Consider the following 144,179-nt stretch of genomic DNA (forward strand, 5'->3'; position numbering starts at 1 on the left):
TGCACTCCACACCACTGGATTCAAGCAAGCCGGGCTGAAGACGGCTGGAATGCCAGAAACCGGTCCTCGGAAGCTTGTTTCCGGTCCAGGGAAGGCATGGCTTGGCAGTTCGGGCTGAACTGTTCCCATGAGGCACAGGGTCAGACTGATTTGCATATATCCAAGTCTGAACTGGGGTGGTGTGGAGTGCAAAAACACGATGGATTTAGGCCCAGATCTCTGTACTGGGGTGAATGTATGACATTGTTCTGCATTCTGTCCATCAACTGTGGTTTTTGCATTTGTAACCCCGAGTGGGATAGGTATGCTCAGACGTGAGTCCCATGCACTCCACACCACTGGATTCAAGCAAGCCGGGCTGAAGACGGATGGAATGCCAGAAACCGGTCCTCGGAAGCTTGTTTCCGGTCCAGGGAAGGCATGGCTTGACAGGTCAGGCTGGACAGTTCCCATGAGGCACAGGGTCAGACTGATTTGCATATGGCCATGTCTGAACTTGGGTGGTGTGGAGTGCAAAAAAACGATGATTTTAGGCCCAGATCTCTGTACTGGGTGAATGTATGACATTGTTCTGCATTCTGTCCATCAACTGTGGTTTTTGCAGTTGTCCCCCCGAGTGGGATGGGTATGCTCAGACGTGAGCCCCATGCACTCCACACCACTGGATTCAAGCAAGCCGGGCTGAAGACGGATGGAATGCCAGAAACCGGTCCTCGGAAGCTTGTTTCCGGTCCAGGGAAGGCATGGCTTGGCAGTTCGGGCTGGACTGTTCCCATGAGGCACAGGGTCAGACTGATTTGCATATGGCCATGTCTGAACTGGGGTGGTGTGGAGTGCAAAAAAACGATGGAGTTAGGCCCAGATCTCTGTACTGGGTGAATGTATGACATTGTTCTGCATTCTGTCCATCAACTGTGGTTTTTGCATTTGTCACCCCGAGTGGGATGGGTATGCTCAGACGTGAGTCTCATGCACTCCACACCACTAGATTCAAGCAAGCCGGGCTGAAGACGGCTGGAATGCCAGAAACCAGTCCTCGGAAGCTTGTTTCCGGTCCAGGGAAGGCATGGCTTGGCAGTTCGGGCTGGACTGTTCCCATGAGGCACAGGGTCAGACTGATTTGCATATGGTCATGTCTGAACTGGGGTGGTGTGGAGTGCAGAAAAACCGATGGATTTAGGCCCAGATCTCTATACTGGGGTGAATGTATGACATTGTTCTGCATTCTGTCCATCAACTGTGGTTTTTGCATTTGTCACCCCGAGTGGGATAGGTATGCTCAGACGTGAGTCCCATGCACTCCACACCACTGGATTCAAGCAAGCCGGGCTGAAGACGGCTGGAATGCCAGAAACCGGTCCTTGGAAGCTTGTTTCCGGTCCAGGGAAGGCATGGCTTGGCAGTTCGGGCTGGACTGTTCCCATGAGGCACAGGGTCAGACCAATTTGCATATGGCCATGTCTGAACTGGGGTGGTGTGGAGTGCAAAAAAACGATGGATTTAGGCCCAGATCTCTGTACTGGGGTGAATGTATGACATTGCTCTGCATTCTGTCCATCAACTGTAGTTTTTGCATTTGTCACCCCGAGTGGGATGGGTATGCTCAGACGTGAGCCCCATGCACTCCACACCACTGGATTCAAGCAAGCCGGGCTGAGGACGGCTGGAATGCCAGAAACCCATCCTCGGAAGCTTGTTTCCGGTCCAGGGAAGGCATGGCTTGGCAGTTTGGGCTGGACTTTACCACGAGGCACAGGGTCAGGCTGATTTGCATATGCCATGTCTAAACTGGGGTGGCGTGGAGTCCAAAAAAACAATGGATTTAGGCCCAGATCTCTGTACTGGGGTGAATGTATGACATTGTTCTGCATTCTGTCCATCAACTGTGGTTTTTGCACGTGCGGCATGGACAGCGACCAGCCTGAGGACCGAGTCAGTGATGTTGAAAGAATTGCATGGAATTGTGACTGAGGTATGTCTGTTCTTACACATTATTGAGCAATTAGAACAGTTACCATTTTCCGTAGGAGACACTGATTCAGCTGTATGGTTAATACATGATGCGATTTCACTGCATATCTCACTTTTTCTGTTCATGCACTGCTTAAAACACAATGCTTTTGGTAGATATGAAACTCATGGCAATCATTACATTCACAAATTATGGAGGCTATCGTTCACCTATAGATGTCAGCATGTGGAAAGTGAAGTTTTTCTTACATGGGAGGATTGCGATTGTACAGCAGGACATTCCTTAGTAGTTCAAGTTCAAGTTAAAAATTTGTATAGCGCACTACTCACCCAGAGGGTCTCAAGGCGCTTGAGGGAGGGGAGGTACTTTATTTATCGAATATCCAAGTTTTTAGTTGTTTTCTGAAGGAGAGGTGGTTCTGCGTAAGGCGGAGGTGGATGGGTAGAGAATTCCAGGTCTTGGCCGCTAAGTATGAGAAGGATCTTCCCCCCATGGTGGATCTTTGGATGCGGGGAATTGCGGCGAGGGCTTGATTGGACGATCGTAGTTGGCGGGTAGGGGTGTAAAAGGACACGCGCGTGTTGAGGTATTCGGCTCCTAGGTCGTAGAGGGCTTTGTGTGCATGGGTGAGGAGACGGAACGTTATTCTCTTGTTGACGGGGAGCCAGTGGAGTTCTTTCAGGTGACCGGAAATGTGAGCTTGGCAGGGGATGTCTAGGATGAGTCTGGCTGATGCGTTTTGGATGCGTTGGAGCTTTTTCTGTGTTTTGGCTGTGGTTCCGGCGTAAAGGGTGTTTCCGTAGTCCAGTCGGCTTGTGACCAGTGCATGGGTGACCGTCTTTCTTGTTTCGGTGGGGATCCAACGGAAGATTTTTTTGAGCATACATAGGATGTTGAAGCATGATGATGAGACGGCGTTGACTTGTCTGGTCATAGAGAGGGAGGAGTCCAGGATGAAGCCCAGGTTACGTGCGTGGTCCGTTTGTTTGGGTGCGTTTCCCAGGGCCGGTGGCCACCATGAGTCGTCCCATGCGGAGGGGGATGATCCTAAGTTGAGGACTTCTGTTTTGTCTGAGTTCAGTTTTAGGCGGCTGTTTTTCATCCATTCGGCTACTTCTTTCATCCCTTCGTGTAGGTTGGTTTTGGCGGTGTTTGGGTCTTTGGTGAGGGAGAGGATCAGCTGGGTGTCGTCTGCGTAGGAGATGATGTTAAGGTTGTGTTGGCGCGCAATGGAAGCGAGGGGACTCATGTATACGTTGAAGAGGGTGGGACTGAGTGATGATCCTTGTGGTACGCCGCAGATGACTTCAGTGGCCTCTGATTTGAAAGGGGGGAGGCGGACTCTCTGGGTTCTTCCGTCGAGGAACGAGATGATCCAGTCCAATGCTTTTCCTTGTATTCCGACGTTGCTAAGGCGTTGTATGAGGGTGCTATGACAGACTGTGTCGAAGGCTGCGGAGAGGTCAAGTAGGATGAGAGCAGCTGTTTCTCTGTTGTCCAGTAGAGTTCGAATGTCGTCTGTTGCTGCGATGAGGGCGGTCTCGGTGCTGTGTATAGCTCGGAAGCCGGACTGTGAGGGGTCGAAGGATTTGTTGGATTCGAAGAAGGCGCGAGCTGATTGTTGACGGCTTTATCAATGAGTTTGGCATAGAATGGGAGGAGCGAAATGGGGCGGTAGTTCTTAAGTTCAGAGGGGTCTGCTGTGGGTTTCTTCAGGAGGGCGTTGCGTTCAGCATGTTTCCAGCTTTCCAGGAAGGTAGCGGAGTTGAGGGAGCAGTTGATGACGTCTCGGAGGTGGGGTGCGATAATGGAGTCTGCTTTGTTGAAAATGTGGTGGGGGCATGGGTCGGTCGGCGATCCGGAGTGGATGGAGTTCATCAAGCGGATGGTGTCTTTAGTGGTGATTGGGTTCCAGGCGCAAAGGTTGTTGGAGGGGGGTTTTGGTTCGGAGGAGGATGGGGTGGATAGGTCACCAAAGCTGGTATGTATGTCGGCGATTTTGTTGTGGAAGAACGAAGCTAGAGAGTCGCAGAGGTCTTGGGAGGGAGTGATGTCGTTGGTGCCGGCGGTGGGGTTGGTGAACTCTTTGACGATGTTGAATAGTTCCTTGTTGTTGTGGGCGTTGTTGTCGAGTTGATCCTTAATTGCTAATTTCTTGGTGGATCGGATCAGTTGGTGGTGTTTGCGTGTGGCGTTCTTGAAGGTAGCTAGGTTGTCAGTGGTTGGGTATTTTCGCCAGGTTTTCTCGAGGGTGCGACACATCTTCTTGGATTTCTTAAGGTCATCATTGAACCAGGGGGCTTTTTTTGCTGCTTTGCTTGATTTGACGGTTTTTCAAGGGTGCTAATTCGTCAGTGCTGTGGGTGATCCATTGTGTGAGGTTGGTGGCTGCTAGGTTTGGGTCCGATGATTTGGCAGGAGGGTTTTGGTGAAGTGATGTGAAGAGCCGGTCGGTGGTGATTTTGTTCCAGTTTCTGCGGGGAATTGGTTGTGGGTGGTTTTGGGTCGTCGTCTTTTTGTAGTTGAAGTGAACGCAGCTGTGGTTCGTCCAATGGAGAGCTGTGGTGTGGTTGAAGGAGATGTGCTTGCTGGAGGTGAAGATTGGGTCGAGCGTGTGCCCGGCATAGTGGGTGGGGGGGGGTGTCAACAAGTTGTTTGAGTCCGAGATTGGCGAGGTTGTCCAGAAGGGTGGTGGTGTTGCTGTTGTTGTTCTTTTCCAGGTGGAAGTTGAGGTCTCCCAGTAGAATGTAGTCCTCGGAGGGGAGGGCGTGTGGGCTGATGAAGTCAGTGATGTCTTTGCTGAATAGTGTGCAGGGTCCAGGTGGTCTGTAGATGAGGGTGCCTCTGAGTGTGGTCTTGGGGTCGGTGTGGATCTGGAAGTGAAGGTGTTCGGTGGTTGCGAGGTTATCGTCAGAACTGGTCGTGATGCGGATGGTGTTCTTATGGACGATGGCGATGCCTCCTCCTGTTTGATTGATGCGATCTCTTTCGATGATCTTGTAGCCGTCCGGGATGGCTATGGCGATGTCGGGCGCTGATGAGGCGTTCATCCAGGTTTCTGTAAGAAAGGCGACGTCCTGCGATGTGGTGTCGAGTAGGTTCCAAAGGTCAATGGCGTGCCTGTGGACCGAGCGGGTGTTGAGCAGGATGCACTTCAGGTGGTTAGTGTCGGAGTTCTGTTTGGAATTAGTGGATTTGATGTGGGTCTTGGTGCAGTCGAACTTGCAGGAGTGGCAGGTGAAGGGTCCATGGGTGTGTCCTGGGGCGGCATGGTGGCAGGTTGGGAGGCGGCCGGGGTTAAGTGCAGAGAGGGTAGCGGCGTCGTAAGTTATGTGGGTGGAGTGGTTTTTGCGGGGACCAGGGGGTTTGGCGCTGGGCGCGGTCCAGGTGCGGACGGGCGTAGACGGGCTTACCTTTGGCGCACCTTCGGCGCGCATGGGGCGCGTCCGCAGCGCGTGAGCGCTGCGCATAAGTGTGACTGTCATAAGTGGATAGTGGGGGGGCGGAGCGAGGGAGGGTCAGCTGGGAGGCGGGAGTGGGGTGGAGAGGCGGGCTGGGAGGCAACAAAACAACAACAAAATGGCTGCAAACCAAAGTCGAAGCAGGACGAGATTGGGGCACAGATAAGGATATTGCACAGATGTGGGCACCGGCACCGGCACAATCAGGCACAATTACAATTACCAAGCAATGCGAGCTTACACAAAAAGTGCTACGAGGTCACACAGGCGCGATGTGGGCTATGCACTGAAAGCGCTATAAATATCACCCAGGCAAATTACAAGCAGCCACAATAAATGCGAGCAGAGCACAGATGCATATAATGCGATACGATTTCAATTGGTGATGGCAGCAGAGATCAACAAAGCGCTACGATACCAGAATTTGAGGAGGGAGCGTGGAGAGCGACCGCTTCTGATCGAGTCAGGACGGTCACAGCGTAGATGCGGAGAGGACAGCCTCTAACTTCTAGTGGGAGGGAGGGTCATCTGGGAGGTGGGAGTGGGGTGGAGAGGCAGGCTGGGAGGCAACAAAACAACAACAAAATGGCGGCAAACCAAAGTTGAAGCAGGACGAGATTGGGGCACAGATAAGGATATTGCACAGATGTGGGCACCGGCACCGGCACAATCAGGCACAATTATAATTAACAAGCAATGCGAGCTTACACAAAAAACCCTACGAGGTCACACAGGGGCAATGTGGGCTATGCACTGAAAGTGCTATAAATATCACTCAGGCAAATTACAAGCAGCCACAATTAATGCGAGCAGAGCACAGATGCAGATAATGCGATACGATTTCAATTGGTGATGGCAGCAGAGTTCAACAAAGCGCTACAATACCAGAATTTGAAGAGGGAGCATGGGGAGCAACCGCTTACAAGCCCCCTGCAAACAAGTTAAGTTGCAGGGGGCTTGTAACGTATCAGCTGCCAATCTGGCTTGTTTTTTAAAAGGTATTCTGGTCCTAGCTAATATTCCTGTGCTTAGTTTGCTTTGTAATAGCAGTTATCTTATTTTGAATAACCGCGACTGCTGTGGCTTACAGACTGGTGTCCCGTATATAGCCACTTTTTTCAGCAAATTACATGTTGCAACAACGTCCTGTTTCCGCCCCCACATGGCATTGTAGATAGTTCCATTTGGCTTTCAGTTCCAACTTTGAGAAAAGATTTCAACAAACTAGGCAGACTCAATGTGCCATTGTTTCAACAAGAAGTTGCTCTCACATTATCTCGAGACCTTCGAATTGCAGGTGCTGAGAACTGCAAGTGAGATAAACTCACTGCTAAACCCCAATCTCCCACTCCATTTTGGAGAATTAATATATCAAATATGTAATGCGTCGATCAAGGAGGAGCTACCAGCCAGGCAGGATAGCTGCATAAAACCTCAGCTCCTCCGTGACCGCTCCCCGGACCCGATATCCTGCTAGATATCCTGCACTTAAGGATTGAATCCGACAGAGGGGCGGAAGCGATACATCTGGCTGCAACCTCGGGCCTCCGGCGATCCGGGAACCGGAGATCGGGGCTCTGCAGTTTTGCGGCCTATCGTGGACTTGAAGCCGGGAGCTGGCGTGGGTCAAAGGCCGCCCCGGAGGCAAACAACAGCGGCAGCGTGAACCGGAAGTCACCGGTCGCGCTGCCCTAGCCATGAGTGGAGGCGGCGATAAACTGAGACGGCACATAAGTGGTGGATAGGGCAGGCGATATTGCGATAAGAGGGCCCCCCTTGTGCCCTCTCCTAATTAACATTGGGCTAAATTCAGAGCCCTGGAGGCGCTCCTACTCAAGGGCAGTGGGGCTCTGACAGGGGCCGAAGGCTGACGCACCCGAAGAGGGGCTGAGGGTAAGTGGAGGATCATTCCCCCCCTCCGCTTCACAATACTGTGAGGGAGGAAAGGCTGGCTGGATCTGGGCCCCGGGAATTGGCTCGCTTCTGCTGTGGTGGACAGCTTGGTGGGGAGAATTGTTGGTGATGCTCCATTGATAGTGTGATAACCCCCCCAGAGATTGATTCTTCGCCATGGAGAGCCGCAGTGGTCCTGGATGGGCAGAGGGATGATGGCCATCGATTGAAGGTCAGTGATCCGGACTGGTCCTTGCAGCTGTAGGATCCAGGAAGTGGGTGGCCTTCCCCCGGCCTGGGCCTCCTCTAAATATCAGAGTTGAGGCAAGTGGAGCAGGTCTGTGACAACAAAGGGTTTGCATCCAGCAGTTGTCAGGCGGACAGAGGTGGATGGGGTCAGTCCCGATCCGCGCAAATGCAAAGAAGCTCAAAGTGGCCCTTAGTAAATACGGTGCGGACTACCCTCCGGAGCCAGACGGACGGACAAGGGCCCTGAGTCGGTGGCCTGCTGGTAGAATCTGCACCCGGAGCCAGGGGCAAGCAGCACTGGGGTGTACAGAGGACTGGGGCACTAATGGTGTCCAAACCAGAAGCTGACAAGCCTCTACCCAGGACAACTAAGGGTATGAGGCAGGTACAGACTAATAAATTGGACAGATACACGATGCCGACAGGTTCTCTGACAGACTCAAGACATGCAGTCACGACGGGAGGAGAATCCGTGAGCCCTGTCTCGGACTTGACCCTGCATGATGTAATGGCGGCCATTAATGGGGTTAAATCGTTACTTGGGCAGAAAATTGAGTCTCTGGATCACAAGCCAGACACAATCTCAAATGAAGTGAATCTCATTTGTGCGGATCAAACCAAAGTCAATGAAAAGGTCAAATCATTGGACATAAAGACAGCCAGTCTGACTGACGATGTGGTGGAGCTCCAGAGGGAAGTCCGCGATCTCAAAGTTTTCTATGAAACAGCGGAACGGAAACTTGAAGACTACGAAGGGAGAGCCCGGCACAACAATATATGCATTTTGGGTGTTCTGGATAAATCAGACGGCCAGGCCCCTTACCTGTTTGTGGAGGAACTCATTTTGTTCCATTTAAAGCCCAAGGGACTTAAATTCTTCACCATCGAACGCGCCCACAGTGTCCCAGGCGGGCGGCCCAAGCACGGTGCTCCTCCGCGCCCGATGATCGCTAGAGTCCTGAATCTCCGAGACAGATATGCTATCCTGCAGGCTGGCTGGACGGGGGTCCCTTTGCGTTATGAGAATGCCACTCTCTCATTTTTTACCGATTTCACGCAAATGGACAAGAAGCAGCGACGGAACTTTCTCCCAGTAAAGAAAAAACTTCGGGACAAGGATGTAAAGTGCGCTATGTTGTTGTCAGCACAGCTGAGGGTGGAGGCCGAGGGAAGGGTATGTTTTTTTGATAGCCCGAAATTGGTGTCAGACTGGATCGACAGCCGTTCCATGGGTGGCGCTGGACCACGGGATTGAGAAGGAGAGCAAGTATATATAGTAGTAGTGGTCATGCCCAAATTACCCTCATATACCTGAGCATTAACATCAACGATGTAGAATCAAAAACAAAATAAATAAATAAATAATGGTAGAGAGGGATCAATCAAAAGTATTTATTTTCAAACAGAGTACAGTTAATTACTCTTCTGTTCTCTTATTCTAATTATAGGCAAACTAATTTCTGCTGATCTAGCTTGTGTACGTTACAAGTGACGAGAAAAGAGCACAGTATAATCACAACAAACTAATACATATACAATTTACATATATACACAATATACACTTCATTACAGAAACAAAATCACACTCATATATATGATACACTACATATATACAATATATACAACATATACAACATATATTCAACATATACACATATCGCATATCAAAAAAACAATAAATCAATAATTGGTTCCCCTACTGCGAACAAAACAGACAGCGTGTATAATCTAGAATCAGAGTAATACACTATAAGGTAGTCCCTATAGCGCCTGAGGAGTAAAACCTCCAAAACTATACAAGGGGCACTTTACTTTCTTCAAACAACTCTACTTGATGGGATTCCTTTAGAAATGTCGACGCTGGCGCGGTCGCGTTTCAGCCAGAGATTCCTTATGGCATCATCAGGCAGGGGATTCAATGTTTCTACAAAAACAATTATACACAATGTATTCTATATCATCTCAAATGACCAATTGTAAACAAAGACAAACAAGCAATCAATCAAAATCACCCTTCAGTGACCATGCAGTGCCTGAGGGAGTGCGCTGTGCTCTGTGGAACCCACAAAAGAAACACAAGCAGGGGTGACCCAAGGTAGTAACAAAAGCCAACAAAGGAAAAACATGAAAGGAGCAAAACCAAAGCATAACTACACAACTACAGACACCTCACCAATTTAAAAGTTTTGCCTATGCACACAATAACAAGATTCGTTCACAGTCATGTACAGTATGACACACAGTTTAGAGAAAAGGCCAAAGTCAACAAAATAAAATGCCAAATCGCAGAGGTGCTTTATGAAGGTTTGATAGTTCCACAACCAGCCGACACGTGTTTCATCGCGTGGGAACAGTGTCTTCGAGACTCCTCAGGGCTGGGAAAGAATACAAGAATATATACATGGAACAAACTGTTGGTACATTGAATTCTTTAAGAGCAAAAACATACGTCATCCATAAATATTTTTTTCCCCCCTTTCCTGACCATACAGACCTATTGGCAAGTGTACCATTATCGCAGGTATGAGTGGAAGGGGTGACACCATCACATACATTAATTGTGTGGCCCCAACACGGTATATAAGGTTTTATATGTGTGGGGTATGACCTGCTCCGTCACACTTCACATTGCTTCACTAAGTCACTACCTTCTTGCAGTATTTGACTATGTGTTTCTCAGTTTTCTGGGGTAGCACGCAATTAAGTTTCAGCTAGTTGATTTTCGCTTATTATTTACTCCCATCCCCACCATCTCACTATTCCCCTTAAAGAGAGATTAGTCACTTTGGTAAAATGAACACCGGAGACTGGTACTCTTTGGGCTATTCACCATATTTATGGATGATGTATGTTTTTGCTCCTAAATAATTCAATGTACCAACAGAGTTGTTCCATGTATATATTCTTGTATTCTTTCCCAGCCCTGAGGAGTCGCGAAGACACTGTTCCCACGCGACGAAACACGTGTCGGCCGGTTGTGGAACTATCAAACCTTCATAAAGCACCTATGCGTTAAAGATTTGGCGTTTTATTTTGTTGACTTTGGCCTTTTCTCTAAACTGTGTGTCATACTTTACACGACTGTGAACGAATCTTGGTATTGTGTGCATAGGCAAACCTGTAGTAATTGTTTTGTATGTTAGCTCGCTTAACATACTGTTGAGCAGTTAGGGGGTCTTCTCCGTTCGCCTGCTTGCACCTTACTTACTCAGTCCACTCGACTACTTTAGCATCCACATCTGGTAGAGCGCCCTGAGAAACTCTGAAACACTAAAAAACCCTTTCTCTGCATGCACCTCACCAATTTAAACATGCTCTCCAGATGTCGAAGAAACTAGCCGTCGCCACACACAGAGAGATTCTCCACCGAGTGAGACAATGGTACCCCCTTCAACAATTCAAGTTATTCATACCTGAACGGGTTAATAGCTCTCTTAAGCAAGACACGGCTGGCAGGGACTGAACCCTCTGCCACCCTGACAAAAATGACCCTTCAACCCTAATACAAAAAGGAAGACAATAACATACATCTACCACCATCAAAGGCATGGGACGCTCAGGGGAGACTCCGTCTAGTCCTACATTAACCGGCCCACCATGGTCCTGGGAAAAATTCACTATACAATGTCAAAACGGGCAAAGTTAACTCTAAATATCACAAGAATCCAAATAAAGCGAAATACAAAAAACAAACTCCAATGAATTAAAAGAAAGCACAGGTACTCACAACATAAGTAATTGGGGCACACAATACTTAAAAAAATTATATATACAGTTGAGGTACAAAGAAATACCTACAATCCACCATCGAGTGGAGACCCTATTGCACAATATCCCTATCTACAACCGTAATGCGGTCAATATGATACAGCTCACTGACATCAACAACAATACATGATAATCAAGTCCAATACACTGAGGACCACAACGTGGACAACATCACCCATCAGACACTGCACGCTCGCCTCCAGGCGTACGATATAAAATGAAAGGAAAACAGGTATTTTTCAGAATAAGGGGGTGTACCTGTAGATAAAATAATAAGGCTCAGAAAAAAACGGTTCCCAATCACCCTTAGGTAATGTACTAACAGCATTATAAACAATTTTATTAGCAACAGAGTGTAAAGTATTGCAGCAAGAATGTAACGCAGTTAAATTAGTATTAATATAAATACCCCTCAGCATATTAAGTGCATATAAACTGTTCAGACATCATCGCGCAATTACAAGGAACACACAGTTGTTTCAGTAGACCCCCTCTCTTAGGTCAGATGCTAAAACCTTAACCAATAAGATTTTTTAGATCAGTGCCCATATTTCATCTCTATAATTTAAGCCTTCTGTCGCAGCCTGATATTTTTCTATTGGACCGACAGCCGTTCCATGGGTGGCGCTGGACCACGGGATTGAGAAGGTGAGCAAGCAGCACAGGAACAAGAATGAAGATCGGCCACCATGCTCAGGGACTAACTGAACATTGCCAGGTACAGGGGTGTTGACCCCATTTTGGAAATGCCCCAGGGTATATTGACTCAGGCATGAGTAAAGTGAACCTCAAGAGACGTTTGATATGAACTTCTTAGGGTCCGGTGGGGCAGGAAACGGAGCACTAGCCTCCCTTCTATTTACTACTTTTAGTTATATAGTAGGTTAGAGTTTCGGGCAACAGGCACTCTGCCAGTTGGGGATGGGCGAACGCCGAGAGCAGGGGCGCAGGGAGGTGGGAAGCGGGGAGATTTGTTTTGATCTTTCTGTTTGAATTTGCAATGTCCCTATGGTTCTATAAGGTGTATTGTTTGGCTATGTGTTTTCTTAGACACTAAGGTGCGGCAGGGCTGGACATTCTTCTACGGGGGCGAGATGTCACTTGATAGAAGGAGGTCAGGGGTCAAGGTGCTTAGTTGAAATGTGAACCAGCTGGGGGATAAACTGAAGCGGGGCATGGTCAACCAATTCATTAGACGACATGGTCCTGACAAGATCATTTTACAGGAAACCCATCTGATTGGGAAAAAATGTAAGGCACTGCATAGGGGAGGGTTTAGACTGGTCGCACATGCAGGCTTCAAATCAGGGTCTAGGGGAGTTGGCGAACTGATTTAGAACTTGTTTCCCTTCATGATACAGAACACGTGGACAGATAAGCGTGGGAGGTATGTCGATTTTCGGGTATATTGGAAGGGAAGGCCGCTATGTTTGTTTTGATATATGTCCCCCCGGCCTACAGGCAAACACATTCAAGGACCTTAGGGTGGTTTCACACTTCCCATAGGTATCCAGGTGCTGGGGGGTGACTTTAATGCTGTTATGTCCAGGGATCAAGATTGACATTCTCCACGGGTGCTTCGGCCAGCTCTAAAGTGGCTGCCTGAGTTTGTGGACACTGTGGGTATGGTGGATGGCTGGCGGATGCATAACCCTGTGAAAGCACAGTTTACGCATGTGTTGGGAGCCCACCACAGTTTTTCTAGAATTAACTATATCCTGGTCCCGGGGGCACAGGCCCATACTATTCGTGAAATTCATCACCTGAGCGGGCGTCTCTGATCTCTCCCCCTTGTGGCTCCAAATGGAATGGGAATATGTGAACGTGGGTAGAGTGGCTCCCATTAGCCTGTGGTATTTGAAGCACCCCCAGACCCGCAGAAATTTAGTCAAGGCTACAGACCAGTATTTCCAGGAGAATAAGGATTCAGTGGAGTCTGCCCAGACACTATGGGAGGCTTACAAGACGATAGTCAGGGGAGAGGCATTGTTCCTGATAGCCGGGAAAAAGAAAGAGAGGGTGGCTGAACTTGAAAAAGCGGAAGAGGAAGTGGTGAAAGCTGAAGAGGAATTGGCTCAGATACACACCCCGGAGGGCCTTCACCTCGTGCGGGTAACACAGGATGAGTTTCTCGGTATTGCTAGAGATAGAGCCAGGGCTCAGAGCAGAGAGGTTCAGGGCAGAATTTATGACCTTGGGGATAAGACGGGAAGGCTGATAGCGTGGCTTGGCAGGTGGGAATGGGTGTCCCGAGTAGTGCCTGAGTTAGAGGGGCAGGGTTCAGTTCTGGTGTCAGACCCGCAGGCCACAGCGGATACTTTCGCTGCCCACTACCGCTCCGTTTATACTGCAAATGGCAAATTCATGGAAGATGAAAATGCAGAAATGCTCAGAGATATAGAGCTCCCTCCCCCTCTCCGATGAAAATACAGAATACCTGGATTCCCCCATTACTGACGATGCGGTGACGCAGGCGATACGAGGGGTGAACTCAGGTAAAGCTACAGGGCCCAACGGGATCCCTGTCAAATTGTATAAACTAAACTCCAACAGACTGGCCCCCTACTTCCGGACTATGTTACTGGAAAGTAGGGAGAAGGGGCTGCTGCCATATGACCAACGGGTGGCAAATATTGTGGTAATACATAAGGTTGGTAAGCAGAGAACTGGCTATGCCTCATATCGACCGATATCACTGTTAATTGTGGAGCCTAAAGTCCTTGCCAAGTTACAGGCGACGCGGCTGATCAAAGTAATCACCACACTGATACACTACATCAATCGTGCTTTATTCCTCATCTAAATACTGCCCTCAACCTGAGCAGACTACACAGTGTTTTGGGTAGAGCGTCCACTATATTGGAGTCGGCGGTGATAGTTTCGTTGGACGCCACTGTGGCCTTTGACATGGTTGAATGGCCTTATTTATTCGTAGTCGTGGTCAAGTTAGGCTTTGGAGAGGATTTTTGTAGATGGATTCGGCATCTTTACTCAGGCCCGATGGCTCGAGCGGTGGTCAATAACCGCAAATCCCTTGACTTTCACCTTAGCAGGGGTACCCGGCAAGGGTGCCCACTGTCTCCCCTCCTGTTTGCCTTGGAAGTGGAACTGCTGGCGGCTTGGATCAGGCAGGACCGGTCTATCCGCGAAATGAGATGGTCGCCGGACTCGGATGATAAGGTGTTGCTATATGCGGACGACGTCCTGCTGTATCTCACGAACCCTAGGGGCTCATTGAGCTGACTCCTTGATGTGCTGGCCATCCATGGAAGGTACTCGGGATTTACCGTAAATTGCCTTAAGTCGGTGGTTTTCGTGGTGAGTGGTGAACCACCAGTGATTCTCAGAGGCTGCCCAGTTCGAGTGGTGTCAGACGGGTTACGCTACCTGGGAATATTTGTGACCTTAGACTCTGCGCTTCGGTATGTGAGGAATCTGGATCCACCCCTGTAAAGGCTCAAGAGTGATGTTGCGCACTGGAGAGCTCCCACGCTTTCTATATGCGCTTCAAAACACAATGGACCCGGTTCCCGCGTGCTATTTTAAAGAAATCGAGAATCTTCAGAGGCAGCTTTTATGGGAGGGCAGGCCACATATCGCATTTTCCAAACTCACCCTCAACTGGTATGATGGGGGAATTAGTCTGCCAGACTTAAGGAAGTACTAATGGGCACCTCAATTGGCAGCGATTAATCATGGGATCTATGGGGGGTCAGATTACCTTGGTTATGCCATTGACAGGTGGTTATACCCTGGGGGGACTATACTAGAGTGCTGTACCTGAGGCCTCATAGATAACCTCTGACTGGGCCCACCGTGCATGCCGTACAAGTATGGCATGTGGCTACCAAACACCTGCAGTGGGACAATAAGCTGACGCTTGCCACGCCACTGTGGAGTTCAGAGAGACTGGGTAACCTCTGGAAGTCTAAAGGGTTTTATAAATGGGACACCATAGGGATATCTCGGATCAAGGACGTTTGGGGGTAGGGTAATGTACATTCATTTTCGGCACTGCAAGCACAATATAAATTGGCTGATACTGAACGTTTTCGGTACCTGCAAGTCCACCACGCATTATCAACTCAGGTGCCCATTGGCTCGTCGCTCCCGGAAGCCTCCCCCCTTGAGGATAGGATGCTTGATGGGCATCACCCTGAAAAAATGATATCTCTCATATATAGGAAGCTCATTAATAATATGGAGGATCCACTGTCGGCGTTAAGAGGGAAGTGGACCAGCGATGGTCTAGAGCTAGATGATGAGGACTGGCAGGGGGCAATCTCTTCCCCACGGGTTGTTGCAATTCCCGCCAGGCTGAGGCTAGTGCAGCTCAAAATCTTGCACAAGGTTTATGTTATGGGTCCGGGGCTGGTTGGTATGGGAAGGGCGGAGAGCGATGAGTGTAGACGGGATTGTGGGGAGGTGGGAATGTTCATGCACATTCTGTGGAACTATCAGCAGATATAACGGTACAGGGCTGACATCCATGGCATATTGCAATCCGTGTTGGGTGTGAATCTGCAGCCAGAGGCTCATAGATATATATTGAATGTCTGGGAACCCTCAGATCTTAATGCATACACTACACAGTGGGCTACACGTGTATTCATGATAGCGAAACCTAATACCACACAATTATGGCCAGTCAGCCACCCCGGGTGGGGAAGTGGAAGTAAGACATGGACTGGTGTATGTTCAGAGAAAAGTCGGTCTTCATAGCGAGGGGATGCCCGGGGAAGTGGAGCAGGATCTGGGGAGCGTGGAACCGATATAGAGGTGACATCTGTCTCCCACCAAGCTGTCAGGGGGACTCGGATGCTCTTGATACACTTTGATTTGTCTCATGTAATATCTGTGAATTATTTTGAATAAGCGATCTGTCTCTGTGGTGGAGGTAACAGCCTGCTTGTATTTAAGTTGCTGTAATTTGGTCGAATGGTTTAATAAAAAGACTTTTTTTTGAAAAATGAAAAAAAAAATATGTAATGCGTCTGATGCGGAAGGCCTCGCTCACTTTTTGAAACTTGTGGGATCTGGCCTTGTTTCTTCCTTTCAGACTATTTTTGCAGTAATAGCAGCCTTTCTTCATTGTATTTTTTCAAATGCCCTCGGAGTGTCTCCCCTGTTGCTCCTGTTGATTTGTGGCATACTGTTGCTTTGCAATGGATGCCTGATTTGTGGAACTACCAGACCCGGTCTAGATGCAGCTGTACCGTAATTGGATGTGGCAGTTTTTTGGTTCTATGTAGGTGACGTCCTTTGTGATCGACTATTGGCTGACCTTCCCCTATGCCTACTTCACCTGCATCCAACCTGTGTTCCACTGTCTCCGGTGCTACTTTCAATGGGCCCTGGATATCTGCCTGTCCAACAGCACACAAGCCACCCTGGATTCTGATCTGCTACTGGGTCCCTTAAAGGCGCATTCCCTGTTGCTGCTGTTGATTTGTGGCATGCTGATTCTTATAATGTTGCTTTGCAATGGCAGCCCAATTTGTGAAACTGCCAGGCCCAGTCCAGATGCAGCTGTACCAAGATCGAATGTGGCAGCTTTTTAGTTCTATGCTGCTGACGTCCTTTGCGATCGACTATTGGCTGACCTTCCCGATGCCTACTTCACCTGGGTGCAACCTGTGTTCAACTGCCTCCGGTGCCCCTTTCAATGGGCCCTGGATGGTTGCCTGTCCAAAAGGACACGAGTCACCCTGGATTACAATCCGCAGATGGGTCCCTTAAAGACCCATTACCAGGAATGTGCCATGGGTAGATGCCTGGTGTGCGATCCTTTGCTTGCACCAATGGAGGAAATGAGTACCTGCGCCCGTGTGCAGCGCCTGATTACTCAGAGTTTCATCAAAGTTGAAGCAGGTTGACCAGAAATGCCCCTAAGAGCCTCTGGATATGAGGAGCATGTGTGTTCCTTTGATCTCATCAACTTGATGGAAAACGCTTTTGCAATGGAAAGGACGAACAAAATTCTGGAGCTCATGGCATTCTGCTTTTCCTGCAACGTTTTGGTCAATGACAACCACATGTAAATGGATGGCTTTTTGATTGCCCAATTAGCAAAATGTTGTCTTTCCAAACAATATGCTCTTGAAATTGGAAAAATGTTTTGGCCTTTTTGCCAATCTCAATTGGACTCCGACTAAGATACCCTGCCACTGCTTATCTCTGATTTCTGATTCCACATATGGCTAACTCCCTGGCCAAGGGTAGGGTGTCACTGTTGTGGATGATTCTAGGACTCTAGTAAATATTCCAGTTTTTATGCCCTTATGTGGTTATATCAAATCATACCCTTATAGAGGCATAAGAATCATACCCATATTAAGACATAGCCAATACAGTCCAAATACGGCAAGGCTACTCCCATAGACTCCTAGAAAGCACAACGTGTTCTTCAACAAACCAAGCCTCCAGCAGCCCGGGAATTCCCCCTGCTTCTGTATTGATTTGTATTAGAACTCCTGGAGTCCTGAAAGAACTGCGAGTTCTTAGTGATGTCTTATGTCCAACCTTATGTCAAACTCGGCTTTCAGTTATAAATATACCAGCATCTGCCTTAAGCAACACACAGTGGTTTGGAGCAGATCGGCTATCTACTTGCCCAACGCCCTGCTGATGCGAGTGCCGAAGGAAACCGACCCTCCCATTGACGCACTGAGAGAGACGCTGTCTTTTCTCCTGCCGAGAAATCCAGCTCCAGTTTTTTCCGGTCAACCTTGCGGTTTGCTGGGAAATCGAGTCCTGAGAGAGAGATACAAGACCTCCTTCACTCTATAACCAAGGTATGGAGATGATTAGACCCACAGAGAATTCTTGATTCAGTTTCTTGGCAAAAACTATAACTCATCTACTCCTTCCTTTGCTAGGCTTAGGTTAGGTACACTGGGGTAGGTGTATCTTAGAAACACCAGTTGAGTACTTTTAGTCATTATTTTATCGTTGTATATATTTTATCCATTTTAAGTATCTTATGGCTTAGAAACCATATAAATGCTTTTACAGAATTATTTCATAATACTCATTTTACTGTACGCACTTTATTTTATGACAAGTATTGCAATTGTAGCAATTCACTTCTCTTGCATGAGAAAGTAGACTGCTCAATAAATGACCACTTTTATGGAAAACGCCCGTCTCTCTCTATTTCTCTGCACTTCTGGTGAAACTAAGCATGCACGGTTGACTGAGTGAAATAGCTATCTATTATTTCCGCGACTCTGGAGATATACTCCTTATCCTGGGGGAGCAAAGTTGTCATGTTTATGTGGTTGTCAGAAACTAATCCCTTCTTGTCTATTCAGGAAAGTTAATACCCTCCTGTTCACTCGAGAAAGTTTCTAGTGACCTCTGAGCTAGCTGGCATTCCTAATTAAGTCTAACATATTCAATGCAGACCTAGTCGACCTCAGTCCTACATCTACACTATCGTTTATGTTATTCCAATGCGCAGAGCCTATTCGGAATATAGGAACTACACTACATGGCGCCCAACGTTTGGTAAGGCGATAATTTAACGCTAGATACTAGAGTAACTCAGTCGTGCTTTTCAAACGGACCCCTTTTTTCCTGCAAAAACTCCGATTGACGTCTGGAGTGGGTAAAAAGGTTAATATCCGCCAGAACTTAGTAGGAAAAGATTCCTATGTAATAGTTTTTGGTTTAATCAGCGTTGAAGGATACAGTGTTCCAAAATATTGTGCACCTAATCTTTTTTCCTTGAAACTTTCTCTGCAAACTTTCATTAAACAATGTCAACTAACGGTGACAACAGCGAAACCGGTGGAGCTGCAGTAGATGCAAATACAACCGGGTTTTGACGTTACAGGGTTTAATGAAAATGACCTAGATGCGAAAAACCTCCCGGTAAATGTAAGGCAGAGTGTAACTATAAAACTTATTGAAAATGGTGTATCATCGAAAGGTGGTACAGTAATATTTGTGGTAGAGGCACATGAATGTCGGCAGACAGAGGTATTCTATTCATGGATAAATTTTCCAGCAGCAAATGCTGTAACACACGAGTTCCACTACTACAAAGCAGGGGAACTACCAGTGGAATACGTTCCTTTCGAGGACATTGAAATTCCACTAACTTACCAGGAGCATCAGCTCTGGTTTAATGGCGCCCTAAAACATCAAAATCACATTACCAGGCTCGGTCCACTAGGTAGACCAGGAGCCACATGGCCGGTTCTAGCCAGCTATACACCACATCCGGACATTGAAGAAATGTCAGACAGAGAACTGTTAGTTCAACTAAAACAATTAACAAAATCATATAGGCAATTAGATCAATTGACAATTGACGGTACAACCTGCCACCAAAAATTAAAAGAAACAGATATAACAGAACAACCTTTTGAACTTGTCAGAATAATTGAAAAATCCTATGAAGAATTAGGTAGAAACAGTTTGGTTGGGAAACCACTAAAACCACAACTAACAGAAAATCCTGAAAAGACTTTCATTAAAAATAATTTAATAACTCAAAAGAAGAAGTGGGAGGGTAATAAGCAAACCACTTCCAGAGAAAAACAGTTTCAGACCAGAGGAAGATCTCCCCAACGGAGAGATAGATCTCCATACCGGGGGGGGGGGGGAGGGAAAGTCTCCAGAACGGGAGCCCTCTGAAAAAAGATATAACCTTAGGAATAAGGAAAATTTGAAAAAAACTGACAGATATTGATACACGTCCCTCTCGATCTTTTCAGACTACCTCACAGAAATCGGAAATAAGAGGACGGTCAGATCATAAAGAAGAGCGCGTCAAGTCCAAAGACAAAGAACCTGCTCATCAAAGTAAAAAAGTACAGTTTCCCAAAAAGAAGGTAGCCAGTAATAAAGTAAAACATGCTGAGGATTCTGAGGACACAACTCAAGAACGGAGAATGGACAAGGCTAGACAGCGCAGCAGAAGTGACCATAGCTCGCAAGATCCTGATGAATCTTCTGGAGACAGTGGACACGAATGAATACATTCAAGTGGAAACTGCAGACACCAGAGTCAGTGTGCCTCATAAATTATATGAAATAACATTACGTATAGAGGGGGACAAAACTCGGAAAATAAGAGGTCTCTTCTGGGAAAGGTTATGTTATCCTTCTAGCAGAAAAGGACTGGCCACCAGAGTTTGTCAGGGTGTGCCCACATGGCGAAGAAATGATTATGCCTGCCTTCTCAAATCACATTCCAATTCATAAAAAATACACATATGCTAGAAAATGGGCAGTAGCCCAAGCCCCTGCATTATATAAAAATCATTTAGAATGGGATGAGGATTCTCCTCACCATAAAATCTAGTTAAAAAATCAACCTACTGCACAAAGGCAGTATCCTGTAAAGCAAGAAGCTAAAAAACAAGTCAGGGAGATCTTAGATCAACTTGAGTACCAGGGGGTGATTGAAACATGCACCTCACAAATGAACAATCCTTTGTTTCCTGTATCCAAACCAGACAATTCATATCGTCTAGTATTGGACTACAAACACTTAAACTCCTGTTGCAAAATATTTGCAGTACAAAATTCACACAGTGCAGCACTGATGAATAACATTGTGCGCAAAAAACATAAAACGACATTAGATATTTCAAATGGTTTCTTCTGTCAAAACATAGCACCAGAAAGCAGGTATTTGACCGCTTTCTCTAGTATGGGTACCGAAAAGCAATTTTGTAATCTCCCACAGGGATTCAGCCCAGGATTATTTTCAGCCAGGGTAACAGAGTTACTACAAATGTATGATGATGAGGCATTATCCTATGTCGACGATATCTATCTAACAGACGATGACCTGGAGACACACTTGAAAAGAGTGAACACCATAATACTTGGGTTCGCATCTGAAGGGTACAAATTTAACTTTAAAAAGTCACGAATTGCCCACCTCACTGTCCTATTTTTAGGATATGAGTTATCAAGTGAAGGCAAAAGCCTAGCAGACAACTTCTTTAAGAAGTGTGCAGTACTCCAAGCCCCAAAAATGCAAAAAAACTTACAATCAATTCTAGGTTTCCTGAATTTCGGAAGAACTTACATTCTAAACATTGCAGAGAGGGTTAAATCGCTCTACGAACTAATGAAACCTGATTTCAAATCAATTAATTGGACTCAGAAAAACACAGACATTTTAAGATCATTACAAAAAGATATGTTAACTAAAACAAAACTGCAAACACGCGCGAACGAACGCAACCTTGTAATCCAAGTCATCCCAGGAAGATGCAGATTTACATACCTGACCTCTAATGAGGGAGAAACGGTACCAATAGCTTACAAATCACACTTGTACACACAAGCTGAAATGAAATTCAGTTCCTCTGAAAAAATTCTAACTGCGGTAAAAACTGCTGTAGCAAAAGAAAGAGCCCTGGCACAAGGTAAACGCATAATAATCGTTACACCAATACCTGCACTAGAAGCAGTAACAAGAGCAAGCATTCCGAATGCTAAAGCATTACATTCGAGATGGATACAATGGGTTAATTCTCTTGCTGCATCAGACGAAGTTTACGAATTTGATCCTAACTTGAAAACACAAGAATTCCTCCAATACGAATACGAATGTCCTCTGCCAACTGAAATTCTACTTCTGGAACAGTACACCTGTGTAATCTACACAGACAGATTTGCACAACACTACATTGTGGATAAAAAAACATATAGTGCTGCATGCACGATTGTAAAAGTTCGCTGGCGCATAGGTAAATTTAGACCGTTAATCACTAAAACAGAATCGCTCAGAAACTGCACAGCTCAGCGAGCTGAACTACATGCTTTTAAGATGGCACTTGGAAATGCAGATCGCGAATTCCCACACTAATAGTGTGCGATTCACATTACTGCGTCGAATCTTACAATAATTACATGCAGACCTGGATTGAAAATGGTTACAAAGATGAAAGAGGTTGCACAATAAAGAATAAAAAGCTTTGGGAACAAGCAGTTTTTTTACAGAAAGAACTATGAAAGACTCACGAGATACATACTCAGAGTCTTCAACGTGATGACATTCACGTTGCAGGGAATTCATTGGCTAATAAAGCCACAGCGGCAAATGGTCAACCGGCTTCCGTAGCTACAAAAAAGCGTTCTAAAAAACAAATAGATGGTGAAACGCTACTAGCAGTAAAAGCCTCTATGAAAGGCAATTATGCAGCGTTACCTCTAAATTATCCACTCGGAAATACATACATAATTGATGCGAACTCCATTCCTTTTGCTCAAATCCCTGGAGTGGGGGATAGAGTAATTCCAAACACGAACCGGAGAGTCTTCTTTATACAAGAAGCACACATGGGAATGGGCCTGAGGCACCAAGAGATCCTGAAATCTCTAATAGAATTGTAATTGAGATACTAGTGGCCGGAAATGAGCGTGCAAGTTTATAACTTTGCAATGGATTGTCACGACTGCAATATTATTAGGGTTTTGTAGAGCGCATAGTAACCCGTAAGCATCCCATCGCAGTTATGAAACGGACCAGATATCTGACTCTAGCACAGTAAGACCAGCCCTGACACCTCTATTAGACAGCATTAGACTATCTACACGCAAGCGCCCAACCAGAAAAATGCGATCACATTAATATTAAGATGAGATTCATTTGGATGTGGCCCCAGCGCTCGGCTGACCCCAGAACTGTTATAACAGATTTGCGAGTCTTTATCGGCACATACGCAATTGACATGCTACATTCAGACCAGGGTCCTGCGTTTAGCTCTCGAGCTTACAAGGAGGCCATGACCAGCTTGGGCATTGCATTGCGGTACTCTAGTCCATTCCATCCTGAGGGAAATGCGATAGTGGAGAGAAAAAACCGTGACATTAAGCAATCTATAACAGCGAGGGTATTAGGTTCGGGTGATGGGTGGGTCAAACATCTAATAAGTGTCCAACGTAGTCTTAATAATCTGCCAAGAAATTCTCTGGGTGGAATCACTCCGTATGAACTTATGTTTGGTACAAGAATGATAATTGAAGATCTCGATTGTCAGACTTCAGTGGTGGAACAAAAAGCGTTTGATATCAAAGATCGTTTGGCTGTTTTACAGGACTTGAATGAAACGAGAAGAAGTCAAAATAACACAAAGCTAAAGCCAACGGCCACTGAAGAAAAAACACCTGTCCCAGCAAGACCTGTCTGGATTCCAAAGATTGGGGATCTGGTCAGAGAAAAGATTGCGGTAAAGAAGGAATTTGGACCTTCTTACAGAAAAGCAGTACCTGTCTTAGCTATCAGCGGAACAAGATCAGTCGTACAACCGCCCCTTGCTGGTAAAAGGGAAAACAGAGTTGTATCAATCGACCTGGTAAAACCACAACCATGTGGCCAATAATAAGTAGTAGGCCCAGTGGACTCCCAAGAAGTAGCAGAAGACCAAACGTTTCTACAATCCAAGAGGTTCAACTTGAGAGACTAATCACATTTGATAAACCTGCAGAGAATAAAAAAGGACTATGCAATAAAGCCTTGGAACTTGTGCCTCTTGAGACCCAAATTGCAACAGTTCGTCAAGAAACGCCTGTCTACAATGATGTAGCCTCGGACTATGCTAATATGAAAAAGGAAGAAGCAACTACAAAGATTAATAACAATCCTGATGCCATCCAAACAATTGACAGAACTGCATCTGGCTACTTCATCAATTTCGATTACTTTTCTGATGATCCAAGTGAACATGAAGACAAGCCAGCAAACAAAACTTTCAAAGACCAAATTACAGAACTCTTTCATCAACTTGGGAAAATATATCTGATTTCACCGTGGATTGAATTGTGGATTGTGTTAGGTGTACATTTCCTCCTGCTCTGGCTCATTTTGGTTCTAAGCTTGGGAAGAATGATTGATGGAAAATATAGTACAATGGACACAGCAAGTCAGAACATCAACTTGGTTCTCAAACCTCACAGATCATCTCACATTGAAAAAAGAGAACTATCATCAGTGAACATCACAGCCATTCCTATATCTGGTGGTGTAGTGTGGGTCACTACTGATTACGACATCTATGGTCCGGTTGAACTCTTGAAATATCCACATCAATTTAAGATTTCTTTAAGTGACTTTATATCACCTAGTACTTTCTCTGATGATTGGGACTTTGAAAATATTAACTAAGTATGGGCGAATTTTGCAAATTCGCGATTCGTGAATTTGCGGATTTGCGAATTCGGGATCCGCAAAATTCGCGAATTTGTGCGAATTGGCAGATTTTTTTTTGCGTGTTCGCGGGGCAATTTGCATGTTCGTGGGGAGCTTTGCGTGTTTGTGGGGTTTTTTTTGTGCGAGACCGCTCTTTGTTGTGTCCTTCTGCCCTCTGCCCCACTCGTTTTTGTGCCATTCTGCCCTCTGCCCCACTCTTTTTTGTGCCCTTCTGCCCTCTGCCCCACTCGTTTTTGTGCCATTCTGCCCTCTGCCCCACTCGTTTTTGTGCCATTCTGCCCTCTGCCCCACTTGTTTTTGTGCCATTATGCCCTCTGTCCCACTCGTTATTGTGCCATTCTGCCCTCGGCCCCAATCATTGTTGTGCCCTTCTGCCCTCTGCCCCACTTGTTGTTGTGCCCTTCTGCCCTCTGCCCCACTTGTTGTTGTGCCCTTCTGCCCTCTCCCACACTCGTTGTTGTGCCCTTCTGCCCTCTGCCTCTCTGCTGTTTTATTTTAGAATGGTGCTGGCAAGCTGCCAGCGCAATTCTAAAATAGTTACTAAGTTAGCTTCATTAGGAAGCACTAATAGATAAAATAAAGCGGGTGCTCGAATTCAGTTAAACTTGAGCACCTGCTTCTATTAGTGCTTCCTGTTGAAGCTAACTTAGTAACTATTTTAGAATGGCGCTGGCAGCTTGCCGGCGCCATTCTTAAATAGTTACAAGCTTGAAGCTTAAACTTTTGCCCCCCGGATCCGTTCCGCTCGCGGATTCGCGAATTTTCGGCAAATTCGCGGGAATTCGCGGATTGCGAGTTTGCGGAAAATCTGCAGAATCCGCAAGCAGATCGGATTTTGTGCCCATACTTAATATTAACAATATGATGTCAGATTTAGAAATGTCAGCTAAATATACAGAACATGATTATTTACAAGGTTCATCAAATTATGAAGAAATGTATTGCTATAATCATTATGGGCATCATTATTTGCATAAATCAGCGAATCCTAGAAATGTTTTAATGAATAATCAATGGGAACATTGTCCAACTCTGCCGAAAGGCAGCTCAAAAACATTTTATGAAAAATTCCAATACTTTTCAGGATTTACCATCACTGATCCAGAAACGTTTTATTTTAAAATTATGAATAAGACAGGAATAAAAAACATGTTGACAAATACTAAACTGATTTATTCTGAAAAATTTATGAAAAAATGTCTACGTTTGGTTTTGAATTTTGGAAAAACAGCATTGAGACAAAAACAGTTTGGGGTACAAAAGAATGGCAGGTACAAGGTTTAGAATCATTATTCAGTTCCTGAATGACACCATTCGCCAAACGACCTGTCTTGGCCTAGCCAGGATAAAAGACTTAAACAAACCGTCTATACCAAAACCCATACCTAATGGTAATAGCACTGGAGATAGACGTATCCCATATTTTTAAACATAACAGAACACTTCCTAATTGGAACAAATGGTTGATCTGGCCCACAGACACTAATAACTGTCAAGATAGATTCCTGAACAAAGTACAGGGGTTCAAACAGAATAGGCCAGACCCAAAATATTTCCAGAGACAACATCCAGGGATAATAACAACATATAGGGCCCGATGTAGGTAATCCGATTTACCTACTCTTAAATACCGAATCATACCGATTCGGTATTTAAGAGTAGGTAAATTGGAAGTAGGCAGATTTAGATCATTTTTCTTTTACAATTACCGATTCTGTAAGATTCGGTATTACCGGAAATACCGATTCGGTAAATACTGAATCGGTATTTCCCATTGATTCCTATGGGCCTTGAAGCCCATAAGAATCAATGGGAAATACCGAATCGGTATTTACCGAATCGGTAAATACCGAATCCTGGCAGGGGGAACGGGATGTCACTTTGACACCCTGTAGCACCCCAATTGCAGGCTTGTGTGCCATGTGGCACACATACATGCCCTAAGGGCATGTCTGTGTGTCACATGGCATAGGTGTACATGCACAGATGTCTATGTACACTGGAATTCGGTATTTTACCACCCAATAGGATTGGGTGGTAAATACCGACTCTTAAACGGCCTGTGGCACTCTTTGAAGTGCCAGCTACATCTGGAAGTACCGATTCGGTAAATATACCGAGTCAGTATTTTACAGAATTTGTAAATTTACCGAATCGGTAAATATACATATTCGGTAAAAATCAGGCCCCCTACATCTCAAAAACCAATTACCGGTTGGTAACGGCCGAAATCAGCCCTTACCGACCGGTAATTGGCGACCTACATCTGGCCCATAGTGTAGGAAAAGTATGCCTCGAATGGCTACAGAAATCCATAATACCTGAAATTAAGCAAAACTTGACTTTACTTAAGGAAGGTGCTGACTTGCGAGATTTCATACTGGAACCTCTCAAACAGCGTCAAAAACGTTTCATATACGCCGGTATATATGCACCTTACAATGAAGCTAGGAAAGTAATGCAAATTGAAACTGCAGAAAAAATACGAGAAATTGATCGTATTAATTTGGAAAAATCACTGTCTGTAGTGGACAATGGGTTAACAACTCTGTCCTCCAGAATTTATTCACTGGACAGCATTGTATCATCTGCCATTGATATAATAGAACAGGATATGCTAATGTTACAACATGGCCAGTCCCAATTACGTTCTATTGTACAGTTAGGCTGGACGTTACAAAATCTGCGCTCAGGCTACGTGCCATGACGTCTGATAAACACAACGTCATTATTTTCTATCTATAACCTTACTGATAAACAAATCTCTTTGGCACAAAGAGGGGCAGACTATACGGTCCTGAGCATTGAAAAACTAGAAAGATTACCATTGACAGTCTCCGAAAGACCTGTCATTGAATGGATAATACATCGCACCATTACAATTCCGATAACAACTTTTCAGTTTTAATATTGCCAAAAGTATATACCAGCAGGCCTGTATGAAAGGTTGGGTAAAGGGTACATCAAGTCAACCTGGAATTTACCTTACACACATAGATGTTGGAGTGGGGGCAAGAAAGAGGTATTCCTTAGTGGTAACAACTGTAAAAATTCACTAAGCGGTACACTTCTGTGTCAAGGAATTAACTCACACGGAGCCTGCGAAGGTTCATCAAATAACCTTTCATGCCACCTACACAGATAGAGCCTTTTTTCAGACAGCTTTCCAACGGTAGCTACGTTCTAATAAGTGACCACAGCTGTTGTGGCATGGTGCCAGGAACGGCCTATCTTTGAGCGTTACTTCCAGGGTCACTTGTTGTATGCAAGTATTGTATCCAAACAACAAGCTAGACATGGAGGCAGCAATATGGCCTTCTTTGAAAATCTCTTCTATTCAAATTGATACTTTAAGCAGAATGAAGTCTATTCTTTTACAAACAACTGTGCCTTTAACCTCGTCTAGAGAAACGTATGACCTGCACGTTGCAAGGACAGCAGAAGAGATACATACATTATTATCAACACATTGCCCCGTACATTTCGTAGAAATGTTAAGCTAAATCTTAAACATGTCTGATACCAGTGGCATCGCACATGTATGTAAGACAATTTTTTTGGGACTGTTAGCACCCTTTGAAGCAGTCCTGAGCATCTTCCCGAATTTCGTGCACTCTGTGTTCGGCGGCCTGCCTCTCATCTTGGGACTTGTAGCAGGAATCTTATTTTTGTTCCTTCTGCTCCGATATGGCAAGTCAAGTCACAGACAAAACGCAGGCTACAATGGAAGACACGATCCTAGCAATACAATACCGAGAGCGGATTAGTAAAGTCCTCGGCTTGGCTCGGCTAAGAGATCTGAATACTACTTGGTTTCTTTCATTCAGACCAATCTGGCAAGATTGCATCTTACCTGTTCTACGATGCCTGCTATGCGGAGAAGAATGCGTGTTAGACGTCTGTCTCACACTTCCATCAGCAGTACCTATGGATGTCGATACTTTGCTTGGTTTGGTAATGGCTCATGCAACGTGTTGTCCCCAGCGGCTATCCATTCTGATGACGACATTTGTTGAGACCTCACCATTACGATTAGGTGGCGGTGTGGTATGAGATGAAAGCGGCACACAGGTACAACCTTCTGTGAACATTGCTGATCCAGATAACGCTGACAGTAATGCATCTCACATATGCACTTTTTCCACTTTTTCGGATTTGGTCCAACTTTCACCTACTGTTGTATACACATTTTTTGCCAGCCTATCTGAATTAATGTTCTCTGCTAACAACGAGAATTACTTTTGAAAATACGAGCACACAGCGTTCCCTGAAATCTGAATTCGGCCTTCAGTTTTGGTAATTAGAACCTAAAAAACTTTGGAACTATTTTTTCCCCGGAGAGCTAAATTGATTTTTTTCCAGTTCCCAAAATATTTACCTTTTTTGGCACATGATACTCTGCTTAAAGTAGAACTATTCTTTGAGAACAAGATTTCTATTTTAAAAACTCTAGAGACAATATTTTCTTAGTCTCTAACACATGTACAGTCTTGTATAACTATGTGATGAAATGCTCTCGACCTTCTCTTCTGTATTAAGAGCCATTTCATAAATGTAAATTACGTGATTCATTCAGTCAACATTCTAAAATGTACAATATATGCATTATCTGAATGATACCAGTGCTTGAAAATGTACAGTACAATACTCATTTTTCGTGTATATACCATTTCAAATGCATTTTATGTATTTTGGGGTGGGATGGTAAACACATGCTTAGATATGCTTATACATTGCTTAGTATTTAGTAATGATGGACATAATACATGGAGTGGGTGTTGTAGATGAATCTAGGACTCTAGTAAATATTCCCTATTTTATGCCCTTATGTGGTTATATCAAATCATACCCTTATATAGGCATAAGAATCATACCCATATTAAGACATAGCCAATGCAGTCCAAATACGGCAAGGCTACCCCATAGACTCCTAGAAAGCACAACGTGTTCTTAAACAAACCAAGCCTCCTGCAGCCCGGGAATTCCCCCAGCTTCTGTATTGATTTGCCTTGGAACTCCTGGAGTCCTGAAAGGACTGCGAGTTCTTAGTGACGTCTTATGTCCATCCTTACATCAAACTCGGCACCTTCCAGGTATAAATATACCAGCATCTGCCTTAAGCAACACAGTGGTTTGGAGCAGATCAGCTATCTACTTGCCCAACGCCCTGCTGATGCGAGTGCCGAAGGAAGCCAACCCTCGCATTGACGCACTGAGAGAGACTCTGTCTTTTCTCCTGCCGAGAAATCCAACTCCAGTGTTTTCTGGTCACCCTTGCGGGTTGCTGGGAAATCGAGTCCTGAGAGAGAGATAGAAGACCTCCTTCATTCTATAACCAAGGTACGGAGATGATTAGACCCACAGAGAATTCTTGATTCAGTTTCTTGGCAAAAACTATAACTCATCCACTCCTTCCCTGTACTAGGCTTAGGTTAAGTACACTGGGGTAGGTGTATCTTAGAAACACCAGTTGAGTACGTTTAGTCATTATTTTATCGTTGTATGTATTTTATCCATTTTAAGTATCTTATGGCTTAGAAACCATATAAATGCTTTTACTGTATTATTTCATAATACTCATTTTACTGTACGAACTTTACTTCATGACAAGTATTGCAATTGTAGCAATTCACTTCTCTTGCATGAGAAAGTAGACTGCTCAATAAATAACCACTTTTATTGAAAACGCCCGTCTCTCTATTTCTCTGCACTTCTGGTGAAACTAAGCATGCACGATTGACTGAGTGAAATAGCTATCTATTGTTTCCGCGACTCTGGAGATATACTCCTTATTCTGGGGGAGAAAAGTTGTCATGTTTATGCGGTTGTCAGAAACTAGTCCCCTCTTGTCTATTCAGGAAAGTTAATACCTTCCTGTTCACTCGAGAAAGTTTCTAGTGACCTCTGAGCTAGCTGGCATTCATAATTAAGTCTAACATATTCAATAGAGACCTAGACCACCTCAGTCCTACGTCTACACTATTGTTTATGTTATTCCAATGCGCAGAGCCTATTGGGAATATAGGAACTACACTACATCACATGGCCCATAGGGACATTGTCGTTTTTCACTTAGTTAGCATGGACACTTTGCAGCTTGCCTGCTGATTTTGTGCATGTTACTACACATCGTTATTTTTGCAATATTTTAATGACTGCTTTCACATTGATGGCGTGGGATTACCAGCTCAGTTTACCATACTCCCCTAGGCCCATAAACATTCACACATTGCACCGGTAAACCAGCGTAACTTCCTGCCTATCAGATTTTGTATTCACCGTTAGGACTTATACCTGTACACCATGACTTACCAATCCTTGTCACTTATGCTTTAAGTCCTAAATTTAAGGATCAGGGAGTTAGAATAATAGGTAGCGATTTGACATTTACCTTTATAGTTAAAATCCACAGACTCTGGAGAAATTTTAAACACTTTATCTATGCAATATTTTATAAATCAGGGGACACAACAGTGAAATTAGGGATTTTGAAAGTAAGAAAACAACTATTAAAACCTAAACCCTGCAGGATTTTAGGAATATGCCTTTAAACATTGGTACCTGGGAAGAGTGAAAGAGGGAAACGGTACAAGGACATACCACACAGATTATATTTACCTAGAATGGTGCGAGGACCAACCCTGGCCACGGGCTGGGACAAGAGAAGAGCTCCTGACTAAACAGGTACCAACAGGACAGGACAGGACAGGTGCGAGATGGGACAGGTAACCTCCGCTAAGTGCAACGCCAGTGTCACATCCCTCTCAATAGCTACTTTCTGACCCCGACTGGATAGATCGATTCTTCTCCCACGGTAAATTCCTGATTCTTCCGTCAGAGTGCTCGACTATATTATACCATTTCAGAGTGTGTACCACCCCCTTAATGTTGCAAATTCTATGTGTTCCCTTCATTTGATTGGTCAAAAAGATGAGGAGAGGTCATCACACCATACCAGAATGAGACAATTTCCATTCAATAAAGTTGATCAATGTTCCCGCCCAAAATGTACTTTCCTGTGCTTTTTATTCCACCCAGCAAGATGATTTCATTTTAATATACAATGTTTAACAAATTTGCAAGTTGTCTTCCTCTTTCCAGGTCATGGGGTGAGGTTCCCAGGCACATCACAGGTAAGACGGTCTTTGGCAAGGTTTCAATGCCACCGCTCGAGGTCTCTCAGTGCTCCCAGCACATGTGCAGAGGGATTTCAATATGGCGATTCAAGTCACCCTTCAGACCCAAATACGAGCTATTAAAGAAGTCAAAGAGAGACACATTAGAATACGAAAATAAATCAATGCACTGTATACCACTTATTTCTACTCTAACAACATTACTTTGTTTTAGCTATAGCATTATTAGTTAAGCAGAACACGCAAGTTTTAGTTCAAGCAGGAGCATGTGCATTAGTATGTAAAGCATTTAGTGGACATCTTGGCACTAGTGTGCAGCTGCAAGAAATTCCCACCAAAAGCATAGATGCGTCACACCACGAAGATGTGGCAGACGAATGCGCAGGAAGATTCCCATGTTTTTGGCGCCTATATTAAGACACTTGGGTTACCGTTAGTAAAAGCACATTGTCAAGCTTTCCCTAAATACTATAAATGTTGTGTGGTGCAATTATTAATATTCTCAAAACATATTGATTAATAAGTTACATGTTATGTCGAGAGGATTAAATCCGAGCAAGTTTCAGTACTTATGAAACCTTGCTCCATCAATCCCCTCTTTGATAGTATTCTATACCATCACTAATTACAGAACCAGATGCCATCTTAGCATTCTCCCAATTTAATTTCTTCTATTACTTTATGATTTCCTTTATCTCTTTTCTTTTGCAAACCTTTCATTCTTTTGTAAATATCCCCTTTCATTTCCTCAAGTTGAATTTCATCATATTTTCGTTTGTTTCTTTTTTCAATTACTGCATACCACTTTCTGTTTCTGCAGCATTTGCACCAGATCATTATCACCAAAATCAGTAGGGCTATTCCCATTATTGGCATCAGTATTCTACCTACAATACTTTTTACTACGTTATAAAACCAGCTACCTACAGAGGAGAGACCATCAGCTAGTCTCTTCCATGCACTTTCCAGTGTTTTCAATTCTTCTTCCACATGAGTAATATGTCTGACACACCTTCCAATATCAATACTTTTATCAGGTATGTAAGTGCAACAATGTTGCGCCTTCAGCATTCTACAGACTCTGCCCTCTTTTGCCAATAATATATCAAGAGCAAGTCGATTTTGTAAAATCATTGATCTTATCGCAACTAATTCAGTAATGATCAGTAAGAATCCTCCAGCAGTGTCAGTTGATAAGCGATCAACCACTGTACACAATTTACAAATTCTTTGTGTATTCTGAATTACTCTCACTGAAGGTATCAATGCACTAAATATATCACATACAATTTCTGAAAAACTAGCTCTTTTATGTCGTGTTAGTTCATTATTGATTTCATTGCTACCAGTGATTTTTTTCACATGATATACCTTTGGGAATACTATTCTGAAATAGCAACTCCCATACCAATGATAAGGCAGCTTAAAATAAGCGTTGTTCGAACAAATGAGATATACTCCAGGAAAAACTGGATTTGTTCCCCCTTTTAGTCCCCAACTCCCAATTATCAGGAAATTGTGTTCACATTCACTAGAACCGATAAAAATATTATTATATGCTGTTTTTAACCTATGAAGAAAGATTGTCCCTTTCTTGTCAAAGTCCAGTGACATAGCAGCATGAGTCTTGCCAGTTGAAATAAAATCTTCCCTTTCAGCCCATTTGGGTATCTGGGGGTTCGGTTAATTGGCCTTTCTATTGAAATCCTGTCTCCTTTTCTCTACTGCATTCAAAAGTACATTTTCTTGTTCATGTAACTTGCATGTTAAATTATCTTTATGTGCTTCAGCTATATCTATTGTTTTCATTGTTAAGAAAAATTCACCCATAAGTCTTTACTTCTAAGGACAGGGTTCATGTTTCTGTGTATAGGAAGTTCAGGAAAAATCACATCTATATTAGAATAATAATACTGTAACTTTCCAGTTCTATAAAACAAAGTAGCTAAAATACTACATGAAATACCATATGTCAGTGGTAAAGGATGATATGTCACTCCTTAAGCTACAGATGTCGGTAATTTCATACAGACGTAGCAATCACTAAATTCCATAGTTTCTACATAATATACCAACAAGTTAGCAAATACATTTAAATTTGTCTCATTTTTTATTTTACTATAGTGTAATTCTATGTCATCTGGTGCCTCTAAATCTACTCTGTCTTGTTTAAGGTTATCTAAATTTCCATGTGTACTAGTGTCATTCTATTTATTAGCAGCCATCAAATAAGGTATTGCTACTGTTAGTCCTAGCCATGCTATGAATACTATCAATATACTACATGTGCATATTCTACAACCTGTCTTTAGACAATTTCTTTTCGAGTTTCCAGTAACTCTATTATAAGCCATTATTGACTTAGGAGACTTAGCCCCTCTTTGCAGCTTTTACACAGAATAAACTGCTGACTTAATTTCAAGTTTGTCTCACTTCTTCGTCGATTGAGTCAGCAATCAGGTCCTCATCGATCTCATCACTGATTTCTAGATTCTCAAAGTCCTCAAGAATCACATCGGTCCATTCAGGACCTTTGAATTCATTATTCAGTCATTTCAAGCATGGACCTCTCCTTCTGGGTTTCTCTATGGATGGTCCAGAGTGGCTTGTTATTTCATCTACTTGATCTGGTTCTTCATTTATTGTCTTAAGGTGATATTTCAACCTTTTTACAAATCTAGGCCAAGCATCACCTTTTATGAGTCTCTTAACTGGCACTGTGCTTTGATTTTCTTCAAATGTTCTTTTGTTTTTGTTTAGTTGTGGCACACTTTGTTTATGTTCGTCTTCTGATTTCCTCTCTATCTGACCTTGTCCAGGGCTTATTACTTCCGTCGTTTCTGACTGGATGGGTTCTTCTATGCTAATATGACCCTGTTGAGGAGCTTGTTAGATTTAGCTTTCACTTTGGCTTTGTTCTCCCTCTTCTTCCTGAACACGTTTTTCTATACCTCTCTGGTCCTGCCCAGGTCTTGTAATTTCTTCATTTGGTTTTTGGGGTACAGGGGTATTTTTAGGGTTCAAGGCTAGGTTTGGATTATGGGGTACAGGGGTATTTTTAGGGTTCAGGGCTAGGTTTGGGTTATGGGGTACAGGGGTATTTTTAGGGTTCAGGGCTAGGTTTGGGTTTTGGGGTACAGGGGTATTTTTAGGGTTCAGGGCTAGGTTTGGGTTATGGGGTACAGGGGTATTTTTAGGGTTCAGGGCTAGGTTTGGGTTTTGGGGTACAGGGGTAGCTTTAGGGATTAGGGATAGGTTTGGGGTACAGGGGTACAGGGGTACAGGGATATTTTAAGGGTTCAGTTTTTTTAAAAACTACTTTAAATAAATTAAATTATTTAAATATTTATTACTTACAATTTCTTTTTAAAATGATATACTTACCTATACTTACGTTGTAATGGCATGCGTTGTAATAACATCTGCTATGTAATGACATGCGTTGTAAAGGCATTCGTTGTAAAGGATCCTGCGTTGTAAAAATTGCGTTGTAATGGTATGCGATGTAAAAGTATGCGTTTTAACGTCATACATCCGGCCATTACAATTGGGTAGATTCACACATCTTTCCCAATCTAGATTTGATTGTATCATTCTGTTGTTCTAGCACTCCAGAACCCTCTGGGCGGTATCCACAGTGCAGCTTTTGCTCAATTTTTAATGCTTCACAAATTAATCAAATTATTTCATTATTAAAATGATACCCTCGGTCTGACTCAATCGTTACAGGAAAACCGAATCTGGGAATGAGCTCTCTAAAAAGGAGTTTGGCTACAGTAAGGCTGTCATTCCTCCTGGTCGGGTACTCTTCTACCCATTTGATAAAAAGGCAAACAATGACATGGACATATTTTAATCCTCGACAAGCAGGTAACTGAATAAAATCAAGTTGGAGTCTTATGGATGGATCTTCTGCCTTTCTAATTTTCCCAGTGCACACCACAGTTTTCCTACCAGGGTTCATTTGTTGACAAATTATCCATGTCTGGCAAAGACTCTCTGCTACAATCCTGAACCTTGGGCTAAACCAATTCCGTCTAAACAGTCTTATCATTGCATCTCTGCCTATGTGTGTCCCCATGATACATCCTGGCCATGGGTGCAAGCATACAGTCAGCTAACACTGGTCTCCCATCTAGATGAATTATCACACCATCTTCAGCTCTTCTCTGACAACCTATTTTCTATCATTCTTCCTTTTCTTTGGGTTCTGCTTCATTTTCTAAATCTCTCATTTCCTCCCATGTACCTACACCCCTAGCAGCAGAAGTTGGCAGCTGATTCCACATGCATCGATTTTCTTGTTTACTGCCATTTTGTACTTGGCACAATGTTGGGCCACTTGGTCAGCATCACGATTACCAGCTGTCACTTTGTCATTTCCAGATTGGTGAGCAGCACACTTGACCACAGCCACTTCTTTTGGCAATTGAATTGCTTCAAGTAATTCTTTTACAAAATGTAAATTTTTAATAGGGGTTCCTGAAGAAGTCATGATCTCCCTTTGCATCCACAGTTGGCCAAAGCCATGCACAACTCTGTAACCATACTGACTATCAGTGTAAATGGTTACTTTCCAATGTTTCCCCAATTTGCACGCTTTTATTAAAGCAATCAATTTGGCTACTTTTGCAGACTTGACTCGTGGTAAGTAGGATGCTTCGACTATACCAGCCAATGTACACACAGCATAAGCAGCACTCAATCCTCCTTCCTCATGACACATGCATGAGCCATCTGCAAACAGCTCATGTTCAGGATCTTTTAGAGGTTCTTCCTGTATGTCTGGGCGTGGTTTAGTACTGTATTCAGTTAGGTCGATACAATCATGTTCGACTTCTTCCTTCACCTCTTCAAACTGTGAATTAGGTAACAGTGTTGCCGGATTTAGAACAGTACACCTGGAAATTGTCACATTTTCTACACCTAGAATAACTCTTTCATACTTCAACCGACTAGGAGTGAGGTATTGTATGCGAGTTCATGTCAGCAAAAGTACAACTGCATGTGGAACATATACAGTTACACGGTGTCCCACAACAATGGATTCACTTTGTTCAAGACTCATGCAAGTTGCAGCAACAGACTTTAGGCACCCTGGTAATGCTGATGCCACTGGGTCCAACGTGGCAGAGAAATATGCCACAGGACGTCACATTAGGCCATGGGTCTGTGTTAGGACTGAGAGAGCACAATGGTCTCTTGCATCACAGAACAGTGCAAATTATTTTGAATAATCAGGCATCCCTAATGCTGGAGCCTCACACAGGTAGTTGCGTATTTTTGGGAAAGCAGCCATGCTTTCATCGTCCCATTCGACTGGATCTTTTGCCCGTTTCTTTGTCAGTTGAAACAATGGTTTTGCTAGTACTGCAAATCCCACAATCCACTCTCTGCAGTAGCCTACAACTCCAAGAAACATCCTGACTTCTTTCTGTGTCTGAGGTAATTACATTTTTTTAATTATTTAGATTCTTTCTGAAGTCACTCTTCTGACCCCTCTCTCCATCTGGTGCCCCAGATACTTAACTGATGTGGTGCAAAATTGCAACTTTTTAGGTGACACCTTATGTCCTGCTTCAGCTAAGTGATTCAGTAATGGAATTGTATCAACAATACAGTCACTTTGCATTTTAGACGCAATTAGCAAGTCAGCTATATACTGCACCAGAACGGACTGTCCAGGCAGCACCAAGGATTCAAGAAATTTTTTAAAAATCTGATTAAAAATCAATTTACTTTCCATGTACCCCTGAGGAACACGATTCCACACTTAAACATGCTCGTCAAATTTATATGAAAATAAAAATGTACTGTCTGTATGTAATAGAATGAAGAAGAAGGCATGGCATAATCAATTACAGTGAACCATCCTGCACTCAATGGTATCTGATATAGAATCACTGCTGGATTCGGTACTACTGGGCAACATGGGACAACAATTACATTTATTTTACGCAGGTCTTGAACTACCCTATATTTTTCACTTGGTTTCTTTATGCCAATTATAGGTGCATTACATGGACTGCTCATTATTTCTTTTAAAATACCTTGCTCAACCAATCTTTTGATTTTGTTAGCAACACCTGCTTTTATTTCCGGACTCATTTTGTACTGAGAGGAATTTGGGAAAATTGCACCTTCCTTCAGTGCCACTTTTACGGGATCGACATTTGCCAATAATCCTACTTATTTCCTGAAAAATCCCATACATCAGGGTTTACAATATTTTTAAGCTCTTCTGGTAAATCTTTTAGGGTCGTTTTTTAAATTAAAGTCTCTTGTTTCGCTAACATGATTTTGGACACTCCATCTTAATCTGGAGTCTGAATCTCAACACCATTTGGTGTGCAAAAGATTGTGCAATTCCTTTTGCATAATAAATCCCTTCCTAACAAATTTACAGGGCTGGAGTCACACACAACAAATTTGTGCATCTCCTTTAAATTACCAATGCATACTTCCATTGGTTCTGTGATAGGAGTCCTAATCTGTTTATTAGAAATGCCCACTACTTGGATCGCTTCTCCTGAGAGGGGTCGGTTTGGAATGTCTGCTGTTCTCACAGTAGAACGGGTAGCACCAGTGTCCAACAAGAAGGTGATGTTATTTCCCTCAACCTTGCACTCTGTTTAAGGACCTGAATGATCTACCAGTAGGGATGCACCAAGTACGCATTCATCTTCCCCCTCTCAGGAACTGTCAATCTGACTTGTTTTCAAAAAATGTGTCCAGCAAAGCAACTGTGGTGTTACTGTATGTTTCTTGCCACTTCCGTCCCGGAATCTGGTGTCCTCACTGTATTCGGCTTGACTCACAAAATCTGGCTTAGGGGCAGGTGGTAACTGATTTTGTATTACCTGTTGTGGTTGCCTTATTGACACTTCATTCTGCGTCTGTGGATTTAAATTTTGATTTTGGACATTATTATTTTGTATTAATTTACACTCTTTTTTCCAATGACCCAATTTTCCGCACCCATGACAGGGAAACTTTTTCTTTGCCTCTTCTTTGTTCATTCTGCTTCTATGTTTGCCCCCACTACCTTCACTCTGGTTCCTTGGTTATTTGCCTGCTGACTTAACTGGAGTTCCTGCTGTTCTGCCAATTTTACTTGAGCCCACATTACTTTTTCTTCTAATTTCTTTTGCCTATTATCAACTTCATCTCCACAGTATTTTGCATACTTGAGAATTTCATCGATAGGCTTTGCTTGCCAACAAAATTTGTGCTCTCTAATCCTTTGGGATATTTCTGGTTTTAGTCCGGACACAAAACAATATATAAAATGTGTTGTGTCCTTATTATCAATATTTTCCAACCCACTATACTGCTTGAACACCTGTAAAAGATGCCCATAATAGGAGTGTACTGATTCATCCTTGTCTTTTGTTGTTCTGTCTATTTTTGTCCAATCTGTCTCTTGTGGGGGTACCTTTCCTTTTAGGTAAGTTATTACCTGATTATACTTTTTCATTACATCATCTGATGGAGCTTCTGTCTTTGGATCTCTAGGGTATTTATCATTTGGTCAATCTACTATAATGTTGCATTCTGTCCATAAATCTGCAGGGACAACTATATCAAATAAAGCCATCAAAATCTTTTAGCAGTACTTTTGAAACTTTCACAAACCTTTTGACTTGTCTGTACCATTCTACTGGTTTCTCTCTGAGTTTTGGGAAATCATTTGTAAATGATAAAATATCCTGCCGGGACCATGGGACATGTATATAACCTCCTCCTGGCACTTCCCTCATCGGACACAACCTTTCAAACATTTCTGTTTCTTTCATTAGATACTCAGATGCAGTTGGATTTGCCTGTGCTTCCTCTTTTTTCATTGTCCATCTAGCTTTCCATCTGTCTAAGTCTCCCCATTTTTGTATCAATGACAATAATTCCTTTAACTGTAGTTTTCGTCCTGACACATTCATGTTTTCCAAATTCTTATCAGAAAATTCAGCTCTGTAAGTTTTCTGCAATACTTTAGATTTACCTATGTCAATTCCCATGTCAGAGGCCAAATTCATAAATTTTTCATGAAACATTTTTGGTATTTCTAGTGATACAACTCTTCCTCACTAAATGAATTTAGTCTCTCTAATCCCACATTACCAGCTATAATTGTTTCTAGTTCTACTCTTAATTTAAAAATGTTTATTATTTTTGGTTGGGATTGTGGCTTCTCTATGTCTCGGGTCCATCTCTCTATTTCTTCTGGGGTTACTACAGTGGCACTGTTCGTTCCAGTGGGTGTTTCAATCTGTACTTCTCTAGAGCATCCAGGTGTAACTTTTCTGATTGAATCACTTATTGGTTCTCTTATAGGCAAGTCCATTAAGGAAATTACTGATTCACACTCACTTGCCTAGTCATCAATTATTATATTTTCTTTTCTGGGTTGTACTAAGGGTGTATTGAGAACGGGAATTTTAGGACTGGGTTGCTTATCTCTATACAAGGGAACAACGGGAACTATAGTTACTGGTATCTTTAGGGCTTCAGGACTTGTATTCAGTTGGGTGATTTTCTGAATTATTTCACTTCTCTGTTTATTTATTGCTTCTCTTTCCTTTTCTTGTAATACCTTTTCTAAACTAGTCTCATGTACAGTCTGTGGGACCAGAGGTGGTTTTAAGAACAGAGCACTAGGGTTATTCCAATGTATTTCTTCATGATAAGGTGGTGGATTTTTCATTAATAAATCTTCAAAATAATCGTCTTCTGAATCTCCACTACTAATCATTAAATGTTTTGTTTTCTCTGTACTTTTGTTTCCTGCTGTTTCTTCTGTGGTCAATGCAGGATATAATCCTTCCACTTACATGGACTGTCTCCACTGTTTCAGCTGTTTATCTCTTGTCTCTTTATGAAATCAAGGGTAAAATCTACTAAAATTTCTGTCACACCGAGGTCTATCTCGTTCAAAAGCCTCAGTCTCCCACTCTTCTAAAGCTTCATACTGTGTTAATCTTGGTCTCGGGTCTAATTCATTCATGCAAGTTCGTAAATTGTGCAAGATTCTACCATTAAATTTACCATATTCTGGAAATGCCAATATACCATCATCCTTTGTGTAATCAATCCAGTTCTCTAGCCCCACAAAAGTGTGATAACCTTTCTCTATCATCATGTATGATGCAGGCGTTTTCGATGGTGGAATATTATTACCTTCTCTTGTTTTTACAGGTTTATCTTTTTTGAAATAATTCTTAATTTTCTGCAAAAATGAAATTTTTCTCTTTTCTCAGTACATGATATATAGTTTTCCTCTAATACTCTGTTCTCGGGCAAACCCTAAATATTTTCTATCTGGGTGATTTCCTGTGATCGCTGGATCTAGATGCCACATATATTCACTGCTGTCTTTTAACACTGAAATTTCAACTATTTGTAATTTAATCACTTTCTTACTTTACTTTAAATACTTTTCCAATACCAGCGTGTCTTCAATTTTTAAGGACCAACCATCATTTGTTTAACAAAACCGGCTAACCAATGCTTGCACGGCTGTCTATGACGTGAGTTTTGCTCTCTGCACTCACCCCTCCTTTACAATTTTCTCACAACTACACACCCACTGTTTCAACCAATCGCAGTACAGCTCAAATCACATCGGTGCAGCACCGCGACTGACTCCCTCCTTTCAAGGTAATACAAGAACTCAATTTCCTTTAATTTAAATGTACATTTCATTAATAACAGCATAGAAACATTCGCTACTATGCCTGCTTGACTAAATTCAAAGGAAAAACAAATTCTCTCACAGCGAGTAAAACCCTTCAGTTTACCCTTCATGCACTACGAGTAAAACGTCTTCCGCTTACTCTTCACACAAGCCAAAAGAACCTGCTACTCCTTCAGACTTACCCTTTCTAGGTGATATAAGATCAAAGTTTCAACAGCGAACTCCTTTGCTATCAATCATTCTCACTTTTGCACAAGAAAATAATCCCTAACTAGTGCTTCAAGTTTTACCTAACTTTATGCACTTACTTCATCAGGCCAGTAATCTCACTGCAGTGTGGCTTTCATTTACCACCCGCTATTCAGTATCCCCGGGGATTTCCAGACAACATGAAACAATACAAACGGATCAATATTCAATTTAATATGTGATAACTTTTATTTGGGAGCAGGTAGAAATATCATTTTTGGTGCCTGAAAAATTGTAAAACCCTTTTCAAGGGCAAAGTAGGGTTTTAAGTCACAATTCTGAAAATGCCATCTTTTGAATTTGGTATTTTCTTGTCTTAAATCTTTAAGGGGTATTTATGATGGCTGACTGTGGCAGTCCTTCCCCCATCACTGGGCATTTTACCCACCGCCAAATTAGGATGGCGGTGGGTATCACGGCGGACGCGAAGTCCGTCCACTGCTTTTCTGCCGGAGGCAATCGCACTGATTGGCTGGAAAATGGAAAAGGGCCACTAATATGGTGGGGGCACATAGCAGGCACCATCCACCGGATGTATGTCAGTACAACGCGATCTTTTAGATCGCGGTACTTGACATCGCAGATTTTACAAAGCAAGTCGTTACAACGACTTGCGTTGGAGGGCGCGGATTTCGGAATTTTATAATTTTATATTCCAACTCCAGTCCCCGTAACAGTAGGGAAGGTGTTGGAATATAAAATTACAACATTCCTTATACCACAGCGCCATCCAGCGCAAGTCGTAGTAACGACTTGCGTTGTAATAGCTGCGGGGAAAAGGTTGTGCGGTGTAAACACCGCGTTGTAAACGTAGTTTCCCCCATCCACTATATTAGGATGTGCCCGGGAAGAGGCCTTTTAGTGTTAACTAATTTATTAAAATATACTCTATTTTTTAAAATTTGTATGGGATTTTTCTTGTGTTGTGTTTACACTTTATTATTGTTTGTGTGCTGCATACATTCTTTACACACTAGTTACGCCTGACTGTTTTTGTGTCAAGCTACCAGAGAATTAAGCACAAGTAATTTAGTGACTTTTTGTGGTTCACCCTGACAAGGATTGTGGCTGTTTCTTGAGTAGGGTTTAAACTCCTCAACAAGCAACCCAATTTCTCCCAGAATTGCATCTCTTACGAAATTATTTATTCCCACAGAATATCTTACAGACATGAACAACAAAAGGCAGAAGCTAGTCATGAGCTATAACTATAGCAATTAAGTCCTTTTTCCTGCAATATCTGACATCCTCGATAAATGTCTTTCTGGGCCAACTAGAAGCTCTGATTGCAATACCCTTCTGCACTGGCAGTCTTTGATGGGTGCACAGAAAGAATGGTGTTGGTCGGTAGTCCTCAACATGTAGTTTGTGAGCGACATGTTGCTTAAGGCACCTTAAAATGTTGCACCACATGAACCAACTTGTATGAAATATTTTTGTCAGAGGATGATTAGGAAACTGTCCATGTTAGATTTCGCCTGCATGCTGCTCCTTTTGGCCCATATTACCAAAGTACTCTGGGACACTTTGATATTACAAAAGGGGCTGCAGACACTTATGCAGCCCCTTCTGTAATACAGATAGCACTGGCATGCAAGTTGCGCCAGCACTATCTCAAGAGTGTGTCTGCTCAGTTGCATGAGGACGAGGCCCCATGCAAATGAGGTAATCTCTTTACCTCTGCACCCATGCTGTATTATGGATGCAAGTACTGTGACTAATTTTTCACACAAAGGTCAAATCAATTGAGGTCCAGACTAACAAAGAATCAATTGCTAGTCGGCTATTGAAACTTATCAAATGTATTTATTTCAATATACCATATTTTTTGTATAAACAACCAAGAGATTCGAAAAATACTTTTTGTATATATATAACAAGGAGGACGGACAGGAAAAAAGGGGAAATAAATTACGAATTAGGGCAGACAGTACGTGCTGTGAATACAAATTCAAAACAGATCTTTCAAACCACATTCATTTCTCATTCACACTCACATTCCTTCCATGACAAAACAAACACTGTGCATAAGGGATAAGAAAAGGGGGTGAAAGAAGGTCAGAACGAAGAGCAAATCAGAGAAGCCGCTCAAAACAGTTAAGCAAAATCCTTAATATCAAAACAAATAAATGACATGAACACTATGTACAATTCCTTCTAACCAAAGACCTAACACAAGAAAATACACAAGGTCGACGCGTTTCGAATCGGACCCTTTGTCCGATTCTCATCAGGACCAGGGAATCTGGGTGTGTAGTCACAGTTAAATCAGTGTCACGGGCAGGTTGCTGCGTGTAATCTTTTTCAAGCTTTGGACTGGTAGTCCAAATGTAGCTGCGCTCTATGCGTGTCGTCAAAGGGCCATCACAGGGAGACGCTTTCTGTGTGGGGCTGTGAGGTAGAAAGGAGTGGATCGTGATCCTCTTCGTAGAATTAATGACTCGGGCGGCAGGTCAGCAAATGGCAGCCGCTGGCTTTTTACGAAGCTCCTCACGTTGAATATGCCGGGGCGCACCTCATAGTTCATGCACGCCGGTGTTGCATGAACTATGAGGTGCGCCCCGGCATATTCAACGTGAGGAGCTTCGTAAAAAGCCAGCGGCTGCCATTTGCTGACCTGCCGCCCGAGTCATTAATTCTACGAAGAGGATCACGATCCACTCCTTTCTACCTCACAGCCCCACACAGAAAGCGTCTCCCTGTGATGGCCCTTTGACGACACGCATAGAGCGCAGCTACATTTGGACTACCAGTCCAAAGCTTGAAAAAGATTACACGCAGCAACCTGCCCGTGACACTGATTTAACTGTGACTACACACCCAGATTCCCTGGTCCTGATGAGAATCGGACAAAGGGTCCGATTCGAAACGCGTCGACCTTGTGTATTTTCTTGTGTTAGGTCTTTGGTTAGAAGGAATTGTACATAGTGTTCATGTCATTTATTTGTTTTGATATTAAGGATTTTGCTTAACTGTTTTGAGCGGCTTCTCTGATTTGCTCTTCGTTCTGACCTTCTTTCACCCCCTTTTCTTATCCCTTATGCACAGTGTTTGTTTTGTCATGGAAGGAATGTGAGTGTGAATGAGAAATGAATGTGGTTTGAAAGATCTGTTTTGAATTTGTATTCACAGCACGTACTGTCTGCCCTAATTCGTAATTTATTTCCCCTTTTTTCCTGTCCGTCCTCCTTGTTATATATATACAAAAAGTATTTTTCGAATCTCTTGGTTGTTTATACAAAAAATATGGTATATTGAAATAAATACATTTGATAAGTTTCAATAGCCGACTAGCAATTGATTCTTTGTTAGTCTGGACCTCAATTGATTTGACCTTTGTGTGAAAAATTAGTCACAGTACTTGCACCCCTTTTTGGTTATTCTAGTATTGGACTCTGCTTTACTGTGGATGAGTCAAAGCCCTGATTTGTTGTTCTGTATTATGGATGCAGGCGCAGAGGCAAAGAAGCTGTTAGGAGGCACATTGACATGGCGCCACAAAATGGTGGTGCACTATCAGTGCCCCCCTCATGGCAGTCCTCTGGAGGGAGTCAATGGGGGGTCCTATCAAACCCCCAGGTTTCCATTGCAGGTGGGTGCAGTCACTAACTGCACTCGCCTTCAAGGGTTTTTTTTTCTCCTCATTAACGAGCTGGCGGGTGTGTGAAAAACAGAGTGGCTTTGACTGTATTTCACTTGAATGGGCTGCCCCCAGGGCAGCATGTGTTCGCGGCTGACCTGAGGGCAGCGCATTCAAACGAATAGGGTGCACTTTCTCGGTTTGCTCACGGCGCATCTGTTTGAAGGTGCATCATGGTGCAAACAGGTAAAGTTTGCCCCATAAGTAATAGGTAACCTGATGCCCATTCCCAAGGGCATTGTCTGGTAGAAGCCATTGTTTGCTATGAGCCTAGGTCGTGAGGCATTGAGTCAGGATCCACAAAATGATGCGTTGGCATTTGTAATAGGGTGTGGAAATCTTTGTCCTAAAGTGTTTAGCAAAATAAAATTCGCGAAGAATGAAATGGCTCAAGGGGGCATCAAGTGACATCTGGGGAGAGAAAAAGGAAGGGAAAGACAGAGATAGAATATTGAGCATTTTCACAACTGGCTCAATTCATGTAATAAATTCCTGAAGTTTACCTGTGAATTCAGTAAAGAGAAACTCCCATTTTTGGACCTTCTAATCTACACCAGTGAGGGCGGTCTGAGCACAGACTCCTCTCATACTCTAGGTACCATCCCAAATCTTTATGGGACAATTTGCCCTTTGGGCAATTCTTGAGGATTCAGCGCAACTGCACCTATGTTGTGAAATACAAGAAGCACGTATCAACATTGGCAGGACAACTCTTAGACTGACAATACCTTCATTCACTCATTAGTAAGTCTATGAAAAGAGGGAGAAACACTCATCGCCAAACTCTTCTTTGGATACATCCTGCCGAAGAAACCACAGAGAGGTTGATTTGTGTCAGCACCTTTAGCAGTAAGTCAAGTCTCCTACACAAATGCATCAATAAGAACTAGAGCTTCTTGAACAAATGCCATGTGTTAACCAAACCCATGTTTGCCTTCAAACGCAGCACCAACCTCAGGGACCAGTTAGTCCCCACAAGACCACGGATCAAACAGTCATCCCAACAGAATACACTTTGTTATCTTCAACCGGTTAAAGGGCATTCCCTTGTGGGAACTGTAGTGTTTGCACACAGAGCTCAAAAACACACCACCATAGATATAGTCACGGGTCGCCCCTGGGAGTTGAGGCAACATACCAACTGCAATCCAGAGGGCTTAATATATCTTATCACCTACCCTTGTGGACTTAGATATGTGGGAATGACCATGATAAAGGTCAAGACACGTATACTTGAACACAGGAGTACAATGCGCTGCAAAAAAACAGATCAATAAACTTACCACACATTTCCTGGAAGCGAGACATGATGCCAATTAGTTTTTGTGGGTTGTTTTAGACAAACCTATCTGCGCAGAGACAGAATATCGAGTACAAAATATCGAGTTGAATAAATGTCACGTTGCAAATATCGCAGGTCAGAAACTGCACCTATGTTGTGAAATACAAGAAGCACATATCAACATTGGCAGGACAACTCTTAGACTGACAATACCTTCATTCACTCATTAGTAAGTCTATGAAAAGAAGGAGAAACAATCATCGCCAAACTCTTCTTTGGATACATCCTGCCAAAGAAACCACAGAGAGGTATGATTTGTGTTAGGACCTTTAGCAGTAAGTCAAGTCTCCTACACAAATGCATCAATCAGAACTGGAGCTTCTTCAACAAATGCCATGTGCTAACGAAACCCATGTTTGCCTTCAAACGCAGCACCAACCTCAGGGAACAGTTAGTCCCCACAAGACGACGGATAAAACAGTCATCCCAACAGAATACACTTTGTTATCTTCCACCGGTTAAAGGGCATTCCCTTGTGGGAACTGTAGTGTTTGCACACAGAGCTAAAAAAAACACCACCATAGATATAGTCACGGGTCGCCCCTGGGAGTTGAGGCAACATACCAACTGCAATCCAGAGGGCTTAATGTATCTTATCACCTACCTTTGTGGACTTAGATATGTGGGAATGACCATGATAAAGGTCAAGACACGTATACTTGAACACAAGAGTACAATGCGGTGCAAAAAACCGATCAATAAACTTACCACACATTTCCTGGAAGCGAGACATGATGCCAATTAGTTTTTGTGGGTTGTTTTAGACAAACTTAACTGCGCAGAGACAGAATATCGAGTACAAAATATCGAGTTGAACAAATGTCAAGTTGCAAATATCGCAGGTCAGAAATATCGACAGCAAGAATACTGAGGTCAAGAATATCGAATTAAGGTAAGTAATATTGATTTAAAAAATATCGAAGTGTTTAATATCATTTATAAAAATATAGTTGATAAAAATATAATTTTTATTATTGGTATGTATTTTAGTATATTTTTTATATGTATGTGATGAATGTTTGTGTGTAAAAGAATTGTTTGTACTTTTAATATATATGTTACATTTTTAGTAGTTATACATTTTATTTTATTTTAATTTTGCTCTTTTTTCTCGTAGCGGGTTGTGGGTTTATAGTGGAATAGGGTGGGAAGTAATTTAATTATATTACATTTATTGATTAATTTTTATTTATTCATATTTCTTTAATCAATATTTTATAGTTTTAAATGGTTAATGCATTATTTAATCATTATTTATTGGTTGTTAATTAATTTTAATTAATTAATCGTTAATCAATTTTGGTAATTGTGTAATTAATTTTAGGTGTGTGTTGTGCTGTGTATAGGAGTAAAGGGTGGGAAGTAATTTATTTTTAATTGATTAATTAATACTTGGCTGTTAATTAATGTTAATTAATTAATTTTTAATTATTTTTGGCAATTGTGTAATGCATTAGGTGTGTGTTGTGGTGTTTATATGAGTAAAGGGTTGCAAGTAATTTATTTGTAATTTATGAAGTAATAATTGGTTGTTAATTAATTTTAATTAATTAATCAGTAATTTTGTATGGTAATTGTGTGTTTTGTGGTGATTATAAGTGTAAAGGGTGGGAAGTAATTTGTGTTTCATTTACTAATATATAGTTGTTAATTAAAGCTAATTAATAGATAATTAGGTAATTTTTAAAACAATCTTGTTTTATTTATTTTTAAAAGTGGTAAAGGGTGAGTTTAAAATATATTTAAATTATTTAATTATTGTTAGTAGTAATTTTTTTTAACTCAAAAAAAGTTTTCATTGTGTTTTAATATTTCATATTTTAATTTCGATTTGTGTTAGAGAAATTATAGTGTGAAAGTGTGTGTGGTAAATTAATGGGTATAGTTTTTTCTATTACTAATATATTTATAATTGATTATTAAATATGTTAAATATGTAAATAAAAAATTTGAAGTATTTTGTTATTGGTGTGATGTTATAGGTTAGGAGATAAAATAAAGACATTTATTTTGTAAATCATTGTTTTGTTTGTAAATATTTTCTAGTTTAAAAGAAATATTTTTTTGTAAATGTATTTAATATTTTATTATATATAGTATTTGAAAGTTTGTTGTTATATGTAATTAATATTATAATATGTGTTGTTTGTATATGTTTTATACATTTTATTGCATATATTAAATATTGTTGATTAATTTTCATTATTGTTTTTAGTTTTTTAATATATAAACATTTTTTTCAAGTGTTTGAGTGTGAATAGTAAAAAAAGTTCTACTGTATCCAACACATTCCCTACTAAAGCATTCACTGGAGTAGGAATAGTAATTTGTACCACTCTGCTATCCAGCACTACCCTGCTGTTGCACTCATTGGAATTGTAGTTTTTACCCCTCCGGTATTCAGCATTTTCCCTATTGTTTCACTCATTGGAGTTGGAATAGTAATTTTTACATCTCCACTATTTAACACTTTCCCTACTGTTGCAGTCTCTGGAGTGCGAATAGTAATGTTTGCCCCTCCACTATCTAACATTTTTCCCATCAGTTGCACTCACTGGAGTTGGAATAGTAATTTTTACCCCTTCGCTATCCAGGAAATTCCCTACTGTTTCACTCACTGGAGTGGGAATAGTAATATTTACGTCTCCGCTATCCAACACTTATCCTACTGTTCCACTAAGTGGAGTGGGAATAGTAATTTTTACCCCTCTGCTATCCAACACTTTCCCTACTGTTGATCTTACTGGAGTGGGAATAGTACATTTTACCCCTCCGCTATCCAACAATTTCCCTACTGTTGCACTCACTGGAGTGGAAATACTTCCGATATCCAATACTTTCCCTACTGTTGAACTTACTGCAGTGGGAATAGTAATTTTTACTTCTCCGCTTTCCAACACTTATCCTACTGTTGCATTCACTGTAGTGGGAATAGTATTTTTGACCTCTCCTCTATCCAACATTTTCCTTACTGTTGCATAATCTTTAGTGGGAATAGTAATTTTTTCTCTTCTACTATCCAACACTTTCCCTACTGTTGCTCTCACTGGAGTGGGAATAGTAATTTGTAGCCTCCACTATCCAACACATTCCCTACTATTGCACTCTTTGGAGTGGGAATAGAATTGTTTACATCTCCACTATTCAACACTTATCCTACAGTTTGTTTTTTGTCCTCATTAGCCAAAAAGTCGATCCAACTGTGCTCCTGTCCTCGCAGACACGAGGACCGACCCCTCCCTAGCACCCAGGAGCCCAATGCTAAGCTCCAGGTGCCCAGAGAGTCAGCCCCAATGTCACCAACAGTGCTTGGACGGACATACTCCCTTCGGACCAGTTCGGCCAGTTGTCCAGTAGCTGTACGATACCACCCTTTTGGACAGAGAGATTTTAGGCCTAATCATCGGACCCGGGGAGAAAAAAAACAAAAAAAAAAACCCCGGGTTGGCTAACTATCCCTCCTCCAATCGATCAAAAGGTCCAAAAATCTAAGAGATCGAGAGCTGCATGTTCTCCAGCTTTGATGTTGCATATAATGAAGACAGCCACTCTGCATGTGTTGGGGGATTTATGCTAACCCAATTTTTACAGATTTCTCTTCTAGCCAGTAAAATGGCATAAAACAGAAAATCTCTCTCTAATCCCTTAATGTTGTCATTTAATCCGAAAATAATTAAAGACCATGAGCACGGGATAGATACTCCAAGAATAGATTCGAGTGTTGTTCTGACTTCATACCAAAAGGTGGCAATGTTCGGACACTCACAAAACATATGAAGATCTGAGGCTGCTGGTAAAGAGCATTTGCAGCAGCAATTCCCGGATTGAAATTTCGACAGCCTTTTAGGAGAGTAATACGCTCTGTGAAGTGTGAAAAAATGGTTGCGCCTCAGCCATGCTGGCTTAGGGATTTTATAGAGGAGGGTAAAAGATTCCTCCCAAATATCCTCCATATTTGGTTCTCCCTCCGCACCCCAAAGTTTTTCCGGGAGGTTGAAGTCTCGCTCTCCATCCTCTATGATATGCCAATAGAAGAGTGCAACTTCCTTTTTTCCCGCCGGTCTTTCAACTAGGATATTTTCAAAAAGTCTCTCTTCTCCCATCATTCCTTTCTTCTTAATTTGAGTCCGAATCCAACTTCCTATTTGTAGATATACTATCCAGTAGAGTGATGATGTTACCTTAATCTTGAAAATATCCCAGTCAATGATTGATCTTTCCATCAGCAGATCGCCCCACTTTATGATCCCTGCGTCTAGTAGGACTCTTTTAACTGTGTTGACTTCTTATGATGCTAGTCCAGGTAAGTCCCAAATCGGGGCATATTCAGATAAGTATCCTATCCCGGCCTTAGATTTTATTTGAGACCACTCTTTTAAACTACTCAATAGTGTCTTTAATCTAATTTTTTTGAAAAACTTCTGGTGGCCGAACTTGAAGAGAAAGCCGTTCACTGGAAGGTCCGAACCCAATAGCATTGCCTTGTACATAAGCCCATTTGCATTTTCCCAGGGAATCTTAAGTAACATCCTGGAGTGGGACAGATGAAATGCCCAGGCGTAATATTCCAGGTCTGGCAATGCAAGCCCCCCTTTTTCTCTTCTCCTTCTCATTTTTTTCCAAGCTAATCTGCTGGATTTATATCCCCAAATAAATGAGTTAATATTTTGCTGACATTTTGCAAGCTGCTTGGTATCAAAGACTAGCGGGATGGAATTAAAAATAAAAGTAAATTTCGGGAGGATACTCATTTTTATCAAGCTAGTTCTCCCATAGATGGTGAGTGGGAGGAAAGACCAGGCTTTCATCAAAGTTTGGGATTCCCGGGAGATACGGGCTAAGTTGTTTTGAGCCAAGTGTTCTAGATCTTTAGTTATTGTAATTCCCAGGTACCTCATTAAGGATTTTACCGGGAGTTGGAGATTGTGAATATTCCAAACCATAATTTCGGTTTTCCCTGCATTAATTTCGTATCCCGAGAATTTCCCGAAATTCTCCGCTTTTTTCATAATTATGGGGAATGCCAACGTAGGGCCAGTTGTATAAATGAGTATATCATCGGCATAGAGGCCAATCTTCTTTTCCCAGCCCGAAAAAATAAAGTGTGGAATGTTGGTATCCTCCCTAATAGACTGTGCAAACGGTTCTACATACAAATTAAAGAGAAGGGGGGATAAGGGGCAGCCCTGCCTTGTTCCTCGGCTGATTTTAAAAGGAGTTGTTCGTGTACCATTTATTAGTAGGGATGCTCTAGGGTTGTTATATAATAAGCCTATGGTCCTACAAAATTTGGGTCCCAGATGGAATTTATTCATTATTGAATTTAAGAATGCCCAATTTACCCTGTCGAACGCTTTGGTGGCGTCTAGGGTCATGATGGCCAGGGGTAGGCCAAAAAGTTGAGGCAATCGCCGTGGCTCTCACCAAATCATAGGTTAGATCAGCCAGTTGCAGGCCTCTGATAAACCCCTTTTGATCAGAGTGGATGATCGACCCAATCTCGCTTCCCAATCTCGCAGCCAAAATTGAGGTAAAAATCTTGTAGTCATTATTGAGACACTTATCCTACTGTTGTAGTCACTGAGTGGGAGTAGTAATTTTTAGCCCCTGTGCTATCCAACATTTTCCCTACTGTTTCATTCACTGGAATGGGAATAGTCATTTTTCCCCTACGCTATCCAATACTTTCCCTACTGTTGCTTCACTTGAGTGGGAATAGTAATTTTTACCTCTCCGCTATCTAACACTTTCCCTACCATTGCATTCACTGGAGTTGGAATAGTAAATTTTATTATTTTGCTATCCAACACTTATCCTACTGTTGCATTGATTGTATTGGCAATTTAAGTATGAATATTTTTCATAGTTTAATGTTTTAATTTAGTGTAGAATTGCTTTTATATTTTATATTATGTATATACTTATATTTCATTTTTATATAATTTTAAAGTTTTAAAATAAATTAGAGATAATAGTTTATTAACTATTTTAAAGTTAATGTATATTTTTTTAAATTAATTTTATTTGTAATATTTTGTAAAAATGTATATTACATGTAATTTATTTTGTTAAAATGAATATTAATATTTAATATACATTATTTTATTTTATATATATTTTAAAATCAATATTTTGTACATATATAATTTTAACACAGATATTTTTGAATCAATATTTTTGTTCTTACCTGTGTAGGTATAAGAGTCGATATTTTTGTTATCTATATCTTTTTTTCGATATTTTCTACATCAATGTTTTTACATCAATATTATAACACCCAACCAAACCTAACATTACCCAGCTCATTGCCAACATAACCCAGTTCCTATTCAGAAAAGAACAACGCTGGGTCTTCAGGCTGTACACGGACACCATGGGATTAAATGATGATATACCCTGGTTCAGCCTTATCCATTCGTAAGTGGTACTATGTGCATGTAATTCTTATCAACTAGACATTTATTTTTCACATGCACTCTTGTATACTCCCTTTCCTTGGCTGACACCTTTCATGTTCTTCCCATTTATTATCTCACTCCTTGCCTCAGCTGAGTAACATATCTATTGAGCCAACCAGGCCTGTTATTGCTCACTGGAACCTCAATAAAGTTTTGAGTGTCATTTGTGGCTGCCTGCCATTTTCAATTGACATTCAATAAGGCTTTTTGGCTCAACAGCATTTCCCATGTCACCACTCTTTTTACACCATCCATGTCCCTTTGTTACTTTTGTTAAACCTTCCCCTACTTGACATTCAATGTATACATGCCCCTTTGATGCAGTTCTATCAATTTTATAATTTCTTAGTCTTTGCACATTATCCCTTGATCATTATTTTAATTAACCAAGTAGTATTGAGTCCAGACTTTTTATCTCATGGGGTACCTCTACCTAGTCCTTTTTATACAGTGCTGAGAGGTTTCATCAGCATTTTTGACCCCACTATCATGGCTGCCAAACTCCCATTACTTCCAACAAGAAGCACGCAGAGCCCTTCATTTGTTTCTTCGCTTCACCCACGAGTTCCGTTGGACTTTGTTTATTTTTCAAGAAAAACGGGCCAGTCGAGCCTAAGTTCAGTAAGACGCTATATACAGTGCATTCCTATTTGATCTCTGTCCTTTCACCATTGTTTCCTTAGTACATTGGGGTTTTGCAAATGAAGGGCTAACCAGGGTGTGTTTCTCCCTCCCCCCCATTTTACAGCAGCTTTCAGCCTCCTGAGATAGTCTCCATCCCATTATTATCATGGAGACCTGCCCTACGCGAAGGAGGTGGTACAGTGCCTCTACAGCTTTCTATCCATTATTACGAGTGTTCAGTAATTACTGAGAGTGAGCGCCATAACCCAGACGCCTTACTCTTGTCTGGGAAATATTCCATGAGGCGACATGTCCATTGTCAGAGTGTACCTTCCAGGATTTTATGTGTGTAAACTACACAGAATTTTTGAATGGACTCATTCAGTGTCCACTACCATTCAGGATTGCCATAGAATGAGGCCCTCACATTCCATTCTTTCATTAGTGCCATTTTATATTTAGACATCAATACACTCTCCCATGGGACTTTTGTAAGCCAATTTCCACTATTACCCTTTTCTTTACCATTTCCCTGGTTACATGGGGTGGATTTGGTTTACAAATCGAGTACAAAATAGTCACCTGTTTCCCACACTGAGCATGCAAAGTCAACTGTATTTTTATGTATATGTATGACTGTACACTACAGTCAACCCCTTCTTTGCCCCATCTTCCTAATAAAGGGTTTGAAAGCCACCTCAAGTGCGTGCCCTGAGGATGAGTTGCCATTAGCTTTCCCAACAACATTGGTAAGCACTAAGAATTCAGTATTTTAAAGTATTTGCATAGCCACAATTGAAACTAAAATATGTATATGTGGCACGTAAACTAAGGAGTGCATGTGGTACTGTATAGAAACTTCTTTATTCTAAACACTTGTCTCTTTACAGGGATGACGTCGACCAGCAGATCCATATGAATTGGTTCATTAAGCTGCTAGCTGACTGTATCCTTTTATTCCACCTAACAGATTGGGTATCGTGGCAATATTCACCACTTCACATACTTTCACTCTTCACCTGGTCCTGATTAAAGCCACGTCACCTCTGCAGAGGGCATTCAGGCTGAAAAATGTCAACCATTTGACGACTTAGAGACCATGACAGGTTGAATCTTCCTGCTGTGGCCACATCTTTTTAATCCTGACCTTTGGATGGCCCATTAAAATGTATCTCTAGCATACCAATCAGTCAGTTTTTAAGTATTATTAGTATTTTTAATACTTATTTCTATTTTTTTTATTTTAAATACATTTCAAATTAAGTATTTTTTTGTTTGACACCCATTGCCTGGGACGGGATGCTAGGGAAACAGGGGTTTCGGGTGAGGTAGTGTATTCATGCTCAAGTATTAATTTTAATACTATATATTGATTTGTACTGTTAATGGGTTTTTAAATTAGGTATTTTGTACTGTATTACAATTTTTAATATAACTATTATTTTTTAAGAAGTATTGTCACTTTTCCCCTGGGATGGGATGCTTGGGTACTAGGGTTTATGGGTGGAGGAGTGTATTAATACCCAGGTATTTATTATAATACTTGTGTATTCATCTTAAAAAAAATTGCCTAATTTTAAAATTAAATAATGTAAAAATAATGTAAAAATATCCATTTAATTTAATTTTTTTTACTTTTTTTAGAATTAGATTTCACAACCAACCATTGGGACGGGCTGCTTGTGAAACAGGGATTTTGGGTGGGGTAGTGCATTAATACCCAGGTATTATAATAAATACCTGAGCAATAATGTATACTTTTATAATTTTATAAATTGTTTATTTTTATCATAATTGATTAACATGTAAAAATATTAGAAGGGTTTAACATTTATCCCTGATGCAACGGAATCAGGGGTTATGGGAGGGGAAGTGTATTAATATGCATGTATTCTTTTAAATGCTGGGGTAATAATTTATAATGCATTTTTAAATAAAAATGTAAAGAATTAAAATCATTAAAATATGTAATACAATAATAAATAAAAGGTAAACCTATTTAAGGCAGAGTATATGTAGTTAATTATTTAGGAATAAAAAAATATAAAATATAGATATAAAATAAGACAACACAAAAAGCATTTTTTAAAGTTTATTTAATGAAATTAAAAGTCAATTTAAATGTAAAAAAATATAAAAAAATTAAATAAAATTTCGATTAATTTTCACAAGTCAACACTGCAACTGTACTGTACTCTAACGTAATTTTTGTAAGTTTTCCCTCGTTTTCCCATTGAAATCAATGGGCGAAATTGTCCTTTTTTTCATTTTTACTAACACAGATAGCGTTGCCGGGTTTACGTAACTTTCTACTGTTGGGGGAGCGTTGCGGTCAATATCGGATGCAAGGAAAAGCTGTGCTCAGATAGGGCAATTACATTTTATTATTTAAATAGTACACTTATTGAAAAGTGAGAGGAAGGAGGTAGTTAGAAATAGGATAGTATTATTTTGTATATTTTGACTGCATTAACCCACATTTTCATTCCTATGCGGGTAGAAGTTGTAGGCCCACTGTGGGTTGATTGCTTTCCTGATACTTTTGGAATTATTGTTTAAAAGAAGGCTTTCATTTAAAAAAAAAATCAAAGTGTAAAGAAAGCAATCTTTTGCAAACATTTTTAAAGCGAAAGCGTTGTTTTTTTTAAAAAAGTATCACGTAATCACATTTTTTTTAGTAGATGGAAAGATTAAGAACACAGATGGTATGGATGGCAGAATCAATTGTTTGGACTTTTTAGAAGTATTGCTGATTGGATTTTTAACAAAAAGTCGATTACTGTGGTTAGAGGATTACTGCGTTTTTGCCCAAAGACTTAGGGGTCCATCATGATTGCGGGCGAATTGCCACTGCACGTATGGCAGTGGCACACCCCCCGCAAAAAATCTCCACCCACTCTGAATTCTCCCCGTCACATTACAATGGCAAGGGGAGCCAGGCGGACAGAAAGAGCTTCCGCCGTTTTACAGCCCGGTCGAGGAGTCGACCGGGCAGAAACGCTGCTGACATGGTTGCGGAAGACACCGCCATCCATATAACATTATGGCAAAGACATGCCTTTCGGAAAGGCAGGCAGTTTTTGCCAGGGATTCTAGGGTGCGGTGAATGCACGGGGGGGGGGGTACCGCACTTCCATGCACAACATGGTGCCTGCTACGCTGTGCATGAAACTGCGCAACATGCCTTCTTGCCATTGTGGCGGGCTGTGCTGATAGCACCGCCCGCCGCAATGTCAAGTATGCAGGATGAGCCTGCCAGTGTGGTGGGCACATCCTAATACCACCAACGGGACCCCCGCACAATGGCAGGCGGTACTATTCCCCGAGAGGATGGCGGGTGGGCTTCTAATGACCTCCTTAATTTTTGGGGTATTGTTTTTGGGATGCATTTTTTTAGGTGGACACAGTATTGATTGCAGCACTAATTTTTCTGAACATTATGGCTATGCCAAACTGTGGTCTGTTTTTAAAAGTTTGACTCGTGTTATGGATTTCAACATGGTGTGTTGATTACTCTCTCTGGATTTACTGACTGCACAAGATTCTTGGTGAAATGATGGATTTTTCCTAAGTCCAAGAGCTGAAGAAAGAAGACAACTTAAGATAGAAAACACAATTTAAAATGTAATTTTGAATAAAATGAATTGAATTTGTAACAATGATTTTTTAAAACAGGCAAGTAAGGTTGAATAGGGGTTAGTGCAGATCAGTAATATAGGATGTGTGCAATATTGTCTATGTAGTCTGAAGCCACCATCAATGGAAATTGTTGAATTTGACCCAATAGTCGCTCAGACCTTTCTTTTGTTCTTTTAGAAATTTGTGAGTTCAGACTTCCAGTCTATTCTCATTTCTTGGAAACTTTGCTCCTTCTTCAAAGGAGTTATGCCATCCCTCTATTGCATTGTTTGTTTTTGCTCCTCCCTCTAAGCAGGTCTAGTAGCAGTTCCACCACTCCACATGAAATTGTGATTTCCTCCTGCTTCTTAGATGGCAAATCCATGTGTCCTCAAAATAATTTAGTAAGGATGCCAATTTTTCATAATTTGTTGAAAAAACAGTCAGATTCAGTAATAGATGTGTAGGATTCATCTACACAGACAGTAGGAACAAAGCAAATTGCAGTTTACTGTCTGCTATGTAATCTCAACTAAGGATTTTTAAAAATAATTCGCCATAATGCCTGTGAAAAGTGAAACAAACATCCTTGAATTTTGGTTTCTGGATACATTTTGGTGATGGTGTTAATCATGGGTAATTGAAAATGAATTAACACTTTTCTAGGACTTTTGTTCAAGGTTTTAGCTTTTACCACTGATAAAAATTCAGTGTATGTTGAGGTTAGCTTATCAGGGAGGAAAGTGTACTCTAAAGGTACTACTGTGTTATTAATGTAGGCATGAATAGTGTATATTTGGGTGAATGGAGGGGGTGTAGGTTTAAAAGTGCCATCCATCATCCAAATATCACTAATCTCTAATTTCATGAGGTCACGGGTTGTGCTAAATATTAGTATTTTTTCTGAGAGTTTGTGTTATAATGCAAACGAAAAGTTTAATTAGTAACAATGACAGTTAGGGCAGGAGGAATTTTAATATCAGAGTATGTTTGGGGTGTTACACTTAGGGGGTTACTTGCCTGGTTTTTTACACGGTATAATTCTCTGTAAGTTTGGGATTGTGTGCATACAACTTGCTACATGCATATGAATGTTTTGGGATACCTCATTCAAAACTGAGTCACAGGGCTCATTGGAGGTGAATGTAAGGTCGTTCATTTGTTTTATATTTTCTCTAATCTCAATCTCCATTGCAGAGACAGAGTGGTTAGGCTCTTTGGTCCTTTCAACAGTGTCACAAAGAGTAACCGCTCTGCCTGTGCAATGGGAGGAGTAATATTGCACACACCTCCAATGACACCTGGGCTCAGGTAATCTCTCTCCTTACAATAAACATAGCCACTGTACTTTATTAACCTATTGCCTTGGTTGGATTTCAGGTATGTTGCTTGTCTTCCAGTTGCCATTTTGATTTTTGACACAAAAAAAGCTAAGTGTTAGAATTTTGACATTTGTTTATTGATTGTATCCTGTGAAATAAAAAAATGTAGGTTATTTATTTATTGATTGCCAATTGTATTTTGAAATGACATACTGTTTATTATATTATTTGCCTTTTATTATGCATGCTAAGATTTCGTGCTCTTTTTTTTATTGAGTCCTGCAAAAAGAATATTAGGCTTTCATAATCTTTTCTTCGTCATTTTACTCACCTTTTCAAGGTTTTTATTGTTTATTTGCTCGTCCTTTTGATGGTTTTGATCATTTTGCTGGTGGTTGGGTTGATTATGGTTTCCACAGTTCTGGTTGTTGTTTGGTTTGTCTGAAAGACAAAGATGAGATTTGTTGACATTTTAGTAAATTATCTCTGGTTAGTCTGCTTTTGCAATTTGTTATTTGGCTATTAAAGTGATTTCGGTTTTGCTCTATTTTTTTAAACTGATGCAAATTGGGCAAGTTAGTTTTGGCTGTTTCGCGATGGCTTACAAATGAATTACCTGCTGGAGAGATTTGGTGAAAGTTGAGCTGCTGGTTGTTCTTGGATGATTTTTTTTGCAGAATAAGTAAATTTGTATTTGATAATATGTTCAACTCTATAATGAATATGTAGAAGAAGCAAATGTCAATTAACTTCACTTTTCAACTCTTTCCAAGAGTCAAGCACATTTTCATGTCAGATTAGCAATTTTGCCCCCCACCACTGTCCAGCACCTTTCTAGGGGCAATCACTTGGTGGAGCTATAATAGTAATTTTGTCCCCCACCACTGTCCAGCACCTTCCCTGTGGCAACCACTTGCCGGAATTAGAATAGTAATTTAGCCCCCTTCTACTGTCCAGCACTTTCCCTGAGGCAATTACCTGGTGGAGTTAGAATATTAATTTTGCCCCCACCGCTATCCAGCACCTTCTGTGAGGCAATTACCTGGTGGAGTTAGAATAGTAATTTTACCCCCCACCACTGTCCAGCACCTTCACTGGAGCAATCACTTGGTGGAGTTCGAATAGTAATTTTGCTACCCACCACTGTGCAGCACCTTCCTTGAGGCATTCACTTGGCAGAGTTAGAATAGTAATTTTGCCCCCGACCACTGTCTAAAGTTTTTAGTTTATTTTTGTTGTGAATAAATATAAAAATGTTTACTTACAGCTGATTTGTCAAATGATTGGTTTCTTCAATTTGTAATTGCTGTTGTTTGTTCAATCTGTGTAGTAAATCAGAAATGAAGCATATTTTCATTTGTGTTATAGTGTTTTTTTTGTGTTTTAAAAATATTGTTTGATATTCACTTACTTTTAAACAGAAAAATAGATTCCGGAATACCTTAGTGTAGTTGGGGCTGATTCTGAAGTGTTGTAATTAATATTAAAGACATTTTTTAAGTTCTTGAAATATTTGTTTTCATTCTGAAGGTGTTTGGTTTTAAACATTCACTTACTTCTGTCAGTAGATGGCAGTGTACGACTTGAAAGTCTTTTCAAGTCTCCTCCTACTTCTACTGCATGTGGTCACCTTAGAAGTCAGTGCACCAGTCAGCCCAAATTGGTAGACGGCTTCTTTTATACATTTTTTAGGGGTTAACGAGATTTTGAAACAAAATATGTTCTGTAAATGATTTTTTCTTGTGAATCAGAACCTGACAGAATGTATGTTTATTATATGTTGTGTGAAATGTCAGTTTTTATATTCCGCATCTTTATCTCTGCCATTTTGAGTAGATCCCGGGTCAGGGGCTGTAACGGAAATAGTTGATGGACTCCTGTTTTTCTATGCTTTCAGTGCTTTGTATGTACATTCTGTTTATGACAGAAGCTGTAGAGTGTAAATCATAGATTTTTTTTAATATAGAAAATTTGTCAAACCGATTTTTGGAAATTAGGGTATTTATGAATACCTATGTAGTTTATTATTTTGGTATTTGCATTAATTCTCGAGTATTACAAATAATACTTGGGTATTAATGTACTCCCCCACTCAAAACCCCTGTTTACTTGCATCCCATCCCAGAGTATTGTTGTGCCGAAAACAAAAGCCATATTTTAAAAGAAAATGTTATTGTAGACTTTTGCATTGCAATGGTATGCGTTGTATTGGTATGCAATGTAATGGTTTGGATTGTATTGGCACTTTTAATACAACCCTATGTATTTGAGTTGTAAATGCTTGCGTTGTAAAAATATGCGATGTAATGGTATCTATGTTGTAAAAACTGTGATGTACGAGTATGCGTTGTATTGGTGTGCAGTGTATCGTCATATATTCCTTTAAGCCCTTGAAAAATTGGAAGCTACACCAGAGACATACATAGTGCAGTATCCGACTGCCAGATTTTCCCATGACTATGCTTTAGTAATACAAGCATGGGCAACAGCAAAGTGCATTTCCTCATTTGCATGTCAGAATGCATCCAGGGAAATGGTAGAAGGTAGTCTGTTATGTAAATGCCCTCAACAAAGGAAGATGATGCACTTTATGTCTATCATTTTTATGTTAATTAATATGTTCGTAGAAGGTGTCCACATTTCTTAATATGACCAAATAAGCCAGATTTCCTAACAGATCATCTTTACCTCCATACTTAGCAAAGCTCATATTAGCTTAGGGCTACCAAATGGGTCTGGGCAAGTTGGCAACCAATCTTGGAAGTGCCTAACCATCTGCCATCCACAATGACTTACTTGGGTCCTTAACATGATTTATTCCATGAAAATCTGTAATTGCACTTAGAGGAACATAAATTCAACAATCTTAAAGATGATGCTTTGCATAAACAAGGTATCCTTCTGGGTGACTGATTTTTACTTTGCCTTCCACCCATCCTTATGGACGCAGAAATATGTGCAGAATGTCTGATACCAGAGACAGTTTTAAATGTTGTATCTGCTCACACACAATTGGAATTAACTCTATAAAGTGATTTTGGCTGCTAATATATTCCTGTTCTCAAATAAGCCTGCCACTTACAAACATAGGACACTCGAAAAAATGACAATACTTTTCCTAGATAATTCAAAGAATAACATAGTCAGCTCAGTAAGGGGACAAAAACTATGGAATATAAAAAACACTTGTAAACGAAGTATAATCAGTGCTAGAGCTAAGTATTTCACTACAGACCTCATAGTCTCTCAACCTCAACTCCAGTTTATATGTCAAGTTTCATACCTAACAAGCTAACTAATGTCACTTAAAATATTTCACGCAGATCAAGTGGGTTTCATGAATAGACAGCTGGTTTCTGACAAAACCCGGCTGCTCGTTCATATTTCCAAGCTGTGACTTCCATTAAAGTTCTCAGGAATTTGCGTAGAATACTGTGAAGGCATTGGATTTTGTTTCCCCCTAATTGAGTTTGTCTGGGTGTGGCCAATCCTGCAGAATTCGACCATTAGTAATGTCCTACAGACATAAAGCATTCAACATGTGTGTGTTTATCCCTTTCTACCGTGAAACGTGACAGTGATTGTGTCACGCATGTTATCTTCATCAAGGGACTGGAATTGTCGAAAAAAACAAATTCATCTGTTAAGAATGTGTATGCTATGAGAGTGTACTAATACACCTCCAGAACACAAGTAATACCCGAACATAAATCTATCCATAATTGAAGGCTGCTTCATTTAATCAAGACACAGTCTAAAGGTGTTATATTTTACTTAAATGTTCACTGTGTTCCTAACAAAACATGAAGTTGCTTTGGCCTCATCTCACATCTAGGTGCGCATGTGCCCAACTACATGCACTGAAATATAAAACTGTTCAGACTCTCAGTAACTGGTTGTGCTTTACTGTTGGGCAGCACTCCGTAAGCTAAACATACTGTTGGGTCCTAATTAGAACTCTGGCTGTCTTGGTAACCATCCGTGGTGGAATGTGGCTACGATTGTAATCAGTAGTTGCTGCCTTGCCGTTGGCTCTGCCGGTTGTGTTCCTGTACCTTGAAGATAAAGCATAGTCTCCTACCTGCCATCTTCTCTGAAGTGGATCCTTTCCTTGGCAAGATTTGGAAATGGACTCCTCTCTTCCTGAGTGACCGGCCGAGTGGGTTCTCACTTTCTGATGTACCCTTTTTAACGCTGCCATCCCTATTGCAGCACTGCGGCCTGCCCTGCCACATCTGTCTATCTTGTTGGCATCTAATTGACTGTGTGCTCTCAGGGTGAGTCGGCATTTCCTACTATTTCCGTCCTCGGCCAGGCTCCACCTCTCTATCCCGGTGACGTCAGCAACTGGTGTACATGCTTGGCAACGGTTGTGCTGTTGTTTTTTACCCTACCTCTCCTTTGCCTAGCAACCTGTTGACAGAGGTCGGCAGTGCTTGTCTTTTCAGGTACGAAGCAAGCAGATTCACAGTGATCTGCATACCATTCTCCACTGTGATCTCCTACTCTGGGAGTAATAGGAGAGTACAGATTCAGGGTGATCAGCACACTACTCTACACTGTGATTTCCTACTCTAGGAGTAACAGAGGAAAGCAGATCCACAATATATGTACACCTTTCATCTAATTTATTTCCTACCTGGGGAAAAACAGAAGAGAACAAATCCCTAGTGATTTGCACACTGTTCTCATTTTTCATTTGCCACCCTGTTCAAACAGAGAGGTGCCAACCTTTGTGGTTTGTACATTGTAGGCTGTTCTATGGTCATTTTGCAATCAATTCTTCACTTCACTGCACTGCAAGCAACTCAGCAACCATCTACAGCATATCGTGCTGTGCACATCGGTGATGCGCACACTTATATATTGTGAGTACCTTTTATTTGTTTTACCTTGTGATACAAGTACATTGGGAGAGTCGTTCTAGTTTTTAGTATTATTTTCAACATTGCACTTTATATTGTTCATCCCATACAGTAGATCTTAACCCACTAAGCATTCTTTTTGCATTAAACTTCCACTGTGCATGTTTTAATCTCCATTATTTTTACAATTTGACCTAGCTTCTGAGTCAGCATGCAACAAGGAGTGTTGCCTCCCATTCCATTCCTTTCCTCTCCCCCCAGGCAATCCCCCAGAGGAGTGGGAAGTGTGGTTGGAGGGTTTTATAGCTTGCTTAGAAGCTATTGAGGGGGACGTTTTACACCAAAAAAATTGTCTTTGTTATGCCATTATTTGGGCACAGAAGGTAGGAAAGTTCTTAACCCCTTCGCTGCTAGGCCTTTTCCTCTCCTGAGCTAAGCCTTTTTTTGGCTTTTTGGGGTAGGGCGTGCTTAGGCCCCTGTAACTTTTCGACCACATAAGGTATCCACGTCATTTTTACGTCCTTTTCTTCCAACATCATGGAGATTCTAAAGGTACCCAGAGTATGTGGATTCATCTGGAGGGGTCCCAGAAATTAAGCAAAATACAGTGACATTTTTGTTTTTTTCATAAAAATGGGAAAAACGGACTGCAAAGGAAGGCCTCTGGGTTTTCCCTGAAAATGGTATCAAAAAAGGGTTTGTGGGGCTAAAATCACAATTTTCACAGATTTCAAGGGAATGACAGTCTTTTGTCAGAGAACAAACATTTTGTACACAGTTTTGGCCTTTTTCTGGGACATAGCCTTTCTTGCTATTTTTTAGTGCTTCCAACCTCCTTCTAGTTAATGGTAAAAATGAGTATGAAAGCAATAATGGATCCTGGAAAGCTATGAATTTCATTAAAGTAGACAGAAGTCTGAATTCAGAATGGGGTCATTTGTCTAAATCCATGAAGGTTTCATTATAGAAACTAGCAGTGAAATATTAGACAAAATGAACATTAGTTGAAAAAAACAGCCTTTTGTGTCAACGTTTTCACCTGTAACTTCTTATATTTATGACAGCTCTTTGCAAGCAATATACTTTTACATTTGCTGGACCTTCTTGGTTGTGGGGATATATAGGACTTCTAGGTTTACCAAGAACCCGACAAACCCAGAGCCAAAAACTGCGCAGCAACTTGCAAAGGAATTTTATTATGTACCGGGTTTGGAGCAATTATTCTTCGAAAATGTATACATGCAAAAATCGGTATGAAAGACACCTATGTATTTCTGAAATGGGTACAAATTATAGAGTTTAGAAACAGTACATATTTGCACATTTTCAAAATTGGAAATACTCATACTAGCATGAGAAATCTTGGTCATTTTTTTAAATGACTTCTTTTTTACACAATGTCTTTCATTTGGAAGGCAGAAATGCATCAAAACTCAACAGGAAATAACAGTTGCTTTACAAATCTGAATTACCCTAAGTCTCCCAATAAAAATGGTACCTCACTTGTGTGGGTTGGACATGTGCCTGCGACAGAAAACAGCACAAAACACAACGTGGTCACACCTCAATTTTCGCAGAGAAAAATGACCCTTTTGTTGGCAGAGTGCCTAGCTGTAGTTTTTGTACCCTAGCTCGGCAGGCACGTAGCAAACCTATACATTTTTGAAAACTAGAAACAGAGGAAAATTCAGGATGGGGTTACTCGACTGCCTCCCACCAGGTCCTGTTACCCAGAATCCCTTGCAAACCTAAACAATTGACAAAAAAAACAAATCTTCCTCACATTTATGTTGTGGAAAGTACTGGAATCTGCGTGGATCAACAAATGTCCACCCACCCCGCGTTCCCCAAAGTCTTTTGAGAAAAATGGAACCTCCCAGGCATGGTTCGGCCTAGTGCCTGCGACAGGAAACGGCGCAAAACGCAATGTGGTCGCACCTCAATTTCGCACTGAAAAATGATCCCTTTTTGGCAAAGTGCCTACCTGTAGTTTTTGAACCCTAGCTCCGCCGGCACCTAGGGAAACTTAGCAAAACTATACATTTTTGAAAACTAGACACCGGGAGAATTCAGAATGGGGTGACTCAACTGGGTCTCGGGTGGAGTGATTACGGCGGCCATCTTAGGTGAGTCACCACTATATAACCAAGTAAGGGACTTTAATCGCGAGAACACTGCATTACATGCCTGAGGCTTGAGCCGGGCGGTCTTTCCTTATCCTGACAAATTTATTTTATTGATTGCACTTGCCCTGTGTGTCCGCTCCCCCCCAGCACCAGCGCGCCGATTTTAAACGCGACGCTTGGCATCTCACCGAGTTGAGGTTGCAGATAGCATTTTAAAATTGATGTTATAATAGTAATCCCACTCACTTTAGTCAGAGCTGCCTCCTCCCAGAGGGTCCGGCCGATTTTAGGGCAGGGCTTCCTGGGTCTCGGGTGGAGTGATTACGGCGGCCATCTTAGGTGAGTCACCACTATGTAACCAAGTAAGGGACTTGAATCGCGAGAACACTGCATTATACGCCTGAGGCTTGAGCCGGGCGGTCTTTCTTTATCCTGACAAATTTATTTTATTGATTGCACTTGCCCTGTGTGTTCGCTCCCCCCCAGCACCAGCGCGCCGATTTTAAATGCGACGCTTGGCATCTCACCGATTTGAGGGTGCAGATAGCATTTTAAAATTGATGTTATAATAGTAATCCCACTCACTTTAATCAGCGCTGCCTCCTCCCAGAGGGTCCGGCCGATTTTAGGGCAGGGCTTCCTGGGTCTCGGGTGGAGTGATTACGGCAGCCATCTTAGGTGAGTCACCACTATAAAAGTAAACGATCATGGCTCCGCGCAGCAGACGCGTCCAGTAGGCGCGCCGCATTCGCGCCGTAGTCAAGCCAGAGTCCAGCCCGTCTGCGCCCGCCTGCGCCCGTCTGCGCCCGTCCGCGACAGACCAGGGCATGGGGCGACTCCTCCTAGTCCCCTGATACCACCTGACACCGTGGATCCAGTCAGGCTCCACTTGCAATATACGAAACAGGAGCTGCTCCTGTTACGTCCTAATGTGGCTAATTGCTGTGATCACAGCTATCAAGCCGATCATTTACCAACTGCTTGCGACTCTTGCGACCAGACTTTTCATTCACCTAAGATCAACATACAGGCAACATCTAAACCTAATATGATATTACTAAATTGCAGGTCATTAAAAAAACACAAATTGGAAATATATGATTTAATAACCACAAATAAGCCCAACGTCCTTTTTCTAACCGAGACGTGGCTGGATGAGGAATCTTCTCCGGAAGTGCTTGAGGCTACCCCCCCTGACTACTGTCTACTTTGTTTAGATAGACAAAAACAAAGAGGGGGAGGGATAACCCTCATTCATAAGGCTGAGCTAGAATGTACCTTAGTTAAAGCCACTCTACTGCATAGCGAAAGCGGCTTATTCACCATCAAATTAGGACCGAGAAACATCATCAATGGTATGTTGATATATCGCCCGTCTGGAGTAGCTGGACAAATTGAAAATCAGCTCTTAGACTTTATCACGCAACCAGCTCTCCGTTACAAAAAGTTCATCATTTTAGGTGACTTAAACCTTCATTTTGATGACAGGGAATGTAAGGAGGCACAGGAGGTGGCAACAGCTCTGGCGTCATTAGGGCTTAATCTACAATCCACTGCCCCATCACACCAACAAGGCCATCTCCTAGATCCCATATTTGCCAACTGGGAGGGCATCACTGCCTTCCCTCCGGTCAGAATAATTTGGTCAGACCATTTCGTCATCCCGTTCTTGGTTGATAACACACCTACAGAAAACAGATTTTCTAAACCCACTTCCCTAAAACGTAGAAATTGGAAAAAGTTTAACCAAGAAGCCTTTAGACATGCTCTTGAAAAAAAAAACCCTCAGCAAAGCAACTCTCTTCAAGAGGCTTGGAAAAATTATGAAAATTGGCTGTCCAATGCTCTGGATGAGATAGCTCCCTGGACCTCCAAGCCCCCGGCCAGGCAATCCAAAACCGCTCCTTGGTTTTCGGAAAAATTAAAATTTGCCAAAGCCAGATGTAAAACCCTAGAGCGCAACTGGAGAAAACACTACAATTTAGAGGATAAACTACTATATAAGAGCGAACTAAAGAAATACCATAAACTAATGAGATCGGAAAAAAGCTGCCATCTCAAAAATAGAATTGATTTAGCGGACAACCCCACTAAAGAACTGTTTTCTATTTATAAAGAACTCACGATTCCAACCTGATTGGAAGCTCAAGATACTCACTCGAAAGAATTGTGTGACTCCATTCCAGATTTTTTTTGTAAACAAGATTGACAAAATCCATGCTACCTTCACCAAGGATGAGGCCAGTTCTAGTAAACTTGCAGAAGCCAGTAACAGCAACACGAGGACCTCTGATCTCATGTGTTTTATTACTCCTGATAAACAAGAGTTACTTAGCATCGCAAACAGCATAAAATCTGGCTCTCCGAGCGATGTCTGCCCGCCGACTCGCTGCAGAGGAGTCATGGAGACCACAATAATTGACCATATCAGCGTTATTGTATCGCTCTCCTTTAAAGAATGCAAGGTATTAGATGATTGGAAAACTGCCCAAGTAATCCCCCTTAAAAAGAAGGCCAACATCCACATCTCCAAATTCCAGAATCTTCGCCCCATCTCACTCCTCCCTTTTTGTGCTAAGATTGTGGAGAAAGTAGTGAACAGGCAGCTCAATCAGGTTTTAGAGCTGGATACTCTACTGAGTCAGCCCTACTGTTTTCCACCGAGAGTCTTAGACACATAGTTGATGAGGGTGAGACAGCAGCGTTGGTACTTTTAGACCTAAGTGCAGCCTTTGACACCGTGCTGCACTCAACGCTGCTGTCTCGGCTATCTGGTATGGGAGTAAAGGGGTCAGCCCTTGCGTGGATGGAGTCCTTCTTGGTTAACAGGAACTTTCAGATGCACTGCCCCCCCTTTAGGCCCTCTCTCAGAAAGGCGAACCATGGGGTTCCTCAGGGCTCAAGTCTGAGCCCCACCCTGTTTAATATCTATATGGAACCCCTGGCTCGCATAGTTGAGACTTATGGGGTGGGCATTGTCAGCTACGCTGATGACACCCAATTGATGTTCAAGCTTACGCCTCACCACAGTGAAGACGCCACCAACTTCTCCAACTGTCTCTCTTCCGTGGCAGCTTGGATGAATAACAACTGCCTTCGCCTTAATGGCGACAAAACCGAGCTGCTGGTGGTAGGAAAATCTTCTTCCACATGGTCTCACATGTGGTGGCCTGTGGAATTAGGCAGTCCTCCTTGTCCTGTGGCTTCGGTGCGTAACTTGGGCATCATGCTGGACTCTAACCTTTCATACAAGCTCCATGTCAGCAAAGTCACAGCCAGATGTTTCAGCGTACTGAAGGTTCTTCGGAAAGTATTAGACCTCCTTCTCATGGATTCCAGGAAGACCATTGTCCATGACCTAGTAACCCCCCATCTGGACTATGGGAACGCCCTGCTACTGGGTTTGAGCAAAAGGGGTCTTCACCAACTCCAGTGTGCTCAGAATGCCGCTGCGTGCCTTGTGCTCAAACTTCCTCGAAGAGCCTCAGGGAGATCTGCCTTGTCCAAACTCCACTGGCTCCCCATCAAGGAGCGAATTAAATTTAAGTCCTTATGCTTTGCCCACCGTATCACCCACGGTACTGGTCCAGGATATCTTCATCGCTTACTCACAATACATCGGCCTACCAGGAATTTGAGATCTTCTGGAACGATGTTGTTCAAAATCCTTAAAGTCACCAAAGCCAGGATTGGTGGCTGTTCGTTCAGATACTTGGCTGCCAAGGGCTGGAACGAGCTCCCACTCGAGATTCGCATGGAACCCTCCGAAATCAGGTTTTGGGGAAAACTCAAAACTTTCCTATTCCCTCGCACTTAATTACCTTCCTCCCTTGCCTTGTCTGACCTACCTGTGTTCCTTCCTCTGAGCTCCTTTGCAGTTTTCAGCGCGGGGACACTCTGTTTTTGAGTAACCAGGCGCTTTACAAATGGCTTCTATTCTATTCTATTCTATTCAACTGCCTCCCACCAGGTTCTGTTACCCAGAATCCCTTGCAAACCTAAAACATTGACAAAAAAACGCATTTTCCACACATTTCTGCGGTGGAAAGTTCTGGAATCTGCATGGATCAACCAATTTCCACCAATCCTGCGTCCCCCAAAGTCTTCTGAGAAAAATGGTACCTCCCTTGCGTGGGTCGGAAACGTGGTCGCACCTCAATTTCGCAGTGAAAAATTACCCCTTTTTGGCAAAGTGCCTACCTGTAGTTTTTTAACCCTAGCTCTGTCGGCACCTGGGGAAACCTAGCAAACCTATACAATTTTTAAAACAAGACACCCAGGGAAATTTGGGATGAGGTGACTCAACTGTCTCCCAACAGGTTCTGTTACCCAGAATTCCTTGCAAACCTAAAATATTGACAAAAAAAATGAATTTTTCACACATTTCTGTGGTGGAACGTTCTGGAATCTGCGTGGATTAACGAATGTCCAACCACCCCGCGTTCCCCAATGTCTTCTGAGAAAAATGGTACCTCACTTGCATAGGTCTGCGTCGTGCCTGCAACAGGAAACGGCGCGAAACACAACGTGGTCGCACCTCAAATTTCGTAGTGAAAAATGGCCCTTTTTTGGCAAAGTGCCTACCTGTAGTTTTTTAACCCTAGCTCTGCCAGCATCTAGGGAAAACCTAGCAAACGTATACATTTTTAAAAACTAGGCACCCAGGGGAATTCAGGATGGGGTGACTCGACTGCCTCCCACTAGGTTCTGTTACCCAGAATCCCTTGCAAACCTAAATAATTGACAAAAAACACGCTTTTTCTACACATTTCTGTGGTGGAAAGTTGTGGAATCTGCGTGGATCAACAAATTTCCATGCACCCCGCGTTCCCTAAAGTCTTATGAGAAAAATGGTACCTCACTTGCATGGGTCAGCCTAGAGCCTGCGACAGGAAATGGCGCAAAACGCAACATGGTCGCACCTCAATTTCGCAGTGAAATATAGCCCTTTTTTGGCAAAGTGCCTACCTGTAGTTTTTTTAACCCTAGCTCTGTCGGCACCTGGGGAAACCTAGCAAACCTATACAGTTTTTGAAAACTGAACACCCAGGGAAATCCAGGATGGGTTGACTCAACTGCCTCCCACCAGGTTTTGTTACCCAGAATCACTTGCAAACCTGAAAAATTGACAAAAAAACCACATTTTCCACACATTTCTGTGGTGGAAAGTTCTGGAATCTGCATGTATCAACCAATTTCCACCAATCCCGCACCCCCAAAAGTCTTATGAGAAAAATGGTACCTCCCTTGCGTGGGTCGGCATAGTGCCTGTGACAGGGAACGGTGCAAAACACAACGTGGTCGCACCTCAAATTTTGTAGTGAAAAATGATCCTTTTTTGGCAAAGTGCCTACCTGTAGTTTTTGAACCCTAGCTCTGCCGGCATCTAGGGAAAACCTAGCAAACCTATACATTTTTTAAAACTAGGCACCCAGGGGAATTCAGGATGGGGTGACTCGACTGCCTCTCACTAGGTTCTGTTACCCAGAATCCCTTGCAAACCTAAATAATTGACAAAAAACACGCTTTTTCTACATATTTCTGTGGTGGAAAGTTCCGGAATCTGCGTGGATCAACAAATTTCCATGCACCCCGCGTTCCCTAAAGTCTTATGAGAAAAATGGTAACTCACTTGCGTAGGTCTGCCTTGTGCCTGCAACAGGAAACGGCGCAAAACACAATGTGGTCTCACCTCAAATTTTGTAGTGAAAAATGGCCCTTTTTTGGCAAAGTGCCTACCTGTAGTTTTTGAGCCCTAGCTCTGCCGGCATCTAGGGAAAACCTAGCAAACCTATACATTTTTTAAAACTAGACACCCAGCGAAATTCAGGGTGGGGTGACTCGACTGCCTCCCACCAGGTTCTGTTACCTGGAATCTCTTGCAAACCTAAAAAATTGGGGTAAAAAATGAATTGTCCTCACATTTCTGTGGTGGAAAGATCCTGGAATCTGTGTGGATCAACAAATTTCTACCCACCCTGCGTTTCCCAAAGGCTTCTGAGAAAAATGGCACCTCACTTGCGTCGGTCTGCCTAGTGCCTGCGACAGGAAACGGCGCAAAACACAACGTGGTCGCACCTCAATTTCGCTGTGAAAAATGGCCTTTTTTGGCAAAGTGCCTATCTGTAGTTTTTGAACCCTAGCTCTGCCGGCACCTAGGGAAACCTAGCAAACCTATACATTTTTTAAAACTAGACACCCAGGGGAATTCAGGATGGGGTGCCTTCCACCAGGTTCTGTTACCCAGAATCCCTTGCAAACCTAAACATTTTGGGGAAAAAACACATTTTCCTCACATTTCTGTGGTGGAAAGTTCTGGAATCTGCGTACATCCACAAATTTCCTTCAACCCAGCGTTCCACCAGGTCTCCCTATAAAAATGGTACCTCATTTACGTGGTCGGCTCAAGGACCCACAATAGGCAAGGGCCCAAAAGCTAATGAGGCGACATCAAAATAACCTATCACAAACCAACCTGGTTTTGCAAGGGGGTTCCCAGGAGTTTTTGGCCCCAGGCTCGGCGGCCATCTTGGAAAACTACCAAACCCAAATATTTCTGAAAACTAGACACCCGGGGGCTTCCAAAGAGCTATGGCTTGCCTGGATCCTCCAAAGTTCCTTTACCCAGAATCCCTTGAAAACCTCAATTTTAGCTGAAAAAACCTTTACGGTTAGAGGGGATCGTGCCACAAGCAACAGTGTCCACTTTGGCCAATTCTCTGAACAACAGCACACCAGTGTAGAAGTTATCTACAGATAAATGATGGCCTTTGTTAAATAATCCTCTACCAAGTTCCCACACAATTTCCTCAGTCACTCCAAAAGTGGACGGACAACCGTGGGGGTTAATATTGGATTGCTTACCGGTGTACACCCTGAAATTAAAGACATATCCAGTCCAACTGTCACACAGCATATACAGCTTAATTCCATAGCGTGCCCTCTTACTAGGAATGTATTGCCTAAAAACCAAGTGGCCCTTGAACAACAACAAAGACTCATCCACTGCAATTTCAGAAAACCGATCAACGAAGTGATCAATGACAGACCTAATCTTGAAAAGACGGTCACAATCAGGGTGAACTTGTGACAGACCTAAACCATTATCGACAAAATGCATCATCCTTAGCAGAAGCAAATACCTATCATGACTCATGACTGCCGGAAATATAGCAGTTGCCATCAAGGGCCTAGTAGACCAATATGAAGCCATTGATGGCTTCCTAAGCAAGCCCATCAAAAAGGTTAAACCCAAGAACTTCTTTATCTCTTCCAGATTTGTGGGAGTCCACTGGGCAGCTCTAGCGTGGGGCATAAGGGTGGCACTGTTCTCCCTCAAAAACTCTTCTGCATACAAATTAGTCTGCTCTACAATCTCAGCCAAGAACACATCATCCACAAACAACTGAAAAAAATAAATCGGCAAAAAGTTTTCAGTGTTCACCCTAAACCCTGGAACACCAGTAAATTCAGGCAATGCCGGCTGCACCGTGCCTGGGGCAACCCAGAGGTCAGAACTTTCAACGTGAAGTCTTGCAGCCCCATGCTGTCGCACAGCTGCCTCTTGTCTCACTATACCAACAGGAAGTCTTGCAGTCCCAGGCTGCAGCCCTGATGCCACTTGCCTCACTACACCAAAGGGAAGTCTAGCAGCCCCAGGCAGCAGCCCAGATGCCTCTGGCTACATTATCGGCACAGCAATGTCCTCCTCAAACACAGGCACTTCATCCACACCAAAAGTAGCTTCATCAGCACTCAGATTATCTTCATCATCAGATGATGCCATGTGGAGAGAAAACTCGCTACCTGAATCTTCACCTCTCACCTCTGCCTCAGAATCAGAGTCAGTCTCTGGACCATGGTCAGAGGAAGAATCAAAAAGCATTCCAACAACTTGCTGAGCAGTAATCCGGCAGCTAGCCATTATCCTTACTAAAATAGGAGACTGCACAAACAACTCAACAACCAACACTGTGCAAAGAAAGTAAAAAAATAAAAGCCTTTATCACAAAGATCTATATACTGAAAAAATATACAATTCACTTACAAGAGACAGCTACACTCACCAGCACCTACTCTGCAAAGAAACAGTAAATAGTCAACGATATCTCACTAGAAAGAAGAAAAAAAACCTTGGGGCATATTACCAAGCAATAGCGATAATTATCGCTATTGCTTGGTTAGAGACAAAAATTTACCGCCGAGCTACAGCGATTTTTATCGCAGATAAACCTTGGTATTACCAAGGTTTATCGAAAATGCGATAAAAATCGGCCGCAATGCATGAATATCGCTGAAAAGTCCGCGATATTCATGCATTACCGAGCTAATGCTCTTAGCCATGTTATCCACCTCCCATTGGATAACATGGCTCAGAACTGCTCAGGGCAGGTGTTAGCTTTTGGAGATATTCGCGCTTAGCGCGAATATCTCCAAAAGTTGGTAATAGGAGATAGCGATGTTAGCGACAGCTACACTCACCAGCACCTACTCTGCAAAGAAACAGCAAATAGTCAACGATATCTCACTAGAAAGAAGAAAAAAAACCTTGGGGCATATTACCAAGCAATAGCGATAATTATCGGAAAAGTCCGCGATATTCATGTATTACCGAGCTAATGCTCTTAGCCATGTTATCCACCTCCCATTGCATAACATGGCTCAGAACTGCTTAGGGCAGGTGTTAGCTTTTGGAGATATTCGCGCTTAGCGCGAATATCTCCAAAAGTTGGTAATAGGAGATAGCGATGTTAGCGACTGTTTCCAGTCGCTAACATCTTGGCACGCCCACTTTGCATGTCATTAGTGATAAATATCACTGACATGCAAAGTGGGGCCCAAGATGGTCGCTATCTCCTACTAGCTGTCGCTAACTGGTGTTAGCGACAGCTAGGTAATAGGGAGATAATTTTATCTCCGATTTCTTGGCTTTTAAAGCCAAAAAACCGGAGATAAACCCCCTTGATAATATGCCCCCTTAAATCTACAGAAAGCAAAATACACATCAAGCACAAATGCAAAACATGTTTTACAATCACAAAAAACAGAAACCAGACATACTCGTATTATTACACACTTTGCAAAAAAAACATTTACATTAAAATTGTACAAAAAAGGTCTCTTACCAAACACATGCAACTACACAAACAGCAGAACCACCAGTAATAAAACATTACACTTGACAAGACAAAAAAACAATACACATTACAACAGGCTTTGTCACAGGGTATGTCACAAATGGGGTGTCTGTCCCCATCGGGGCAGAATATAAATCTTTTTAAATTTGGGCCGCCTGGAAGCAACCCTTGCCCAAGGGGTCGCTTCCATCTTAAAAAAAAAAAAGATTTCCCTGGTGTCTAGTGGGGTTTTTTGCTCCCTCCTGAGGGCAGAAAGGCCAAATTAAGACACTGATCAATATATATTTTTTAGGCCCAAGGAAGCGACCCTTGGCCAAGGGGTCACTTTCATTTTAAAGAGCAACAAAATCCCTGGCTCTAGAGGGGGGGCAGAAAAGTCTGAAATAATTATTTGCCCCCAGGAAGCGACCCTTGCCCAAGGGGTCGCTTCCTTTACACAAGAAAAAACAATCCCTGGTGTCTAGTGGGCTTCTCCTCCCCCCCTCCCGAGTCCAGAACCGGCCCAAATAACAGCTGATCTGCCCCCAGGGGGGGCAGAAAAGTCTCAAAACTTTAAATTGCCAGCTGGAAGCGACCCTTGTCCAAGGGGTCGCTTCCTTTACCAAAAAAAAAAAACAATCCCTGGTGTCCAGTGGGCTTTTCTACCCCCCTGAGTCCAGAATTAAAAAAAACGGTTGATCTGCCCCCAGGGGGGGAGGGGGGGCAGAAAAGTCTAAAATATTTAAATTGCCCCCTGGAAGCAACCCTTGTCCAAGGGGTTGCTTCCTTTACAAAAAAAAAACAATCCTGGTGTCTAGTGGGCTTTTCTACTCTCCTGGGTTGAGAATCAGCCAAAACTTTAAATTGCCAGCTGGAAGCGACCCTTGTCCAAGGAGTCGCTTCCTTTACCAAAAAAAAAACAATCCCTGGTGTCCAGTGGGCTTTTCTACCCCCCTGAGTCCAGAATTAAAAAAAACGGTTGATCTGCCCCCAGGGGGGGAGGGGGGGGGGGGCAGAAAAGTCTAAAATATTTAAATTGCCCCCTGGAAGCAACCCTTGTCCAAGGGGTCGCTTCCTTTACAAAAAAAAAAAACAATCCTGGTGTCTAGTGGGCTTTTCTACTCTCCTGGGTTGAGAATCAGCCAAAAAAACTGCTGATCTGTCCCCGTTGGGGGGGGGTCAGAAAAGTCTAAAATAAATAATTTGCCCCCTAGAAGCGACCCTTGCCCAAGGGGTTGCTTCTTTTACAAAAAAAAACAATCCCTGGTGTCTAGTGGGCTTTTTAACCCCCGGTCCAGAATCGGGAAAGAACGCCCGATCTGCCCCCAGGGGGGGGGGCAGAAAAGTCTGATAATTATTATGCCCCCCTGGAAGCGACCCTTGCTCAAGGGGTCGCTTCCTATTCAATAAATAACACATCCCTGGTGTCTAGTGGGGGCATTCTTGGTGCAGGATCGCGACGCTGTGCGCGATCCTGCACCAGGAATGCAATGCATTGGGACATCAGGGGAGAGGAAACACTGTTTCCTCCCCCCCCACCGATTCCTCAAGGCACCCGGAAACGGGCCCCCCACCCTACCGAAGAGCCAAAACCTACCTGCTCTCTCTGGACGCGCTGGAAACAAATGGCTTCCAGCGCGCCCAGCGCTTCCTGATGACACGACGGTGCGCGCTGTGCGCGCTGACGTCACCAGGAAGTGTGGGGGACCGGAGGTGGCATCAGAAAGTCTTCCGCTGCCACCCCTGCATCGAACTCTTAGATCTATGTGCCCGGGGGGAGCGCTGGCGCTCCCCCCGAGGGCTGTGCTGATGACGGAGCGGTTCCGTCATCAGCACAGCCCAACCTATGCTGCTGACGGAACCGCTCCATCATCAGCATCAAAGGGATTAAACATTTACCAACTTTAGTAGTTATGCATGAAGGGGATGCCTTTGATGAATATGCTTCTGCAGTAAAAATGTTGGATTCTTGTTTTTAAAAAAAGCGTAACATCATAATGGAGTGGCACAAGTTTACATGAGGAGACAATTACCTGGAGAGACAGTTGAGAATTTCATGAGTGACTTCAGAGTTTTAGCGTCTTCATGAGAGTACAAAGACTTTGGTGATGAGATGTTGAGGGATCACTTGGTAAAAAATACTAACAGCAAAAATGTACAAGAAAAACTTTTGACTGCAGAGAATGTAACCTTACACATGGCTTTAAAAACTGCCAAAGGTGTGAAAGCAACTGTCAGATACATGGATTAAATGACTTTGGTGTCACAAGTTCCTACAGTTATTCCTAATATGGCTACAGGGAAGTTAGACAGGAGAAATATTGTTAAGCAATAGTTTTCTTTGGAATCTTATAGATGTGGAAGTAAGAACCATTTAGGGAATGCTTCTTCATGTCCAGCTTTGGAAAAGATGTGTGCAAAGTGTAAGAAAAGGGGACATTTCACTAAAGTTTTCAGATCCAAGGTTAAGGATGTCAGGCCCAAGCCTAAATCCGTTCTTGCCTTGGAATGTGTATCTGATCAGAATTCTGATTCCACTCTCATGATGATTTCCAATGCAGATAATAAAGAACAAAAGTGAGTACTTAATTTAGACACAGTTGGCATAAAAAACCAGTGTGTCAAAGTGGTCTCCAAATATTTGTATCGCAGCAGTTGCAGATTCAGGCTCTTTTTTTACCCTTATTGGTCTAGATGATTTTAGCAAAATTACCAATGTTTGGTTGAGGAAATCACAGGCCAAACCAATTGCGTATGGTGGCAAGCCAGTGGAGATTCTAGGGGAATTCAACAGTATATTACCTTTAAAAATGATAGTGCTCCTGCCACAGTCTATGCAGCGAAAGAAGGGCCTAATTTGTTTGGGTGGTTTGAACAAGAGAAATTGAGCATCATTCTTGACTATAGCAGCCAAGAGCAGGTTTTACTCAAACGGGACTATAATTCTGTGTACGCTGTTCATGGTAGGGTTTAAAGGTTAACTTTCCCTAAAGTGTTTCAAGAGGGTTTGGGAAGGATTAGGGGAAGCTCCCATTGCATTATTCTGAAAGATGGTGTCCAACCAGTAGTCCACAAACTGAGATGTGTACCTTTGGTCTTCAGGAAAGAGTTAGAACAAGAACTGAAAGAATTGTACCAACAGGGTATAATTAAACCAATAGAAAGCTCTGAATGGCTATCCCCAGTATTTTTTGCCAGGAAAGCCAATGGCTCTATAAGAATGTGCATTGACTTGAGGGACTTGAATGAAAGAATTTGGGTGGACAGACACCCTTTACCAAAATGGTGAGTTCACTCAAATGAGACACAGTTTTTTCCACATTAGACATGTCAGCCGGGTATCACCAGATTTCTTTGCACAAGGATAGTTGTCATCTTGCATCCTTCATTAGTCCCTTGGTGCTTATAGGTTTAAAAGGATGCCTTTTAGTTGAGCGTCAGTTGCCACTGTTTTTCAAAGAGCAATTGAGGCTATGTTCAAGGAGGTTCTGAATGTGAAATGTTTCCAAGATTACATTTTAGTGTACGGGAAAAATATGGAGTCGTATGATAACACTTTGGCTGAACTGTTGTCCATCTTAACAAATAAAGGGGTTACACTCAAGATTGGCAAATATAAGTTCCACTTGACACTGTGGACTATTTGGGATACAGGGTGTCTGCCAAGGGGGTAAAGCCTAAGGAGGAGCTTGTTAGAGCGATCAAGGAGTTTCCCGTTTCACTTAACAAGGATCAACTTTGATCTTTTTTGGGGATGTTGGAATTCTATGCCAGATTCATTCCCAATTGCAGTAGGAGAACAGAGCACATGAGAAAGCTACTGAAAAAGAATTAGCAGTTTCTATGGATCGAGATCCAAGATAAGGAATTTCAAGTTGTGAAGTGTGAACTGTGTAATGGCATTCCTCTCCAACCATTTGATACCAGTAATCCATCTATTATAGTTTCCGATGCCAGTCAACATGGATTGGGTGCAGTGCTATTGCAGAAAAGAGATGGCAGAGAAGTTGTAGTAGCCATTGCTTCAAGAGCACTGAAGAGGGCTGAATCTACTTATTCTGTCATCGAAAAAGAGGCTTAAGCCCGCTGGTGGGGAGTAAATTATTTTAGAATCTTAGGGGGTGATTAGGATGGCGTAAGGGCCGTCCCTTGGTGGGGGTCCTTCCGGTCCTGCCTTTCCATGGCGATGCCACCCTGGAAAGGCAAGCAGAGTTTTGCTACTGGGGCCGTTGTGGGGCCCCCTTGTGTTGGGGGAGGTGGGGTGACTTGGAGGGGTACCCATGGTACCCCCAACATGTCACTGCACCAAGTAGCAGGCACTGTGTGGTGCCTGTCATGTGGTGCACTGACATGCACTAAGGGCCACTTTGCGGCGGGTGCTGCTGGAAGCAATGTAGAAATGCGGAATGTGACCGCCAAGGAGGCGTTCGCATCCTGATTAGTGGTGCAGGACCGCTGCATGTCTGGCGGCTTGGGGGCAGACCCAGGTCCGCCCGCCATCATAATAAGCCCGGATCACTGACAGAATATCGACAGTCAAAATATCGGGATGTCAAAATATTGAGGTAAAAATATAGAATGCCAGAATATCGACTTCCTATCTACAAACAGGTAAGTACAAAAATATCGACTCCAAAATATCGATAGGAAAAAATATAGACATATCGATTTTTTTAAATATCTTAAAAGTAAATTTAAAGTAATGTAATAATAAATATAATTAATTTAAACATACTTAAATAAACTTAAAATTAATAAATAATTAATGTAACTTTAATTTAAAAAAATAATAATTTTAAAACATGTATATATATATATATATATATATATATATATATATATATATATATATATATATATATATATATATATATATATATATATATATATATATATATATATATATATACATATATATATTCTGTCCACAAGGTTGCCCTTAAGGATTCGCCACACAAACAGGGGTTGCTGCACTCGGCGCCACAGTGGAAAAACATCAGCATGCCTCCAAGCCTTTAAACTCTGCCATACGCGTTTCGAGCTGTAGAAAGGCTCTTGATCACTGGCTTAATGAATGACGGAAACAGGTGAGTGTGGAACACTGGATTTATTCAATTTGAAGTCCCGCCTATGTGGGCGTATTCGTAAGGCACTCTGGATAATATAGTCCGCTGGCATGCCTACTGACTTCGAATCAGTTCCTTTTTGCAAGTGCGATGTTTCCCCATGCACTGTTGAAATATGAAACCCGGTTGGGTAAAAGGTCTCGGCTGCACCGCTGAATGCTTCTCCCAATGTCAGCTGTGGCTCAGGCCCCCTGTTTTCGTCAAAAGTGCCCATGCGTTTGAGAGCACTCACAGAGCCGCAGATACCACGGCGGGGCAAATCCGCGGCCGGGCGGGCCGCTCTGTATTCTGTCCACAAGGTTGCCCTTAAGGATTCGCCACACAAACAGGGGTTGCTGCACTCGGCGCCACAGTGGAAAAACATCAGCATGCCTCCAAGCCTTTAAACTCTGCCATACGCGTTTCGAGCTGTAGAAAGGCTCTTGATCACTGGCTTAATGAATGACGGAAACAGGTGAGTGTGGAACACTGGATTTATTCAATTTGAAGTCCCGCCTATGTGGGCGTATTCGTAAGGCATTCTGGATAATATAGTCCGCTGGCATGCCTACTGACTTCGAATCAGTTCCTTTTTGCAAGTGCGATGTTTCCCCATGCACTGTTGAAATATGAAACCCGGTTGGGTAAAAGGTCTCGGCTGCACCGCTGAATGCTTCTCCCAATGTCAGCTGTGGCTCAGGCCCCCTGTTTTTGTCAAAAGTGCCCATGCGTTTGAGAGCACTCACAGAGCCGCAGATACCACGGCGGGGCAAATCCGCGGCCGGGCTGGCCGCTCTGTATTCTGTCCACAAGGTTGCCCTTAAGGATTCGCCACACAAACAGGGGTTGCTGCACTCGGCGCCACAGTGGAAAAACATCAGCATGCCTCCAAGCCTTTAAACTCTGCCATACGCGTTTCGAGCTGTAGAAAGGCTCTTGATCACTGGCTTAATGAATGACGGAAACAGGTGAGTGTGGAACACTGGATTTATTCAATTTGAAGTCCCGCCTATGTGGGCGTATTCGTAAGGCATTCTGGATAATATAGTCCGCTGGCATGCCTACTGACTTCGAATCAGTTCCTTTTTGCAAGTGCGATGTTTCCCCATGCACTGTTGAAATATGAAACCCGGTTGGGTAAAAGGTCTCGGCTGCACCGCTGAATGCTTCTCCCAATGTCAGCTGTGGCTCAGGCCCCCTGTTTTCGTCAAAAGTGCCCATGCGTTTGAGAGCACTCACAGAGCCGCAGATACCACGGCGGGGCAAATCCGCGGCCGGGCGGGCCGCTCTGTATTCTGTCCACAAGGTTGCCCTTAAGGATTCGCCACACAAACAGGGGTTGCTGCACTCGGCGCCACAGTGGAAAAACATCAGCATGCCTCCAAGCCTTTAAACTCTGCCATACGCGTTTCGAGCTGTAGAAAGGCTCTTGATCACTGGCTTAATGAATGACAGAAACAGGTGAGTGTGGAACAGTGATCAAGAGCCTTTCTACAGCTCGAAACGCGTATGGCAGAGTTTAAAGGCTTGGAGGCATGCTGATGTTTTTCCACTGTGGCGCCGAGTGCAGCAACCCCTGTTTGTGTGGCGAATCCTTAAGGGCAACCTTGTGGACAGAATAAATATATATATATATATATATATATATATATATATATATATATATATATATATATATATATATATATATATATATATATTCAATCCGATCTCCTGCACAACCCGTGCGATGCGAAGGAATCACAAGCCACTCCAGCCAGGTAGGGTTCAAGGTATTTTTAATGGGCAAAAAACAGACGCGTTTCGAGCGCACAGGCTCTTGGTCACATGACCATAGCAGATCACTGGCTTAATGAATGACAGAAACAGGTGAGTGTGGAACAGTGATCAAGAGCCTTTCTACAGCTCGAAACGCGTATGGCAGAGTTTAAAGGCTTGGAGGCATGCTGATGTTTTTCCACTGTGGCGCCGAGTGCAGCAACCCCTGTTTGTGTGGCGAATCCTTAAGGGCAACCTTGTGGACAGAATAAATATATATATATATATATATATATATATATATATATATATATATATATATATATATATATATATACATATTATTAACAAAACATATACAATATTTATTCTGTAGGATAGCAAGAGGGTTAAATTTACTATTCCCACTCCAGAGTGCGCAACAGTAGGGAAAGTGTTGGATAGCATAAGGTTAAAAATTACCATTGCTACTCCAGAGAGTGCAACAGTAGAGAAAGCGTTGGATAGCGTAGGGGTAAAAATTACTATTCCCACTCCAGTGAGTGCAACAGTAGGGAAAGCGTTGGAGAGCGTAGTGGTAAAAATTACTATTCCAACTCCAGAGAGTGCATCAGTAGGGAAACCGCTGGATAGCGTAGGGGTAAAAATTACTATTCCCACTCTAGTGAGTGCAACAGTAGGGAAAGTGTTGGATAGCGTAGGAGTAAAAATTACTATTCCCACTCCAGTGACTGCAACAGTAGGGAAAGTGTTGGATAGCGTAGGGATAAAAATTACTATTCCTACTCCAGAGAGTGCAACAGTAGGGAGAGCGTTGGATAGCGTAGAGATAAAAATTACTATTCCCACTCCAGTGAGTGCAACAGTGGAGAAAGCGTTGGATAGCGTAGGGGTAAAAATTACTATTCCAACTCCAGAGAGTGCAACAGTAGGGAAAGCGTTGGATAGCGAAGGGGAAAAAATTACTATTCCCACTCCAATGAGTGCAACAGTAGGGAAAGCGTTGGATAGCGTAGGGGTAAAAATTACTATTGCTACTCCAGAGAGTGCAACAGTAGGGAAAGCATTGGATAGCGTAGGGGTAAAAATTACTATTCTAACTACAGAGAGTGCAACAGTAGGGAAAGCATTGGATAGCGTAGGGGTAAAAATTACTATTCCCACTCCAGTGAGTGCAACAGTAGGGAAAGTGTTGGATAGTGTAGGAGTAAAAATTACTATTCCCACTCCAGTTAGTGCAACAGTAGGGAAAGTGTTGGATAGCGTAGGGATAAAAATTACTATTCCTACTCCAGAGAGTGCAACAGTAGGGAAAGCGTTGGATATCGTAGAGATAAAAATTACTATTCCCACTCCAGTGAGTGCAACAGTAGGGAAAGCGTTGGATAGCGTAGGGGTAAAAATTACTATTTCAACTCCAGAGAGTGCAACAGTAGGGAAAGCGTTGGATAGCGTAGGGGTAAAAATTACTATTCCCACTTCAGAGAGTGCAACAGTAGGGAAAACGTTGGATAGCGTAGGCATAAAATTTACTATTCCCACTCCAGTGAGTGCAACAGTAGGGAAAGCATTGGATAGCGGGAGGGTAAAAATTACTATTCCCACTCCACAGAGTGCAACAGTAGAGAAAGCGTTGGATAGCGGGAGGGTAAAAATGACTATTCCCACTCAAAAGAGTGCAACAGTAGGGAAAGTGTTGGATAGCGGGAGAGTTAAAATTACTATTCCCACTCCAAAGAGTGCAACAGTAGGGAAAGCGTTGTGTAGCGTTGGGGTAAAAATTACTATTCACACTCCAAAGAGTGCAACAGTAGGGAATAGCGTAGGGGTAAAAATTACTATTCCCACACCAGTGAGTGCAACAGTAGGGAAAGCGTTGGATAGCGTAGGAGTAAAAATTACTATTCCCACTCCAGTGAGTGCAACAGTAGGGAAAGTGTTGGATAGCGTAAGGATAAATATTACTATTCCTACTCCAGAGAGTGCAACAGTAGGGAAAGCGTTGTATAGCATAGAGATAAAAATTTACTATTCCCACTCCAGTGAGTGCAACAGTAGAGAAAGCGTTGGATAGCGTAGGGGTAAAAATTACTATTCTTACTCCAGAGAGTGCAACAGTAGGGAAAGCGTTGGATAGCGTAGGGGAAAAAATTACTATTCCCACTCCAATGAGTGCAACAGTAGGGAAAGCATTAGATAGCGTAGGGGTAAAAATTACTATTCCTACTCCCGAGAGTGCAACAGTAGGGAAAGCGTTGGATGGCGTAGGGGTAAAAATTACGATTCTAACTCAGAGAGTGCAACAGTAGGGAATAGCGTAGGGGTAAAAATTACTATTCCCACACCAGTGAGTGCAACAGTAGGGAAAGCGTTGGATAGCGTAGGAGTAAAAAGTACTATTCCCACTCCAGTGAGTGCAACAGTAGGAAAAGTGTTGGATAGCGTAGGGATAAAAATTACTATTCCTACTCCAGAGAGTGCAACAGTAGGGAAAGCTTTGGATAGCATAGAGATTAAAACTACTATTCCCACTCCAGTGAGTTCAACAGTAGAGAAAGCGTTGGATAGCGTAGGGGTAAAAATTACTATTCCAACTCCGGAGAGTGCAACAGTAGGGAAAGCGTTGGATAGCGTAGGGGAAAAAATTACTATTCCCACTCCAATGAGTGCAACAGTAGGAAAAGCATTAGATAGCGTAGGGGTAAAAATTACTATTCCTACTCCCGAGAGTGCAACAGTAGGGAAAGCGTTGGATAGCGTAGGGGTAAAAATTACTATTCGAACTCCAGAGAGTGCAACAGTAGGGAAAGCGTTGGATAGCGTAGGGGTAAAAATTACTATTCCAACTCCAGAGAGTGCAACAGTAGGGAAAGCGTTGGATAGCGTAGAGATAAAAATTACTATTCCCACTCCAGTGAGTGCAACAGTAGAGAAAGCGTTGGATAGCGTAGGGGTAAAAATTACTATTCCAACTCCAGAGAGTGCAACAGTAGGGAAAGCGTTGGATAGCGTAGGGGAAATAATTACTATTCCCACTCCAATGAGTGCAACAGTAGGGAAAGCATTAGATAGCGTAGGGGTAAAAATTACTATTCCTACTCCCGAGAGTGCAACAGTAGGGAAAGCGTTGGATAGCGTAGGAGTAAAAATTACTATTCCAACTCCAGAGAGTGCAACAGTAGGGAAAGCGTTGGATAGCGTAGGGGAAAAAATTACTATTCCCACTCCAATGAGTGCAACAGTAGGGAAAGCATTAGATAGCGTAGAGGTAAAAATTACTATTCCTACTCCCGAGAGTGCAACAGTAGGGAAAGCGTTGGATAGCGTAGGGGTAAAAATTACTATTCTAACTCCAGAGAGTGCAACAGTAGGGAGAGCGTTGGATAGCGTAGGGGTAAAAATTTCTATTCCCACTCCAGTGAGTGCAACAGTAGGGAAAGTGTTGGATAGTGTAGGATTAAAAATTACTATTCCCACTCCAGTTAGTGCAACAGTAGGGAAAGCGTTGGATAGCGTAGGGGTAAAAATTACTATTCCAACTCCAGAGAGTGCAACAGTAGGGAAAGCGTTGGATAGCGTAGGGGTAAAAATTACTATTCCTACTCCCGAGAGTGCAACAGTAGGGAAAGCGTTGGATCGCCTAGGGGCAAAAATTAGTATTCTAACTCCAGATAGTGAAACAGTAGGGGAAGCGTTGGATAGCGTAGGGTTAAAAAATACTATTCCCACTCCAGTGAGTGCAATAGTAGGGAAAGCGTTGGATAGCGTAGGGGTAAAAGTTACTATTCTAACTCCAGAGAGTGCAACAGTAGGCAAAGCGTTGGATAGCGTAGGGGGAAAAATTACTATTCCCACTCCAATGAGTGCAACAGTAGGGAAAGCGTTGGATAGCATAGGGGTAAAAATTACTATTCCTACTCCAGAGAGTGCAACAGTAGGGAAAGCATTGGATCGCCTAGGGGCAAAAATTACATTTCTAACTCCAGATAGTGCAACAGTAGGGAAAGCGTTGGATAGCGTAGGGGTAAAAATTACTATTCCCACTCCAGTGAGTGCAATAGTAGGGAAAGCGTTGGATAGCGTAGGGTTAAAAATTACTATTCCCACTCCACTGAGTGCAATAGTAGGGAAAATAAATATTTCTTATATAAATATAAATAACATAAATATTAATACCAATTACAAAATAATTAAAATATTTTACAATTTTATAAAATATATTAATCAATTAAAATTACAAATAAAAATTAACTATTAATAAACATTACCTACTAATACTAATTATTTACCAATTACCAATAAAATAATTTACAATATAAAAATATATAGAAATTAGACACAAAAAAAATAAAAAAAATATAATTACTTACAATTACATTAGTTCCCAAGCTATTCCCCTATAAACACACAACCGACTACAGAAAATAATGTAATAAAAGTAACATATTTTTAAATTCATCAATTAAAATTAATTACAATTATATTTTAATTAATTACCAATTAATAATTAATTACCAATTAATTCTAAATAAATGCCAATAAATAAAATAACATATTTAATTAATTATAATTAAATTACTTCCCACCCTATTCCCCCATAAACTCACAACCCACTACAGAAAATAAATTAATAAAATTAACATATTTATCAATTAATCAATTAAAATGATTTACCAATTATATTTTAATTAATTACCAGTTAATACTTAATTAACAATTAATTCTAAATAAATACCAATAAACAAAAATAATATATTTATTTATTTATATTTAAATTACTTCCCACCCTATTCCCCTATAAACATTTAACCCGCTACAGAAAATAAATTACTAAAATTAAAATATTTATCAATTAATCAATTAAAATTATTTACCAATTATATTTTTTTTAATTACCAATTAATAATTAAATAACAATTAATTCTAAATAAATACCAATAAACAAAAATGACATATTTAATTATTTATAATTAAATTACTTTCCACCCTATTCTCCTATAAACCCACAACCCGCTACAGATCTATATTACACAAAAATTATAAATTAATATTAACTTACCTTAAATTCGATATTTTTGTTGTCCATATTATTTCTAGTCGATATTATGTCCATTCTATATTTTTTACTTGATATTATGTCTAGTCGATAATAAAAACTCAATATTATGTCTGCTTACCAATAAGCCCCTATGGCTGGGGTTCTGAGTTTATTATCCACATGGACAACAAGCCGTTGATGAGTCTGTTTACCACCAAAGGTGCCAGCAAAGCCACTCCCCGCATAGCTAAATGGCACTATAGAATGATGGAGTTTCAATTCACTCAGGAATGCATCCCAGGTGCCAAGAATGTATTTGCGGATTTTTATCCAGACTGCCAATGCAAGATGAGGTCATGGAGGATATGTGTAGTGAAGATTGTATTGCGGCCATATTGGAAGATTCTAGTTGCGGTGTTTTCAGAGGAAGAATGGAAGGAGGCTGTGTTGAGTGATGAAGTGTTGCAGTTGATTGCAGGTATGTTGGGGAAAGGTTGGAAACCCAATGACCGCAATGCTGAGGTAAATTCATATAAACATGTGTTTCCTGAGTTCAGCTTGAAAGGCGGAGTAATGTGAAGAATGGATTTGTTGGTGGTTCCTGTAAAACTACAAAGTAAAATGTTATCATTAGCACACAAAGGATGTGTGGGAGTGAGAGCCATGAAGAGGAGGATTAGGGAACTATTCTGGTGGCCCGGAATGGATTGGAGTGTGGAACATTTTGTCAGGGACTGTGTGGCGTGTGCTGTCAGTGATAAGACTCAAGTGACTTTTTCCAGCCCGTTTGATGCTATTACGGTTCCAGACAAACCTTGATTCAAATTAGGTTTGGATGTCATTGCCCCTATGTATGCATTGAATGAGCTCAGTAGGAACCGATTGGTGCTCGTTGATTAAGGGACAAATGGGCCGGAGGTCCAGTTTGTCAAGTCTGCTAACACAGAGGAAGTGTTGAGGTTTTTGAAGTCGTTATTCTTTAGGGAGGGTGCACCAGTGGAATTAGTCACGGAAAATGGAGTGCAGTTCACTTTGCAATCATTTCAATGTTTTGCATCCAATTGGGGTATTGAAAATCTTACTACCTCCCTTTACCACTCTCATAGTAATGGTTTAGTTAAGCACTGTAACAGAATCTTCAATGATAATATCCAAATTTCACTAGCCAATGGTTTGAACTGGGAGAAAGAATGATTGGAGTTGTTGTGGGCATTGCTTGTGACTCCCTCTGCCTCCAACAGTGCGTCACCCTTTGTTATTGAAGGAAAGGGTTGCTACTACCAAACTGGTAGGACCTTGGATTAATGGGTTATCAGTGCCACATATCAATTTGGAGTGCATCAAGGAAAAATTTGCGGAAGCTCAGAGGAAGTATGTTGGAACAGATCTTATTAAGGGGTGACGCCAATCAATTTTTGTCAAGGGGGATTGAGTGAGAGTTAACCTTCCTGGTATAGTGACTAAAGGTCCTTCCAAATTCTCCCCGCCATTGAGGATTGAGATAGTCAAGGAGAGAGTGGTGAAGTTGAGTAATGGCAGGTGGCGGAACAAGGAGAAATTGTCTAAGCAAACTACAATGGACATGTTGTTTTGGGTGTTCCCTACAGTGCCTCTGAGGTCTGAGGGAGGCATCATGAATCTGCTTATTCTACTCAAGTTCGCCTTGGAACTAACTCACTGAAGTCTATGAGAGCTAAAAGTGCAGCATCCCATTTAAATGATTATGTTATGTTTTGATGTTACTTCACAAGGGGGTGACATGGTATTGTTTGTCCCAGCTCCTTGGGATTCCTAGTTTATTGGGTAGTCTTCCAGACTATATTTCTGCTTTATGTTGCATTGCAAATTTATTTTGCTTAGGATATTTTATGGTTCATTTCTATACCTATTTATTTCTCATGTAATTTTCATTAAGGAAACGTTGTGTGTCATTCCTGTAGCAATTTATTTCTTGCATTATTATTATGCTAAGGGGAAGATGTGTTGGGTATTAGTTAGAACGTGGGCTCTTGGGCTGTCTTGGTACCCACATGTGTTGGAATGTGGCTACAATTGTAATCAGCAGTTGTTGCCTTGCCGGTTGCTCTGCCGCTTGTGGTCCTGTACCTTGAAAATAAAGCAAAGTCTCCTACCTGTCATCTTCTGTGAAGTGGATCCTTTCACTTACCATTAATATTCTACGTAGGAGGAGTCAACTTGCTTTAGGACTACAGATTTACCTCTTGGTTTATTGCCACTTTTTCTACTATATTTTACTGATAGTGCATTCCTTCGTCCTTCGTTGGCGTTTACACTCACTTGATAGGGGGAGTAAGAGCTAATGGACAAGCCTTTTTAAACCCTCTGAGCTTGTGAGGGGAAAGGATTAACCTACCTGAACAGGGCTGAAGTCCAACAGCACAATGGGCACTCAAAGCAGGTGGGCCGTAGGTGCGCCACACTCAAATTCATCTGTATCCGTCTGCGCTGGGCACATGACGGGCACCAGCCATGCTTCTTGAACACCCTCGGTCACACTGCGCATTTCCCACAATAGCAGAAACGTAGTCTAAGAGAATCCCGGCTTCTGATGTCCTCAGATTCAATATTAACTGAAATTTATCTGCGTTTCCTACCCTTGCATTTCTTCATTAAACACAAGGTCGAGGTGCATGATTTAAGTAATATTAGAACATTGGAATGTTTGGAGCTCCAGTGAAAACAATGGAGTGCTGCGGGCCTTTAATGGCCAGTAAAAACTCAGAGCTCCAACATTCCAATGTTGCGGTTCACAGCTGTTGCTGGGGACAAAGGCTGCGCTGCTCCGTGAGGCCTTTGTTTTATTTGTTAGAACATTCTGCCCTCTAGTGGCGGAATAATCTAATAGTCCAATACCCTCCGTAGCTGGGCTATATTGACATTAAAGTCCCGCTCCATTGTTAAATGCTGGATCTGGACTTTTATGGCCAGTATAGCCCACTGCGGCTGGTTGGAAAGCTATAATATCTGCTTTGACATTCTTTCTCTTACTGAGAAGTGGGTGCTTTAAGCCTAAAATCAAGACGTGGCCTGTGTCATTTAATCAGCGTTAGAGTGCCGTGGGCCAACAGAAGCTTAGGCACAGGGAGTCCTGCTGTAATTTTTTAATAGTCTCTTCCTGTCTGGCCTTTTTGTCTAGATGTCTTTGCAGCCACTGAACTACATAGTTTTGTCCTCTTGCTAAATTACAAGGATTCTCATATGCTGTTTCCCCATCCCTAACAAACGTTTTAATTCACTACTTTTAGCACTGTTAACACCATTACTATCACCTCTCATCCATCTTATTATTTTCAGTGATTTCAATAAATGGCTAATTGTCTGGATTAGACACTTCGAACATTCTAGACACTTGCCATTAACTTGTGTATACCTCAATTTGGTAATGGTCCTATACATGATAAAGACCACGCATCACACCTTATCTTTTCTTCTCTATTAAATATTTACAGCTAGAAACCCTACCTCTCACCTGCAATGTACACTTTTTCATCCAGTTTTAATGGGATTTGAGAGCTCCTATAGATAGTCTATTTCAGAGAGCAGGTGGCCTGAAGTAATATCACTCAAGATCCATTATATCAGGCAGTTGATGAATTTGTTATTGCCTTTAACAATGGGAATTACCCCATTCTTAGTAATGACTTGGAGACTTAGTTAACAGCACTCCTTAGACTCCTTAGACTCATTACTGTTAAGATACTGGAAAAACAGCACAGCCATGAACACCTTTTAGGAGTGCAGCTCAGTACTTGACTCAGTCCAATAAGACTCTAGGCCATTACGCAGCACAGAATACGCTCTGGTGGTACTGGTGGTGGATTTACGACTTCAAGGTCGACCGAACAGCTCAAATACTACTTGGCCTCTCTGCTGCCTCCAATACCATCTCAAACAACAGTTTATTGCTTCAGCTCCATTATGTTGGGATTACAGACCTCTGGATTGACTGGTGTTGTATCGGCAAGACAGAACGCAGGTAGATGTTTTCCTGCTACTCAGATGTCACACTAATGAAGCAATCTGTCACCAAGCACTCTTCATTGAGCTCCACTCTGGTCAATAGCTATGTCCTCCCTCTAGCTCATTGATTAACTCATTTGGCTTTACATTCATGGCCTAAGTGAATGACATTCAACTGATCACTGATCTCGAAGTTCCGTCAGAACATACCAATGAGTACTCCACAAACGTGTCTCAGGATTTGCCAGTTTCATGATTAACAATTATTTAAAACAGCATATTGACAAGACAGAGGTTCTCATCTCAGGCACTTCCAATCAATAGTGATTGGACTGCTGGTTGCCCTTTGACCTGGGCTCCGCTTCCAACCCACTTTCTACTTCTCCTCAATGTTAATGAATAGGTCAAAGAGGTTACTTGCTCCTGATTTTTTACCAAAAGATGCAAAAAAAAAATAACCTTTACAACTTTTTGACTGCCGTTCATCATGTCTCCAAGGACGCTAATCTCTCGGCAGCAAATGACCCTCAATGACACTTTTTTCAATAATATACCTGCACAGAGTGGAGTGAATACTGTTCCTTCAGTTCTAGTTCTAGAGCACCCTCCTAGGTAACAGACATGTTTTAATAAACATATTAAAATAATATCACTATGCAAATCAGCAATGACAAAAGTTATATTCTAGAAAACCTCCCACTAAGCTTATCACCTATATTCATGAATTAAATCATGAGTTAGTACATTTTAATGAACACATGAAAAAACCTGGGGTCAGGTTACAAGAAACAAATTGACAATTTGAAACAAGGCACGATCTGATTTTTATAAACATTCTAACATCTCTCTGGTTTGACAGGATGCATTAGGGTGTTGTGATATCCCTTTAGGGCCCAATTAGTTCTCCCTTATTTTAGTCCAACTGCAAGTTGTAGGCTGCTTTGCACACATTGCACTCAGCACGTTTATTTTTGTGCCACAATATAATTTTAGTAAAATACTGTGCATGTTTTTGTTATTGGTTATTCTCACTGGGACTATCTCTGAATATCGTGTACAAGGGCAAACAACACTGTGCTCTGTCTTCTGTGCTTGGTTAGCAATGTAGCTTTGCAATTAGAGACAGCATACATTCACAACTGCTGTTTTCAAAAATAAACCTTGTATCATTTACACCGAGAGGTGCCAAATGAAAACAGAGAGGGAAATTCTTGCAGGGGAGAGGTCCTGAGATGAACGCGCCAGTCTTGCGCAACCTGAGATGAAGATTACTTAACAATAATACAGGTATGGGGTTCGGTTCTAATCGCAGAGTCCTATGATACATCACTGTGCCCACGTAGGGCCTCATTTACAATATATTGACGCACGGCAGGGCAGCAAGCCTTCCTGCTGCACTAATGTGTATCAAAATAAAATAGTAGGAAAGTGCTGTATATACAAGATATGGCACATTCCTGTCCTTCTCTACTGCACCTGTGCACAAACAGCAGCCGGGCGCCAGCCCAGACAACTTTGCGTCATTTTGCCAGGGTGCCTGTGGTGAGGGGATGATTGTTTTTGTGCAGGAAGGGACATCTTCCTGTACAAATACTATCATTAAAGACACTATCCTCTTTCTATATGTGCTGCAAAGAAAGGAAAGAACACCCTGTTGCGCCTCATTACGCCTCCCCAGGGGAGGCATAGGATTATGATGCATTCCCAGGTTGATGAAATGTTGTAATACTGGGAATGCTTCATGTTCCATCGATGTTGTGTGGGAACACCCTTAGCAATACCCATGGAATGCACACGTCATGCAGAGTTATGCGTGAAAGGGAAAAATATTTACAAGGCCATGAAAAGTCACGCAGGGTGACTTTATTTGGCCTTCTAATTATAGGTAAGCCCATTGAGCTGCCAGTGCATCAATAAAAGTGAGGCATCAGTGGTGTAAAGGGCTTATATATTAGCCCCGTAGTGAGGATAGCCTGAGGCAGATCTATCTTTAAACATGGTAGGGCTTCCCATTGCATAGAGTATACTTGTGCTGTTACTCATTTAGCTAGCATGCATATATTTTATAGTTGCAGTACAGTTGTTTTACAATAGAGTGAAATAGTTTCAATAAATATTGTAAATTGTTCTCATGTCTTTGTTTTGTTTATTATGGACATGCATGAGTGAGAAAATGAAACGTGACTATCTGTTTCAATGGTTGCCTGAGGGGACAAGAGTGGTGTGTTCTGGGGAGCTAACTTACCTGTCACTTTAAGAAGGAAAGGAGGGCAAGTAAGGCACTATGACAGTGGCGGCTGCCGCTGATCAGATGTGGTGAGGCAGTGGAGGGGTGGGGGAAGGGGGCAGGGGACAGGAAAAAAAGAAAAGATGACGTACCTGCCGGCTGCCACTTCTCCTCCATCCTCTTCTGTTCCTTTCTGCAGCTCACAGGTCCCAGACTCCCCCAAGCCAATCAAGATGCTGCTGTCATGCTGGTAATAATATTACCAGCATAACAGGAGTGTTGCTTTTGGTCTGAGTGGCCTGGTTTGCCGCTCCAACAGTGCCTTGGACTGTTCTCCACCAAGCTGTGCAGTACAGCCAGGTGGAGACATGCTAAGTACGCATGACTGTTTGGCCGTCTTAAGATTGGCGGCCAAACTGTCATGCGCACTTATGAAGCCCTCTTCTCCTCCTCCCTTCTGCCTGCTGCTGTTTGTCAGGTTAGCGCAGCCTTGACCCTGCTCAGCACTGAAAAATAAACTTCTCAGTGCGCACTCCTTGCGACATTCCTGATGCGTCATATTTAATGTATGACGCATCATGTCGCAAAGAGTTACAGATACGTCAGTATTTCTGACGTATCTGTTTGGCGCAAAAGTGACGCATTGCTGGAGTGTGTCACAAACGTGACGCAACTCCAGCAATGCGACCTTTCACATGGGGCAAGCCCCATGTGAAAGGGCCTGCGTCAGTCTTACGCCTGCTGTGAGGCAGGCGCAGGATTTTGACGCAACGGCGTCCTAAAAGTGACGCAGTGAAATCTCATCGATTTCCCTGCGTCACTTCTACGACCCTTCCTTGCGTCAATACGCCCCCCTTGCATACATTATACCTGGCGCAGGTATAATGTGGCGCAGGGGTTTACATAGTGACGCATCTACCTAGATGCGTCACTTTGAAAATATGGCGCAACAAGGCACATTTTTTACGCCACTGGTGCATCACAAAAAGTGACGCACCGGCGGCGTAAAAGTGATGCTCAGCCTCATAAATGAGGCCCCATGAGCTGGACAAAATTTGGGTAACTTCAAGAGGGGAGGTCGGTCGGAGAGAAACTCCAAGAAGAGTGTTCTAATGAGGTACCCTGGAGTGAACAAATGAATCCAGAAAAGTATTACGGATCTCTCACTCCAGCTGGATGGGTGATATCACAGCTCTAAGCTGTAGGGCTCATTCAATTAATGGTAATGGGGTGAAGGCAATTCTAGCCCGAGGCACAACGGCTCCATTTTCCCCAATTAATGGAGCAGTTGTGCCATGGGGAAGATTCTGATCTAAATGTCCTTTTTAACAATAGTACTGCATTAAATTATATTCTTTCCACTATTCTTGTTCTGGGATCCCAGGCATTGTTCCGTTTATACAGAATTCTTGCAACAAGGGTTGTATGTTATATTTACAATAGCTTCACTCTTTTTCCATATACTGTGGAAACAGTAGATCTACAAAAGTAAAGACACGTTTGATCGATTAATCATTGTGCCTTTCATTCTGACAGCAAGAAGTGTTCTAAATGATGGCGGTTCACCATAGAACTTCCTGCAAGGCCGGGGAAATCCCAGGTAAGATAAGTGTGAAAGGGCTGCACGCATTGTTCAGGGGCCTCCCAGGCCATCCTGAGACGAGTTAAATGTCACAATTGTTTGTCTCCTGGAAGATGGATGCACTTCTTTGTTTGATGAATGTGTACTTCTCTGCGAGTCTTTCTCTGCTCTTTGACATTTCACAGCGCTATGAAAGTTATTCCATCATGTCTTGGCAGGACATCACTACTGACCTCCGGCAACAGCCCAATGACATTATACACTGGTCTCACAAATCTTTGCCAAGATCTTTGCTAATTAACACAAAATGGTAACACAATCTGTGCTGCCACCTTGCTGAGATTCTTAACTGAAAGGTCAACTTTCAAGTAGAAAACCGCAATCATGTTTTCTTTTGTTCATGTGATGTGCACCTTGGCTTTTGTATCACCGTAGAAATGTGTCGGAGCTCAGCTTTTTGTTTCTGGCACCTTATTGTCTGATAAAACACGTTTCTTTTTTCAGCTGCCGTACGTTACCTTTCTTGTTTTCTGGCCGCGAAAAGGGGTACCTTGTTAAAACTTTCTATTGCGAGTGCCTGAACACGAACATGACACCTCTGATCAGAGAAAAGAAGTGAGACAGTCTACACGCGTTTATTGTTAATTACCTATCATGCAATAGAAAACGGGAAGGACTCTTAGATTTCATGTCTAGATATAAACTCTTTTTACATTTGGAGCAGGGTTACATGTCCCTCACTCCATTAATTGGGGCAGACATGTGTGTCAAAGAGCATTCCTGAGGTTTGCAATTGCTTACCTAGTTCACGTTACACCCAGATAAACGCTTACCATACCATTGAATGAGGAACTCCCACATGCACGTTTGGCATTGAGGAGTTTACTGGTACATGCAAGGTGTCCCTAATTCTGTGTATGTAGACGCCCTGCTAAGGTTCCAAATCCAGAGGGTAACAACTATCTTTAAATGTCCTCTTTTCCTTTACATGAAGAAATATTTGTGTGCTGCCCTATGCATTTGCCCTTGGAAAACCTTAAACACGGATTCACTTTCGCTCACTTTGTGCAGCAATTAAATCTATATTATTCAAACGTAGATTTCGATGTGCAGAAATTAATCGCAAAGCGTTCAAAATGGGTGTCAATCTCTCTTGCCACTCTCGACATACCCCTGGGAACTGCCATGTATACATACTCATCTCGAGGACACTTTAGTACATCTGATGAAAGACAGTGTGACTTTAGACTTTCTCCAGCTTAACTCTGAAACGTTATACATCTCACCGAGAAAACAAAGGAACACTTACAGATATCACCCAGTAACTTTTTCAAATATAACTAATGAAAGAAAGTAACATGTTCTCAATTTCTGTTGAGTACACAAATAAACGACCAGTAATTGGACAATTGGACTGTACACCGGGGTCAAAGTGACCGTATCGTGTTGTGAACTATTCCATGAATAACTAAGGCGCATATTATCAAGACAGGCTATAAAATTATCGCTGTTTTAGCCGCAGAAAACTGCTGCTAAAAATGGCGATCATGGGCTTGATAATATGCTCTATGGAATTCCAATTGAAGCCCATGTTAGATGTGAAGGACGTCTAACATGGGCATTAATTGAAATTCCATTGAGCATATTATCAAGCCCATTATCGCCGTTTTAGCTGCAGTTTTCTGCCGCTAAAACAGCGATAATTTTATCGCCTGTCTTGATAACATGCCCCTAAGTGTGCAGAGCTCTCAAAATAATTCTTGAATACAGAAATCAGTCGTCATGAAAAGAAACGAATTTCATAGCGCACCCTGCATTGCAAAATGCGATGCAGGGCGCGCTACGAAATTAGTTTTATTAATGTAATTGTTTACTTACCTGCAATCAACCATATTCTGGTGTTTACCACCCCCCACCCCACCCCTCCCCCACCCCACCAGTCTTCCCCACGGAAATCCCTCTACAGCCTATGGGACAGGGCAGTTATTATCTTAAGGGTGGCGGGTGGGTTACCATATTTTATTGGTCCTTTTGTTTGCAATGAAAACTACTACAATAGAGTTATGTATATTGTATGTTCAGTTGACTGTCTGGATTTTTAGCCCGAATTGTTAAAGTATCTATTGCAGACTAATTGTATTTGCATCCTCTTACACGCACTGTAATCGGTAGAACCACCGCTCTTTGCCGGTCCCTCGCCTTCGTTTGTTGGTTGTTGGCGGACATCTTTGGTTGGGGAAGAGGGTGCACGCGCTAGTCCTCTCTCTAGGAGGCGACTAGGGCTTAAAAGCAGACAAATCAGACAGCTCGTTCTTGACCACTAGCGCATTACATACAGCGCTTCCACTCTATGCTGACTTGCTAGCTGCTCTCTTGAGCTTTTTAAAATTACCCGTTTTCGTATTTTTGTACACTTTAATTAAAATTGTTGACCCTGTTTTTAAATCAGCTGCCACATGCCTAATTGTATTTGCATCCTCTTACACGCACTGTAATCGGTGGAACCACCGCTCTTTGCCGGTCCCTCGCCTTCGTTTGTTGGTTGTTGGCGGACATCTTTGGTTGGGGAAGAGGGTGCACGCGCTAGTCCTCTCTCTAGGAGGCGACTAGGGCTTAAAAGCAGACAAATCAGGCAGCTCGTTCTTGACCACTAGCGCATTACATACAGCGCTTCCACTCTATGCTGACTTGCTAGCTGCTCTCTTGAGCTTTTTAAAGTTACCCGTTTTCGTATTTTTGTACACTTTAATTAAAATTGTTGACCCTGTTTTTAAATCAGCTGCCACATGCCTAATTGTATTTGCATCCTCTTACACGCACTGTAATCGGTGGAACCACCGCTCTTTGCCGGTCCCTCGCCTTCGTTTGTTGGTTGTTGGCGGACATCTTTGGTTGGGGAAGAGGGTGCACGCGCTAGTCCTCTCTCTAGGAGGCGACTAGGGCTTAAAAGCAGACAAATCAGGCAGCTCGTTCTTGACCACTAGCGCATTACATACAGCGCTTCCACTCTATGCTGACTTGCTAGCTGCTCTCTTGAGCTTTTTAAAATTACCCGTTTTCGTATTTTTGTACACTTTAATTAAAATTGTTGACCCTGTTTTTAAATCAGCTGCCACATGCCTAATTGTATTTGCATCCTCTTACACGCACTGTAATCGGTGGAACCACCGCTCTTTGCCGGTCCCTCGCCTTCGTTTGTTGGTTGTTGGCGGACATCTTTGGTTGGGGAAGAGGGTGCACGCGCTAGTCCTCTCTCTAGGAGGCGACTAGGGCTTAAAAGCAGACAAATCAGGCAGCTCGTTCTTGACCACTAGCGCATTACATACAGCGCTTCCACTCTATGCTGACTTGCTAGCTGCTCTCTTGAGCTTTTTAAAATTACCCGTTTTCGTATTTTTGTACACTTTAATTAAAATTGTTGACCCTGTTTTTAAATCAGCTGCCACATGCCTAATTGTATTTGCATCCTCTTACACGCACTGTAATCGGTGGAACCACCGCTCTTTGCCGGTCCCTCGCCTTCGTTTGTTGGTTGTTGGCGGACATCTTTGGTTGGGGAAGAAGGTGCACGCGCTAGTCCTCTCTCTAGGAGGCGACTAGGGCTTAAAAGCAGACAAATCAGGCAGCTCGTTCTTGACCACTAGCGCATTACATACAGCGCTTCCACTCTATGCTGACTTGCTAGCTGCTCTCTTGAGCTTTTTAAAATTACCCGTTTTCGTATTTTTGTACACTTTAATTAAAATTGTTGACCCTGTTTTTAAATCAGCTGCCACATGCCTAATTGTATTTGCATCCTCTTACACGCACTGTAATCGGTGGAACCACCGCTCTTTGCCGGTCCCTCGCCTTCGTTTGTTGGCAGACATCTTTGGTTGGGGAAGAGGGTGCACGCGCTAGTCCTCTCTCTAGGAGGCGACTAGGGCTTAAAAGCTGCCATGTCCACGCGCAGCGGAGACGCGCAGCGGGGATGCCGGAATATCGCCGGAGTTTCGCCAGAGTCAAGCCCGTCTGTGCCCGTCCGGGCCCAGACGGCCTCAGGGCCTACCACTCTGCTCATTCCATCTAGACTTCTGGCCCCCCCCTCAGGTATTCACGAGACTCTCTGCTCTCGCTTCGCGCGCCTAAACTGCCTAGTTGCCATTATAATTGGGTTGAGGGTACTGCCTTTAAACACTGTTTTGGGTGTCGTTTGTCTAATAACTGTGTGCCTTTAAATTCTCTCACTATGGCTCTGCTTAATTGCAGATCACTGCCTTGTCACGCGATAGAAATACACTCCCTCCTTTTGGACCACTGTCTGGATGTGTTATTCCTGACGGAAACATGGCTGACCGCGTGTTCGGGTCCCGATATTGTCAATGCTCTCCCACCGGGTTACCTTATTTTCCATCTTGATAGGCCGGATGGGAGAGGGGGTGGAGTGGCCATCGTGTATAGAGATACTTTTGTGTGCAAAGCTGTAGACTGCGGTATTACCAACACTGAAAGCTGTCACTTCTCCCTTGGCATATCTTCTTCCGTTTCCATCTCCGGCCTCCTTTTGTATCGCCCTCCTGCTGCGCTGGGGAATTTTGTGGACTCTCTCATTGAGGCCATCATTCCATTAGCCGCTGCCTCATGCAACTTTGTACTTCTTGGGGATTTTAATCTTCACTTTGATGACCCCAATGATGTGGTGGCAAGAGATTTATTGAGCTCATTTGATGCTCTTGATCTTCACCTCGCTCATTTGGGAGTTACTCACAACAGAGGTCATCAGCTTGACGCTGTTTTTGCTAATACTGCCAACCTGCAAGCCCTCCAGATGTTGGCCCTTCCCTGGACGGATCACCACCTTATTCCTTTCAGCTGGTTGGTGAAGAACCGGGGAGATCTCGTGCCTAGACAATACACTGTGGAACGACTCTGGTCGAAGCTGCCGGTTGACAGTTGGGTTGAAGAGCTAGCTATAACTCGCCCTGACCCTGTAGATGACCCCAATATTGCTGATCAACACCTGGCTAATTGGCTCACTAACTCTCTTGATCTACTGATTCCTAAAAAAAGGAGGCTTATCAGGGAGAGAATAATTGCTTCTGCCCCCTGGTACACTCCGGAACTTAGGAGTTGCAGAACTTCTTGCAAAAGGCTTGAACGTGCCTGGAGGAGAGAGCAGACGGAAGAAAGCCGGGCTAATTATAAAAGAGAGATGAGAAAATACAAAAGTGCACTGAAGGAAGTCAAAAAGAATTTCTTTAGTGATAGGATTGAGAGGGCAAGTAATTCTCCTAGAGAATCGTTTAAAATTTTCAAAGAACTCTTGAAAGCCCCGGTCCCGCCAGTTGTGCACGTTAATCCTAAAGATAAATGTGAAGAACTGGCTAGTTTCTTCCATTCTAAAATAGATACAATCCTATCCTCTCTGCCCGCTATGCCTCAAATCTCAGAACCGGCTACTGGTCCAATAAGCTGTTCGACCGAACTTGTCTCCTTTGGCCCCTTCTCGGAGGAAATAATTCAGGGAACAGGACGGAGAGGGGAGCAACGTTTATTGAATCACAAAAAAAACTGACTTAAATCCACAAATACGGTTGCAAGGGTTAAACTACTAAGAGAATTCAATGAACAGTTTCCTTACAGTAAATAAGAGGGATTTTCCTACCTTCAAGATTTAGCTGAATTAATAGCCACATAACTCATAGTCGAATGAAATTAACCTGCTTCTCGAAACGTGTACCAATCAAAAATGAGATGGAGAACACTCAATGTATTAGAATAATACAAATTGGAACACATTTCAAATGTATAAACATCTTTTACACACCCAAAACACCCCCTACTGTGCATTATTCACAAAGGCAATATACTGTAGGACAATCTTACTAGATTGCCTCATGATGATTCACATAATGTAGTCTTATTTAACAACCTCATTGATTATCTCTCTTCGTTCCACTCAATGGTAATTCAATACTCGTGTTCAACATTACATTGGATTTCTGTTGCCCTGTTTTAGGTTTTTATTTTCATTTGCACTACATAAAAAATCATTCCTTGACTTTTGTCAAGAGCAACTTATTTTTATTCACCAGACAATATTTTTTCCACTCATTTAACACGTGGTTCGCTGTCTTCCTCTTTCTCAGAGCTAACGTTTCACTAACTTGTTGTAAGCAAAATATTTTCTAGAGTTCCAAGACTTATTTCTCCTTTTTTCAAATTGCTTCTTCATTTATATTCTCTTTATGCCCAAGATATGGTTTCTTCCAGAGTTTCAACATCTTGTAAAATTAAATGTATTCACATTGGTTTTTTTTTGCTCGTTCTTTTTCTTTGAGAAACGCACAGCCCAGTAAAATTTACCAGTAGAAGACAACAGTCAGTTTAGTAAAGTCAAAGCTGGAAGCAGTGCACAACCATCTGATACATCTTTTCTATTGCAAACCTCGATGCGGTCTGTAAAAATGGTGAACCAATCCGTTAAAAACGTAGATTTGATAAAAACAAAGAGCCCACAGATTTTCTAACCACCACCAAGCCTGATTTCTAAATAGGAGAAGGTGCTGGAGAACTTTCTTTTCACACAGAAGGGAAATGTTTTGCCACAGTGGTTTACGTGGGTTCTTTGCACCCTGTGACACTGGAATCAAACTAAACCTGACTGATGAGCCCCGACATAGGCAAAACCGGTCTTGATTTTTCTGTGTTGCAGTTCAGGAAGGACCTGGCCTGGCAGTTCAAGATGGGGTTCCTATTGGAGCAGGGTTAAGACTGATTTGCATATGGCTGGTTCCAAACTGAGGTGTCATTGTGTGCAAAATAATGATTGATTAGGATGCAGAAGGAGCAATTCCCAGTGGCTGAGATTAATTCAAGCATTCCATCCATCACTTTTTCGTATACTCCAATGCTTTAGTGTCAATCATTTTCAGTCTGAAATTATCTCTGGATTCTGAGGCACATATTTAAATATTTGTAATCCTTTCTGCCAGACTGCATTCAAGTCATTTGCAAGGCAACTGCTTTTGCTAACTCAGATCCCATTATCTAGTACCTGTTACGATTTGGTGAAACATAATTGGTGACTGCCGCCACAAAATCCACTGAGGCAGGTACCTCTTGACACAGCCTTTTCTTTGCCCTTGACCACAGTTGCCAGAGAAATTGGTTTAGGGCAATGTCAGGAGAAAAGTTGATTCATGATGGCTGGTTTGTCTGGAATCAATGTCATAGTTGGGAAATAGCTGGAAACAATCTATCAAGAAGTTTACCTTTAATATTTAAGAATCAGATATTCTGGTCGCGCCAGACAACAGCATAGTCAATGTTCAGATCCAACGCATGGGAAGTACTCATTCCTTTATGTTTTTGGATTTGCTGAAGCTGATCATCCTGTACACCATAACAATTTGTGGTTTAAACAATGTGATGACAGATCTCAGAGATCTCCCTTTCCCCAAAGAGTTTGGTATTTCCATAGCACATGTTCACTGATTTGACACAGGTTTGGTGCTTAATGTTAGATTTGTAGTCCAAGGCAATGGCTGTTTATCTTCCTCACCTCTTCTACGGGTTACAGTAAGCGATTGACTTGATGAAATTGAGTGCTGGTTTTCTCACTACACACTCCTGTATATTTCCCTCCATTTATATTCATGTATCCGATTCTTTTGAGTGTCTGAACTAAGGGACATCAGGGAAAGAGTCTGTTCCATTACGACCCTACTCCTTTGGTCCTCTTTTAGGGAATTTTGTACAGTGTGCTGACCATTCCAACTCTGGTCCACCCTATACACTGATTGTATGTGTGTATGGAGGAATTTGATTAAGAAGGGCATCACAGTCTTGTACCTTTTCCAATGGCATAATTCCACCTGGGGAGCCAATCCCCAGCACTGGGCTATCTCCCAAGGACGGGTTATTTATGAGATCTCAAAGCTGTGGCAGTGAGGGATTATGGTTTCTTTATTTCAACCTGAATGTTTTTTATGTGGACATGCTTCAGTTTTTGCCGTAACTGCAGAAATTGTCTACCAAAGCATTCACTGAGCACTAGAGAAAGCTATTTGCATTTGAGCATTTTGCTCTTCACGTGCCTTTTGGAATTTCCATTTCTTATCCTTCAAAGAAATTGTCAATTTAAAGTGGAATATGCATCAAGATTCACAGTCCCTTCAAATAAATGATATCAGCTAAATGTTTAGAGGAGTTGGGTACTAAGCATGGGCGGAAAATCCGTTCCGCTCACGGATTTTGCGGATTTTCGGTAAATTCGCAATCCGCAAACGCTCGCGAATTTACCGAAAATCCGCAAATTCGCACGCAGCGGATTTTTTTTTCTTGGTGATACAATTTTGCGGCATGCGGCGTTCACTTACCGTCATTCAGCGTTTGCCGAGTTGTTTTTCTCGATATTTTGCGAGTACTGCACTATTTTGGATCTTGCTGCGGGATCCCGCGGGAGTTTGGCGACGCATCGCGAGAGTTCGCAATTGCGAACATGTAGGTGCGGCGGGCAGCAACAATCTCGCACTCGGGAAATTACAAAATTTGCAATTTTGCACAAGAAATCCACTAGCAAGCAGCATAGACCTTCTGAAAATGATGGTTTTTATCAGAATAACTCCTCAGGTTGACATTTGCCTGCACTTTTTTGGATTTGAGGTCTTTTGACTTTCTTTGGATCACTTTTTGATTAGAAATCAACTTTCACAAGTAAGTTTGTTTGGGGCATTACAGTTGCTGTTCTGCAGAAAAACGAGTTTTGCAAAACTGAAAGCACTCAGCAGGTGCAAAAGTTCACTCATCATTAGTAACCATTCCTTGTAGTACTTCCTGAGGGGCCCCTCCAGAGTTCAGTTGCCTATGTTTGTTTGGGGCATTACAGTTGCTGTTCTGCAGAAAAACGAGTTTTGCAAAACTGAAAGCACTCAGCAGGTGCAAAAGTTCAACTTCAAACTCATCATTAGTAACCATTCCCTGTAGTGCTTCCTGACTGGGGCCCCTCCAGAGTTCAGTTGCTAGTTGCAACAATTCTATGACCCTGCTCTGACCCTCACAGCAGGCTCATAGACTAGCTACAAGTAGGCCACAAAGGTCCTGGAAAAAAAAATTGCACTGCAACAGAAAGCAAATTACAGATAAGGAAGCAGGTGCCAGACTGGAATTTTAAAACAGTGACACATTAATAAATCAACCCCAAATTAATTCATGTCAATTGAAGTAGGGCAGGTGTGCTTGCTTCCCCCCCCATAATCTACAGTGATGATGAACCAGAGGGTGGCATTGATGTACCAGAGGGTGGCATGGGTGAAACAGAGGGTGGCAGTGGTGAAACAGAGGGTGCTGGGAACCTGTGATGATGAATCAGACGTAGAAACAACATAGTCGCGACCGTTGCGAGCCGACAAGTAAGTTCGCAATTGCGAACTGGTACAAAACCCTCGCAAACTGGCAGAAACCCTTGCGAACACAAAAAAAAATAAAAAATCCGCAAATTTGCGAGAATTCGCGGATTTTGCGGATTGCGAGTTCGCAAATACGCAAATTCGCGAACGTCAGATTCGCAAAATTCGCCCATGCGTATTGGGTACTGTATATTATAAATTATAATATACAGAACCCAACTCCTCTGATAATGATAATGCTCATGTGCTTTGTATTTTCTCAGACTGGTATGTGTTGGAGATGTGTGCTTCTTTTTTGCCCACCATAACACACAATTCCATTCAGAAAAGAAAATTGTCCCTCGTACAGGGGATGCTTTCTATCCTGAATAGTTTCTTTCAAATGATGCAGAGGAGAAGAGTGTTTCTTATGGATAATTATAAGACTTCTAAATGTGCAATTGTATCCACTTTCATTTTACATTACAAAAAACAAATTGGAGAGCCCTTTGGGGAGGCCTATTTTTGGGGTTCTCCATCCTAAGTGTATCACATTTGTGTTTCAAAGGAAAACGTTTTGTTTTCACAAATAATGGAGTTAGGTACTTTACTGTGTGAAAACACATTAGAATTTCATAGCAATATTGCCCTGTACTTCCCCAATATGCCGATGACCACAGGAAGGAAAAGAAACCATGTAGGACATTTCCAAGTAATTTAAGGACATTTCTTCAGTTTTAGTATGCTCTTCCTTATTAAAGCCATCACATTGAACCCTCATTCCCAATTGAGTTGCTAGTTCTGCAACATTCTGCAAGGATCCCATTATTTGCTGAAATATTTAACTGTCTTCTCTTGTGGGGATCCTTTTTGACCACTTAGGACAAAGAAGGTAATATATGCCTAGCAGACAAAAATCAATTTAGTAATAAGTGTAAACTAAAACAAAGTACTAGAGATTACTGCCATGATTTGAAGCATTATTGATTGCTGAAATATATCTGGCGTATTCTACCTTGGAGTTTTCACATGGAATTTCTGTGATTTTTATTTTTCCATGACCACTAACCCTGTATAAAATATCAGTCTTCTAGTCATTTTGTGTAAAATGCTTCCCCATTATCCTAATCCATTTAGATTGTGTTTCTGTTTCTACTGACATTCCATAGCCTTAAAGTGGGTGGTGGTTAAACACTCACTTTATATATAGAGGAGTCAACAGCAGTAAATGTGTATTGTTGGACATGGCCCTTTGTGGCTAAAGTTCCTTAAACTTTTTCCCTTCCTCCTAGATCTTTTTCTGACATTATGTTGCTGACTTAGATGTTTTGGGCACTTTGCCACTGCTGATCAGTGTCAAAGTAAAAGTGCTCCCTGTATAAAGTGTTATGGTAATTGGTTGTCCATAACTGCCATGTTTGCCTTACTAGTAAAGTCCCTAGTAAAGTGCACTATGTGTGCCAGGGCTGGTAATGCTAATGCTACTCATGGGCCTGCAGCGTTAATTGTGCCACCCAAACAAGTAGCCCTAAAGAGGGAACTCAGGCGTGCTACTGCAGTGCTTGCGCGCAGTTTGCTAACTGTCATGTCGTCCTGACAAGTGCCCCCACTTGCTAGGCTTTACCCTTCCCTTTCCATGCACATCAGACACCCCTATGGTAGGTCCAAGGTACCCCCCTGGGCAGAGTGAAGTGTCCATGAAAGGTAGGACGTGTACTGAGGTGTGTACCATGTCCTGACAGTAAATAACTCTCCATTTCGTTTTTCACTGTTGCAAGGCCATCTTGTCCATAGCACAAAGTGGGGAAGGCTGTGCAATATGTTTCCAGCCTATCTTCCCATAGGCTTAAGATGGAGAGGTGAGGTTTAGTGTGCCTGAACTCACAATGTAATAACAATTCTTTTTGTGAAGGTGGTTTTTGCATTGTGTGTTTAGAAACCGCACTTTTAGAAGTGGCTGGATTTTTTGTTCTAACAATTCTGTGTTTCTCTGCCTGGTTGTGGATTGACTTTCTGGGTTTGAATGTGATAGGATCTGGGGAATGTCCTGACCCAGGGGAGGAGGTGAGACAGCAACAGGCTGACCTGCATCTGGAGTATAGGGGGGAGGAGTAGCCCCTGGAGGTAAAAAGGCCTGGGCTGCTGACATAAAAGAATGGATTCACCTCTTGCTGAGTGATTGAGGAATCAGACCCCCACTAATCACAGAAGAAGGTGGTACAGGCAGGGAGACACCCAGAACTGGTTTGCACAGGGGCCAGTGCCCCCTTAACAGAAAGACTTCAAGGACATTTAGGGGTATAACTATCAGAGCTGAAACCCCTGAACATTATGCTGATCAAGACTGAAAAGGATTGAAACTACTTTGTCGTCAAGAGGAACCTCTGCCAAGGAAGAACAGCTGAAGGGACTGAAGAGACGGACTGACCCTTGCTGTGTGTTCTGGGACTGACCTGCAGTTTTCTGATTTAAATAAGGAGAGGCTAAGGGACTTTGCAGTGTGCTGTGTCCCCTGCTTGAAAGGACTTTGCTGTGTATTGTGTCCTGAAGTAACTTGTCCCCAAGGGCCCGAGGAGAGCTGGCTCCCTGTTGTGGAAACTCAGGAACATCAAAGTTTCCAAGTGTGTCTCAGCGGCGCTGTGCGCATGTGCTTTTTGCAGCCTGAGACCTTCGTAAGCATTGCCCTGGGACTGTGTGGCCCAAAACTCAACCAAGTCTCAGCGACGCTTTCTGCATGTGCGTGTGCAGCCTGAGACTGCTAATGGGGTCCGTGATGCTGGTTGGAAAGTGCCCCATGACTGCAGGGCCCAGGCAGTGTGAATCATCGTCCATGCTGCTGTGAAGTGCTTGTGGCTCGAGCTGTCAACATAAAGGGGGCTGCTGATCAAGATCGCTGCCGCTGGCCCAAGCCACAACGTGCTGAAGGATTTCATAAAGCTAAGAAAGTCGTAAGGTAATAGTGATCGCTGTTCACAAGAGGAATCTGCCCAAGATCATCAGCAACGGAGAAGGCAGCACCGTAACCTGTCTGGCTACAGCATCGCCTTGTATCGGAGCTGCGTCGCCATCGGGAGCGATCAGCAGGAGGTCCAACGTGCGGGGAGAGAGAGAGAGCGAGTAAGGGCATCCCCCAGGTAAGGTTTGGACTCCGGTCGGGAGCCGCTAGCGTATGTGGGCTGTGGAGGCGCAGGAGGAGTACAGTAGCGCTCCCGTCTCTCTCCCGCTGCATCGTGTTAGACGCGCTGAGTCCTCGCGTGGCCCAGACCTGCCCGGCAGTAACGGGGCGACCCTCGGAAGTTCAAGACTGTTGTCTGTGGTTGTGGCCTAGTGGTGCCGTGCTAATCGCATCAACTGGCCGGATATTATTCCTGCATTATGAACTGCCTTTTTAATTGCATTAGGGATTGTATTATTCCTGCATTACGAACATCCTGATTACGTGCATTAAGGAGTGTGTTATACTTGCATTACGAACTGCCTTATTACCTGCATTGAGGATTGAATTATTCTCGCATTACGAACTGCCTTATTATGTGCATTGGGGATTGAGGTATTCTTGCATTACGTACTGCTGTTATACTTGCATTAAGGAGTGCGTTATACTTGCATTAAGGAGTGCGTTATACTTGCATTACGAACTGCTTTATGTGAATTGAGGAGTAAATTATTCTCAGATTACAAACTGCCTTATTACTTGCATTAAGGAGTGCGTTATACGTGCATTACGAACTGCCTGATTACGTGCATTGAGGATTGCAGTTTTCTTGCGTTACGAACTACCTGATTATGCTCATTGAGGATTGCATTATTCTTGCATTACGAACTGCCTGATTACTCGCATTGAGCATTCCATTTTTCTTACATTACGAACTGCATTAGTCTGACAATACGAACTGCATTACGAACTGCATACCATTACATAAGGACTGCATTTGAACATCCTGAACTGCTCATTAATACTGCAAGAACCTACAAGTGTTTGTTTGCCTAATAACCAGCAAAGTGATATACTACGAATACGCACATGTTGGATTGTTATTGTGTGGTCGTACCGTATTTTTCTTCTTGATAAAGATACCGCTATTTTCATGCATTAGTGTGATGTCCATTTGTGATGTTATCACTGTGTCATTGAAAGTGTGGTTGCAACTACTTTACCCATTGCCTTGAAGATAAACCTGGCTGCTCATGCCAAGCTACCAGGAGATGAGCAGGGGTTATCAAAGAGGGTGTCCCTCCTTTCCCTGACTAGAAGCAAGGGTCTTTATTTGGCCTAAGGTAACTGCCTCAGCCAACTAGAGACAACCGAGTTCTAACATGTAGCAATAAAGGAAACCTTGGAACCTCTATAGTAGCTTGACCTGGAAAACACAGTCATTCCCAGAGCATGGGGATAGTGTGTAAGAAGCCAACCAAACAATTATAGATTTTAGTAATGTGGAAATGATAGGTTCAGACTGCAGTTAAATAAAAGGAGAAACACGTTAATGATAAAAAGAAAAAATAAAGTGAAAAAGAGGAATAGAAACTGCCTGAATATCCACAAAAGTAGCCTTTGGTTCAAAAGCAACAATACTTGAATTGAAGGTGTCCACTTAAAAGAGAAAAATGAACCAGTAATAGTCACTAGGGAACATCCCTCTCAAGGGGCTGGTGGGTCTGGAGAAAGTCAATTACCTTGTCAGAGTTGTGGTTGCTTGTTTTTAGATGTGCAGTCTGGAATTCAAGCAATAGATGTAGCTTCCAAGTTTTCGGGCTAATTGGACACGAAATATTTAATATTTTTGATCCTTCATCACACTCTTCCCACTAATGTACCAGTTAGATGGAAACCTATAAACTGGCCAAAAGCCGCCTCTGGCACTGCTCTGTCCAAAAGGGCTTCACATTTTCCTGAGGGGCGTGCCCCTAGCAGCTACCTAGCTGTTCCCTACAGCATGTGTGTCAGGCCAGGAAACTCAGCTTCCCAATTCCTAAAGCCAGGTTAAAGATCACGTATTCTGGCTGAAGTAGAATATTTCTTATAGTGTTCCTACAGCAATCCAGTAGTGTGTCCAGACAAGCATTTCTCCTCATCTCCTTCTAGTATGTGTGTCCCTTGAGTGTGGGCTACTGCCTGGCTGAGAGAGAATGTTTTAAATATGTAAAACAGTGTGTGGAGAAACAGTCACAAGCGGGAACACCTCACTATTAATTCTTAGCTTGTTCATGGGCACAATATTCCATGTGTTATAAGAGCCAAAGTTCTAACAGGTAAATTAAATCTGATTGGGGATTTAATATTCTCAGCCCAAAGCCCCAAAAGACTTTCATTTTAATAACCATCACTACCCCTGTTTCTGAGATCCAAATGAAGAATCCATCTATCTTTATCTTCATAATGTGTGGGTCCTGCAGAAAGGCTGATGAGGCCTGTTTCTCAGACAACAGAAAAGGTAACAATTTCAGAGGGCCAACATTTAAAACAAGAGAAATATGACATGCAGATATATTTCAAAAATATGTTTTCCCAATATTTGTGATTCATGCTGCTTCGCAATACTTCATAGAAAATACTTGACCTTCTGGAAAATGTTGGGCAAAATCTTGTAATACACTTGACCTCTTTTACACCCATAAACCCAACTGCTTATTTATTTGAAATCGGCTTACCTACATTTGCAGTCAGAGCAATGCCATATTCCATTCAGAGCAAAGACATATTTCCTATCAATATCTATGATGTTATTTTAATGCTTAGCACCTCCCTCCTAGAAGGCATCAGAGGTTCCATATAATTGTCTACTTCTCCACAACTTATCATCCTAGCCATGCAAGAATATCCTAAAGAGTTCTTCCTCGTTAAAATGGCCCGTACTCTACAATCCTATACTTTCATTTCTTTTTAATTCACAAAATCTCACAGTTTTTGTATTCTACAGAATTTCACTCACGTTTTCTGCCCCATCATGCCCATACTCAATTTGTGTTTTCTCAGTTTTTAGTGTCCTTTCTTCTCCAGCACAAATAAAATACGTAGGGGCGTTTTTACAAGCCCCTTGAGCCACTGGGGCATCACTTATATCTATAAGGTCAACGCCACCCTGCGTATCTTTTCTTGGCCTTTTTAAGGCAGCCCCTTTTCTTGCATCACTTTGTGTGAAAGGGGTGTGCCATGGGTGTTGCTGTGGGTGTTCCCACGCAACACACATGGATTCTGCTGCATTCCCAGATTTACAACATTTTGCAAACCTGAGAATGCGTCAGAATCCTATGCCACCACAGGGGCGCCGTAAGGAGGCGGAACGAGGAGAAATACTCTTATTTATCCTCATTTTTCCTCTTTCTAAGCGTGCTGATTTCTGCAACATGCGTAGAAGGAGAACAACCACATCAATGATTGGTTTTGTGCAGAAAGGTATTTCTTTTTGCCCAAAAACAATCAACCCTGCAATGTAGGCACTCTTGCACCATAGTGCAAGGGTGACTGTGCTGGTGCATGGCAACCAATTGTGCACTAACGCAGGGGAAAGCACAGGGATGTGTCATATTGTTGTAAATATGACGCATCCTTTTGCTTTTAAAATAATGCAGCTCAGCACAGCACAATGGCTTGGAGCAACACAGCATTTTGTTGTAAATGAGGCCCATAATAAGGGGCCGATTAGGATGGAGGATTTTCCGCCTCCTCCGGGCCGGCGGAAGCCACCTCCGGCCCGGAGGAGGCGGAAAATCCTCTGCGGACTCACCAAAGACCCACCGCCGCATTACGATGGCTGGTGGGTCTTGGTTTCGGTCCGCTGCTTTTCCGCCGCGGTCGGATTACAACCGCGGCGGAAAAGCTCTCATTTGGCTGGCAGTGTCTATCAGACACCGCCAGCCGAATTAGGAAGCATTAGTAAACATGCTTTTCCGCGGCGGTTTTTCCGCCGTGGAAAAGCATGTGTACTTTTGATTTTGGGGGCCCGTTGCGGGCCCCCAGGGTGTTGGCGGGTGGGGGGTGCACATGGGGGGTACCTATGGTACCCCCCAGCATTTACATGCACAATGCGGCAGGCACCGCGCGGTGCCTGCCGCTTTGTGCATGTAAATGTAAAACATGCACTTTTAACATTGCGGCGGGTGCTGCTTGAAGCAGCACCCGCCGCAATGTTAAATATCCAGGATGTGACCGCCAGGGTGGCGGTCACATCCTAATCGCACATGAGGGAACGCCGCAGCCCCTGCGGACGTTCCCTCATACTCTGGGGTCGCGGACGGACTCAAGTCCGTCCGCGATCCTAATCGACCCCTTAATGTTGCACTGAAGCCATTGTTGTGTATGTGGCACTGCTTAGCTCTCGCTATAAAACTGTTTGGGTTTGGGCAACAGAGCCTTCGGTGACAGAACCTCGGAACTGGACTGGCAGATTGTAGGCAGCAGCAAGCTGGACCCAGCAGGTGAAGGAGGGAGGCTGATGTGTGGGTGTGAACCCCCAGACAGTGTGTGATACCCCCAACAGGTGAGTAAATTTAGAGGTATCACTTCTTGCCCATGACTGTCATGCCACAGTGAAAATGTACCCTGCATTCCAACTAAATTGTCCTTTGGAGAGAATGAGATACAGACCATATTAAGAGAGTCATCTAAATATATATCCCAAAATATGCTGCTCTTTGATGCTTCTTTTAGATTCCAAACACAAACCGAACCTAAAAAATGCAAAATACCCAGTGCCCATTTCTTTAAAAGGTTTGGAAATCTGGATGTTATGTTATGTGGATTTGTGTAGTACGCTTATCACCCACAGAGTATCCAGGCCCTTGAGTAGGTGAGTAGGCCAATCGGGGTCCTAGTCGAACAGACAGGTTTTCAGTTTCTTGTAGATTCAAGAAGGGATGGGAAGGTCCTAATGTGTTGTGGGAGGTCATTCAAGGATTTGGAGGCAATGTAGTAAAAGTAGAGCCCTCCTGACCTGGCAGATGTCGGGCATTTACGAGAGGAGGAGTGAGGGTGAGTGCAGTTGCCTGGTGGGGTTGTGGAAGTTGAGGCGGTGGTTGAGATAGGCAGGTCAGACGTCAGACGTGTGCATTCACAGATTTAAAACCTCGCTTCTGTTCATTTTTGAGGTGGTTGGGAATTAGAAAATCTTTTCAAGGGTACTCCTTGAAACCTGTATCAGACATAGCTTAGCAGATGTATTCCTAAAAAGCTTTGAGAATTCCTTTTTAGCATGTCAAAATGTGCACCTGTATGTTAAATCGTATGTTAAAAAAATGTATTATAGCCTAGCTTACACCATAAGGTGTATAATTTTGAATGTGGCACACACAGAATAAGGGTGTTCCTATCTCCTTTCTATTCAGGAATGGAATTTATCATATCTTTTGACAAGAGTACTCTGACTATTTCCAGAAAAGGAAGGGGTTGGAAAGTACTTTATTAATACCCACATATATATATATATTTGTGAATTTTCAGACAAATTCATTGCGTTCCCATCTTGGAACATCCACTCCCCACCCACACGAGGACATTTACTCAATCCGAAACCTTTTTGAATTGTTAAAAAGTCAGAGTTAGTCCACAAACTGTTCGAGGGCACTTTGCGGTTCCATGTTTGTTTAAAAAAATTACCTTATTGGAAGAGGGAACCTTTTTTCCCATCATCCATTTTAGATCTTCGGACTCAGAACATACACACCATTTCTGGACAAGAGACACAGGGGCATATTATCAAGGGTGTTTATCTCCTCTTTTTTGGCTTTAAAAGCCAAGAAAGCGGAGATAAAATGATCTCCCTATTACCTAGCTGTCACTAACACCAGTTAGCGACAGCTAGTAGGAGATAGCGACCATCTTGGGCCCCACTTTGCATGTCAGTGATATTTATCACTAATGACATGCAAAGTGGGCGTGCCAAGATGTTAGCAACTGAAAACAGTCGCTAACATCGCTATCTCCTATTACCAACTTTTGGAGATATTTGCGCTAAGCGCGAATATCTCCTAAAGCTAACACCTGCCCTGAGCAGTTCTTAGCCATGTTATCCAATGGGAGGTGGATAACATGGCTAAGAGCATTAGCTCGGTAATGCATGAATATCGCTGACTTTTCAGCGATATTCAGGCATTGCGGCGATTTTTATCGTATTTGCGATAAACCTTGGTAATACCAAGGTTTATTTGCGGTAAAAATCGCCGCAGCTCAGCGGTAAATTTTTGTCTCTAACCAAGCAGTAGCAATAATTATCGCTATTGCTTGGTAATATGCCCCACAGTTTCCCTGTACTAACATTATTTAATAGGCCACATGGGGGCAGGGTGAGCACATCCCAACCCCCTTGGCCAAAGTGTGAGGGCCACCACGAGCCTCCCCTTCCCACCAAGACTCTAAATTAAAAATTGTTTTTGCTTCAGGGTCTGGGGATGCCCATGAGAGGGTTATTAAGCCAACAGGTGTACATCCTCTGCATTTATGATCCATATGCTGTGATCTCTGTTGTGATACGGAGTACTATTAAAGGGTTTTCAGGAATGTCTGACATAATATCGACAGACAGAATATCGAAATACAAAAATATCGGCACAAAAATATCGACATCAAAAATATCGGAGTCATATCTTTATAAAGGTAAGTACAAAATTATCGAAAAAATAATATCGTAGTACGAAAATATCGAAATTAAAAATATCGTTTTTTTAAATGTATTAATAATAATGTAAAAATTATTTTAAAATACATATAATTTTACAAATATTAAATAAAAATATTAAAACAAAATTAAAACTAATACATATACATTTAAAATAAATAAAACACTTAATAATTTAATGTAATTTTCTTTTCTTTAATTTCATTTAATTGATTTAATGTAAAAAAAAATATTTTTACCCTGTACGCCTGCACCCCAAAAACCCAAAACTGACCCTGAACCCTAAAAATATCCCTGTACCCCAAAAACCCAAAACTGGCCCTGAACCCTAAAAATATCCCTGTACCCCAAAAACCCAAAACTGACCATGAACCCTAAAAATACCCCTTTACCCAAAAACTGAAACTGACCCTGAACCCTAAAAATACCCCTTTACCCAAAAACTGAAAACTGACCCTGAACCCTAAAAATACCCCTTTACCCAAGAACTGAAAACTGACCCTGAACCCTAAAAATAACCCTTTACCCAAAAACTGAAAACTTACCCTGAACCCTAAAAATACCCCTTTACCCAAAAACTGAAAACTGACCCTGAACCCTAAAAATACCCCTTTACCCAAAAACTGAAAACTGACCCTGAACCTTAAAAATACTCCTTTACCCAAAATTAATTAATATTATTTAATTACCAATTATTTATTAATTAACAATAACAATAAAGTAAATATATTAGCACATTAGCTGTAATTAATTTAATTTAATAATTAATATTATTTTTTCCCAATTAATTAATTAAGAATAACAAAAAATTATATATAAAAAAATTACTCTAATTAATGTAATTAACTAATTAATAATAATTAATTACCAACTAATTAATAATTAAAAATATGTACACAATTATATTAATTAATTAACTAATTAATATAAATTAATTACCAATTAATTATTAATTAAAATATTTGCAAACATATATTAATTAATTAATTATTATTAAATTACTTCCCACCCTATTCCCCTATAAACCCATAACCCGCTACAGAACATATTTATCAATTAATCAATTAATTAAAATTAATTAAAAATTTATTCTCAATTAATTAATTAATAATTCCTACTAATTAATAATTAATTTAACATAATTAAATTGCTTCCCACCCTATTCCCCTAAAAACCCACAACCCGCTACAGTAGTAAAAGACAATATTTAATTAAATTACATTAAAAATAAATAATAAAACATAATAAATACAATATAATATACACTAAATTTATTTAAAAATTGATATTAGTAACATCGAAATTATTTATTTCGATATTATTGACATCGATATTTAAAACTTCGATATTACTGATATCATACTAATATCGATATTAAGACTGTCGATATTACTTACCTTCGATATTTTGTCCCATCGATATTTAAACTTCGATATAATTGTATATCGAAATTTAAAACTCGATATTTTGTCTGTTTACCGGTTTTCAGCATCGGGTCATGAGTTTCATAGTCTGTGGTACTCCTAATGAGGCTGTGGACGATGGGTGCCATTTTGGGTATGTTGAGTGCACAGCCTTGCTAACAAGAACATAGAATAAAATCTGAGGACCCATGTTGGGTCCCCTTCTGTGGTCCAGTCTTGTACTGAGGCCACAGACCTTGTGAAATGGTGTAGGTAGCAGTAGAAATAAATTCCCAAATGAGTGCTTTCCCTATACTACAAGGACCTCAAGGCCAACATTTGGTGTGGGGACAAGACTTCCAGGATTGGAAATGAAGCAGTAAAACATGGAAGTAGTTACACATTTTATAAGTGGCTGGTTGCCACCAATGTCACAAAAAATAGTAAAAATTAAAAAAACTACTAATAAATAGTACAAAAAAATCAATCTCTACAAAATATAGATCTTTTGAGAGCCACCAAAGCAAATGAAAAACATTGCTTGTCATTATATAAGCCTGCAAGGTTACCTGAAGCAGTGCCGTACCAAGGTACAGGCTATGTGGCGAACACCATGGTCATTGAGGATTGCCACCCGCTGTCAATGTGACGTAGGACCTGGCCATTAGTAAGGCTCAGCTGCCAACCCCTACTGAGCACCTGCGCCAAAGGCCAGACCCCGTGACCAACCCCACTACATACATTAGGAAGACAAACATAATTAAAATCTAGTTTTTCCAGAATTTCACTGGAAAACTCCAGTTAAACTGGAATTATGATTGGGTTGGTTTGAAAATTCTTAATATACATTAAAAACTCTCTCTAAATCCCATATGAAAACTCAGTTAAAATGAAGTTATAGTTACACAACAAAACCACGTTATTTGCCATTTATAGTTAGCTACACAATCCATAACTCACACAACAACCATGCAAATCATAACATGTAAATCAAAAGCAATCTTAATGATACCACAATATATTTACCAATAAGTAACAATTAATAACAAATCATTAAAAAAGGCATACTCAAACCAGGAAATTATGCTACATTCCAAATGATCTCTTTCACAGTTTTATTGATAATGTGATATGTTATCCGTGGACCTCATAGAGATCCATTAGTGTGAAGGGCTAGATTCTGAATCCAGTATTTTACTGCAATGACATAGCAACGGTGAGTAACAGAACGTGTTGACCACTGTTGCTAAATCAGAATGAAATTTCTGGATTCTATGGCTGGGCACACTGAGAACCTTTCAGAGCAGCATTGGAAAACAGAGAGATCAGGTCCTAGAAGGGTGGGTGGGCACAGAGAGTGGTGGGGATGTGTGTCATGTGTGTTAAGTTATGTGTCATAATAAGGCAAACTTTAAGATGGGTACAAAGTGAAATTAAGGGATGTTTTTCATCTTTGGGTTCTGAGTGACATCATAGATAATTTATGCCCCATAATTCAGTTAACCTTCTATAATTCTATACGTAACTTCATCTGTAAGATTATTCACAACATTTTTAATTGCATTTGTGATGTCAAGGATGAGGTTATGAATACTGCATTTGGTGTGCGAGTTATGATTTTCATGAATAATGTGTGATCTGCGGATTGCTTAGCTAACTATAACTGGTAAACACGTGAAGCAGGGAACAGTTTTGGGTAAGATGGAAAGAAAGGGATAAAGAGCTAAAAGTTGTTAGCTGGGGGAAAATATATTAATAAGCCCAGGCCAAGGGCGGGCCCATTCAGCCTCATCACAGCCCGGAGGAGACTGGGTTAGGCTAGCATTCTTTTGCCTGACCCCTTGCTTAAGGTAATGTACTTCCCCGCCCTTGTGCCATGCTGTCTGCTGTCCCTTCCCATGTGTTGCCTGCTGCCCCAGCGCTGCATGCTGCTCTTGTGCTGCCTGCTGTCCCTGCACTGCCTGCTGTCCCTGAACTGTCTGCTGCCACTGTGCTGCCTGCTGCCCCTGCGTTGCCTGCTGCCCCAGTGCCACCTGCACTGGGACCACCTATTAGAACCACCAATGAAGGCCACCCCTCAATCATACAACGGATGTGAGCAACGGGTGCACCGCTAATGCAATGCTGGTTGGACCACACCCAGTGCCAGGACCTTTGGACCACTGCCAAGACACTCCTGGACCCCAGACACTGAAACAGCTGCTTCTCCTCCCCCCATGATCTACCAAAGGACCCTTCACCTGAAGACACTTCCACTTCTCCTGCGAGACAACCTACAAAAGATCCTGCATCACTCATGCCCACAAGACCAAGAGCACCTTGTAAACGCCTCATTGAATCCTGCTCAGTGCCAGTACTCTCTACAAACAAGCCACGGAAATCTAAGACACCATCACCACCCACTCCTCGGACAGACGTTGCCTTCATCACCAAAATGTGGCTCAGCCCCTCCTCAAACCCTGACAACAACCCTGCCACTCCAGATGGGTACAAGATGATTCACCATACTAAGCCAACAATCAAGGCAGAAGCATCAAAATAACCTTCAAGGAAACCATCAGATGCACCATCACCACCGACGACCCCACACCTCTCATGGAATACCTCAACTTCCTACTACAAACCAATGCAAAGACCATGATATGAGGCATGCTCGAGCTACTGCCAGCAGCATTCTGAGACACCATCTCCAACCTCATTAGACCCCTAGCAATTGACTCTCATCACTACATCCTACGCGGCGTTCTCAAGTTCCACATCGATGACCCCAATGACATCAACTCCATCGCCCTCCTGCAGAACCTCAACAACATCGACTTCACCCAATTGGTCACCAAACCCAGGCACGAAGTAGGACACACACTCAACCCCATTTTCATCTCTATTGACAGAATCAAATTCAGCCATACTACAGAACCTGGATTGACCACACCCCTGTACACTGTTCCATCACTGAGGTCCAGCACACCATCACCAGTTGTCATATCTCCTACTGCACCTGGAGCAAGATCACAGAAACTCAGTAGTCACGGACCCTCACCATCTCCCAACCAGACGCCTCAACTGACCTCCGGAGGCCATCCAGATCTTCACCGCCTGGATCACAGACAGCATCAACAGAATCACCCCACTGAAACCTACAAAATAAACAAGATCCACAAACATGCCAGCTGGTAAACACCAGAACTCAGGACCACCAAGCGAAACTGCCACCAACAGGAAAAACTACGGTGCTCAGCCCTCAGCATATATTACCATCACATAAAAGAAGCCAAGATAGCAGCCAGCACCACCTGCATTGACTCCCAGCCAACCACACAAAGGAACTCTTCAAAATATTCAAAGAATTCTCCAACCCTCCAGCTATAGAGAACACCATCCACTCCTCCAAAGAACTCTGCAACACCATCTCAGACTACTTCCACAGCAAGATCACCAACATCTACAACAATTTCAACATCCAACCCGCCACCCTTTACACCGATGACCTCAACCCACCAGCGACCAACAACCAAGCCATCACCACCTGACCACCGCTCACCACCCTGACCAACTCAGCCATCATGTCTTACATCCACTCTGGGGCGCCCACTGCCCCCACCACTGCTACAACCTCACAATGAACACATTCAGCACACAACTCACCTGCATCCTCAACACATCCATCTCCACAGCAACCTTCCCGGACATATGGAAACTTGCAGACGTTAGGCCCCTCCTAAAGAAAGCCACTGCAGACCCCAAAGATCTCAAAAATTACATTCCTATCTCCAAGCTCCCCTACCCGGCCAAATTTCCAGAGAAAGCCAGCAACCAACAGCTCACTGAATTCCTGGAACAAAACCAACTATTGGAAGCCCCTCAATCAGGATTCCGTGTCCGCCACAGATGACATCAGAACACTCCGCAACCCTGGAGAAACCGTTGCCCTGATTCTCCTCGACCTCTCTGCGGTGTTCGACACAGTCTCCCACAACATCCTCATCAGCAGACTTCACAACATAGTCATACAGCAAGACGCCCTCAAGCGGATCGCCTCTTTCCTTACAGTATGCACACAGAGCAACCAACTGCCTCCCTCCCCCTCCCCTCTCAAAGACGTCATATGCAGCATACCTTAAGGAATATCCCTCAGCCCCACCCTGTTCAACATCTACGTGACTTCCCTCGCAGACTTCATCCGATCCTACGGACTCAACATAATCTCCTACTGAAATGAGACTCAACTGATCTTCTCGCTCACTGAGGACCCCTGAACACCAAAACCAACTTTTGCAATGACATGACCAACATATTTATTTATTATTTTATTATATTCATTAAGGAGTTTTATATAGCGCTAGCCAGACCGGAAGGTATCAGAGTGCTTTACAACACTTTGTAACGAGGAAAACACATATTATAGCAGTAGTAAACAGGATGCCACAAGGTGCTCACGAATATAGCCGAATAGGTGAGAGAACTGCCTCCAACTCTACTCCGACAAAACTGAAGCACTGAACTTCGGGAAGAACACCTCCGTATGGGACCACAGCTAGTGGCCAGCAGAACCCGGATCCACACATACATTGACCGACCACGCACACAACCTCTAATCATCCTCGAAAGCCAACTGACCATGAAACGACAAGCTAACGCAGTCGCCTCCTCCTGCTTCTACACACTTTGCATGCTCCACAGAATCCTCAGATGGATCCAAAACAACTCCAGAAAGACCATCACTCAGGCCCGCATCACCAGCCTCCTTGACAATGGCAATGCCCTCTATGCTCACCCAGCTCCTCAGAAAACACTCTAGACCATAATGAAGGCTGCCCCCAAACCCACCCTGGACCTCCCCAAATGAACCCACATCGCCTATCACCAGAGAGATGTCGGCTGGTTTCCCATCCAGGAAAGATGCCAGTTCAAGTTCCTCACACATGCCTACAAAGTGCTCCACAACCTAGGACCTGCCTACCTCATCCATTGACTGAAATCTCACTAACACCTGCACTCATCGTCACTAGCCCTTGCAAACACTCCCGACATTCGTCGCAGCAGTGGCTGCTCCTTCTTCTACATTACTGCCAAGATCTGGAACGACATTCCCCTCCATCTCCGTATAGCCCCCTTGTTGGCAGACTTCAGAAAGAGACTCAAGATTTGGCTCTTCGATGGAGACACAGCACCCAGAAACCCCTAGGGGTAACAGTGGTGTCCTTTACAAATGCTGTTTGATTTGATTTAATTAGAATCAAGAAAAAATAAGCTGATGGAGGTTCTTTCTGTTATTGCTAATGGGTTTGCTGTAATGGAACCCTAGTGCTGCTGCAGTTGAACAAAGGGAAAAAGAAATACAGAGTGGGACATGAAAAATATAATTTAGAGTGTACGAGATGTTTTTTTTATTATCCCGTTGTTGCTAATGTATTACTTATAGCCATACAGTCCAGTTTGGCTTTCTGTCCTTAATTCTGTAAGGTCTACAGCTATGTTTACACTTCAAAGTTAGACTTCTTGCTTAATACAACAAGTTGCCATGTTGTAGAGGGCACAATGTTTTCTCTATTTGCTTTCCTTGGCTAACTCTCCAGAAATTATTTGGCTGGAGAAAGGTGGAATATTTTTGTAGGAAAAATAGGTTTTTGGTGTGAGAGCCATGGATATTCATTGGGACGAAACAAAAATTGGATTGAAATTGCAGAATATTAATGAACTCTGACCAAAAACTAGACTGGTTCTTGCGGTTACTTATTTAATCCTACACACTTTGCTTCTCTAGATATTCATACTTTCGAGGTTGAGTACACATTACGGAGGACCATAGTATGCATCGGAGATCCACGTTGATTTCATTAAAGTGAAAACAAAGGGCCTCATTTATGAGGCCGTGCTTCACTTTTACGCCGCTGGTGCGTCACTTTTTGTGACGCACCAGTGGCGTAAACAATGCGCCTTGTTACGCCATATTTACAAAGTGACGCATCTAGCTAGATGCGTCACTTTGTAAACCCCTGCACCACATTATACCTGTGCCAGGTATAATGTATGCAAGGGGGGCGTTTTGACGCAGAAAAGGGTCATGGAAGTGACGCAGTGAAATCCATAGGATTTCACTGCACCACTTCTAGGACACAAATGCGTCAATTTCCTACGCCTGCCTCACAGCAGGCGTAAGACTGACGCTGGCCCTTTCACATGGGTCTTGCCCCATGTGAAAGGACGCATTGCTGGAGTTGCGTCAATTTTGTGACACACTCCAGCAATGCGTCACTTTTGCACCATACAGACACATCAGAAATACTGACGTATCTGTAACTCCTTGCGCCATGATGCGTCATACTGTAAATATGACGCATCATTGGTGTCGCAAGGAGGGCGCAGTGTTTTCACGCAGCGATGCGTCACTTTTCATAAATGAGGCCCCAAATGTTTAAGACCTAATATAGAACATTCATAGGATTATTATATATTCGAAGATACATAGTCACGGAAGCAATATAGATGATTAAGAGGTTTAATGCAGATACAGAGTAGAAGCTGGTGTTCCCAGTAAAGGCTCAGGAGCAACTGGCAAACAGAGAATGCAAGGACAGCAAGTAGCATCATGACATCAGCAAAGATAGAATGTTCTCAATTAAAGTGAAATGCAAGCAGAAATAAAATAAGAGAATACAACATATCCTGGGTCCTTCTAATCAAAAGTGAGCAAATAAAACAAAGGAGATAAAAGAAAAACAAAAAAAAACAACAAGAACATATGCACATACTTTCCATACACAAACTTAATGGCACACAAAATCTTGAAGATAACTGGGTTGCTTTCTGATCCTTTGTGGAAGAACACTGGTATCACCACAAATGGTAGAATCATTTCCATTTTGTTTATCATGAAAAGAATGAGACTGAAGATCACCACCATTGTCATCATTCGCTTTCTTGTAAAGAGCAACCCTCCTGAAATTCCAGTGTTCACCATTGTAAAGTGTCACAAATTTGTCATGGACCGACTTTACTTTGAATGGGCCCCTAAACTTGGTTAAACCTGAACAAACCCGACCAGGTTTAACCTTTATCCAATCATTCACTGCCAAACTTTTCGCACACAACCTATCACAAACCTTAGATCCATTACCACCCAAATCTGTCTTAGATGCATCACCACCCAAATCTGCCAGTCCGATGCACTCTTTCATCCAAGATGGAACTAGTTTGGTACCAGCCAAACGAACCCTCATCAAGACGAACGGAATTTGGCTGGTGACACCATTCAATGTAGTCCTGTATGCCCAAACCAAGTCGTTAACCATGTTTCTCACACACCCACCAGAACTAAGAGCCATCTGAATGGCCCCCTTCACCATTCTAGTAGCCCTCTCGACGATACCATTACCCTGTGGGTTGTATAACAAGGTCCTGGTGTGAACAATACCACAAGCATCCAAAAATTTGACCATGTCCTCTGAAACAAGCTGCGTTCCATTGTCAGTAACCAGTCTAACAGGGTAACCCTCTTCCCTGAAAACTTCAGACAACAAGTTGATCGTCAATTTAGTCGTTATCTCTTTCGTAAATTTCACCACCAACCACTTTGAAGTTACATCAACCATAACAAAACCAAATCTCATGTCCTGACTCAAAGAGTAAAAAGGACCAATAAAGTCAAGACACACAGTGTGCCAAGGCAAATTCGGATTATCAATTTTCCCAAAATCACTCTGACATCCAACTCTCAATCTCTTTTCACTCTCGAAGCACTCTGCGCACTTCTCAACCCACTCAGAGACCTGCTGGTCCATTCCTGGCCACCAGAAGAACTCCCTAATTCTCCTTTTCGTAAGAGATTTCCCTAGATGTCCCTCGTGTGCCAACTTAAACAAGACAAACCTTAATTCCTGAGGCGGGATGAATTTATCATCCTTCATGATTAAATTCCCCTCAACATCAAGAATTGACAAATCCTCTAGAATCTTCAGATAGGGACATACAGCCAAAGGTAGGTTACTCTCTCTCCTAGAACCTTTCACAATTAAATCCCTCACACCCCCTAACACCTCATCATTAGCCATACAAGAGTTCCATCTACTCTTGTTGATAGCACCAGTGCAGATATCCACCAATTCATCAATAGCCGCCACAGATACTTCGTATTGCATAGCTTCAACCCCAATTTGTCAACGACCTCCCACGGCAAAGGAAGCCTAGACAAGCCATCCGCTTGGCCATTCTTCCACCCAGGAATGTACTCCACCCTATACAAAAACTCCTGAAGTCCAGCTGCTAATCTTGCCAACCTCGCTGACCCTTTTCCTGCACCACCCGGAGACAACAATTTGATCAATGGTTTATGATCTGTCAACATCCTAAACTCAAATCCCCACAAGTACATTCTAAAGTACTCGCAGCCCCAAGCGGCCGCCAACGCTTCACGCTCAATAATGGAATAATTCCTTTCAGAACTGGTAAGTGTCTGCAACGCAAAAGCAACTGTCTTCAACCCAGAATCATGCTCTTGCGCTAACACTGAGCCAATACCAACTGCGCTGGCATCAACCGTCAATACCGACTTGCGCATAGTATAAAATGGGGTTAGGATTTTTGCCTCACATATAACCTTCTTGATGTTAACAAAACACTGATCCTGCTCAATACCCTAGACAAACTTGCACCCCTTCCTCAATAACAGTTTAATCATTTCAGTCTTTGCTGCAAAATTCTCCACAAACTTCGCATAGTATTCAATAAGATCAAGGAATGATCTTAGTTGATCCTTGTCACAGGGTGCTGGTGCCTTCCTTATTGACTCCAAAAGATCCCTCTTAGGTCTCACACCACCTGCAGAAAGCGTGTAACCCAAATACTCTACCTCCTCTACTGCAAATTTACACTTCTCCTTCCTTAAAGTTAACCCTGACTGCTCCATTCTGCTCAAAACTTCCTTCAAAATCTGATTGTGTTGCTCAATCGTCTCTCCAAACAACAAAACATCATCCTGAAAATACACAACGTTACTTATCCCCTTCAAAACTGAGCCCATCATCCTCTGAAAAACCCCTGCTGCCGACGCGAGACCAAAGGGCATACGAGTAAACTGGTAGATTCCTTCAGTAGTGATGAAAACAGTCAACGCCTTAGAATCTCTGTGCAATTTTATTTGATGGTACGCACTTCTTAAATCAAGTTTCGAAAAAAACTTACCACCCTTTAATGACAAAATCAATTCATTTATATTTGGTAGTGGAAAGTTGTCAATATTCTGAATGAGTGTGTGAAGATCCACAGAGAATCTAAATTTGCCATCCGATTTGGTCGTGATCACAACTGCCGAAACCCAACGAGAAATTTCAATCTGCTCAATCACACCATGCTCAAGCATATCATCTAACAACTTTCTCACCTCCTGTCTAGCGATGAATGGCACTTTCCTCACTTTGTGCTGCATCGGAACTGCATCTTCTTTAAGCACAATTTTATGGACATACCCTTTCCATTCACCAATGCGTTCAGCAAATAAGTCCGGCATACTTTCAACTATCATTTCAGCAGTCATCGGATCCACAACCATTACCTGTTGACTCGCTCTGGGATCAATGACAATGTGAAGATCATACTGGTGACCCCAGCCTAATATCGCAGGTCCAGAACTTGCAACGTAAACTTTCCCTTGAACAGATCATCCCTGAAACCCAATCACAGCTGATACACTCTCCTTGGTATCCGCAGGGATTGATATCCTTAGGGAACAAAACGGTACCCTCCCAATTCTCTTTAAATAAGGTTCTGGAACTATTGTCCAAAACGAACCAGGATCAACCATCAATTCAACCACTTTATCATTTATGTTGAAGGTAGCTTTAGGTCTATTCTTCCTTCCAGGTTCCATCTGTAGCGCATACACTTCACCTAAACATAATATTTTATCAGCACCTTCCACATTGTCTTGCTCTCTAACCTCACGCTTCACATCAACAATCGCGACTTTGTCACTATTTGACGTTTTGCACATCCTTGAGAAGTGACCTCGCTTACCACACTTCCGACAATCCTTAGCGATAGCAAAACATCGTTTATTATCTGCACCATGATAGGTGCTGCCACACCTGCTACACATCCTAACTTGAAATCTCCCTTTCTCTCCACTGTTGTATCCTCCTGAATTCCTCTTTTCCGTTTTTTCATTAGCTTCAAATCCTTTCTTGTTCATTACCGCAACCTCATTCTGTGTAACAGATGACACACTTAACCCACTCCCACTCTCTCTGACAGTCTCTTTCTTCTCCATTTCTTTCATGCATGCAGTAGATTCCTCGACAACCTTTGCGATATCTATAGCGGCTTGCAGAGAGGGATTTTTTGCCGCCCAACGTTTTTCCTGCATTTTCTTGTTTTTACATTGAACGATCATTTGATCCCTGATCATCTCGTCCCTCATCTCACCAAAATTGCACTTTAAGGAAAGTTCTCTTAAACTAGTCACAAATTGGTCAACAGACTCCTCAGCCCTCTGCGGCTGCGTATAAAACTTATGTGTCGCCATGACAATATTCACTTCCTTCGAATATTGTTTCTTCATTCTTGCTTTAGCTTCAGTGTAAACATTGTTAATTGGCCTACCATCTTGGTTTAAACCCAAAGGTAAGTACTTGAAAGAATGTTGACCCTCTTTTCCAAGAACACTCAATACCAAAGCTTTTTTCCTTGTGGCGCTGAAGTCTTTACCATCCAGTGCCTCTATATAATTTTCAAAAATGTCAAAAATGTCGATCCACTCATCCCACTCTATGGGCGGTTCTCCACTGGACTGTAAAAACATGGGAGGTGCAACGACACTTGGGTTCTCCATGTTCTTCAAATATAGCTCTTGCTTGCTTTGTGTAATTAAGTGCTTCCTCCTCTTATTCACCTCCTTCTCTCAAATCACAAATGCGGTGAAAACACAGAACACCAATGTCAGTATTTTGAAAATTAGTCACTTTTCCCTACTTTAAATGGATCCTTCTTAGTGTAGGGGGTAGCGCTGTTTCGGAAACCAAACGCTTGTTTAAACGCTCGTAAAACGCTAGTTTAAGCACTCTTGAAAGGAAGGAATTTCTCTTCGTTCTGTTGCTAGGATACTGATTGAAAGAGTCAAAATGGCCGCCAGGTTATTTCACGCACTGCGCATGCGTACTGTACTCCTTACGTGGACGTGCTGCGTTGACTGGAAATCCGACTTCAGAAAGAATGAAGAGAACGAGGAATCAATGCATGGCCGGCTCGCGAGTGAGTAATTTTAAATGACGCTAAGCATATTAGTGGCAGTTCATACACGCATGATCATGTTAAATCTTGGTGATTAACAGAGTTAACTTTCTTAGATAAAATGCGTGCTCACCGTTGTGATAATCAGACGCTCGTGCTCACCGCTGTTGATTTCTGGTAATTCAATACTGATTTTTAAAATCAGAAATGCAGCGCTGAGTTGACCGCTTAGCTGTTCAATGGTTTCTGTTCTTTTCCTATAAGGTGAGAACTCACCAAGCTATTTCTCTTTCAGCTGTAGATTCTTCACTTCTTTTCTCTTTGTAAATTCAGCTTGATGTAATAGAAATTCAATCACTATTCAGTTCCACCGCATGGGTTCTTTTCCACCAGTCGAGTTTAAATAACTAAACTCACTCTGTACTTTACTTGCTCCAGAAGCCAATATAGATGATTAAGAGGTTTAATGCAGATACAGAGTAGAAGCTGGTGTTCCCAGTAAAGGCTCAGGAGCAACTGGCAAACAGAGAATGCAAGGACAGCAAGTAGCATCATGACATCAGCATAGATAGAATGTTCTCAATTAAAGTGAAATACAAGCAGAAATAAAATAAGAGAATACAACAGATTACATGGGAAACCGCACGGTCATGGATGATGTGATATTCAGAAGAAAGCAAAAATGATATGTTTATTTACTTTATGCGCTAAGTAGTGGATATTTACGCAAAGCAAATACTTTCGTTTCTATGCGTGATATGCATTTCCCCAGTTACTACAGTAGGTGCCAACAAAAGACACAGACCATTGAGCTTCTTCTAGTTAATCAACATTTCCCCACCCTTTTTATCTACATTGTAATTCTGCAAAAGCAGTTTTAACACATGGATACAAATCCTCTAGTGTCTATAGCAATACCATCAAAACTCCTTCTAAAATTATTATCCTTGAATTATATTTTCCCTTTGATTTGCAAAGCGTCTAATGGTACAATTACCACTTTAGATGGTGCAGCTATGTAACATCAACATTCTTGTAGTTCTAGGTGCAGTGAAACCAGAGATGCATGTTCTGCAATATAGAATATATTAAAGTGTGTAACGTGCACACGGTACACTCGGATGTGCAACGTCGTTCTATTTATTTTTTAATGGATTTATAAGCGCACATATATTTGGATCGCTTAAAAGACGAGGATTTAAAAAAGATATCTTTCTAACTCTTAGATGGCCACTTATATCCTTAGAATTAGGGAGGGTGAGAAGATGCATGCTCGGGGACCAGATTACGTAAAGGTGATTTTATTTTTAATCAAGGCGCTAAAATACACCAATATACATGTTGTACGGATGGTCTCTTTTGACGATTTTTTGCTGCATAAGACATTGCTGCTTCTCAACAGTACAAATCGATGTTGACATTTTGTCTAAACAAAAATAATGATCACATTAGAGAACAGCAAACATAACACATTGGTTCTTGCCAATTAAAATAGGTGTGCAAGCAGCATCGTCCATATCAGCCCCCAACACACGAGCTTTCACTGTGTCTGACTAGGGAACATCTGTGGAGCAGCATGTCAGTGTAAGCCTTAGATCCCAGTTCTGAGTATTGCTCCTTCTGCTACCCCTCTCTCCATACTTGCTTGGGGCGAAGGAAGCAGGCTTCCTTTGCCTCCACACAAACTACTCTACCACAAAAGAGTTCCACTACACATGACTACACATGGGCAGGAAAAACAGCAAACTGATTATAACCTACAGGTCAACTGAACTCTTAATTCAGAGAGACCTAAGTTATTCTCATTCTGCACAAACTGAAGTCTGATAGCACAAATACAATCAGGACTCCAATCATGTTACTTCAAAATTTCATGAAGCACTGTTTGCACCAACTGATGGAAATGCTGTGTAACAGAACACCATTTTCCCCACTTGTAGTAAAGAGCCTGGCAGGTAAGCTACATGATCTAATCACTACTGATGGCCGATACTATCTTTATGTACAGTAATTGCATTCTATGATTTTTCTCACCATGATCCCTTGTGCTGCGCTCAAACCTCAACAATGTCTTCTGTAAAATATATTGATATTCAAGAAAAAACACTGTCCGTTCACCAACCCATCACCCAGATCATTTTTTCATCCACAACCTATGTTATTCACACCCCTATGTTTCTCATGTAAACGAAAGACACCCATTACTCCCTCTGCTGATCAAATCGCCCATAATATGCAACCAATATATTAATGGCTATGAAATGTTCTAAACATCCTATCCAGACATAAAATCCATGCAATCATCAATGATTAGCTCACCAGGTGGAAACACGTGGTAAGTCCGAAATGAAGGGTGCTATCTAGGGGTGGACTTGGCGGAATTTAGTGACTCAGCATTACTCCTGCAGTATGGATTTCTGGCCAAATTCAGCCAAGTGCGTGTGACAGAATCTTTTCCTGCAAGGCTCCAGAAATGCGAGCGAGATATGGTGTCCCCTTGCTCAATTTTCTGACATGGGCGGTCGTGGGTGGTCATGGTCAAACTGCTGCTTCTCAAGTAGATTTGGTGCTGCTCAAGTAGGTTTTTCACTCAAGTGGCAGCAAATCCAACTCAATTGGCCGCAAGTGCTTGCACACCATATGGCACAGTTTGTGCTGATTTTTCTGCACTGCTCGTGCTATTGGTGCTAAATTGCAGTTCAAGCGGCACAACATGCATATTTTCTGCCTCTTTAACTCCGTGAGTTCCACCCACCCCTAGTGCTGTCCCAAACGTAGGGGGTGGTCATGATAGTGTCTGCTTATCAATGATGGGTTTCTTTTTTTAAAGCTTTATCTTCAGTGTTTTTTTAAAGAATGAAATTCCAGTGTTCACCATTGTAAAGTGTCACAAATTTGTCATGGACCGACTTTACTTTGAATGGGCCCCTAAACTTGGTTAAACCTGAACAAACCCGACCAGGTTTAACCTTTATCCAATCATTCACTGCCAAACTTTTCGCACACAACCTATCACAAACCTTAGATCCATTACCACCCAAATCTGTCTTAGATGCATCACCACCCAAATCTGCCAGTCCGATGCACTCTTTCATCCAAGATGGAACTAGTTTGGTACCAGCCAAACGAACCCTCATCAAGACGAACGGAATTTGGCTGGTGACACCATTCAATGTAGTCCTGTATGCCCAAACCAAGTCGTTAACCATGTTTCTCACACACCCACCAGAACTAAGAGCCATCTGAATGGCCCCCTTCACCATTCTAGTAGCCCTCTCGACGATACCATTACCCTGTGGGTTGTATAACAAGGTCCTGGTGTGAACAATACCACAAGCATCCAAAAATTTGACCATGTCCTCTGAAACAAGCTGCGTTCCATTGTCAGTAACCAGTCTAACAGGGTAACCCTCTTCCCTGAAAACTTCAGACAACAAGTTGATCGTCAATTTAGTCGTTATCTCTTTCGTAAATTTCACCACCAACCACTTTGAAGTTACATCAACCATAACAAAACCAAATCTCATGTCCTGACTCAAAGAGTAAAAAGGACCAATAAAGTCAAGACACACAGTGTGCCAAGGCAAATTCGGATTATCAATTTTCCCAAAATCACTCTGACATCCAACTCTCAATCTCTTTTCACTCTCGAAGCACTCTGCGCACTTCTCAACCCACTCAGAGACCTGCTGGTCCATTCCTGGCCACCAGAAGAACTCCCTAATTCTCCTTTTCGTAAGAGATTTCCCTAGATGTCCCTCGTGTGCCAACTTAAACAAGACAAACCTTAATTCCTGAGGCGGGATGAATTTATCATCCTTCATGATTAAATTCCCCTCAACATCAAGAATTGACAAATCCTCTAGAATCTTCAGATAGGGACATACAGCCAAAGGTAGGTTACTCTCTCTCCTAGAACCTTTCACAATTAAATCCCTCACACCCCCTAACACCTCATCATTAGCCATACAAGAGTTCCATCTACTCTCGTTGATAGCACCAGTGCAGATATCCACCAATTCATCAATAGCCACCACAGATACTTCCTATTGCATAGCTTCAACCCCAATTTGTCAACGACCTCCCACGGCAAAGAAGCCTAGACAAGCCATCCGCTTGGCCATTCTTCCACCCAGGAATGTACTCCACCCTATACAAAAACTCCTGAAGTCCAGCTGCTAATCTTGCCAACCTCACTGACCCTTTTCCTGCACCACCCGGAGACAACAATTTGATCAATGGTTTATGATCTGTCAACATCCTAAACTCAAATCCCCACAAGTACATTCTAAAGTACTCGCAGCCCCAAGCGGCCGCCAACGCTTCACGCTCAATAATGGAATAATTCCTTTCAGAACTGGTAAGTGTCCGCGACGCAAAAGCAACTGTCTTCAACCCAGAATCATGCTTTTGCGCTAACACTGAGCCAATACCAACTGCGCTGGCATCAACCGTCAATACCGACTTGCGCATAGTATAAAATGGGGTTAGGATTTTTGCCTCACATATAACCTTCTTGATGTTAACAAAACACTGATCCTGCTCAACACCCTAGACAAACTTGCACCCCTTCCTCAATAACAGTTTAATCATTTCAGTCTTTGCTGCAAAATTCTCCACAAACTTCGCATAGTATTCAATAAGATCAAGGAATGATCTTAGTTGATCCTTGTCACAGGGTGCTGGTGCCTTCCTTATTGACTCCAAAAGATCCCTCTTAGGTCTCACACCACTTGCAGAAAGCGTGTAACCCAAATACTCTACCTCCTCTACTGCAAATTTACACTTCTCCTTCCTTAAAGTTAACCCTGACTGCTCCATTCTGCTCAAAACTTCCTTCAAAATCTGATTGTGTTGCTCAATCGTCTCTCCAAACAACAAAACATCATCCTGAAAATACACAACATTACTTATCCCCTTCAAAACTGAGCCCATCATCCTCTGAAAAACTCCTGCTGCCGACGCGAGACCAAAGGGCATACGAGTAAACTGGTAGATTCCTTCAGTAGTGATGAAAACAGTCAACGCCTTAGAATCTCTGTGCAATTTTATTTGATGGTACGCACTTCTTAAATCAAGTTTCAAAAAAAACTTACCACCCTTTAATGACAAAATCAATTCATTTATATTTGGTAGTGGAAAGTTGTCAATATTCTGAATGAGTGTGTGAAGATCCACAGAGAATCTAAATTTGCCATCCGATTTGGTCGTGATCACAACTGCCGAAACCCAACGAGAAATTTCAATCTGCTCAATCACACCATGCTCAAGCATATCATCTAACAACTTTCTCACCTCCTGTCTAGCGATGAATGGCACTTTCCTCACTTTGTGCTGCATCGGAACTGCATCTTCTTTAAGCACAATTTTATGGACATACCCTTTCCATTCACCAATGCGTTCAGCAAATAAGTCCGGCATACTTTCAACTATCATTTCAGCAGTCATCGGATCCACAACCATTACCTGTTGACTCGCTCGGGGATCAATGACAATGTGAAGATCATACTTGTGACCCCAGCCTAATATCGCAGGTCCAGAACTTGCAACGTAAACTTTCCCTTGAACAGATCATCCCTGAAACCCAATCACAGCTGATACACTCTCCTTGGTATCCGCAGGGATTGATATCCTTAGGGAACAAAACGGTACCCTCCCAATTCTCTTTAAATAAGGTTCTGGAACTATTGTCCAAAACGAACCAGGATCAACCATCAATTCAACCACTTTATCATTTATGTTGAAGGTAGCTTTAGGTCTATTCTTCCTTCCAGGTTCCATCTGTAGCGCATACACTTCACCTAAACATAATATTTTATCAGCACCTTCCACATTGTCTTGCTCTCTAACCTCACGCTTCACATCAACAATCGCGACTTTGTCACTATTTGACGTTTTGCACATCCTTGAGAAGTGACCTCGCTTACCACACTTCTGACAATCCTTAGCGATAGCAAAACATTGTTTATTATCTGCACCATGATAGGTGCTGCCACACCTGCTACACATCCTAACTTGAAATCTCCCTTTCTCTCCACTGTTGTATCCTCCTGAATTCCTCTTTTCCGTTTTTTCATTAGCTTCAAATCCTTTCTTGTTCATTACCGCAACCTCATTCTGTGTAACAGATGACACACTTAACCCACTCCCACTCTCTCTCACAGTCTCTTTCTTCTCCATTTCTTTCATGCATGCAGTAGATTCCTCGACAACCTTTGCGATATCTATAGCGGCTTGCAGAGAGGGATTTTTTGCCGCCCAACGTTTTTCCTGCATTTTCTTGTTTTTACATTGAACGATCATTTGATCCCTGATCATCTCGTCCCTCATCTCACCAAAATTGCACTTTAAGGAAAGTTCTCTTAAACTAGTCACAAATTGGTCAACAGACTCCTCAGCCCTCTGCGGCTGCGTATAAAACTTATGTGTCGCCATGACAATATTCACTTCCTTCGAATATTGTTTCTTCATTCTTGCTTTAGCTTCAGTGTAAACATTGTTAATTGGCCTACCATCTTGGTTTAAACCCAAAGGTAAGTACTTGAAAGAATGTTGACCCTCTTTTCCAAGAACACTCAATACCAAAGCTTTTTTCCTTGTGGCGCTGAAGTCTTTACCATCCAGTGCCTCTATATAATTTTCAAAAATGTCAAAAATGTCGATCCACTCATCCCACTCTATGGGCGGTTCTCCACTGGACTGTAAAAACATGGGAGGTGCAACGACACTTGGGTTCTCCATGTTCTTCAAATATAGCTCTTGCTTGCTTTGTGTAATTAAGTGCTTCCTCCTCTTATTCACCTCCTTCTCTCAAATCACAAATGCGGTGAAAACACAGAACACCAATGTCAGTATTTTGAAAATTAGTCACTTTTCCCTACTTTAAATGGATCCTTCTTAGTGTAGGGGGTAGCGCTGTTTCGGAAACCAAACGCTTGTTTAAACGCTCGTAAAACGATAGTTTAAGCACTCTTGAAAGGAAGGAATTTCTCTTCGTTCGGTTGCTAGGATACCGATTGAAAGAGTCAAAATGGCCGCCAGGTTATTTCACGCACTGCGCATGCGTACTGTACTCCTTACGTGGACGTGCTGCATTGACTGGAAATCCGACGTCAGAAAGAATGAAGAGAACGAGGAATCAATGCATGGCCGGCTCGCGAGTGAGTAATTTTAAATGACGCTAAGCATATTAGTGGCAGTTCATACACGCACGATCATGTTAAATCTTGGTGATTAACAGAGTTAACTTTCTTAGATAAAATGCGTGCTCACCGTTGTGATAATCAGACGCTCGTGCTCACCGCTGTTGATTTCTGGTAATTCAATACTGATTTTTAAAATCAGAAATGCAGCGCTGAGTTAACCGCTTAGCTGTTCAATGGTTTCTGTTCTTTTCCTATAAGGTGAGAACTCACCAAGCTATTTCTCTTTCAGCTGTAGATTTTTCACTTCTTTTCTCTTTGTAAATTCAGCTTGATGTAATAGAAATTCAATCACTATTCAGTTCCACCGCATGGGTTCTTTTCCACCAGTCGAGTTTAAATAACTAAACTCACTCTGTACTTTACTTGCTCCAGAAGCCAATATAGATGATTAAGAGGTTTAATGCAGATACAGAGTAGAAGCTGGTGTTCCCAGTAAAGGCTCAGGAGCAACTGGCAAACAGAGAATGCAAGGACAGCAAGTAGCATCATGACATCAGCATAGATAGAATGTTCTCAATTAAAGTGAAATACAAGCAGAAATAAAATAAGAGAATACAACAGATTACATGGGAAACCGCACGGTCATGGATGATGTGATATTCAGAAGAAAGCAAAAATTATATGTTTATTTACTTTATGCGCTAAGTAGTGGATATTTACGCAAAGCAAATACTTTCGTTTCTATGCGTGATATGCATTTCCCCAGTTACTACAGTAGGTGCCAACAAAAGACACAGACCATTGAGCTACTTCTAGTTAATCAACATTTCCCCACCCTTTTTATCTACATTGTAATTCTGCAAAAGCAGTTTTAACACATGGATACAAATCCTCTAGTGTCTATAGCAATACCATCAAAACTCCTTCTAAAATTATTATCCTTAAATTATATTTTCCCTTTGATTTGCAAAGCGTCTAATGGTACAATTACCACTTTAGATGGTGCAGCTATGTAACACCAACATTCTTGTAGTTCTAGGTGCAGTGAAACCAGAGATGCATGTTCTGCAATATAGAATATATTAAAGTGTGTAACGTGCACACGGTACACTCGGATGTGCAACGTCGTTCTATTTATTTTTTAATGGATTTATAAGCGCACATATATTTGGATCGCTTAAAAGACGAGGATTTAAAAAAGATATCTTTCTAACTCTTAGATGGCCACTTATATCCTTAGAATTAGGGAGGGTGAGAAGATGCATGCTCGGGGACCAGATTACGTAAAGGTGATTTTGTTTTTAATCAAGGCGCTAAAATACACCAATATACATGTTGTACGGATGGTCTCTTTTGACGATTTTTTGCTGCATAAGACATTGCTGCTTCTCAACAGTACAAATCGATGTTGACATTTTGTCTAAACAAAAATAATGATCACATTAGAGAACAGCAAACATAACACATTGGTTCTTGCCAATTAAAATAGGTGTGCAAGCAGCATCGTCCATATCAGCCCCCAACACACGAGCTTTCACTGTGTCTGACTAGGGAACATCTGTGGAGCAGCATGTCAGTGTAAGCCTTAGATCTCAGTTCTGAGTATTGCTCCTTCTGCTACCCCTCTCTCCATACTTGCTTGGGGCGAAGGAAGCAGGCTTCCTTTGCCTCCACACAAACTACTCTACCACAAAAGAGTTCCACTACACATGACTACACATGGGCAGGAAAAACAGCAAACTGATTATAACCTACAGGTCAACTGAACTCTTAATTCAGAGAGACCTAAGTTATTCTCATTCTGCACAAACTGAAGTCTGATAGCACAAATACAATCAGGACTCCAATCATGTTACTTCAAAATTTCATGAAGCACTGTTTGCACCAACTGATGGAAATGCTTTGTAACAGAACACCATTTTCCCCACTTGTAGTAAAGAGTCTGGCAGGTAAGCTACATGATCTAATCACTACTGATGGCCAATACTATCTTTATGTACAGTAATTGCATTCTATGATTTTTCTCACCATGATCCCTTGTGCTGCGCTCAAACCTCAACAATGTCTTCTGTAAAATATATTGATATTCAAGAAAAAACACTGTCCGTTCACCAACCCATCACCCAGATCATTTTTTCATCCACAACCTATGTTATTCACACCCCTATGTTTCTCATGTAAACGAAAGACACCCATTACTCCCTCTGCTGATCAAATCACCCATAATATGCAACCTATATATTAATGGCTATGAAATGTTCTAAACATCCTATCCAGACATAAAATCCATGCAATCATCAATGATTAGCTCACCAGGTGGAAACACGTGGTAAGTCCGAAATGAAGGGTGCTATCTAGGGGTGGACTTGGCGGAATTTAGTGACTCAGCATTACTCCTGCAGTATGGATTTCTGGCCAAACTCAGCCAAGTGCGTGTGACAGAATCTTTTCCTGCAAGGCTCCAGAAATGCGAGCGAGATATGGTGTCCCCTTGCTCAATTTTCTGACATGGGCGGTCGTGGGTGGTCATGGTCAAACTGCTGCTTCTCAAGTAGATTTGGTGATGCTCAAGTAGGTTTTTCACTCAAGTGGCAGCAAATCCAACTCAATTGGCCGCAAGTGCTTGCACACTATATGGCACAGTTTGTGCTGATTTTTCTGCACTGCTCGTGCTATTGGTGCTAAATTGCAGTTCAAGCGGCACAACATGCATATTTTCTGCCTCTTTAACTCCGTGAGTTCCACCCACCCCTAGTGCTGTCCCAAACGTAGGGGGTGGTCATGATAGTGTCTGCTTATCGATGATGGGTTTCTTTTTTTAAAGCTTTATCTTCAGTGTTTTTTTAAAGAATGATAAGTCTTGCCCTGCACGCTCTTTTTTTCTTCTGTATTTTGGCAGACTGGTGCTTTAGGATCTAAGGATGCATCACGGTGAGTGGTTGGTGGACAGTGTGCTAAGGAACAATGGGACATATTATCAAGGGCCTTATCGCCGCTTTAGCGGGAATTTTTCCAGCTAAAGCGGCGATCATTTTATCGCCCTATTACCTAGCTGTCGCTAACACCAGTTAGCAACAGCTAGTAGGAGATAGCGATCATCTTGGGGCCCACTTTGCATGTCAGCAATAATTATCGCTAATGACATGCAAAGTGTGTGTGCCAAGATGTTAGCGACTATCTTCAAAAGCTAACGCCTGGCCAGAGCAGTTCTTAGCCATGTTATCCAATGGTAGGTGGATAACATGGCTAAGAGCATTAGCTCGGTAATGCATGAATATCGCTGACTTTTCACCAAAATTCATGCATTTCGGCCGATTGTTATCGCTTCGGAGATAAACCTTGATAATAGCAAGGCTCCTAAGCGATAAAAATAGGCGATGCACGGCATTAAAATAATAGCCGCTAACCAAGCATAGCGATAATTATCGCTTATGCTTGGAAATATGCCCCAGAATACTCTCTTCTCAGAACGTTTTAAACTGTGTCTCCTACTATACTATACATTTTTATTATTTATGTAGAGTCACTGAATACTTTGTGAAAAGACTAGAATTATCATCCATCAATATATAGATGAAACTCAGCTGTATTTCAAACTGTCAGCAATGAGCACATAGGTTTGCTAAAAACCGTTTGGCAAAGCTGTAAAGATTTTAGAAGCATTTCCGTTAAACCTAATCTCAGGTAACACATTTCCCCCACACAATCCAAATAAACTTTAGTCATTCAGATGAGAATTCATTATTTAATTCACTTACATTTAACCAACTGTTATATGTTCTGTAAAATATCCGTTAGTTACTCCTCATACAAAAATATGCATGCACGTGGAAGTCACTAATATCAACAATATTATCTTGTACTTCCTCCAACTACTTAGGAAAATCAAACTGGTGTTGCCTCCTGCAAATATTCCTCTGGTCTTGCAAGACGTGGTCCTTGTGCATCTGGTTAGAAGCAATTTGTAATACTGCCCTAATCCAAGCTTCCTTAGCTGCATAAGCTAATAATTCTCCTTCCCAATTATTCTTATTGCCCCCATTGTATTGAGAATAACTCTCAAACTAATTTGCATCACCAAAAAATCAATGCTTATCTATTAGCTTGTCTGACTTCCAACAGAATCTCATTAAAGCAAGAGTTTGAGAATGGATATATTATTTTAGTGAGACGTTTAGACTCACAGCAAACCCCCCATATTCTGGAAATCTCTAAAACTAAAACTTGGACCCCCGATACTCTGCTGCCACACCTCAAAACCTTTATGCATTTCCAGAGAACACTAGGGCCATGCTGTTGTTGTTTACCTGCTGAAAATGTTCTAAATATATACCTGTTCATGTACTAACTTTATAAACTATAGCTGTAATCCACCACTAATTTTGGTTGTGTTCTGTCTCGGGTAATCTTTTTCCTGTACCTGTCTTTGTTTCATATATACCTATCTGATACAATTTGGTTAGGTCATATTTAATAAGTACTTTAGAACATTGGAGTGTTGGGAGCTCCATAGGAAGACAATGGGGTTCTCCCTGTTTCTACGTGCTGGTAAAGGGAGCACAAGGGAAGTTAAATCCCCATGAGCTTCGAGAGGCCTTCGTTTAATTTGTTAGAACATTCTTCCCTCTAGTGACAGAATGTTCTAATAGCCTTTTAGCCCTTCGTAGCAGGGCTATTCTGGCTACTAAAGTCTTGGTACCTTGTTAAAGCCCCTTGCCTTCGGCTCGAGCCTTTAATAGCCAGCATAGCCCGCTACGGCTACTATATTCTAAACAAATAAAAACAAATTCATTCAAATATTCCAGTTCTATTTTTCCATGCAATATATGGGTGTGTGACGAGCCAGTACATAAAAAAAACCTTCACCACACATGTAGCAGAAGGATGGCCTAATTAACTCAACTTTGCACTGGTTTGTGTGAGTCTATTTTATTTTATTTTATTTTATTTTATCTGATCAAACATTGCCAATGGTAGGTCACAAAACTAATATTGCATTGTGTAGAGACAACGGGGTAGGAGGACCATTTTACTCGAATTCTCTCTGCTCATCACCGACAGGGGCAATGTGGTCCAAAATTGGAGAGATATTGTGAGGCCTTCTAGTATCCTACCCAGATTTAGCTCATACAGGAGATGGTGGTCATGGGTGATTTGAAGACTGAGATGTCTTAAACTGTGAGTTTCCCATGGCATTACCACTACTGGGAGCACTGCTTTTTCATTATCCACCAGAGCAGCCAGGGGATAGAGCACCGTCTTGTGTTGATTGATGTAGAGTCCCAATATTCCATCAAAATGCTCCAGTGATGGCATGAGAAGGGTCACAGAGTGTTCAGGATCTCTTCCATATATCAGCTTGTCATCTGCGTACATTGACACATGATTATTGTCTCCCAATTGTGTTGTTGGTCCCTAAGATATATGGCTAGTGGTTCCATTGCCACTGCAAATAAGAGTAGCCACAATGGGCAGCTTCCGTCATTGAAGTCCTCAGACACCTCACACAGTGGGCAGTCTATAAAACAATCGGAACCAAGAAGTAAGACCTCCCATAGGTACCACCAGGCTAGGGTGTCCAAAGGTTTCACCTAAGGTGGATGCTTGGGTCTCGTGCATCATGTGTGACAATCGCCGCAGGTTTATATGGGAACCCCTCCCTGATACAAAACCACACTGATCCTCCTGTACTAAGTGCACCATAACTCTCCCCAGTAGTAGTAGGAGTAGTAAAACCTTTGCAAGAAGTTCAACATCCGCATTTGGAATTGAGAGTGGCCTGTATGAACCCAGTTCCACAGGATACTTGCCCAGATTTAGAAGCATAATTATAACTGCTTCTCTCATATGTGTTGGGAGTTCGCCAAGCTCATGCGCTTAGAAGAGGGTTTCCAGAAGCGCTGAGAGCCAGTTGGCTAAGTTAGGCTGATAATATTTCAGTGGAAGCCAGTCAGGACCTGGGCATTTCTCTCTCACCATAGCTCGAAGCACTTCCCTCAATTCAATTCCTCAACAGATATGGCCTCCCCTAGTCCTTCTGCATGTGCCATAATCAGCCAGGGAATGGTCAGTCGATCAAGGAACTCTCCCACCCAAGCTGTTAGGGCAGTATAGATCCCAGCAAGATGTTCATGTAGGAGCTGCGTAATAGTGATCTGACTCATTACCAGTGCACCACCAGGAGCTTTTAGAGCAAGAATAGTTGGTGGAGGGGGTTTTCTTTTAAGAAACCAAGCCAGCATTCATCCTGACTTATCTCCCTCTCTATGGAGACGCTGCCAATAATCTTTTCTGTTGTGACAGTCCAGTCTATCCCATGCAATTGCCACTGCTCTGCAAGCCTCTGTCAGTGAAGGTTTGTTTCTCTCCCACCCCTGCATCTGTCACTGCAGTCTAGCAAGCTGTGCATCCTTTTGTCAGAGTTCCAATTCCAACGTTCTCTTAATACTTTGTATCTTACAAAGACTCACCCCTTTGATAACTATTTTCAGTGTCTCCCATTCAACACCGTGGGAACCTCCCGCATGCCAGTTCATATTGAAAAAAGACCCTGGAGGGTGTCCTGCATGTCAATGGTATATTCTGAGTCTCCTAGAGACTCAGGCCTGAACCTCCATAAAGGTATACCTGGTCGTTGACCCCTCACCCCTCATTCCAAAATTAGAGGGGCATGGTCAGAGAGAACCGCACCTGATAGGATGCTTTCGCAACTTCAAGGACCCCCTCCCAGCAAGGAGAAATCGATCCAGTCAGCTGTGAGTACCATGGTTAAGGGAAAAACAAGCGTACTCCTGTGTTGCAGGGTGAAACTCCTGCCACACATCTACAAACTGAAGTCAAACCATGACTTCCGCCAGTCCAGCCACCATGCAGGGTTTCAATCCAATTGCCCATTCAAAACACAATTACCGTTACCCATCGAATCAATTGGTGTGCCCACGTTAGTATGCAACTCGGTTATCAGAGTGTCGAAAAAGTCTCCATCATCAATGTAGGGAGCAAAGGCATTCAAAAGACATAACATACATCCGTGTACTATACCATGCAACAATATATAACAACATTCCTCGTCTTCTGTCTGCCGTCTCAAATGAAAAGGAACTCCCTGGGCACCCATATTCACACTCCCCTAGCGTATGAAGAATAAGTGGAAGAGTACTTTTTTACAAATTTTCTGAGCTTCAGCCTCCATGAGATGTGTCTCCTGGAGGAATGCAGTGCGTACTCCCAGCCTTCTAAGGTAGGTGTGGTTGCTATATCATTTTCCAAAAGAAGTGAGACTCCTTATGTTCCATGACAGCATCAAAACTACTTTAACCATTCCACATCAACTCTAAGTATGCTCACCACTCTCATCAAGCTTCCACCTACCACCCCACCCTCCTCAAACCCCGCACAATGTACTTTTGCTGCTGGATATAACAAAAAGCCGGGTCTTAACTTCCAAACATCGCTGTCCCACCCACTCTGTGTAAACACCCTAAGACATGACTTGTGTCTGCTCATATATCAAAACTAATCCACCTATTCCACACTGATGCGCAAAATACATTTTGAAGTGTGTTGGGAATTTCAATGCAAGTCTAACTTATAATATAAATTGTTAGGGAGCGAGGCGGGTAGGTTAAGATCCCCGTGTGATTAACCCAGTTATCGCCTGCACCTATGTGACCTAGAGTTCCACTACTACTTTTAACATTTATGTGCGTACTTCTGATATACCCCACAAACAATGTGATCATAAAATCAACAACAGTCAAAAGAAAGGCAAGAACAAAGATTGAAACAATATTAAAAAGTGGGGGAGAGAAAATGTGCTGCAATAGACTGTGTCTGTGGCCCCATGTTAGTGGATGCCCCTGTATATCTGCCCCAGTGCTGCATAGAGAGTAGACAGCAATCCAATGTCTCTGCCTAAGAAGAGTTACAATGTGTTGTTTCAGGCGCACTTTCTTGCATCGCTGGAATGCACGTCTCCAATAGTTACATCAAGTCACTCTCAGTGTGTCTTTCCAGTTCGAGGAGGGCATTTATCTCTTACCATATGATGATGATGTGGGATTACACTCACATTCCTCAATCATATGCAGCTTTGAGTCGACACCTGAGGAAGCTGCAGACATGACCATCTCCTCCAGTGCCCTGGCCTCTGCTCTCTCCTGCTGCTATGATTTCAATGTAATGGTGCCATCTGATTTCACCACTACCTTTGCACAAGATCATGTTCTGCACCTGCGTTTACTCCTTTTCCGCTGATGTGTACCCAATTACGTCCGTACACGGAATGCATCTTGTCTCCGCACCATAGATGTATCCTGCATTCGTTCTCCACTACGGATCTCCAGCCAGTCCCACATTTCTTCCTGTGTTGTAAAAAAAAAATAGGTTTGACTTTTGTGGATCACTTTCAGCTTGGTGGGATACACCGACATGTATTCAATCAATCAATCAATCAGGGCTTTATAAAGCGCACTTCTCACCCGCGAGGGTCTCAAGGCGTTGTAGTCCCATGGCAGAAAGTTTTTGCTTAACACCTCTAAACGATTGTTTCTGCAGCTGAACTGTTTTGGAGTAAATTGAGAAGATGCGGATGGTGGTGTCCAAGCTGGGGCCCCTTGCTTTCAAACCACCTGAAGAATTTCATCCCAGTCTCTATAATACAGAAATTTTGCAAATACTGCCCTGGGAGGAGTTCCAGGTTGCGGCAGCAGGTCCAGGGACCTGTGTGCCTTCTCCCCTGCAAAAAAGTCGGACAGCTGTATGGCTGGAAATGTCAATCTAATCCAATCCTCCAGGAAAGCTTCTTATCTGCCCATTTCAACGTCCTCTAAGGAGCCTACAAGCCGAAGGTTGCACCGAGGGGAGCGCCCCTCTGCATCTTTCATCCTTGCCTCCAATTTGCTTGAGAGAAATTTGAGTGCAGTCACCATTTTCCTTAGTTGAGAAAGTTCTTCTCTTTACACGAGGACCTTCCATCGATCTTTCTGCTACCTTATGCAGGTCAGCTCTTAACAAGTTCTCATCAATCGCTAGTGCCTCAATTTATGGCTGTACAGCCATTCCAGAAGCTTCTGTGGACGCTAATATCAGAGTCCCGGTTGGTTCAGACACACCCTGGGACGCATCTCTCTCCATTGACTGCAGGCCATTACTCATGGTCGGCCGGTATATTGGTCCATTGTTGTTTGTTGTGTGGTCCATGCTGTAATATCTTTACCAATGGTGTGATGTGGTGTAGTCACAGTTCATATGGTTCAGTAATTAGATTTTTACCATAGTTGGACAACACTGTTCCAACACTCAGTACTGATCGGTTGGGTACGAAGATACAAACTCTTGCTGCAACCTTAGTTTGTGGTCATGAGGTCTCTTACGCTGTTGGTGTCAGGATTAGTCTAGGGCTGTGATCCCCATGCACAACGCTGAGCAGGTCTGCACCAGAACCTACAATAGTAGCAAACTATGGTTAATGCTGCAATGGAGAGAACCTCAAATGCACTAGTAGCATCTACATAGGTGCATGTCCATCGTTATGCAGTGCAGACAGCACTGTAAGGGGTAAGCTGCGTACACAGTGGTAGACATGTTGTATTAGTTTCAAGCTTTGTCCTCCCACCGCAGCGGACAGCACTCTGACAAGGGCAGCAGTAGGGTTTTGTGCTCCAGTGGGGAATGCAATCATGAAAGAGGCATCATCAGTAATACTCCACGCTACTTACCCTACAGGGCGCTATTCTAGAGGACAGCAGGGGGCAAGGTTGCACTCCCCACCTTCCCTCGCCTCAGCTCCTACTGGGGCCTCTTCTTTTTTTTATACCTTTTTGGCTCTTTATTATTTTGAGGGGAGTGTCGGGTGAACTCCAAAACACTGTGCCTCTTGTAGGCAGGCGTAGCAGCTATTGCGGGTCAGTTGGGGTAAACCTCCATCCCACAGCTCCATCAGTCAGTAAGGGGGAAAGGGAACCTCCAACACACTGCCTGCATCCATTCTTTGAGAGGTAGGAAAGGAGGGGGGAGCAGGCCTATCTCATTTCCCTGGAAGTAATGCCAGTCACTAAGTCCTTACGTGGAGGGTGCCGGCACCAGCAGTCCATCTCACAAGCACCCCCAGAGTCCCCAAGATGAAAAGGCCTCACCTCTGTATGCAGGCCGCTGCAACTCCACCCTCAGCCGCTCTATCCGGCTGGCTCCGTCACCTCACCAGCACATGTCAAGGCTCCAGGGGTCCACAGTGCCTGCCACATACCCAGCACAGGTGACCCGCATCGTCACTCAAAGCCCCAGCCCGTCCACTTCAGCGAGTCCTGGCCAGGAGGGAGGCACGAGGCACAGTAATCACTAGCCTTTTAGTTATGGCCACTTCCAGCAATAGCCATCTGGTCTGGCAGGTCGGCACCAGTCTCCATGGGACGTCACCCCCTGTGCCATGCAGCAGGAAGTAGCGCCTGTAGCTCCAGGATCAGTCACTCCTGCAGCTGTTCCCACCTCCAGTCTCCCAGCTTCTTCGTGGCACTCGTAATCCATCTCACCCCCACCAAGGGTGTTGGGGGTTTGTTCAGGCCTCCTCTTCACCAGATCCGTCCCCTGGCAGTTTGGCTAGTCCTGGGGCTTTTCCCTGCTTAATAGTGTCAATTGCTAGCCTTGTTTCTTCCATACTAAAATGGATCTCATGCCCCATACTGTTTGCAGAGCGGTAGTGTTTGTGGGTGGGAATCTTGGGCTCTGAATACAGATTTGTAAAATGTTGCAGGTTGCATAATCGAAGTGGTGCTCAATGTGAGCAACCTTATACTTACTTCCAAGAGATACTATTTTCCAAAATAAAACTGTATTATTGGATTTTGCTGGATGAAGGAGGTTTATCCACCTCATTTCCTACTAGTTCTTTTTTGCATTCGCCAATGTTTTCATAGCTATCCCTGACTCACCTTATCGCCTGTGCGCTACACTAACCTCTCAAAATAAAAACGTCTTAGCCTTCATGAAATCCAGGGTGTACCAGGGATTGCTTTTGGGTTCAGTTATTGG

Source organism: Lissotriton vulgaris, unplaced genomic scaffold (assembly GCF_964263255.1).
Source record: "Lissotriton vulgaris unplaced genomic scaffold, aLisVul1.2 SCAFFOLD_1436, whole genome shotgun sequence".
Lineage (NCBI taxonomy): Eukaryota > Metazoa > Chordata > Amphibia > Caudata > Salamandridae > Lissotriton > Lissotriton vulgaris.